The sequence below is a fragment of the Artemia sp. Qi Xiang Cuo genome, chromosome 3, assembly GCF_049724085.1.
Source record: "Artemia sp. Qi Xiang Cuo chromosome 3, ASM4972408v1, whole genome shotgun sequence".
Taxonomy (NCBI): Eukaryota; Metazoa; Arthropoda; class Branchiopoda; order Anostraca; family Artemiidae; genus Artemia; species Artemia sp. Qi Xiang Cuo.
The window spans coordinates 29,193,252-29,337,430 of record NC_142796.1 but is presented as its reverse complement, the minus strand read 5'-3'; the positions used below and the strand labels follow the sequence as shown (position 1 = coordinate 29,337,430).

Here is a 144,179-nt window from a genome sequence, read left to right as displayed (position 1 = left end):
AATGCAGAAATTTCATTTAAGAAATTATGAAAAAATTGTAAGTAAGTAGCAAATTCTTTCTTTAATTCGCCTCCTGAATAAATAAAAAAGACATTTCATTCAATAAATTATGACAAAATTTTAAGTAAGTAACAAACTCTTTATTGTTTTTACCTCTTGGATACACGATACAGAAATTTCTTTCAAGAAATTATAAAAAAAATTAAGTAAGTAACAAACTCTATCTTGAATTCACCTCTTGGATACACAATGCAGAAATTTCATTTAAGAAATTATGAAAAAAATTGTAAGTAAGTAGCGAATTCTTTCTTGAATTCGCATCTTGGATAAACAAAAAAGGCATTTCATTCAAGAAATTACGACAAAATTCTAAGTAAGTAACAAACTCTTTATTTTATTCACGTTTTGGTTACACGATGTAGAAATTTTATTCCAGAAATTATGAAAAAAATTCTAAGTAAGTAACAATCTCTTTCTTGAAGTCCCCTCTTGGATACACAATATGGAAATTTCATTCAAGAAATTATGAAAAAATTATAAGTAGGTAACAAACTCTTTCTTGAAGTCACCTCTTGGATACATAATGCAGAAACTTCATTTAAGAAATTATGAAAAAAATTTAAGTATGTAAGTAACAAATTCTTCCTTGAATTCACCACCTGGATAAACCTAAAAGACATTTCATTAAAGAAATTGTGACAAAATTCTAAGTGAGCAGCAATCTCTTTCTTGAAGTCCCCTCTTGGATACACAATGCGGATGTTTCATTCAAGAACTTATAAAAATATTTGTAAGTAAGTAAAAAACTCTTTATTAATTTCACCTCTTGGATACACAATACAGATATTTCATTCAATAAATTATGAAAAAATTGTACGTAAGTAAAAAACTGTTTCTTGAAGTCACCTCTTGGATACACAATGCAGAAACTTCATTTAAGAAATTAGGAATAAAAATGTAAGTAAGTAAGTAAAAAACTCTCTTGAATTTGCCGTTTGGATGCACAATACACAAATTTAATTCAGGAAATTATGAAAAAAAAATCTAAGTAAGTAACAAACTCTTTCTTGAAGTCACCTCTTGGATACAAAATGCAGAAATTACATTTAAGAAATTATGAAAAAAATTGTAAGCAACTAGCAAATTATTTCTTGAATTCGCCTCCTGGATAAACAAAAAGGACATTTCATTCAAAAAATTATGACAAAATTCTAAGTAAGTAACAAACTCTATTGTTTTCACGTCTTGGATACACGATGTAGAAATTTCATTCCAGAAACTATGAAAATATTTGTAAGTAAGTAACAAACTCTTTATTGATTTCACCTCTTGGATACACAATACATATATTTCATTCAATAAATTATGAAAAAATTGCAAGTAACAAACTTTCTTGAAGTCACCTCTTGAATACAGAATGCAGAAACTTCATTTAAGAAATTATAAAAAAAATTGTAAGTAAGTTAGTAAGTAAGTAAGAAACAAATTCGTCCTTGAATTCGCCACCTGGATGAACAAAAGACATTTCATTCAAGAAATTATGACAAAATTCTAAGTAAGTAACAAACTCTTTCTTGAATTCACCGTTTGAATGCACAATACAGAAATTTAATGCTGGAAATTATGAAAAAAAAACTAAGTAAGTAACAAACTCTTTCTTGAATTGTCCTCCTGGATACACAATACAGAAATTTCATTCAATCAATTATGAAAAAATTGTAAGTAAGTAAAAAACTCTTTCTTGAAGTCACCTTTTGGATACACAATGCAGAAACTTCATTTAAGAAATTAGGAAAAAATGTAAGTAAGTAAGTAAGTAACAAACTCTTTCTTGAATTCGCCGTTTGAATGCACAATACAGAAATTTAATTCAGGAAATTATGAAAAAAAAATTGTAAGTAACTAACAAACTCTTTCTTGGAGTCAGCTCTTCGATACACAATGCAGAAATTTCATTTAAGAAACTATCAAAAAAATGTAAGTAACAAATTCTTCCTTGAATTCGCCACCTGGATAAAAAGAAAATACATTTCATTTAAGAAATTATGAAAAAAGTGTAAGTAAACTGTTTATTGTTTTCACGTCTTAGATACACGATGCAGAAATTTCATTCAAAAAATTATGAAAAAATTCTAAGTAAGTAACAATCTCTTTCTTGAAGTCCCCTCTTGGATACACAATACGGAAATTTCATTCAAGAAAATATCAAAATATTTGTAAGTAAGTAACAAACACTTTATTGATTTCACCTCTTGAATAAACAATACAGGTACTTCATTGAAGAAATTATGAAAAAATCGCAAGTAAGTAACAAACTTTATTGTTTTCACCTCTTGCATATACAATACGGAAATTTCATTCAATAAATTATGAAGAAATTGTAAGTAAGTAACAAACTCTTTCTTGAAGTCACCTCTTGGATACACAACGCAGAAACTTCATTTAAGAAATTATGAAGAAATTGTAAGTAAGTAAGTAACAAATTATTTCTTGAATTCGCCTCTTGGAGAAACAAAAATACATTTCATTCAAGAAATTATGACAAAATTCTAAGTAAGTAACAAACTATTTCTTGAATTTGCCGTTTGGATGCACAATACAGAAATTTAACTCAGGAAACTATGGAAAAAATTTGCAAACAAACTCTTTCTTGAACTCGCTTCCTGGACAGACAATACAGAAATTTCACTCAAGAAATTATGAAAAAATTGTAAGTAAGTAACAAACTATTTCTTGAATTCTCCTCCTGGATACACAATAAAGATATCTTATTCAAGAAATTAAAAAAAAAATTGTAAGTAAGTAACAAACTCTTTCCTGAATACACCTCTTGGATACACAATACGGAAATTTCATTCAAGAAATTATGAAAAAATTGCAAGTACGTAACAAACTCTTTCTTGAATTCTCCTCCTGGATACACAATACAGACATTTCACTCATGAAATTATAAAAAAAATCGTAAGTAAGTAACAAAATGTTTCTTGAATTCACCTCTTGGGTACACAATACGGAAATTTCCTTCAAGAAATTAGGAAAGAATTGTAAGTAAGTAATTAACAAAATCTTTCTTGAATTCAACTCGTGGATACACAATACAGAAATTTCATTCAAGAAATTATGAAAAAATTGTAAGTAAATAACAAACTCATTGGATACATCAGATAAAATGCATAAGATCCAAGTTTTATTTATTTTGACTTCATGCATAATTACGTTGAATTTAGGTTAGACCGGTTATAGATAGCAGTACACCCGCTCAGACAAACAGTCATAGTGAGAGTGACATGCAAAAAGTTGGGTTAATTCAGGTTCACTTAGAGTGGCCCCACTCTAAGTGAACCTGAATTAACCAAACTTTTTGCATGTCTCTCTCACTATGACTGTGTGTCTGAGCGGGTGTGCTGCTATCTATAACCGGTCTAACCTAAATTCAAAGTAATGATGCATAAAGTCAAAATAAATAGAACTTGGATCTTATGTATGTTATCTGATGTATCCAATGAGTTTGTTATTTACTTACAATTTTTTAATAATTTCTTGAATGAAATTTCTGTATTTTGTATCCATGAGTTGAATTAAAAAGAGATTTTGTTACTTACTTATTTACAATTCTTTCCTAATTTCTTGAACGAAATTTCCATATTGTGTACCCAAGAGGTGAATTCAAGAAAGAGTTTGTTACTTACTTACCATTTTTTTTATAATTTCATGAATGAAGTGTCTGTATTGTGTATCCAGGACGAGAATTCAAGAAAGAGTTTTTTACTTCCTTGCAATTTTTTCATAATTTCTTGAATGAAATTTCCGTATTGTGTACCCAAGAGGTGTATTCAAGAAAGAGTTTGTTACTTACTTACAATTTTTTTTAATTTCTTGAATAATATATCTGTATTGATTATCCAGGAAGAGAATTTAAGAAATAGTTTGTTACTTACTTACAATTTTTTCATAATTTCTTGAGTGAAATTGCTGTATTGTCTATCCAGGAAGCGAGTTCAAGAAAGAGTTTGTTTGCAATTTTTTTCCATAATTTCCTGAATTAAATTTCTGTATTGTGCATCCAAACGGCGAATTCAAGAAAGAGTTTGGTACTTACTTAGAATTTTGTCATAACTTCTTGAATGAAATATCTTTTGTTTATCCAAGAGGTGAATTCAAGAAAGAGTTTGTTACTTACTTACTTACAATTATTTCATAATTTCCTAAATGAAGTTTCTGAATTGTGTATCCAAGAGGTGACTTCAAGAAAGAGTTTGTTACTTACTTACAATTTTTTCATGATTTATTGAATGAAATTTCCGCATTGTATATCCAAGAGGTGAAAACAATAAAGAGTTTGTTACTTACTTGCGATTTTTTCATAATTTCTTGAATGAAGTACCTGTATTGTGTATCCAAGAGGTGAAATCAATAAAGAGTTTGTTACTTACTTACAAATATTTTCACAATTTCTTGAATGAAATTTCCGTATTGTGTATTTAAGAGGGGACTTCCAGAAAGAGATTGTTACTTACTTAAAATTTTTTCATAATTTTTTGAATGAAATTTCTGCATCGTGTATCCAAGACGTGAAAACAATAAAGAGTTTACTTGCAATTTTTGCATAATTTCTTGAATGAAATGTCTTTTTTTGTTTATCCAGGTAGCGAATTCAAGGAAGAATTTGCTACTTACTTACATTTTTTTCATAATTTCTTAAATGAAATTTCTGTATTGTGTATCCAAGAGGTGACTTCAAGAAAGAGTTTGTTACTTACTTACATTTTTTTTTCATAATTTCCGTAATTAAATTTCCGTATTGTGCATTCAAACGGCAAATTCAAGAAAGAGTTTGTTACTTAATTACTTACTTACATTTTTTCTTAATTTCTTAAATGAAGTTTCTGCATTGTGTATCCAAAAGGTGTCTTCAAGAAAGAGTTTTTTACTTACTTACAATTTTTTCATAATTGATTGAATGAAATTTCTGTATTGTGTATCCAGGAGGAGAATTCAAGAAAGAGTTTATTACTTACTTACAGATTTTTTTTCATAATTTCCTGAATTAAATTTCTGTATTGTGCATCCAAACGGTGAATTCAAGAAAGAGTTTGTTACTTACTTAGAATTTCTTCGTTATTTTTTGAATGAAATGTGTTTTTTGTTTATCTAGGTGTCGAATTCAAGGAAGAGATTGTTTCTCACTTATTTACTTACTGACTTACAATTTTTTCATAAATTCTTACATGAAGTTTTTGCTTTGTGTATCAAAGAGTTGACTTCAAGAAAGAATTTGTTACTTATTTGCGTTTTTTTCATAATTTCTTGAGTGAAGCATTTGTACTGGGTATCCAAGGGATGAAAACAATAAAGCCTTTGTTATCTACTTGCAATTTTTTTTAATTTCTTGAATAATATATCTGTATTGTGTATCCAAGAGGTGAAATCAATAAAGAGTTTGTTACTTACTTACAAATATTTTCATAATTTCTGGAATGAAATTTCTACATCGTGTATCCAAGACGTGAAAACAATAAAGAGTTTGTTACTTACTTAGAATTTTGTCATAATTTTTTGAATGAAATGTCCTTTTTGTTTATCCAGGAGGCGAATTCAAGAAAGAATTTGCTACTTACTTACAATTTTTTTCATAATTTCTTAAATGAAATTTCTGCATTGTGTATCCAAGAGATGAGTTCAAGAAAGAGTTTGTTAATTACTTACAATTTTTTTCATAATTTCCTGAAATAAATTTCTATATTGTGCATCCAAACGGGGAATTCAAGAAAGAGTTTGTTACCTACTTGCAATTTTTTCATAATTTCTTGAATGAAATTTCCATATTGTGTATCCAAGAGGGGACTTCAAGAAACAGATTGTTACTTACTTAGAATTTTTTCATAATTTTTGGAATGGAATTTCTACATCGTGTAACCAAAACGTGAGAGCAATAAAGATTTTGTTACTTACTTAGAATTTTGTCATAATTTCTTGAATGAAATGTCTTTTTTGTTTATCCAGGATGCAAATTCAAGAAAGAATTTGCTACTTACTTACATTTTTTTGTCATAATTTCTTGAAAGAAATCTCTGCTTCGTGTATCCAATAGGTAAAAACAATAAAGAGTTTGTTACTTACTTAGAATTTTGTCATAATTTCTTCAATGAAATGTCTTTTTTATTTATTCAGGAGGCGAATTAAAGAAAGAATTTGCTACTTACTTACAATTTTTTCATAATTTCTTAAATGAAATTTCTGCATTGTGTATCCAAGAGGTGACTTCAAGAAAGAGTTACTTACATTTTTTGTCCTAATTTCTTAAATGAAATTTCTGCATTTTGTATCCAAGAGGTGACTTCAAGAAAGAGTTTTTTACTTACTTACAATTTTTTCATAATGACATATCCAACAACGGATGTTGATAAAGAATTTATTCATTATGATACCTAGATTTTGTCAATGTTATCCCATGTGTCTGACAATAGATGTATGCAAATTCCTTTTCTTACATCTCCGATGTTTTAATAGATATTCTAAACGTTTGATATGCTAGTTTACTCTAAAAATAATGAACACATAACAATGTAATGCATAATATATTTTTAATGAAATAATGCTATGTAGAATATTAATACAAAAATATATTATGATACATTATGAATATCAATGATCAACTTTGGACATTTTGAATCTGTTCCATAAAATAGTTCACCATGTTCTCTCTTGATATTGTAGCTATTGTCTACATTATTAAAAAGGGACAGCTACAAAAAGGGACAGCTACAGACCCCAATACGAGGTATCGGAGCTGCCAAGCGACTATAGCATGGTAGACCATTGGTTGGCACTCAAAAAAATCTTAGTCAATTTAAAAAAAAAATTAATTCATCATTTGAGATTTTGCTTCTGTGGTAGCTTGCCGGAAATATAACCGAAAGATGACAGATAGTCCAAATTAAGAAAGGTGGCAAAAGTCTGCCTTGCTGCTAAAAAGGTGACACTAAGGGTGGTGTCGGTGAAGCCAAAGGTTACTTATTCTTCTGATCATATGCACTCGAAATTCTTGCATGGTTTCGGTTCAAACAAGGTGCAACAAACCCACCTTTCTACTAAAAATTAACAGTGGAGTGGTAGGTTAAAAAATATTTGAGGGGCCGCAAGTCGATTTTTGTTCTCCAGTCATGAAGGTTAAATATCCTTCAATAATTTCAGTAAAAAACAATCTGCAACGCATCAACTTTTCTGTTGAAACTTCGACAGTGAGGGGGGAAGCGAGTTGGAGGGGCCACAGTCCCATTCCAACACCCCCAACTACAATGTTGGAATGGGTCATGCAGGTCTCACTGCGGTGTCAGATTTCGGCTACGACGAGCTCAATTATTCAGTTGGTGAAATCATGCAAGCAAAAACCCTTCTTCTTAGCATAAACCTTTTGTGTTTAAGAATTGGCGGTTGAAAGAGGGGAGATTTGGATAGTTCAGGGGCCCATGGGCCCAATCTTTACCTTGAATTATAAATATTTAAATTCCTTGCATAACTCAAGTTTTAAAAAGATAGGTCCTGCCCAACTTGACTACTGTCTATGAAGACGAAGCCAATTACATGATTTGTGGCTCTCGCCCTTGGGGCTACGTGGGTGATATCCCCCCTCTTAAAGGCGTATTTTTTTTACCTTTTGACCATTATGAGTGAAACCGCTTGATCTGATACCATCAGAAGTTACGGAGTGCCTGAGGGGGAAATGGGCCCGTGCGGGCACCGGGTTGCTCCCCAGTTCTTTCCAATCCTTAAAAGAGGCGTTGGAACTTTCTATTACAAACATAATGAAACCCTTCCCTTGTTTCCATGACCATCTTTTCTAAAGGAATTGGCCAGGAAAAAAAAATTAATACATGAGAGACACGTCACTAATTTCTTAATAAACATCACTGCATTGACACTGGTGGCAATCAAATTTTAATAAAACGATTAGAATACAAACAAACGGGGTGATCTTACTTTTAGAGGCCCACTGAGAGATCCTTTAATAAATATAGTATTATAACTGGTGATTAAAATAGTCTCCTTTCTTGGGAACTAACTACTTCAAAGCGCATTACTCAGACTTCCCTGACGTACTTGACGTGATTCCTTTTGCAAATGCTAAATAGTCTCTTTGACATTTCAAGTTAAACAGTTTCTATAATTCTGTGCGCGAGCCCATCTTATCGAAAGTTATATTTTTATTTTAAAACAACCGATAGAAGACCGTAACCCAAATTTCGCTTAGAAAACGACAGGCAAGGATCCAGAACATCGCAACAAAAATCAACAAATTTACCAGCAAATTTACCAAATGCAACTATGCCATTTTTTAAAGTCAATAACTGAATTTTCTTTAAATAAAAGATTTCCCTGTGCATTTTTTTCTTCTTCTTTCTTTTTGTTGTGCTCATTTACAACCGAAATAAGTTTAGTCGTCGACATTTTTGGAGGGCAAATTCTTGCACGCCAAATCCTAAAAACTGAAGACTAGCACGACTTCCCTATATTTTACAGAAATAAATACAACTGTGCTTTGGTGCTCTGACGGATTTACATCCCCCTTCCTATCTTAATGTGGCCCCCAGAACAAATCCATACGTGCATACTTTGGTCAAATGCTAAGGTATTCTGGAAAGCTCTCATGTAACAATGACAACTTTATCTGTAATTTCTACAAAGACACGGTGAGGGCTGAGGCCCGTAAAATCTCTCAAGGATTAAGGGTCCATAACTTCTCCCAAATACTTTTGGAATACAAATCCGCTTACGGAAAAAGTCGTTCAAAATAGAAGCTATGGTGGTTCATTTAGTTTTCATGATCCTTAATTCTAAAGTGGCAGCCATTGACGTAAATTGAGTTAAACTGTTCATATGCCAATAAAAGCATATTCAGAAACTGAAATACGGTGAACATTCAAAACAAAGCGTGACTAAAATCAAAATCATGACATGACCACTTGTTCTTGGATAATTATGAAATATGCTATGGCCACTTCATATTTTATTTTTAATCTTATAAAGCTTAGATCTTTCTAGATCATTAAATAAAAAAAACAAGTTTTTCAAACTGAAAGTAAGGAGCGACATTAAAACTTAAAACGAACAGAAATTATTCCGTATATGAAAGGGGCTGTCCCCTCCTCAACGCGTCGCTCGTTACGCTAAAGTTTTTTATTGTTTAAAAAAAATAGATTTGTGAGACAGAGTCAAACTTTAGCGTAAAGAGCGAGGCGTTGAGGAGGGGACAGCGCCTATCATATACGGAATAATTTCTGTTCGTTTTAAGTTTTAATGTTGCTCCGTAATTTCAGTTAAAAAAACTTGTTTTTTTTTATTTAATTTCTGATCGTTTTTAGTTAATGCAGCTTTTATTTTGGTTAACCGTCATTGAATAAGTAAACAAAATTTGCATAAAAATTTTACTTTTGTTTTGCTAAATGGAAATCTATAAATTTGGTTCTGACGTAATTTACAAATTAACTTAGCCTACGTAACGAACTTCTATATTCGTATATTTTTCTTCTGGCAAAAAATACAAAGTTGCAGATTTTTGCAGATATGAGCTTGAAACCTATGTTATAGGGTTTTCTGATACGCTGTATCTGACAGTGTGATTTTCATTAAAATTCTTTCACTTGTAGGGGATGTTTCCCCCCTCTTTAAAAAAATCAGGTAAATTTTAAAAATCAGGCTCGTAGCCTTTGATGAGTAATACTAAACTTAATAAAATTTATATATTTAGAATCAGCATTATAAGCCCATTCTTTTGATACATTTATTCACATCAAAATTCCGTTTTTAAAAGTTTCGATTACTATTGAGCCGTATCGCTTATTTTTTTTTGTATTGTTTTTTTTTTATTACGTATATGTTATTACGTATATGAGGGGGTTCTCCCCTTAGTCAATACCCCGCTCTTTACGTTAAAAAAAAATTTAATTCACAAACCCCTGAATCACAAAGGTCGTTTAATTAGAATAGATAGCTCTTTTGAAAGCACTAAAAAAAACTGTAGCGTAAAGAGCGAGGTATTGACTTGGGAGAGGACCCCCTAATATACGTAATAATTTCTGTTCGTTTTAAGTTCTAATATTGTTTCTTACTTTCAGCTGAAAAAACTTATTTGTTTAATTTAAATTCTGATGGTTTTTTAAGTAATGCTTAGAAATCCGGAGCCCACTTCATAGAAATGTCCCTTACCCCAAAGAAACATCCTCCACGGAGAGATTCTTCCGAGTAACCCCCTCCTCCATCCCCCCCCACCACAAAAAAAATCCTTCCTGAAAATGTCTGTATACTTCCAAATAACCAATACAATATGTAAGCAATGGGCAAAGTTCATAACTTGCAGCCCTTCCCCTGGGAACTGTGGGGGATTAAGTCATCCTAAAAGACATATTTATTTGATTATCGACTATGATGAACGAAATGGTTATCTCAAAATTTTAATTGGGTGACTTTGAGAAAAAAATTAGCGTGGGAGGGGGCCTAGTTGCCCTCCATTTTTTTGTCACTTAAAAAGGGCACTAGAACTTTTAATTTCCGATCCAATGAGCCCTCCTACGATATTCTAGAACCACTGGGTCAATACGATTACCCCTAGAAAAAAAATAAATAAATAAATAAAAAATAAACACGCACCCGTGATCTTTCTTCTGGCCAAAAATTCAAAATTCCACATTTTTGTAGATAGGAGCTTGAAACCTCTACAGTAGGGTTCTCTGATACGCTGAATATAATGGTGTGATTTTCATGAAGGTTCTATAACTTTTAAGGGGTCTTTTCGCCTTTTTTCGAAAATCAGCCAAATTTTCTCAGGTGCGTAACTTTTGATGGGTAAAATTAAACTCGATGAACCTTATATATTTGAAATCAGAATTATAATCTGATTCTTTTGATGTATCTATTGGTATCAAAATTCCGTTTTTTAGAGTTTCGGTTACCATTGAGCCGGGTCGCTCCTTACTTACAGTTCGTTACCACGAACTGTTTGATTAGAAACGCAGTAACGCTATCGAAGTAAAGAGCAAAGTGGCTTCAATTTATTATTATTTTTTCCCCTCGCCACTCGGCATGAAAAGAGTTTTCGTACGAACTTTGGAAAAGTCTCATTCAATTGGAAATTGAGAATCCTAGTACCCTTTTTGAGATTGGAGGGCAACCAGACCCCCTACCATACCATTCTTAGTTCCCCCCCCCCCTCCAGCCCTAAAGACATCCTATCAAAATTTTGAGACAGTCATTTTCATATTGGTCGGTGGATCCAATGACCAGCCTATGCTTACAGTGATAACAAAATCCCAACGACTCCAGGGGCATGGGCTCTAATTGTATGGCTAAGGGTATTAAGTTGATGCCATCAGGATAATTTAATACACAAGAGACATTTTTATTTCACTTTTCTTTATATGTTTTGTTTAATTTGGTTTGATTCATTTTTTTTATTGACGCAGGCTTCCAGACGTGAAGCCGAAATATTCGGATTTCTTTATTATTTAAAGTTTGTGCTTTTTTTGGTTTTGTCCACTGCTTTGTTTAAAATATTCCACCCATTTTCACTATATTTTCATTTGCTAAATTCTGTAACCATCAGTCTATACTGAAGGATATGTTGATCTAAATCTAAAGACACCATATGCATCCAGGTTATCAAAAAGGTGTATCTACGATATCTCAGGAACGGCTAAAGGTACTAAGTTGAAAATTTCAGGGAATTTTGAGGGGGGTTTTAAACTAAATCAAAACGCAATATATATACGCAGGTTGCCAAAAGGGCGTAGCTGTAATATAGGGTATTAAGTTGAAACTTTCAGGGAATGTTAAACTAAACACAAAGATATTATGTGTGTTCAGGTTGTAAAAAGGGCGTGTCTGCAATACGCCAAGAATGGCTGAGTACATTAAACTGAAACATCCAGGGAATGTTAAACTAAATCAAAAGGCACCACAGGGTATACACTATGTACATCCAGGCTGTCAGAACTGCATATCTACAATATCTACGGAACGGCTAAGGATAATAAGTTGACACTCTAATATTCATGTAAATGAAATAAAGTTCGGATATCTGTAATATCTCCAGAAAAATAAGTGGGTTACTGAAATGGGACATTAAAATTTCTTGTTCCCTTTTTAAGAGCCAGAAGTGACTGAAGGGCAACCAGTCCCCTCCTCTGCCCTTTGTTCTACCAGGCCCATCAGTTCCAACGGCATCTGATCAAAAACTTGAGATAGCCATTTTGTTCAAAATAGTTGGAAGGTTGACAAAATCTGCCTCCAGGGATGCCATAATACCCAGAATCCTTCGGACAAGGGTCGTAGATTATTGTTTACACACCTATTTTGTATTGTTTTGTAATTTTAAAATTTTCCAAAAAATTCTTTATTCTCAATTAGTTGTATTTTGAGTGAGCTTTTACGGATCGTTCGATAGGCCAAGATAAACACTCTAGAATATATACTCAGGAATCGACACGCTTATCTGAGGAAACTAAAAGATCGTATGTGGACCTGATTTTTCAAATAATTGACAATAGTCAAAGAGATGACTATTGCTAGAACCCTTGGAAAACGGCAAGAGGGCTATGAAATTTTTGTTTAAAATCCATACATAAATATTTTTTCTGTGCCATAAACTCCTATGAGACTACTAACTATGAGAATTTAATACATATATAAATGATATAAATAATTTACATTCACCACTCTTTTATTATACTAATAAAATAGCGGTCTTGATTCAGTCTCCCAAGTGAAAACATCTTTTTGGGAGTTCTTCAACTTTAAAGCCTGCTCTCAACCAGTATTAATTCACTTGCTTTGAACTTGACCTAGTTTCTTGATGTTCATTAATTCTCTGCTTGAACTTGAATTTAACTCAGTGACTTATTTTGGAATAAATGAAAGTGGACTTTTGATGAATTTGACTTGAACTTAACCTAGATTCTCGATATTCATTAATTCACTGCTTGAGCTTGAATATAATTTAGTGACTTGTTTGGAATAAGGATTAAGTTTGAAATAAATTACAGTAAATTAAATTGCGCGAAGGAGGATGCTATGTGAAATGAAATGAATTTTGGCGCGATCCGCGGTGATAGATCGTGAGCGTTTATGAACTGTTATTTTTGGATATAAGATCACCGAGGAGAACACCTTCCGTAAGCAGAGATTTTATCTGGTAATAGTTTTACTCAGGCGAAGGCAGGGTAGTGGTTTGGGGTAGCCCCCTTCCATTTGATTAGCGCATAATACCAAGTCAATATTTATATGTTATTATTATTAACTGATTATTATTATAAATGGCTGCCGTGGCTTCTGAAAAGTTGTACAAGACAGGGTGCAAAGTTTGCAAAGAGAGCCTCAGTCTCGCAACCAGAGGAACAGTTATTTGCAACACATCTTCTGGGGGTTGTGGTCGTCTCTGCCGTAACCACTGTGAAATTCTCCAGAGCATTGAGAAAGACAATATTATAATATATGAGGGCTCGGACTGCGGTGAGTAATTTGTTGATAAACCTACTTCCCAAAGGATCCTGCCGCCTTAAGAGAGTCTTGTTTATTCACCAGTTTAAAGCTTTTTCTAGCACTGTCTTCTGTCAGGAATTTCGTCCGCCTCCTGTATATCTTGGTGTACAAACTTCTATTCTAATGATCATCTTGATCAAGCTAGAAGCCTCCTAACATCTCTAGTGAACCCCACGCATAAACTCCTTGCACGTCGCGGCCCCTCTGCTAAGCAAAGCCTGTCACAGGATATTTTAGACATCCTTATTTCTGAGGATGTAACCCCTCGCTTGCCAAATCTGAAATTCGTTATGACTGCAAGTGATGGGATACCTGCGATTGATACGGATCAAAATGCTCACTTTAGCCGTGCCATTCAAACCTGGGACCGGCATCTTTTTAGCATAATTGATAAACTTGATTACGTCACAAGTAAGGTAGCAGAGACTCCTGCTTTGGTGAAAGAGTGTTGTGACGGAGTACAGAGCGAGGTTATGAGCTGTATAAATAAAGAAAAACTCAATGATAAATCCTGGCCACCGCTGAATAACGAGTCAGAAACAGTGGGTCTTGTAGTAGATTCACCACCACAAGATTGTGATGATCCCTTAAAGCGTGAAGCTTTTCTGAAATCGTTGGATGGAGCTGATGGTATAGTGCGGATTTCACTTTCTAAGGAATCAGGATTCCAGCAACAGAAATGGGTCATTCATACGAAAAGACAAAACGCCGAAAACTTGAAAGCCTGTTTGAATGAAAAGGTCGGTAAAACTGAGGTTCGCAAATCGAGAATTGTTGGTTTATTATAACGAGTGGACTTTCCGATAAATCCAGAGAGTGTGAGTGCTTCTAACCAAGGTATCGAAGAGATACAGCGCATCGGTGTTTCTAAATCATATCGTGTATACTACCGTTCGGTGACGGCCAAGTCTCATTATTTGCGTCATGGGATTCACATTGGCTACGAACATTTCCGGCTTACTGATTATAAGTTTTTACCGCGAATGTGCTACAAATGCGGGTCGCTAGAGCATATATCGTCAGGCTGCTCTAGCGTGGAACGTTGTCTCAACTGCCTTGGTAGTGGACACTCTCATTCTAGGAACAACCCTTGCCAGAATGAACCTTGTTGCTTCCATTGTGGATCTCATGAGCATACTGGATTTAGCTTTCGCTGCAAACAGTTAACCGAAAAAGTTTCAAAGAATAAAAAATGATTAGTACAAAGATTATATCTCTGAATCTGAATGGTTTTGGTGGTAAACAACATGTATTGCAGTCTATGCTGCGCGATCTCGATATTTTGTGTCTGCAAGAGCATCATCTTCTGGACCACTCTACTAGTCTTCTTTGGAGCCTGTCACAGCAGCTTAAGTGTTTTATATCTCCAACTACACCTACAGGTGGACGCCCATCAGGAGGCGTTTGCATTTTTATTCGAGAGAATATTCCAGTTTCAGTGTTTGCCGTTAATCATTATTTTGTTGCTGTTCGAATCCCAGGGATTATTGTTTTTTCGCGCTATTTACCAACAAATTATCATACTATTGATTCGGATTTTGATATCAATTTTGCACGTTTAGAACTATCACAATTTGTTGTGAAGGTTCCATCAGATTTCCCGTGACTTATTCGCGGGTATTTTAAGTGCAACATTGCTATCTCTGATGTCCGCTCCTCCGCTCTTTTATATTTGTTTTCGGTTTTTACTATAGTTTCAAAAGATGCGGATTTTACGTATGTCCATAATTCTGGTTCTTGTTCTAAATCTAGACCATGTGCTGGTTTCAAATGCAGCGTTATTACCACAGCCTGTTGTTGGATTGGATATGCCTATTAGTGACCATTTTTACCTTTCTTTTCATTTAAATATTCAAATTCCATCTTTTAAAATTATCCATCGTTCTAGTCAAATTGTAAATAAAATGATCTGGGATCGGGAAAAAATGTGGAAATATCATGAAGAATCAGATACACTTTTAGCTAAAATAATTGTAAATTGTTCTAAGGATGTTGATCAAATTGATATTGATCAATTTTACCTTGAAATTGTTCATAGTTTAAAAGTCGGGGCTAATAAAGCATTTAGGACTGATTCTTTCCGTCGCGAATCTCGTTTTTTAGGTTGGAACCTTAACCTGATTTTAAAGCAAAGCCAAAAGAATGCATCTCAAGCTTGTTACCTTTGGAATTGCGCGGGATAATCGCGATCTGAACCATTTTATGATGGTATGAAATGAACTAAACGCGTTTTTTGGGCTGAGTTGCGTTTGCATAATGAATTTATAAGAGATTAAATTGGTTCAATGATTACTAGTGATAAGAATGAGCTTTGGAGTTTGGTTAATCCTAGACGTCGTAATAATAATAATTGTTCACCAGATTCTAATAGTTCTCTGAAACTAGATGATTGAAAACTCATTATAATCAAGTTTTTTCATCCGGTGATGCGGCAGTTGAATCACGGCTTGACTCTCTATTATCAGAAGAAATTTCAAAGCCCCACCCAAATAGTAAAATATCTGTTTCTGTTGATGATGTAACGGTAGCAATTAAAGCTCTAAAAAGTAAGCATTCTTTTGATCATGATGGTATACATTCAAACCATATAAAATGAGCAGCCCCCAAAGCAATCCTTCTTCTCACTACTCTTTTTTCTACTACTCTTTCTTCTGGAGTTCTTCCAACTAGCTTTTCTCGTGCTACCGTTTCACTCCTTTCAAAAAAAGGAGGGAATACGAATTAATGTTCTGATTATAGGCTGATTGCTGCCTTGTGCCAGATTAGTCATGTTCTTTAGTTAGTTTTATTAAATTATCTTTAGCATTATAGACAAGGTCCGCATTACACAGGGTTCCATAAGGGTCTAAACATGGCTGTTGCTCATACCTTTCTTTCAGGAATAATAGCATTTTGTAAGCAATGGGATAGAGTTTATACACTTGCATTAGATTTTGCGGTGGCATATGATTCAATTATCCATTCTTGGGCTATGACTGCGCTCCTGAAGAATAATGTCCCACTACCAGTAGTTTTGGTTTTAAAAAAGTGGTATGGCTCCTCGCGTATTCGCATTGAGTAGAAGAATCAGTTTAGTGATTATAATGTTAAGTTATGTAGGGGGCTAAGACAAGGAAGCATTATTTCTCCTTTGATTTTCAATATTACTGTTTCGGGGCTATTTGATCAAATTCAGTTGACTTTTATTTGTGGTAAAGGTTATGTTCTGTCATGGATTGCTTACGCAGATGATTTACTCCTTTTGAGTTGATCGCTTCAGTCACTTCAACAAAATGTAGATTTTTTGGCAAAGGTTTTTAGTGAGCATCGACTTCATTTTCGCCCTGAAAAGTGTCAGTTTTTAATTCTTGGTCCTAAGGCTAATGATCTCGTAAATTCAGAAATTTCTGTCCGTATTTATGATAGTATTTTAAAACCTTTGGAATCTTTTTTATATCTTGGTGTGCCTTATGGACCAACTTTAGCTCTATGCCGTGTTTCTATTTCTAAAGCAGTTAAAAGTAGAATAGCGTCTAGTTTCGGGGCAGTAATTTGTCTTCGCGATCTTCTTTCTCGGAAATCACTGGCTTGGGTATATAATACAGTCGCTTTGCCTCAAATTTTAGTTTTTTCATCGCTTCTCCCGTTTTTTGAATTAGTAATATTGCGCATGTAAAACCCACATTTTTTAATTTTGCTAAGTTCCTTTGCCGCTTTTCTAAATCTGAATCAAATACTTTTGTAATGAATGCATATAAAATAAAAAAAAACCTGTTGATGTTTTGGAGAAAAAGCAAAAGAAATTTTTATCCAAATTAAATGTTTTTTCTCATAATTTATATAGAGCTGCGCACGAAGCTTAATTTAGTTTATTTGATTTAATTTTTGAATGAAGTGTTAATTTGTGAAGTGTTAATTTATTATCTATTGAATGAAGTGTTAATTTGTGTAGTAGTTTTGATTGAAGGCCTTTGAGTACTTGTTGTTATATAGTTTAAAATAATTTTATGGCCTGTTGATTAGCGGTTATTATTTTTATTTACTTTTTTTTACTCTTCGTATTCGGAGGAAATAAAAAGTTTGAATTGAATTGAATTATGTACGGTTAGGTAGCTAGATGAATCAAAATCCTCTGTGCGCTGTCAAGTTATCAATACGGTATTAGCTATTTCTCAGGAACGGCTTACGGTATTAAATTGAAACTTTTAGAGAATGTAGGGGGGGGAGTGGACGCCAAATTGTGGCTTGGGGAAAAGGATTGGGCGGAATAAAAACTATATAATTATCTAGGTTATTAAAATACCATATCTGCAATATCTTGGGAACAGAAATTACAGCTTAAGGGACTTTGAGGGAATATTAAACAGAGAGGGGGTGGGGGAATAGAATTTTAAATATTTACATGGGCAAACCAAAGGGGCCTTGCCCAGGACGATAAATTTTTGAACAAAAATATGGTTCTAAAGATTCTTAATGCGAAATTTTCATTTTTTTTTATACTGATTTGTTATAGAATTTCAGGCCATTAAGACATCTCAATTAAAACTTTTGAACCAAGGGAGCCTCAATCAGGAAATAAATCTTGTTGAATGGATTATTCACGTCCTGTTTTATTTTACTTTTTAGATAGCGAAAAAGAACTCTTTTTTGATAAATGAGCTCAAAATGCATTTAATTACATGAACAAGCACTTAAAACAAAACAAAAATAAAATAAGATTCTTACACACAAAACAATGGTCAACCAGTATTCATGTATATTGATGGTTGTAACAGGATGGGGGTCAGAATGGCTTCAACCCTATAAAAGCCCGAAAATTATTTAGATTTTAAATCCATTTGAATAATTCCCCCCCCCCCTTCCCCACGGCACCCATTGCAAATCGTATTGTAAAACTATTGTGAAACTTTGTTGCAAAATTTTGCTCAAAATGTAAATAGGAAAGCAAAGCAGAAACTTCGAGAAAAAAACTGAACAAACATTCCTTTTATTAACCAATAACAAAAAAAAAGTCAATTAAAAGGGAAGAGAAATAACAATTAAACCAAAGACAAGGAGAATAAAGTCATGCATTACTTCAAACTTAGAACTAATGGAAATCACTATAAATGAAAAAATTAAACCTAAATAGAATAAAATCTCAATGAATAATAAAGTCAAACTTAAAACAAACAGGATTTGTCATAAACAGGAGTAGGGCTAACGCCCTCTAAGCTTTTTGAAAGACAGAGCGTCATTTGCGTTTCACTTAAAACAAAATATAGTTTTAAAATGTTCTCTTTTAGAACGTTAATAAATCCAAAATTGCCAAGAATTCTAGGAATAACATCATGATATATTAAACAAGTCTTCAAGCTTCATTAGTCCCTTTCAATAACCGTAGTTATTATGGTGATTTTCAATTGTTTTTTCGTTGATGTTTTGACCAAGGGAGGATCCAGGACTTTTTTAGGGGGGGGGGCAAAATAGTTTGATCCGATAAACTTGCGTTAGCAGTAAGTTTAATTAACGCAAAATTGCGTTAATCAAGTAAATTACACTACTTCAGACTACACTAGGGGGGGGGCCTTCGCCCCCCCCCCTTGATCCGCCACTGGTTTTGACAAATAATAATTGTACTGCCCAAAATACATATCGTTTTCAATGAAAGGCCAATTGCATTAAAGCTGTTTAGAGAGAGGAAGAGAGGGGACAGATAGAACCATTGTTATTTCTAAGACTTGAATAGCCTCGAGATAGAATTTTGTTGTTGTTTTCGATTGTATGATAAACAAAACACATTGCTGAAAATAAGAATTGTTTTCAGTAAAACGCAAATGACGCTCTAGCTTTTAGAAGGCTTAGAGAGTATTAGCTCTCTCTTTGTGGTAATTTCTACTCCTCTTGTGGTAATTTAACTCCTCTTTGTGGTAATTTCAGTTTATTTCAATTTTGGCGTATTTATTCAATGCAATTTCTATTTGTTTTGGTTCTAATTTATTCACTGATAGTGGTTTCTGTTCATTTCAGGTTTGAATTATTACTTGACTATTTCTGCTCGCTTTGGTTTAACTTAGCTCTGTATTTTTCTTTGAAAAACTGTAGCTTTGGAAAAAATCACTTTTTAAGCAATAGCAGGGAAAGGAAAGGAAAAAGAAAAAAGGAAAGGCGTATTTTTTTTGCATTCACAGAAAAAAAATTGTGTTTTTTAAATATTTACCTAGCAAAATCTTTAAGAGTTTTTGATAGTTGGGGAGGGGTCTGGCCCTCTCCTAATCAACTTTTCTAATGATAGAAGTTTCCTGGTTGGAAACGTAGCAAACCTGGTGATAAAGTAGTGATAGTTTGCGCCAAGTCATTTACAGTAGCAGTTCTTTCTCTCTCGAAAAAAAAAAAAAAATAAAAGAATATTTCTTACCAATTTCTTTGAATAGGGTTAAGTCCTTTCCATGGCTTCACGAATAGACACATGAGTACAGTAATTCTTATTCTTCAACTTGAAACTTGTGGATATAGCAAATACTATCATTTTAGGAAAATATTATACTTCTCATTCTTGATAATACTTTTTTTTTATCGTCTTGCTAATAAGGGAATGATTCATTGTAGTCCGGGCGCCACTAAAGCGTATCTCGCTTATTTCTGAGTTGAGATGATAAGAAAAACACAGTCAGTTTGAAAACAGTTTCCAACTATATCGACCATGCTGAATCTGAATATGGGTGGTGCCAAAGCTGGAGATCACGGCTTGACCTTGAAAAAGCACAAAAAGACTCTTTTTAGGCCTATAAAACGTGAAAAGACTGTTTATTTTTTTCTAAGGTTTTACCACTCCGATGTAGTGGCGTGACATCTCATTTTGTTCCTGACATAGTCCTCTCATAGAATATGTTTGATTTTTTTCGATATCTCGTATAGCCCAGGAGCTATAGGATAATATTTATTTATTTTCCCCGAAAATCTCAAAATTCAAAGGTTCATTTTCCGCTAAACCACGTATCTTGGACCTTTCTATAATTTTTGGATATTTCATCCTTTTCCAAAATTTACCTTGAGTATTTAGCTTCACAGTGCCGTAAAGTTCAAAGCTTCAACTGTTCGGTGAAGCCGTCTAGAATTTTTTGAAAAAGTATACGTCAAAATGTATATGCAAAAATACATTTTTCCAAAATGATGATATGACGCATCTTTTATGCTAGAATTTAACGCCAAATCTGAATATGAACTTTACTTTTCAACCAAATATCAACTTCAGTTGTAATAGGCTAATTGTTTTACTACTCCACCTTGAGATCAAATTTCCCAGGTACGCATTTTGTAGGAACAAGAAGACGAAAATGATAAAAAGAGCTTTCGTGAAAGAAAAAATCTTGTGAACTCTGTTGCTGATTAAACTTGAGGTTAGTAGTATGATTGAGAAGCTGTACTGCTAGTGGTTAGAGCTAAGAATAGTAACTGAACGACGCCTAATGCCTGCCTTATGTAACTGTGTAATGTCATGGAGAGGTAGGCTAAATAACTTTCAGATTGCTGGAAATGAGTGAACAGAAACTGAGTATTAGGCTTCAAGATGAAAACTCAAGACCAGGTTGGAATTAAGAATGAGTTTTTACCTCAAACTGTTTGATAGACATTTTGTGACATTTCTATGTAGACTTGGCCTATACTGTAATTAGGCTAAGTTAGATCAGACATTTTTAGGGTATGTTAGTCTTGATGTTGCTGAGACCACCTTAAACCAATCTACCACAAATCCAATATTTTGGATACCCTACGCCAAATGCTGGGTATATCTAACAGTTGGCGCAGCCTACCCTAGCCTACAGTTAGGGATATTACATGTCTTATGTACTACCATCAACATAATGTACTACTTCACACCTGCAGTAGTATACCATGGGATCTGTACCTCAGAATTTGAGTACTACACCCCACCATCAGTACTACATTAAACATGGTGTAGGTCCTATTATGCTATACCTGGAGTAGTACGCTGTTGGTTAGACATAGGTCTCAAATTTTGAGGTACAGATCCTGTGGTATACTACTACAGTGTTGTAGTAGTATATTATATTGATGGTAATACATAAAATAATTAATATCCCTGACTGCTAGCCTATGCCTAATCTAGTCGATGCCTATCAACAACTTAAAATATTTACAATAAATTGTTTGCCAGTTGAGTGAGCATGGCTTGAAAGTGAACTGGGACACTAAAGTAAGCCTCCTGTACTTAGCTTAGTTAAACTGCAATGATATTCTGCTCGATTTGGTAAATATGAAGACTACTGGCATGGTCAGCAATGAAAAAAACGCAATATGAAATGATTTTTGTGTAAAGTTTGTAAAAAGTGGACTTTAAAGACAATTTCTGATGTTTTTCTTTCTAGGTCAACAATGCAAAAGCTGAAGGGAAAACATCTGCGTTTCATGCTTAGCCCCCAAAATAAAACAACGATTAATTTCTCTTTGTTCATTATTTGCCAGAACAAGACAAAGAATGAGAAATTGTATAAGCTTACAGACATACGTCGAGTTGTGAGTGTCCTTCAAGTCAGGTGCAAGTGCAATTTAGCTTACATTAAAAAAACAATCTTATGAACCAGATTTTCATGAGAAGGAGCACAAGTGGCACAAAGCCTGTTGTAAAAAGTTCCTCCGTTGTAAACACCACAATAAAACTGCTGATCAAGCATCAGCTACTGAAGAAAGCATTCAAATTCCACCAGCATTGCCAGGCAGGACTCAATCCCAAGCTGGGGATGTTGAATTTGACTATAAAACCTGCTGCTTATTCTGTAGTATGAAGGGAAGTACTAAAAATAAGAAACTGAATGTGTATCAAATTTGAAAACGAATCAAAGACCCCACTAGTGAGATGTGATCGTACCAGAGACAGATCGCTTAAGACGTCATCTCTGTTGTTTGGTAAATTTGGCAAAACATCTCTGAAAAGAAAAACAGTCCTTGGTGACTCAAAGCTCACTCTCAGAGATATTAGTGACTTCAGTGACGTTCCAATTCAGCCCATATTTGTGGCCTGGGCACTCTGTCGGTTTATTCCAACCAAACGTCTTGATGCCACTGTTATTGACTCCAGCGCAGAATTGCCAAGTTTCAAATTATTTTATGCAAGCCAGATAGAGAGTGAAGTGATACCTATCACTCGTATCGGATATCTACCAGTCATACCAAGTGCTCCATCTAATCCAGCAGTTGTTGAAGAGGCAATAAACGTTATGCATCGTACAGCTCACGCACTGAAGTTACCTCATACTGTAATAACGTGTGACCTAGCTATCTACGAGATCATTGTCGCATTAAAAAAGAAACAGCCTGAAGCATTCAGTGACGTTATTCCAGGAATGGGTGGATTGCATCTGTGTATGAACTTCCTTGGTGTGATTGGGTACCTCATGAAAGGCTCGGGGCTTGAGGAAATCTTTAGTAAGGCTGGCATTTTAGTCCCTGGAACTGCTAAAAAAGCTATGACTGGAAAACCCTATTACAGGGGTATGCATGCTCACATCATCGTAGTAGAGGCTTTGTACAGAGTATATTGGAATGCTCTTGAACAGTATTACATTGAATCAGACGAAGAAACAAGTACTTTTGATGAGCTGTCAGATTTGATGTCTGCGTTTATGAATTGCGGAGGCTCATTCGACAACCTAGACAAACACTTGGAATCTATGAAGCCTTTGATGAACCAGTTCAACAAGTCGCGTGACAAAAACCTTACAGCGAAGCTGTGGATGGAGTATATGAATCTTGTGCTGATTCTTCTCCAGTTCCTGATGGCAGAGCGTGGGGGAGACTGGGAAGGTCATATTATGGGTGCAACCCTCATGTTGCCGTATGTGACAGCCGCAGGGCATTATAAGTATACTGCATGTCTACTCCAGTATTTGAGTGACATGAAAACCTTGCCACCTAGCTTGCATGATATCTTTGTCAAAGGACTATTCAACATGAAGCGGAAAAATTGCAAGATGAATTGTGTTTCCCCAGATCATGCACTGGAATCCACACTCAACCTTGAATCATAACAAAAGGGAGGAATAAATGGAATCACACTGAGCTCAATGGCAGTTGCCAAGTGGACTACCACCATACCATTCTCTGCTGAGGTTTCCTCTGCCCTTTGTCGACGTGCCGGAATTGAGAGCATGAGTGAATTTGACGGTGAAGGAAGCAAAAATGGAGCCTTTGAGAAGCGCCAAGAAAACCTTGTCAGTAGTGTGGTCTCTGTTGTCGAAGACCATATTGATCCGTTTACATGTGATGAGGAATCATTGGTGAATATCATTTCAAATCAAGTCGCTGATGAGGCAGTGGCAAAGAGCCTCCTGAGTGCACGTGCTAGTGGTTTAAAAGCATTGGAAGCATACTTCGATGGAAAACCCAACCCCTTTTCCAAGGTTAAAGTAAAGACTATGGATTGCGAAACAAAACAGGCCAAACGCTCGACAACCAAGACCGGTAGCAGCGTTCATGCTGAATTGGAAGCTGTTAAAAGGATTTTGGTCACTGTTGGCACTAGTCAAGAATCTACGCTTGAGATGCTAAGTAAGATCATGCCGCATGAACTTTTGCCCTACGCCCCAGCAATATTTAAAGCAGGAGCTGGTGAACGTATTAAACTTCGATCGGGTACGAAGTCAAGTTTTCTCGAGTTCATTCGTACCTCTGCAAGTTTAGAAAGTTGGCCTAGTGAAGTACCGATTAACACGGGAACTGGTGTGGTGGTAGATTTCATGCCGTTAATCCGGTCGCAAGTGCCAGACAAAACCGAAACCGTTGAGGCATTCTCGAAACGAATCCTTACACGGCTCTTAAATCGACTCCCAAAATCTACAACCGAGCTGCATATTGTAGCTGATCGGTATGACGGAGTGTTTGGCCTTGCAAACATGTCCGGGCATCCTATTGTTCTAAAAGACAGTAGTGGATGTCATGAGCGGAGAGGAAATACAGTGACGAAGAGTTTTATCGTTACGAAGAGCATGGTGCTAGAAAACTGGGATATCTTGCTTATGCAGTCAGAGAGTAAGGCAAGACTTATCGAATGTATTTTTGAATTGTGGAGCCATGTCTTTCTTTCTGAATTAATATTTACCATTTACCTCTCTGGCGGATTCAGTGACAGAATGAAGGTCCTAAAACTGGTCCCATCCAAAACGACATTAGATCCGAACCCGGACTACGAAGCTACCTTATGCAGCACACATGAAGAAGCCGACACGCGTGTGGCTCTCCATGTTGCCGAATGCTACAGAAATGGATGTTCCCAAGTAATTGTTGAAGCGAATGATACAGACATTGTGGTCATTCTATTACAGAACTATCGCAAAATATTCCTCTGCAGGTGTGACTCGGGCTATGAACCCGAGCTCTACGTTCAGTTCCGTGACAAAGTCTTTCCTATCCTTACAATTGTGAACAGAACATCGTGGGCTGTTGTAGAGTCAATAGGGCTGCTACATTGCGTTAGTGGATGTGATACGGTCAGTTTTTTCTTCTCGAAGGGCAAAAAAACATTTGCTACATCTGCTGTTAAATCACAGCTCATTCAAGAAATTGCTGATCTTACACTGAAAGTGAGGAGTGATATCCGAAACATCATTATGTACGAGCCCGAAATCATGCGTATCTGTACGAAATTGGCTGTATCGGTATATAGCAAAAAACAGTCCGAATTTGATTCTCTCAATAACCTCTGAATTCATTTATTTCCCAGAAAAAAAAACTTGAACAGCTTACCCCCAACAGATGGTTCTTTCGTATATAACGTCAAGAGAGCTATACTTCAGTGGAGCATTATTCTTCAGGCTGTGCTTCCTAAGCCCTGTGTCTTCAACCCACTTGAGTTTGGCTGGACCCATCACGACATTTTAGGAGTCAGTCCAGCGACTTCAGCGCTGACCCCCTGGCCTCTAACTGTCAACAAGGCTTCGACCTTTTGTTACTGTAAAACTGTGTGCAGTAAAAAGTGTCCTTGTTTGGGGATAAAGCCATGCGACATTCTTTGCGCATGTGGTGGGCGATGTGGTGCCGACAGCGACGATTCAGACGAGGATTAGCGGGATTTTTTTCGTAAGTTGGGGGAAAACCGTTGGGATGCGCGGGAACTGTATTTTGACAGGCTTTACTTGTATTTTTACTCAATTAATTTCAACCCAATAGTATTTTTATACAAGTATTTTAATAAAAATACAAGTATTTTTATATAGATGTACAGTACTTCAAGAAAATCAGAGCTTATAGCAAATTAAATAGTATATAGCAACTAAAGTTGAAACACGATGACCAAGTCAACACTACCGTTAGACTCGTCGTCAAAATTTAGCATATAAACATGTCTCGCTTTACCATATAAAAAAAAATAGTCCTAAAAATAAATAATTAGCCTATAACCAACGAACTTAATATTGGGTTGATAATTAACGTTGATATTTGGAATCCACGCTAAATTTTAGCGTAGAATATTGTGTCATATGACTATTTGGCAAAGATACATTTTCGCATAAATTTTTGGCTTATACTTAAAAAAAAAATTATGTGCAGCTTCAACAAACAGCTGGAGCTTGGAAATATTCGGCAATGTGAAGCTCAATATCCAAGATAAATTCTGGTAAAAGATGAAAAATCCTAAAAATATATTAAGTTACGAGATACGTGCTTTACCTTGAAATAAACATTTGAATTTTGAGATTTTCAGGGAAAATTATTAAATATTAGCCTATAGCTCCGGGACTATACAAGGTATCGGAAAAAAACAAACATTTTCTAAGAGACGACCATATTAGGAATAATATGAGATGCCATGCAACTAAATTGGAGTAATACAACCTTAAAAAAAAAAAATAAACAGTATGTACACATTTTATAGGCCAAAAAAGGGTGTTTTTTGGATTTTAGAAGGTCAAGCCGTCACCTCCAGCTTTGCCACCACCCATATTCAGATTCAGCGTGGTCGATATAGTCGGAAACTATTGTCAAACTGACTGTGTCTTTTTGATCACCTAGTTGTCACATTATAGAGGTCTGGCGCCCAAGCTATTGTTCTTTTTAAATAACAAGTAACAGGCGTATTTTAATTTATTTTTACTTGGCTCTCGCTGCTGAGCAGAAAAAACTAATGGAAACATTTCCTAGCTGCCTGAGAAAAATAGAATATTGCAAACCCAATCAAATTGCATGTAGATATCAAGGTAGGGGGGAGGGGATACAAATTGCATCTTAGAAATCGTACGTCTGTGGGAAAGTTCTGACAGTGACACTGATGAGGATACGGGGGAGACCTCTAGGGCCTCCCCCCAAATCCAAACCTTAGTTGATTTTGTTGGCACTTCTTATCCTAATTACCAAATGAAATTTGTTTCTTTTTTGTTATTCCCAAAACCCTGGGTATTATTCCCAAATTACTTTCCTAATTAAATAGGAAAGCAAAGCAGAAACTTCGAGAAAAAAACTGAACAACATTCCTTTTATTAACCAATAACAAAAAAAAAAAGTCAATTAAAAGGGAAGAGAAATAACAATTAAACCAAAGACAAGGAGAATAAAGTCATGCATTACTTCAAACTTAGAACTAATGGAAATCACTATAAATGAAAAAATTAAACCTAAATAGAATAAAATCTCAATGAATAATAAAGTCAAACTTAAAACAAACAGGATTTGTCATAAACAGGAGTAGGGCTAACGCCCTCTAAGCTTTTTGAAAGACAGAGCGTCATTTGCGTTTCACTTAAAACAAAATATAGTTTTAAAATGTTCTCTTTTAGAACGTTAATAAATCCAAAATTGCCAAGAATTCTAGGAATAACATCATGATATATTAAACAAGTCTTCAAGCTTCATTAGTCCCTTTCAATAACCGTAGTTATTATGGTGATTTTCAATCGTTTTTCGTTGATGTTTTGACCAAGGGAGGATCCAGGACTTTTTTAGGGGGGGGGCAAAATAGTTTGATCCGATAAACTTGCGTTAGCAGTAAGTTTAATTAACGCAAAATTGCGTTAATCAAGTAAATTACACTACTTCAGACTACACTAGGGGGGGGCCTTCGCCCCCCCCTTGATCCGCCACTGGTTTTGACAAATAATAATTGTACTGCCCAAAATACATATCGTTTTCAATGAAAGGCCAATTGCATTAAAGCTGTTTAGAGAGAGGAAGAGAGGGGACAGATAGAACCATTGTTATTTCTAAGACTTGAATAGCCTCGAGATAGAATTTTGTTGTTGTTTTCGATTGTATGATAAACAAAACACATTGCTGAAAATAAGAATTGTTTTCAGTAAAACGCAAATGACGCTCTAGCTTTTAGAAGGCTTAGAGAGTATTAGCTCTCTCTTTGTGGTAATTTCTACTCCTCTTGTGGTAATTTAACTCCTCTTTGTGGTAATTTCAGTTTATTTCAATTTTGGCGTATTTATTCAATGCAATTTCTATTTGTTTTGGTTCTAATTTATTCACTGATAGTGGTTTCTGTTCATTTCAGGTTTGAATTATTACTTGACTATTTCTGCTCGCTTTGGTTTAACTTAGCTCTGTATTTTTCTTTGAAAAACTGTAGCTTTGGAAAAAATCACTTTTTAAGCAATAGCAGGAAAAGGAAAGGAAAAAGAAAAAAGGAAAGGCGTATTTTTTTTTTGCATTCACAAAAAAAAATGTGTTTTTTTAATATTTACCTAGCAAAATCTTTAAGAGTTTTTGATAGTTGGGGAGGGGTCTGGCCCTCTCCTAATCAACTTTTCTAATGATAGAAGTTTCCTGGTTGGAAACGTAACAAACCTGGTGATAAAGTAGTGATAGTTTGCGCCAAGTCATTTACAGTAGCAGTTATTTCTCTCTCGAAAAAAAAAAAATTAAAAGAATATTTCTTACCAATTTCTTTGAATAGGGTTAAGTCCTTTCCATGGCTTCACGAATAGACACATGAGTACAGTAATTCTTATTCTTCAACTTGAAACTTGTGGATATAGCAAATACTATCATTTTAGGAAAATATTATACTTCTCACTCTTGATAATACTTTTTTTTTATCGTCTTGCTAATAAGGCAATGATTCATTGTTCTTTTTAAATAACAAGTAACAGGCGTATTTTAATTTATTTTTACTCCTTATGTCTGACTAAACCTGTATAAAAAAAATGGAGGCAATTGAGGATTGAGTTTTTACTTCTTACACCACACAGCACTTATTTTCTCCCTTGGAAACTATCAGAAAATAGCCGACATGCATACAGGCGGGCATAAAACTTTTCCGTCAAAACTGCTTGATATATTATTATTTATTTTTATCACACAATTAGAAAAAAATAAACGTGGGTAGCAATAAGTTTTAATTGTAATATAGCGTATTAATTGACTGGAAATACATTATTATATTTGAAAAATATTACTTTTTAAAAACTGGAAAACTGGAAATAGATGTGAGTTTTTATTGGTAGGCGGCTAGAATATTGCTTATCTAAGAGGGAGAAAAGAAAGGAAAAATTAGAAAAGTTTCATTACAGCTCCTAGTGTAAAACTCACAGCAAGCCTCTGAAAATATGGCAAGTAAAGTCACCGTTCGAAAGTATCAATCAGAATAGATACTAACCTTGGAGTACCTTTATATCCTCCCGTCACTGGTTGCTTCTCCCACCTTTTATAAACGTCATTAGTTCCAGTTACTGCTTTCCTGGTTAGAAAAAAATGACCATCTGGGAGAATAGCATTTGTTTCTTATTAATGCAACAACGCCATAACACTATTAAGGAATGACAATTAAAATTCCTGACAGCGGCACCCATTTATCAGAACGGATTAGCAATCTAAATTATGAAATCTTCAAAATGCGATGCTACAAAATCTCTCAAACCTAGCCTCTTTCTTTTTGGTTATTTAATTTAAAAATAAAACTGTTCCAAAGAAAAGGTAGCCCAAGGAAAAATATGAGAATATAAAACAAGCTTAAAAGGAAAATGCCTCAGAACATAACACATTACAATAATAATGCGTAGTACAATAATGCAAAGACCACTCTTCAGCTGCTATTTTTATGAAATTTAGAGTTGTAGGTGGCATTTTAGTTTTTTTTTGTAAATGTTTAAAATGTTTACTTTTTATTTTCTATTTTATTATTGCCACTGAGAGGAGAGGAGGTGGGATTTAAAAAAGATATTTTGAAAAAAAAACAAAAAAAAACAACACGTATTATATTTTTCTGATGCACAATGTTTGATGCTATGAGCTATTTAACCAAATGTCCACCACCGAGTAAAACTGTAGCCAAAAGGAAATGAGCTATTTAGCCAAATGTCTACCACCGGGTAAAACTTTAGCCAAAAGAGAACGAGCTACTAGCCAAATGTCTATCATCGAGTAAAACTGTCGCCAAAAGGATACGTTGCCTTGGAAAGCGACAAACACACCAAGAGAATATAAGGAATTAAGAAATGTGAATTTAAAAACTGAGAAATGAAGCACTCTTAAATATAGCCACAATTGGAGATGGGCGCTCGATTGAGAACCCTAAGCCTCTATAATTAGCGAAACAATCAAATAGGGTTAGAACAGAAGTTTGTATTGTGAAAATTCAATAAAACAGCACAAAAATGGTAGCACATATAAACCCTAAGACACATAATAAAAAAACGGATAAATGATCTACTCCTTGACTTCAGTTGTCACAGCAGAAAATTAAAACACTAATGAATCTACCATCACTACTACTAAAAAGCTTATCACAGGTCAACTGTTGACCTCTCACCAACGCACATTTCTTCACCGTCAAACCAAGGTTTATCTCTTAACCTGGCCATCTCTCAAGGAACCCCTAACTAATCAAGATTTACGCTAAAAATTAATCCATATTATTGATATTGTTATGCTTGGCTCCGGATCAGCAACATAGGTTTACAACCTCATATATAGAATTATAACGAAGTAAAGACCTCAATGTTCCGGACGCCACACCCTTTGAAGAGTTACCACAGTTTTTACTAAGGATAATCTCTTTAGGAAGTTCAATATAAAGTTGGTGAAAGGAGAGATTATGAAATAGAAGTATTTGTATTTCAGTGCTGGTATGTTCTAGCACAATATTTTTTATGGACATGTTTAAGCCTAATCGCTTTATTACAATTAGTCGACTAGGGATGATGCCAATCTTACATCTGAGCCATGGATCACAAACACAGCTAATCATGTGACAAGAAACATAGGCTCTTCAGTTTGTAATTCATTTCCAGATTCCTTTCGTCAAGCTTAAAGTGTACTGCAACTTGAAAATCGTGTTAACAAGTTTTTTTTGTTTTTCTTTTCAAACAGTTCGTGGTAACGAACTGTAAGTAAGGAGCGACCCGGCTCAATGGTAACCGAAACTCTAAAAAAACGGAATTTTGATACCAATAGATACATCAAAAGAATCGAATTTTTATGCTGATTTCAAATATATAAGTTTCATCAAGTTTAATCCTACCCATCAATAGTTACGCGCCTGAGAAAATTTGGCTGATTTTCGAAAAAAGGGGGAAAGATCGCCTAAAAGTTATAGAACCTAAATGAAAATCACACCATCATATTCCGCGTATCAGAGAACCCTACTGTAGAGGTTTCAAGCTCCTATCTAGTAAAATGTGGGATTTTGCATTTTTTGCCAGAAGAAAGATCACGGGTGCGTGTTTATTTTATTTTTTTTCCAGGGGTGATCGTATTGACCCAGTGGTCCTAGAATATCGTAGGAGGGCTCATTGGAATGGAAATTAAAAGTTCTAGTACCCTTTTTAAATGACCAAAAAAAATGGAGGGCAACTAGGCCCCCTCCCACGCTCATTGTTTTACCAAAGTCACCTGATCAAAATTTTGAGATAGCCATTTTGTTCAGCATGTTCGAAAATATTATAAGTATGTCTTTTAGGATGACTTAATCCCCCGAAGTTCCCGGGAGGAGGGCGGAAAGATATGAACTTTACCCAATGTTAACATATAGTATTGGTTATTGGGAAGTATACAGTACCAACGTTTTCAGGGGAGATTTTTCCTGGTAGTGGGGGGGGGGGGTCGGGCAGGGACGTACGCAGGGGGGCCTCCGGGCCTGCCCTCCCCCCGAAATCTCACGATTTTTTTCATTTTCCCATAATTTTCTGAAATTTTTTTCACAGAATAATGGGTTTGAAGGATTTGCCCCCCACCCCCGAAAGAAATTGGGCCCCCCCGAAAAAAATTCCGGCGTACGTGCCTGGGGTCGGAGGGTGTGTGGGAGGATATTTCCATGAAGGAAGTTTTCATGGGGAAAGGGGTATTGTTATGAAGGGGATGCTGGACTTGCCAGCATTATTTAAAAAAACATCAGAAACTAAATATAAAAAGACAAGTTTTTCAACTGCAACAGCAGAAACATCAAAACTTTAAACGAACAGAAAATATTACATATATGATTGGGTTCACCCCCTAGTCAATACCTCACTTTCTAAGCCAGATATTTTTTAGTACTGTAATTCTAGCTATTTATACTAAATACCGTCATGTGTAAGTAAGCTTTAATTTTTATGTTATATGATAAATTATTTATAGTTCTATTGAAAATCAATTTTTTGAATAGGGGGCTAGACACTTAATATATTTAATAAAAATAAATGAATAGAAAAGTTCGTTACGTAAATTGATTCGTAAGTTACGTATATTTATTACTAATAAAAACGTTCGTAAATAAAATGAAACAAGTTTCGAGACAGCCATTAAACCAAATAAAAGTAAATTAATATGAAAATTTTGTTTTAATTATTCATGTACTGTGAGCCAAAATCAAAACCTGCATTTATTCAAGAACGTTCAGAAATTAAATACAAAATACGAGTTTTTTTTACTGAAAGTAAGGAGCAACCTTAAAACTTAAAACGAACAGAAATTATTCCATATATGAAAGGGACTGCCCCCCCTCAACGCCGCGCTCTTTACGCTAAAGTTTGACTTTCTCACAACTCTATTTTTTTTAACAATAAAAAGCTTTACCGTAAAGAGCGAGGTGTTGAGGAGGGGACAGCCCCTTTCATATACGGAATAATTTATGTTCGTTTTAAGTTTTAATGTCGCTCCTTACTTTCAGTTAAAAAAACTTGTTTTTTTTATTTAATTTCAGGATAATGGTAATGTTAAAGGTTCGAGAAGTTTTTTTTTCTGACATATTAATTTTTATTTAGTTTTGTATCATTTGATTTGTATTTATTTTCTTCCATGTTGTTTTTATTCCTTTCCCTTATTTGTGTTTTGTTTCTTTTTTACTGATATTGTTGTTACCCTCTTTGTTTTGGATTTGGCAAGATGAATTAGCATGAATGATATCCAAACGGTTGCTTTTTCAAGCATTGTTTTTGCTTCAGTGCGAATTGTTGTTATATTGAGTTTTTATTTAAGTTAATAAAATTATTTTGAATTTAACCAAAAAATAAGGTCACATACCGCTCTTAATAAAGCAGTGCTTTCACTAGAGGATTCTCGTTTCTATGGATCCATGCACTTGGTTAGTATGATTTTTCACGTAGTCAAAAATCCTGATAGTGTATCTCGGAAATGTGCAACCTATGGTAAAGTTGTTATATCTAGATGAGGTGATTACCACATTTCCATCTACACATTGTTGGTGGACTTGGCAACACCCATAAATAGTAAGTATAGAACAATAGAAGATTGTCTAAATGCCGATAGAAGCCATAAAAGATGTTTTGAATACGTTTATTTTAAACAGTAAAGACTTGGAACATCAGCAAAATTGCAAAGTTGCTTTCAAACAAAAAAATTAATCTAAAACATAAAAGGAAAAAGATAAAACCCCGACTAATGAAATATAGGGTAGGAAAATTTCGATGAGAACTGAAAAATGTTTCGTCTAGAAATATAAACGTTAACCATTATAATACTTAAATTGGCCTACCTGAGATCGAGGGCGATATACGCTACAAAATTTATGAGAAACTGTTCAATATCAACTTCAAGAACAAAGCTTGACAAGGAGCTGCCAAAACAAAAACCTAGGATGGAGAAGGAATATTTGCTAGTGTATCGGTCTCACGTGAACACTGAGACAAGTGAGTAGTAGTAGTAATAAACACACGAAAGGTTTATATTTTTAAAGCTTTAGAGTACAAAGTAAAATCTCAAAGTAACCCTAATTGGGAAATTTACCTACATCATAATTTATTGGAATGTAGCCGCCTTATTGTTTAAAAACCACATCAAACCTAGTGCCGTATCTGCAGGGCTATTCATTTCGTTCTCAGGTACTTTAGCGTGCTTACTTCCTTTCCCATTAATGTAATCTCTGGCTTCATCTATAGTCATTTCTATTACTTCCAGAAATTCACCTTCGTGCGCGTTTCCCCCACCTAAGATAGAAGAAAGGAATACATAATAGAACGAATACAACAATTTCAAAACAAACCTATTTTAAGCAAACATTCCTGAATTGTTAAAGAAACTTTGTAGCAGAAATAAATTCGAAAAATATATTTTCAAACTACACTTCAGATGAAAGACATGGAAAGGTAACGTTTCTCCATAATTTAAATTCGAAAAATATACTTTCAAACTACATTTCAACACAGTCCCAAGTCAAATGGATGCGCTTATCGTAAGGGCACTACATCTTATTGATTACCCTTCTCACAGATTTTTTGCCACCTGAGGGTTCAACCACTCATTCACACTTATGCATAGTTCAAAGTCAAGTTGTGATTAGAAGCACTACCTTGTAAATTGTGTCTTCATAAGCGCTTCCCTTTAGCTCTCGTGGAGCTTTAAATTCTTGTAAACAATTATCGTTGAATTATGTTTGAGGAAATCTATCAATAGTCCTAAGAAACAGCTCCTGAAATTTTTTTTTCCATTGCTTTCAGTCGCAGTGCACATTTCTTTTAAACTCACAGCATACACGCTCCAAGCAACATGAAGGCCTTGCAACCACAGGTGAACTGATAGTAGTGGTAGGGGATATAATCAAAAGGGGACATGACATAAAGCAGAGATGATATTCCACATCCAAGCTGAAGTATCTTACAAAATTTCTCAGGCAGAAAATCGTGCTAAGAGGCAAAAATAAGCTGGCCCACTATCATGAAAAGTGTCTTGATTTCTACTGAGAACATGTTCAAAACACCTTAAGAGTGTAGCTCTTCCATTTAGTAAAACAGTTTTTGTTACCTTTTTTTTGTCTTTCTAACTACAAAAGATAAGACACTTTCTGTACAATTTGTATGCTATATTTCTGCATAGAGTTCTTACACCAGTGCTATAAAAACTGCCTGAGATTTGAAAAACTTCAGGCTAACATTTCGTCACCTTTTGTTCTACATTATGGATAACTCAGCGCATACTTACTCAGTTAGGATAACTCAGTTAGCATGTAAACTAATGATAAAAACTAGAGCCTTTGATTGATTCTAGGGATGTAAATCTAAGATGAATATAAAACAGTCCAATTTCTGGGTCGTTCAGAGCAACTTCATTCCCTATAAAAAAAAAGTTCGGTTTACCTCAGAGCCAAATGACCGTTTAATTCCCTTTATAAGTTCCCAAAAAAAACTACATGAACTCAAGAAGTCTATTTTGATATTTTAAGAACAAAGGCAGGTGTACGTATCACTTCGATTTTTTTAGATGACAAAAAAACACAACAACGTAGAAATGGATAGAAAAAGGGAAAGTTACCAAACCCAATAAAGAAAAGGTAAAACGGTAAAAGAAACCGTTTCTTCGCGATCTGAAATTTACAGAATTCCATTTTAAAGCAACCATATTAGGAGCCTCCCATAGATGTAAAAATTTTAACAAAAAGGGCGGGTTTTGACTAATAATGGATATAAAAGAACTTTTCATAAGTGCCCCTCTCCCCCTCGATAAGACCGAAAGCCTTCCGATACGAGATCATGCATACGACGTTATTAAATAAGGCTTCTTTATTACAAATCTGCGCTACTTATCTGCTTACAAACTACGCTACTAACAAACTTTCAGAGAAATAGTCACACTTGACCTATGGAGTGCATTGAATCTATTTGCATTTAAGACCATTTTCCCGCATATTCTACAGCCTAGGGGTTATCAAACATACAGGAGTACAGGTAGCAATTTTTTTAATCCGTTAAATAGTGTTTTGAACATCTGAAAATGCACCACAAAGTCTCCACTGAAATGTTTGACAATTTCAAATCTTCAAAGTCCCACTTTAAAAAAAGAACTTTATTTTACAGAGGGCACTGATTAACCTTTTTTAGAGGGCACTGACAAGTTTTGTCTGAAAGTGTGTTTTGTGTTCATAAACATTGTCCCAGTCAAAATGTCGATACATTCAAAACTAAAAGCAATTTATCAAGGGAATTCAGAAAAAGCAATCAATATTTGGCAATAAATCAAATATGGATTCAAAATCTCGACCTGTTTCTTCAACAGCAATGTACTACAGTAGGGAGTACTCTCACAGTAGGGAGAGGAGGGAGGCTCAAAAGCAACTACAAAATTTTTAAATGGCATTATCTATAGAACATTCCATATTTGGAATATAAAAGGACATAGAAGCTATCTTTAATTTCAGAGCCCATTCAATAACTCTCCTTTTGACTATTTGTCAAAAGTTTGGAACTAAACGTACTCCTCTTGTTATAAAAATCTCAAAAATACAAAATTTTACATTGGTGCCTATTTGGAATTTCAAAGATACTCAGAGAAACCTCAAGGAGGGAGAATGCACCTCCTGCCAGTAGAAAAGTTAGACAAATAGTATATATTTACAGCTTCGTGATTTTATGAGTGTCAAGCCTGATTTTGGGTGTAAAGAATCCCCCTACTAGTTTACTTCATGCTTTCAATAAAAAAGGGCCAAAAAAATTTCGATCAGTATGAAACTTACGTGAAATCTTGGACTTAGGGGACCCCGATGTAGAAGAAAAATTTTAAACCAACATTATTTCCCTCAAATGCAACCCAGAAAAGTATCCAAAAACTATTTCCCATCAGCTTCAAATGAGAAGAACTAGCTTAGAAACTTGGGCGGGGGGCTTGTTCGATTGGAAATTGACAGTAGTAGTGGCCTCTCTAGAACCAGTCTCCCTCTCGGAGGGCAATCAGTCTCCCTCTGGTTCTTTTTCTGTTATCAAGCCCTCCTCTAACCTCTACGATATCGAGTCTAAATCTGATATATCTGTTTTATGAGATTTTCGAAAATTCCTTCTTTTCTTCATTATTTTTACTTCTGATACTTCCTCTGTGGCTGCTCAATTTTCTATGCAGGGGGAATTTTCCGCAGAGGGGGGGGGGAGGTATTCCGGTGATAATTTTAATGGATAGGAGGGGGGGCAGGGAAAATTTTCCATTTTGTTTCGTTTCGGTGTGAGGAATACCGAGAGTTGAACTAGAGATAACCCACTAGCCAGCCCCCTTCTCTCAATTTAATTCCACATTATCAATAGCGCCCATGCACCATCCTCAGTCTGTGCTCTCAGGCATCTACAGAATATCCTGTTAGGATATTTGACATGTTTCAGTATCTATGTCAAGGCCGTATCCAGGGGGGGGGGTAGGGGGTTTGAACCCCCCCCCCCCTCGAAATGCTTGTTCGACTCGTAAAAACGTGACAAAAATGAATATAAACAAATTGTTGATACATTTTTTATTTTATTTTTTTTAAAACCCCCCCCCCCCCAAAAAAAAAGAAAATTATTGGTTTAAATAATGGTTGTCTTAGGCTATAGATTGACTCCAGCCAATTATCATAAATAAATGTATGGTATAATTATTCCCAGTTATGGATTTGATTTGATTTTTGACAGTACATTTTATGACCACGACGTTTAGTATAGATAATGTGACATGATTGTTATTGATGATTTGACGTTATTTAACTTAAATAAAACTCACCTTCAGATACTTTCATGTCATCCGTTACTTGAACATAGTATAGATAATGTTTACTTCCATGAATTGATACACCAGCCCTGAAACACAAAAATCATTTATCATTAAAAGGGGAGGAAGGGAAAGAGAGAGGGAGAAAGAGAGAAAGGGGCAGAGAGAGAGAGAGAGAAAGAGAGAGAAATACATCACAGATCCAAAAAGCCAATTTCATAAGAATAGATAAGATGAAAGAAAAACATGTGTTTTTAGAATAAAAATCTGAATTTTACTTTAGTATATTTTCCGCAAAGTTTTCCTGCGCGGGACCCCTCAGATGGTTCTGAGATGGAAACTTTCCTTATTCACTGTTTCTCCTGGCTTCGTTTCGAAAAAAAAAAATGTTTACAAAAAAATATTTGTTCATAGAAAAACAAAGAGCGATATTAAACCCTAAAACCGAGCAGAAAAATACGTCATGTAAGAAGTCAAACCTTAAACGAACTGAAATTACAATGAATGAATAAACGAAACCAAAAACAAACAAGTTTTTGTTCAATTCGTAAAAAAAGTTCCAAAAATGAATGTAATACATGTTCAGGGAAGATTTTATTTTGACCCCCCCCCCCCGAACAAAATCCTACATACAACTCTGTTCGCAAACACAGTTCATCATAGCTACTAGTCACCCCAGTACGACTCGTTGTGCACACTGTCCAACTATATTTAATTATATATATAGTTGGATAGTGTACACAATCCTTTTTTAGGAAAACATTGAATTTAAATTAGAGTCTATCTTGTTTTCAGCTGATTCAGTTTTATTTTTTGTTTTTTAAACTTTACGGCCGAAAACTAGCATTCAGTTAAAATATTGGACCAACGGTGGCTTTGTGCAGTAATTTTTTATACTTTAAAATTGGGAATGGACGGTTAACAGAACTTTCAGTCCAATACGTTGAAAATGTGCAGAATTTTTGTCTTTTATGGGATTGAAGCCACCTTGGGAAAAACAAAAATCTTCAATCTTTCAACATATTCAATACAAGGCCTGCAAGTTTCAAGCTTATCAGAGGAAAAAAAAAAGTTGTCGGCTATTTTATGGCGTCCCAGTTCGAAACGACAAGTTTTTTTCGCAATAAGTTTTGTCTTCATTGAGGACTCCTTGGCCCAGCTTAAATGCTTTATAAGTTCCAATCCTATCGGAGACAAAGTAATTTAGGACCCCTTTTCTGGCATTACGAACTGATATAGCCTAGTTGTTTTTTTTTTTTTTTTTTTTTGCAATAAGGTCACTTTGCTTTTCAAGCCGTCCAGAGACGAAAAATGTTCGGTATAACGTAACGTCACAGCCAAATTTAGTTTGTTTTTTTTTTTTTTTGGTTGCATTGAGGTCCACTTGGCTTATAAAGCTGATCAGGCAAAAAGCATTGGGCTGATTTTTCTGCGTCACAAATTTGTTTTTATTTCCGTTTGGGCTGATGATATACGATCCAAGCCCATCATCTCCTTCGGTGTTGCCCCACTGAAACTTTGGTGAGCCTGGTTAATCGAGGGAAAACAGTTTCTCGACCCATTTTGGGCAAACCAAATCTTTTATTCTAGTTTTTGTGGCCGGTGGTCTCCTTGGCCCAAACACTCGAACCCTTGCTTCTGGATCAGCAGGGATTACATAATAGCCGGAGGCTATTTATTGGACCTTTTGGCTATTCTGAACAAAACAGATGTCTAAGAAACTGCTTCCGATGCCGTGAGGATTTACGGGGGTGCCCGGAGGCAAAACAGTATAGGAGGGCTGTTTGCACTTCAATCATTTTTGGGCCTTCCAAAGGGCACTAGGACTTTCAATTAACAGCCAAATGAGACCTTCCCGAGTTTCTACGACCACCCCTTCTATACGATGTGACTAGGGATAAATAATATTTACTTTATACTGCGTTTCTTTATTATAGTGACCCAGATACAGATATCATATACGTTTTGAGGTGAAAAAGAATCCCGTCTTACCAAAGATATGCGTAAGAACAGGAGCGACCGTTTCTAGCCCAAGACCACTCAATTTACATAAGAAACAAAATAAATAAAAGCCATATCAAAAATGCATCACCTGTAGCAGGAAACTTGCTCTAGGTTCTTTGGGTTAACTTTGTATCCACATTCTTCCATAACTTCTTCAGCTGCAATCTCGGGCAATGATTTGTTTTTGTCAATGATGCCAGCACAGAGTTCAATTGTGAACCCTTTTGATATATCATGGGTCGCTACACTTATCCTGTCGCCTATTTTAGGCTTCGCACTTGCTGGAAAGTCTGCATAGAAAATAGCTAAAATAGAGAATATGAATGAGATACGTCATTCACTAATTCTGAAATACAATTAATTAATAACAGAATTAGTCACATTTTCCTTCAGCGCAATCTGTAAAAAAAAAAAGAAAAAAAAAAAAATTCAGAATACTGGCCAGGTGCAGAAGCAGCCTAGAGTTACACTATGACACTATATACCGAAAACAACATCTTGGTTCAGAGATTGATCATACTAAATAGCATTTGAATCTCTTCTCGTTTAGAAAATGATAGCCATACAAAAATAACTGTTTACAAAGAAAATAGATAATCTCTCAAACCCTAGCTCTTTGTGTTAGAGTTGGAAATTTTCCGCCAAAGCTTCAAGAATGAAAGGTCTACCATAAAAGCAATGTTATAAAAAGCACCATTCCAGACACATACATCATGAACATTTAGAGTACTGACTTTCCTGTCTCAGGGTCTATTTTGAACAACCTCCCGCTCCAACTCACGGCTAAAATCTTCAAGAAAAACATCAACACATAGGTTGTAAGTACATGGCTAATTCTTTTAAGTTAAATTTCCTGATTTAAAAGTTGCCAGTGTTTCACAAACAAAATAATTCTCACCTACACCAATCTAGTCCTTTAAATAAACTCCATAAAACAGGTTCACCTACCCTGCTCACTTGCGAAACCAACTGCGAAACGCAACATCTTTTTTTTTTTTTTTTAATAGGGGTCCATTTTGGTTGCACACTTTGCACAAAATGATATGAAATGATGAAGCAGAAAAACACGTTGTAAATAAAACCGTGACAAATAATCTGCATTAAATGCTGATTCAGGAATTATTATATAAGGATAATATGCAAACTAAACGGCTCCACCACTCACAAATAATGACAAAAAATTAAGCAATTACATATTGATTTGAAATAACACAAGAAATGAAAACATCCACCATCTTAATTTTTGCCACGATGTTTGCAAGGGAAAACCATAGTAGTCGGAAATAGAAAACGTTGTTAAAGTTGTCCCAAACGCTGACAATATGTCTGTTACAATTTCAAACCGCTGAAAGTCATGAATCGGAAGTAAAGAGTGATTCTTGTCATCAGTTACGAAACCTCAAAAAACGACAAATACATTGCGGCAATCTCCCTTTTATGTTGATTCTAATTGTGCAAAATTCATTGAGTTTAAAATTACCCATCAGAAGTGATAAGCATAAGCAAATACACACAAAAAGGGGAAACACCCAAAAAAGGAATACAATCTCGATGACAACTTTCCCATCAAATTCAACTTCAACATGTCTGAGAGTCGTAGAGCGTTGTAAGACAAAATTTTCAAGCAAAAGCATAAAAATTTTGCCTCTCCCCAAAATCATTAATTACATTTTTGCTCTTTCTTTTTTTTAATGGAGGTAATCTTATCAAACCACTGTTCGTAAAATATTGAGACAGGGCTATTGCCTCGAAATTACAAGGACTTAATAATTTGCATTTGTTTGAAACAATAAAAATTCTAAAACGTAACTTAAGACACAATCGTTCTCGAAAAATAAGGCAATCATCAAAAGGATTCCACGGGGAGGGGTAGGGGAATTACAGTTTTAAATGCTTGTTTTTAAAATGTTGATTTATTTGACATGCTTAGTTTTATTTCATAGTCTTTAGAAATTTATATATCTGAAATTCTATCCTTTATTAAGGGTTTTACTATTTAACTAACAACACACATAGACCCCAATTCTTGCTGATGTGCATGTGGGTTTGGCTGTGCTGTAAGCCTGCGCATCCTGGTGTCGCATATGTCTGTGTACTATATCAATGTAAAAATGCTAAATAAATCCTAGATAATTAATTCCTTTTCCATCATTTGTTGTCTCATTATGAAAAACATAGGTCGTTTTACTGTGCTTCAACGTGAAATTTGCTTACTATTAATGCGATTAATACTGTTTTTCAATGGGTTATTGATATTAATAACCAAATGGTGATATTTGCTGTTTGATTGTTTTTTTCGTTGACAGGACTCCTAGATATAAAGCATCAGAGAATCAGAAAATCAAAGGATTTTCCATGAAAAAGGGCAGGGGGTCAGAATACAAAAACGCGTATTTTGAGGCCAATCTTTTTATTTTCCCTAGAAGAGTCCTTCAGACTCCACATCAAGAGTCCCAAATGGTGATGTTTGCTGTTTGATTGTTTTTTTCGTTGACAGGACTCCTAAATATAAAGCATCAGAGAATCAGAAAATCAAAGGATTTTCCATGAAAAAGGGCAGGGGGTCAGAATACAAAAACGCGTATTTTGAGGCCAATCTTTTTATTTTCCCTAGAAGAGTCCTTCAGACTCCACATCAAGAGTCCCAAATGGTGATGTTTGGTGTTTGATTGTTTTTTTCGTTGACAGGACTCCTAAATATAAAGCATCAGAGAATCAGAAAATCAAAGGATTTTCCATGAAAAAGGGCAGGGGGTCAGAATACACAAACGCGTATTTTGAGGCCAATCTTTTTATTTTCCCTAGAAGAGTCCTTCAGACTCCACATCAAGAGTCCCCCTTTTGTACAAAGGTAGGTTCAAAATATAGACAATTTTCTTCTTTTGTCATAAAATAACTAATCCATGACACAACAGCCTATCAAAAAAGACTAGGGACGTGTCATTTCTTTGTGTTTTTTTTTCTCCTGAAATGAATGCTAAGAATACTTACGGGGTCTAAATTGCTTGACTAGTACCAACTTCTTCCTTGAAACATTAAATATAACTATACTGACCCTGAAAGAAAAGTAAAAACATATTACAAGTTTTCTGGTTTTCTTAAAATACTTTTAAGAAAAGACTGTAACTAAAAAATATGCCTTTGAACAGTTTTTTGGTACTTGTATGATATAGCCCCAACCTAATATTCTTTATCTAAGTACAACTTGTTTCGCTGACGCTCCATCCTAATGAAATATACCTAAGTATGATAAAAATATAATACTTAAGAAACAAATTTAAGCTATATATTTGCACATTAGGGGGGGGGGTAAAATATAGCGGATCTGCGTACATAATGGGTTTTTTAAATCTAGGGGGAAATTCCTGCTTACCCACCTCCCCACAATTAGAACCCCTGCACTGTTGCTACTATTAAACGTATATTTCAACTGCTAGCTGTATCAGACATGAATGTAAAATATATTTTATGTGGCTCACATTCGGATGGGGGAGAGGGGATTCCGGCCCTATTTCAGTTGGGATAGGGTAAAGTTTAGTTGAATTCCAGGATATCTACCAGATCGGGTAGCCATGTTTCATTAAATTAGGTAGAAATGAGAGCTAATCTCCGCGTTCTGACTGCTCATGGTATATGTCAGATCCAAACTTATAAGGGGCGATGAGGTTAGGTTACGACATCTACCACATTTTCTTGTCATCAAAAATCATAAGATCCACAATAACAACTTGTTTGATGTCAGCAAAACTTGATAATAGGTAACAGACAGTATAATTATTGTACCTTTCAGTCTGGGACTAATCTAACCTCTGTGGGCAGAGAGAGAAGTCCTCAAATTCTACCTATAAGGATAAATTACCAAAAGGGGTTGTCGAGTCTCAAACAAGTTTAATCAAAATCAGTTTTAGATGTGATTTTACAGAGTCCAAGACTGATTTAATCTTTGTGGGGGAGGAGAAAAGCAGATCTTAAATTCCTGGCCTCTTCTAGAAGGGGTCATCAAAGCGAAGCCAAGCTTGGTGAAAATAAAACCTACTGTCTTAGTTGTGGCTTTCAGGTGTCCAGAACAATCCGCCCTCTGCAAGAGGATGGTGGGTCCCAAAATTATTACTACTAGAACATGTAGTTGGTTAACAATGAAATTTGTTGGAAAGTAAGACTGAGCGTCCTACTTTTTATATTCGGGGTCTGTACCTGAGCCTACACCTCTATGCAGAGCCGAAGAGAGTGGAGGCACATTTTCTAATAATCTAGAGATCTACCTGAATGCATTGTCGGATTTTAAAAAAAAACCTGGTGGACAGTAAATATTCAGCCTTTTTGGGTAGGTAAGGTTCTAATCCAATCTCTATAGGTGGATGTGTTCCATAAAATATAATGACAAGGAATCTTTGATGTAAGCTAACAGCTAGTGTGCTCTATGAAAAGTGTACTATGAAAAAAGGGATGTTAGGTCCCACCCAAACTTTGTGGGAGGTAAGAGCTAGACTCACAGTTCTATTTTTCTAGGGTTTGAACCTCATGCAGCCTCTGCAGGGGAGTAGGAGTTTCAAAATAATTTTTCATCAGGCTAATTAGAGGGCAAGCAGGCAGAATGCAACCAAACCTAGGCAACAGCTATAGTACTGGCTTTGGTTATAAAGACCTGATCCAACTTCTGTAAGGGATGGGTTAGATCGTTGTCTCCCGCGTTCACCAGAAAAAAAATCTGCAAGAAACGAGTGACTTATGCACTAGATTTATTTCATTTCTTGGTAAAGGTGCAAGTTCACATCCCTAGACTGGCTGTTTTATGGAAGGGCAATAAAATGGAAAATTGTCATGGGCAATCCAAGGCAGTCGAGAGCCAAGACTGAAGACTAGGGATCTGTTTCTCCATGCCCCTTCTCCCCTCAGGAGGAGGGGAGGAGGAGTATGGAGAAACATTATTAAGTTGCAATCAAGCCATGGCTTATTGGAGAAAAGGCCAAGACAGATAGTCTGAGTGAGAGGCAAAGCTGGCATAAGTCTATTTCAGGATCTTATCACTACCTTTCTACATTAAATTTCACACAAACCCAATCATTAAAAAAATCTCACCCTGTGCCTCTTTAAGGCTTAGAACCTGACGCTTCTCCTGCCAACTTGATAGCCCTGAAGATGTCACATATATAGGTACCCTAATCAAAATAGAAACATTGTCAGTAAAGAGATGTGTAAAAGAAGCATTCAGTACATCCTTCCAGTGTTATTTCGTGCAGACAAAACTTATTTTGGAGGTGTCTAATTCTGCAGCAAGCAGCAAATACGACACACAACAACATTTCTTTTTAATGAGACATTGTCCTGCTACTGCTCCACAGCAGTGATCCATGGGTCCCAGTTACTGAAACGCTTCACAGAGCCTTGGTACTGGTGGTCTAGTTTTCAGTTAGCATTCTGGAACTGTTTAAACACTCAACTTCCTCCTCGTACACTAAGAAAAGACAAGACAAATTCTTATCAAAATAAGCCTATAAGTAAGGAAGCAAAAGATAACTTCCAAAGAGACGAAAAATCCTCTAGTGAAACCTCTAGTAAATCCTGTAGTGAAAACACTGCTTTATCAAACAGTTCGTGGCAACAAATTGTAAGTAAGGAACAACCCGGCTCAATATGTAACTGAAAGTCTAAAAACGCAATTTTGATACCAATAGAGACATCAAAGGAATTGGGTTTTATCCTGATTTCAAATATATAAGATCATCAAGTTTAATCTTACCCATCAAAAGCTACAAGCCTGAGAAAATTTGTGTAATTTTCAAAAAAAGGGCGGGGGGGGGGGCAACCCCTAAAAGTCAAGCAATCTTATTGAACATCACACCATCAGATCCAATGTACCAGAGAACCTTATAGTAGTGGTTTTATGTTCACATGTGCAAAAATGTTGAATTTTGTATTTTTTGTCAGAAGAAAGATCACAGATGCATTATTATTTGATTGTTTTTGCTGGGTTTTTTCCCTGGGGAAGATCTTACCATACCAATGATCGTAGAAGATTGAAAGAGGGCTCAATCAAACGAAAATCAAAAGTTCTAGTGCCCTTTTTAAGTAACCAAAAGTATTGAAAGGCAACTAGCCCTCTCCCATGCCCATTTGTTCCAAAATTCTTCCAATCAAAATTTTGAGATGGCCATTTTGCTTGGAATAGGTAAAAGATCCATTAACTATGTCTCTGGGGATGACTCGACCCCTCACAGTCTCTGAGGAAAGCACTGTAAATTATTAAATTTGCCCATTGTTTCCACATAGTATGTGTTATTGGGATGTATACAGACATTTTTTGGAGAAGAAGGGGGGGTCTGCAGTGTGGATTTTCGACAGGGAGAAAATTCCATGGGGAGGGAAGTTTTGGGGATGAGGTTTCCAGGGGGAATTTTACATGGAGGGAATTTGCCAGAATTCCTATATGAAATTCTTTTTATTTATCTTACTTTCTCTTTGGCAATTCAATTTTAGATGTGGAGATGATCTAGGGGCATTGTCCAGGGAAATTTTCAGTGGGGTTGGAATTGTCTGAGCCATTTTTCAGTGGAAGGGAGGGATTTTCTGTGCCATAAAATCTTCATGGGGAGTTTTCTGTGGGAGTAATTCTCCATGGGGATTTTTTCACAGGAGAAACATTCCATTGGGGGGGGGGGGATTCCGAAAAGGATTTTCCATGGAGGGGGATTTCAGGCATTATTTGAAAAACGATAACAAACTAAATAAAAAACAAGTCTTTTATTAATGAAAGTAGGCTAAGGAGAAATTTCCAGGCAGAATTGTCTGCAGGAAATTTTCCAGGGGAATTTTTTGGTGAGGATGGAATTGGCCAGGGGAATATGTGGGGGATGGGATTTTACACCAGAGGAACTTGCCATGGCGGAGTTTTTAGTGGAGGGTGAGGGAGTTTTTTATGAAGGGGGAGGTGGATTTTCCAGCATTATTTGAAAAACAATAAGAAATGAAATAAAAATAACAAGTCTTCTCAACTGAAAGTAAGGAGCAACATTAAAACTTAAAATGAACAGAGATTATTTCATATATGATGGGGTTGCCCTCTCCTCGATACTTTGCTCTTCATGCAAAGTTGACTTTTGTTCCGACATATTAAGAACAACTCCTGAAACACAAGGGACATTCAATTAGAATAAGAAGCTTTTTTTAAGTACTACAGCGTGGAGTTATGTATTGAGGAGAGGGCAGCCCCTCTCATATCCAGAATAATTTCTGTTTGTTTGAAATTTTAATATTGCTCCTTACCTTCAGCTGAAAAAAAATTATTTTTTTTTTATTTAATCATTAATCACTTCATTTGGTCTAATTATAATTTTTATTCAACCAAGAAAATATTTGACAACAAGATATTTGGTAGGTGACTATCAATCAAGCACAGTAGATAGGGTTACTGCAATCTTAAAAATAGGCCTAACTATATATAATTATAAACTATATAGAAGGCTTAACTATAAATAGTAGCTCCAACTATAAACAATGGAATGTTTTTTTTTTTTTTTCTTTGCTTTGTCTTGAATTTTTAATATACAGAAAATCAATAACTTACCCACCATGAGCACTTAGAAGATCCCACGCTTTGACATAGCCATTCTTAAAAAAAAGGACAGAATGAATACTATGCTTTAAAAAATAGATATCAACATAATGTGTTCAAATCCAAGAAATAAACTTGTATGACACACAGACTTTTTGGAAACTCTAGCACAGAAAAAAAAAAAAAAATACAGCTAAAATATACCTGAAATTCTATTTTTCATATTTATAATGATCAATCTTATTCTGCTAATCTAATATGGCACCATCTCCCTTTTTCATTTGCTTTTTAAATCTATATTTTTAATGTTTTTTGTTTTTTTTTTTGCTTCACAGATTTGTTGGAGAGTTATGATCACCTTTCATTTTTTTTTACTGCAGATTCAAATTGGTTCATTGGTGAACCTTAGGGTCAATCAAATACCACTACATTCATCTATTTAACTAATTTTTTCTTTTTGCTTTAACAGGATTCAATACAAAAAAGAAAGTCACAAATTTACTGATGAAAGAATTGTTAGAAAAGTCATTCCTAGATTTTTATGTTGCTACAAGAACCGGTCAATCTTTTTCAAGGATATAAAATTGGCCATTTGGAGTTGCACTCATCTTCATTATTCAAACAACTTTGGTCCTGATTTTCCAGTTTCTATATGACCTTTTTTGCTTGGCAGATTTGCACAAGTATTTTTTTGTAACTGTTCACATGCATCACCAAAATGAGTTCATCTATCACTTCTGATAAATATGTAGGTTTGATACCACAGCCATGGCTGCTGCAAGTAGAACTATTGTGATAATTATAGCACAATGTTGGCCTATGTAGCACCATTGCATGATCAGGATAGAATGTAATACTATTTTGAAAAATCTGTAGAAATGTAGCACTTTAGTACTACAATTTTCTAAAAACATTTAGGACCAGGCTCAGCAAGTGAGGGAACTTAGAAAGGCTGGGAGTGCACAGAATCTTCTACTGAGCTTTTATTTTTTTTAATTTGTTGAATTCTCTTGAAAGGGAATTTCCACTTCTGTTGAAGCAACTTGGTGTAAGCATTAACTTCAAATTGTGATTGAGATGTGGGTTTTAGTAAAACAATTTTGGTTAATATAAATTTCTGAGGGTGATTGTAATGCTCCTTCTGAACTATATACTATATTAACAAAATTTGGTTAAAAATACTTGTAGAAAACTGGTCAGATGGGGAAGAAAGAAATATACCATTTGATTCTCCATTCAATCCCCTTTCCAAATATAATAATAACTCTTGATGCAAATTCATCTCAGCCCTCCATCCCCTTGGGCAGATAGAGGCACAACTAAATATAAAAGTTTGCTGATTTTTTTTTTCATATTGACTTTCAACTGGTCAGATAGGGAAGAAAGAAATATACCATTTGATTCTCCATTCAATCCCCTCTCCAAGCATAATGATCACTGCTGATGCAAATGCATCTCAGCCCTCCATTCCCTGGGGCAGATATAGGCTAGACTAAATATAAAAGTTTGCTGATTTGTTGCTTTTTTTTTGTTTTGTTTTTTTCATATTGACTTTCTTTGACATTATGAACTAGCTGTTGATGACAAATGAACTAAAAAAATAGAGAACCCCAGAAATCAGAAAAGCCATTCAGGTTACAATAATAATAATAATAATGATTTATTTACCCACCATCTACAAAAGTTTATATAGCCTAAGCTAACTCTTAACTCCTCAGGGGGGAGGGGCTGTGGGCTCAACCAGGATTATGGAATATATTTCAAATGTCAGTATACCTATACAAAAAATTAATAGAAATACATAATATGCTCCAACAATGCTAGTGTGAATGTAAAAGGTCCAGAAGTGCTGCTTAAAGAGGAAGTAGCAAATCTGATCATTCATGGCTGCACAAGTCACATAGGCATGCAACATAGGCTGCCAAAAAGCTACCAGACACTTTGTAAGTATTTATTCATAGCATTATAAACAACATTGCAAGCAGCCCAAAGCACAAGGACAAGTTGAAAAAGCATCAAAATTTTCAATTGTACCAAGGCACTGCCTACTTCAAGTGGCAAACTCCTACTTCAAAGTTCCAAAGTGGCTAATTTTGCATGCCTTGTGACAAAAGAAGCAATAGGAGGTCCTGGATAGGAGATCTATCCAGGGTTATAAAGATGCCCCCAACTTACCTAAGCCTAGACCAAACAACCTGAACTATATTGCTAAATTGTGCAGCACAGGTCTGCTGAATAGGCAGTAAGTGCAAATGGTAAAATTCTACTTTAGTTACTTTTGGCTATCTTGGAAAGGGATTGGGTTAGGAAAATGAAACTTTCAGGGATGGATCTAAATGCTAAGGTATATCCCAGGAAGGTACTTTGAAGTATATACCTCCATTCCCCCCCCCCCTCTATATAATGGTAAATTACAGCACATTACTAGTTGTTTTAGCTCACATTTCATCCTATATTACTATCATACTTATAAATCCCTGCTTACCTTACACAACTTCAGCTTTTAATCTTGTTCATTAAAATATATTCCAAAATCCCATTTTCATTTAACAGTCATCACTTTAACTTATTTACTATCTAGCTGACATTGCTTCTGGAACCCATTTGTGATGTCACAACTTTGCTTATCATAACCCCTTTAACAGTATCATGCAGGTCCCTTGGGGTAGAAGACAACTCTGTGTTGATAAGCCTTTTAAACTTTATTAATTAGGGAAAAGATTTGACAAGAGATAGATCAGTAAAAAAATCCAAATTGTTTTTAGAGGACAAATTATGTTATGAGAAGATGTTTTTATTTTTATAGGTCCATGCGCTCATGAAGCTTTTTAAATATTTCTGAAGCACTAGTTGATAGAGCGCTACAAACATCAAAAATTAACTTTAGAAAACAAGTTATGTCATGGGAAGATGTTTTGAAATCCCCCCTCCCCAAAACTCAAAAATGTCTAAAATTCTACTTAAGAAGCTTTTTAAATATTTCTAAAGCACTAATAGATAAAGCGCTACAAATATCAGAATCAATTTCAGAGGACAATTTATGTTATGGGATGATGTTTTTGAAATACCCCTTCCCCCAAAACTCAAAATATTCCAAAATTTTACTTTAGAAGCTTTTTAAAAATATTTCTAAAGCACTAAGACATAGAGCGCTATAAACATCAGAATCAACTTTAGAGGACAAATTATGTTATGGGAAGATTTTTTTGAAATTCCCTCTCCCCCCAAACTCAAAATTTTCCAAAGTTCTACTTTAGAAGCTTTTTTAAATATTACCAAAGCGCTAAGACACAGAGCGCTACAAACATCAGAATCGACTTTAGAGGACAAGTTATGTCATGAGAAGATATTTTTTAAATCCCCCTTTCCCCCAAACTTAAAATTTTCTAAAATTCTACTCTAGAAGCTTTTTAAATATTTCCAAAGCACTAACAGATAGTGCGCTAAAAACATCAGAATCAACTTTAGAGGCCAAACTAATTCTACAATAATTCTCCCTTCTCCCCAAACTCCAATTTTTTTTTAAATTCCCCTTCACCCCAAACTCAAAATTTTCAAAAATTTAACTTTAGAGGATTTTTTCAATATTTCTAAAGCACTAAGACATAACATGCTACAAACATCAGAATTAATTTTAGAGGACAAGCTATGTCATGGGAAAATGTTTTTGAAATCCCCATTACCCCCAAACTCAAAATTTTCAAAAATTCTACTTTAGAAGCTTTTAAAATATTTCTAAGGCACTAATAGATAGAGTACTAAGAGCATCAGAATCGACTTCAGAGGACACGTTATGTCACGGGAAGAGGTTTTTAAAATGCCCCCTCCCCCCAAACTCAAAATTTCCTAAAATTATACTTTAGAAGCTTTTTAAATATTTCTAAAGCACTAATTGATAGAGGGCTACAAACATCAGAATTGACTTTAGAAGACAAGTTATGTCATGGGAAGACGTTTTTGAAATCCCCCTTCCCCAAAACTCAAAAATTTCTAAAATTCTACTTAAGAAGCATTTTAAATATTTCTAAAGCACTAATAGATAGAGCACTACAAATATCAGATTCAGCTTCAGGGGACAAATTATGTTATGGGAAGATGTTTTTAAACCCCCTTCCCCCCAAACTCAAAATTCTACTTTAGAGGCTTTTTTAATTATTTGTAAAGCGCTAAGACATAGAGCGCTACAAACATCAGAATCTACTTTCAGAGGACAAATTATATTATGGGAAGATGTTCTTAAAATCCCCCCTCACCCCCAACTCAAAATTTTAAAAAATTCTACTTAAGAAGCTTATTTTTAAATATTTCTAAAGCGCTAAGACATAGAGCGCTACAAACATCAGAATCGACTTTGGAGGACAAGTTATGTCATGGAAAGATGTTTTTGAAATCCCCCCCCCCCCCAAACTCAAAATTTTCAAAAATTCTACTTTAGAGGCTTTTTTAAATATTTCTAAAGCGCTAAGACATAGAGCGCTACAAACATCAGAATCGACTTTAGAGGACAATTTATGTCATGGGAAGATGTTTTTGAAATCCCCCTTTCCCCCAAACTAAAAAATTTCTAAAATCTTACTCTAGAGACTTTTCAAATATTTCCAAAGCACTAATAGATAGCGCGCTAAAAACATCAGAATCGACTTTAGAGGCCAAATTAATTCTAAAGTAATTCCCCCTTCCCCCCAAACTCAAATTTTTTTTGAAATCCCCCTTCGCCCCAAACTCAAATTTTCCAAAAAAAAATCTACTTTAGAATCTTTTTTAAATATTTCTAAAGCGCTAAGACATAGAGCGCTACAAACATCAGAATCCACTTTAGAGGACAATTTATGTCATGGAAAGATGTTTTTAAAATCCCCCTTTGCCCTAAACTCAAAAGATTCCAAAATTCTACTTTAGAAGCTTTTTAAATATTTCTAAAGCACTAAGACATAGAGCGCTACGAACATCAGAATCGACATTAGAGGCGAAATTAATTCTACAATAATTCCCCCTTCCCCCCAAAATCAATTTTTTTTTTGAAATCCCCCTTCGCCCCAAACTCAAAATTTTCCAAAATTCTACTTTAGAAGCTTTTTTAAATATTTCTAAAGCGCTAAGACATAGAGCGCTACAAACATCAGAATCGACTTTAGAGGACAAGTTATGTCATGGGAAGATGTTATTGAAATCCCCCTTCCCCCCAAACTCAAAATTTTCTAAAATCCTACTCTAGAAGCTTTTTAAATTTTTCCAAAGCACTAATAGATAGCGCGCTAAAAACATCAGAATCGACTTTAGAGGCCAAATTAATTCTACAATAATTCCCCCTTCCCCCCCAACTTAAATTTTTTTGGTAATCCTCCGTCACCCCAAAGTCAAAATTTTCTAAATTTATACTTTATAAGCTTTTTTAAATATTTCTAAAGCGCTAAGACATAGAGCGCTACAAAAATCAGAATCGACTTTAGAGGACAAGTTATGTCATGGGAAGATGTTTTTGAAATCCCCCTTCCCCCCAAACTTAAAATTTTCTAAAATTCTACTTTAGAAGCTTTTAAAATATTTGTAAAGCCCTAATAGATAGAGTTCTAAAAGCATCAGAATCGACTTCAGAGGACACGCTATATCACGGGAAGAGGTTTTTAAAATCCCCCTTCCCCCCAAACTCAAAAATTTCTAAAATTCTACTTTAGAAGTTTTTTAAATATTTCTAAAGCACTAATTGATAGAGGGCTACAAACATCAGAATTGACTTTAGAAGACAAGTTATGTCATGGGAAGATGTTTTTGAAATATCCATTGCCCATTGAAATTTTGACAAAACAACATTTTACCTTAATTTTCAGTTATCAGTTTCTTTTTCTCTGGCTTTAGTTCTGAAAATCATTGGAGCAGAATTTTAAGCCATATCATTGTTTTATTTCCAAAATTTAGGAAATGTATTTTCATATATTTAAAACCTTATAAGTTGGGATTGAGCAAAGTTTTGAAGCTGAAAACAATTTTGTTGAATTTCATTTAAACAGAAGATCTATTTTGCAAGGTTCCATTGCTATAACTCACAAATTTTTAAAGGTTATTCAAAGTTTTAGAAATCCCCCTTACCATTCATCTCATTCCCCCTTCATACTCTAAAATCTGGTTGATAATTTGAAATTTGAAAAGCCTTATTTTCCACGGTTTTTTTTGGGGGGGGGGGCGGGGGGATTTTCCGTGAGGGTATTTCCCGTGGGGAGGGGGGGGTATTTTCCGCGGGGAGGTATTTTCCGGCTGGTATTCACCAAGAACCACAAATTTGATGGTATGAGTTTTATTAAAATCTTTGACTTTTAGGGGTTGTTTCCCCCTTTTACGAAACTCAGACAAATTTTTTAGACAGGCAAATTATCAACCAGATTTTAGAGTATGAATCCGGTGCAATACGTTGCAACGAAATGGTCAGCTTAGATTAGTATAAGCAGGGGCAACGCGAGCAGGTTGCTGACCACCACCCCCGCCCTCCCCCTGCTATCAAATCCCCTTGCAGCTAACCCTTCCACCCTCAAAAGAAAATTTTTGTATAAGTTCCAGCATTTTTAACATATTTTAAATCGCGGATGTAAAAAAGAAAAGCAAAATTTTTCAACATCAAAGGATTAAGCTATTTGAATATGTTTTATGTCTTTTTCTAACAAATATCCGTTTGTCTGGTTTACTTGCTGACCAAAAAATTTTCCATATTTTGTCAAACAGACAAACAATTTTCCGTTTGTCCAGTTATTTATAATGCACAAGTACCGAATAATCTATATTCGTTTTGATTATTTTTTTTGAAACCCCTTAACATTTAGAGTTGGGTAACCACATAGAACATATTCAAATAGCTTAATCCTATAATGTTGAAAATTTTTAGGGTAACGTTTTACCCTAAAACGTTAGGGTAAAAAATGCTGGAACTTATATAAAAATTTTCTTTCGAGGGTGGAAAGGTTAGCTGCAAGGGGATTTGATAGCAGGGGGAGGGGGAGGAGCAGGCAGTGGTCAGCAACCTGATGGCGGCGTCCCTGGTTGTATTAATCTAAGCTGACCATTTCGTTGCAACGTGTTGCAGTGGAATCATACTCTAAAATCTGGTTGATAATTTGCCTGTCTAAACAATTTGTCTGAGTTTCGTAAAAGTGAGAAGTGAAACACTTCTCACTTGAGCTAGTGAGAAGTGTTTTTAAAGCACAGTGTAAGACGTTAGGGTAGAGAGCGGGGTAGTGAGGAGAGGATAGCCCTCCTCACGTATAGAGTCTATTTCTGTTAATTTTAAGCTTATATTTCGTTCCTTACTTTCATTTGAGTTTTTTATCAAAGGTAACCTATCATCTTAACTGAAAAAGGTTACCTTTTATCAAAAGGTAACCTAGGTACCTTTTTCCCTCCCTAAACCCCAAAAAACAACAGTTTAAATATTGTAAACGCAATAAGAAATCATGCTTTGCGATCCATTTATCTAACAAACACCCGTTTGTCTGGTTTCCTTGTACAGTCTATAGCGGTGGGTTATTTATAACGCACAAGTACCGAATAATCTATATTCGTTTTGATTATTTTCTTTTTCGAAATCCCTTAACATTTCGAGTTGGGTCACCACATAAAACATTCAAATAGCTTAATCCTATAATGTTGAAAATTTTTTGGTTTTCTTTTTTACATCCGCAATTTAAAATATGTAAAAAATGCTGGAACTTATATAAAAATTTTCTTTCGAGGGTGGAGAGGTTAGCTGCACGGGGATTTCATAGCAGGGGGAGGAGGGCGGGGCGGTGGTCAGCAGCCTGCTCGCGGTGCCCCTGCTTAGACTAATCTAAGCTGACCATTTCGTTGCAACGTGTTGCACCGGAATCATACTCTAAAATCTGGTTGATAATTTGCCTGTCTAAAAAATTTGTCTGAGTTTTGTAAAAAAGGGAAACAACCCCTAAGAGTCAAAGATTTTAATAAAACCCATACCATTAAATTTGTAGTTCTTGGTGAATACCCGCCGGAAAATCCCCCCGGAAAATACCTCCCCGCGGAAAATACCCCCCCCTCCCCACGGGAAATACCCTCACGGAAAATCCCCCCTCTCCCCCCCCCCCAAAAAAAAAAACTGGAAAATAAGGCTTTTCAAATTTCAAATTATCAACCAGATTTTAGAGTATGAAGGGGGAATGGGATGAATGGTAAGGGGGATTTCAAAAACTTTGAATGACCTTTAAAAACCTGTGAGTTATAGCAATACAAAATAGATCTTCTGTTTAAATGAAGTACAACAAAATTGTTTTCAGCTTCAAAACTTTGCTCAATCCCAACTTATAAGGTTTTAAATATATGCAAATACATTTACTAAATTTTGGAAATAAAACATTGATATGGCTTAAAATTCTGCTCAAATGATTTTCAGAACTAAAGCCAGAGAAAAAGAAACTGATAACTGAAAATTAAGGTAAAATGTTGTTTTGTAAAAATTTCAATGGGGAATGGGGATTTCAAGAACATCTTTCTATGATAAGACTCTTTTTCTGAAATAGATTCTGATGTTTGTAGCACTCTATTTCTTTCATGCTTACCAGTATTAAATAAGGCCGCATATTTAGATTTTTTGGTCACTTTAAGTATTGGGCAAATAGAGATTTAAGAAATTTTTAGCTTCGGGGGAGAGGAAAGTATTGTAGAATTAATTTGGGGTCTAAAGTCGATACTGGTGTTTTTAGAACGCTATCTGACAGTGCTTTGGAAATATTAAAAAAGTTTTTAAAGTAGAATTTAAAAAAAATTTTAGTTTGGGTGGAAGGGGGATTTCAAAAATATCTCCCCATGACATAACTTGTCCTCTAAAGTCGATTCTGATGTTTGTAGCAATCTATGTCTTGGCGCTTTAGAAATATTTAAAAAAGCTTCTAAAGTAGAATTTTTGAAAATGTTGAGTTTGGGGCAAAGGGGGATTTCAAAAGAATATTTAGTTTGGGGGGAAGGGGGAATTATTGTAGAATAAATTTGGCCTCTAAAGTTGATTCTGATGTTTTTAGCGCGTTATCTATTAGTGCTTTAAAAATATTTAAAAAGCTTCTAGAGTAGAATTTTAGAAAATTTTGAGTCTGGGGGGAAGGGGGATTTCAAAAACATATCGCCATGACATAACTTGTCCTCTAAAGTCGATTCTGATGTTCGTAGCGCTCTATCAATTAGTGCTTTAGAAATATTAAAAAAGCTTCTAAAGTAGAATTTTAGAAATTTTTGAGTTTGGGGGGAAGGGGGATTTTAAAAACCTCTTCCCGTGATATAACGTGTCCTCTGAAGTCGATTCTGATGTTTTTAGCACTCTATCTATTAGTGCTTTAGCAATATTTTAAAAGCTTCTAAAGTATAATTTTTGAAAATTTTGAGTTTGGCGGGATGGGGGATTTCAAAAACATCTTCCCATGACATAACTTGTTCTCCAAAGTCAATTCTGATGTTTGTAGCGCTCTATGTCTTAGCGCTTTAGAAATATTTAAAAAGCTTCTAAAGTAGAATTTTGGAAATTTTTGAGTTTGGGGCAAAGGGGGATTTCAAAAACATCTTCCCATGACATAAATTGTCCTCTAAAGTCGATTCTGATGTTTGTAGCGCTCTATGTCTTAGCGCTTTACAAATATTTAGAAAAGCTTCTAAAGTAGAATTTTGGAAAATTTTGAGTTTGGGGCAAAGGGGGATTTCAAAAAAATTTTGAGTTTGGGGGGAAGGGGGAATTATTGTAGAATTAATTTGGCCTCTAAAGTCGATTCTGATGTTTTTAGCACGCTATCTATTAGTGCTTTGGAAATATTTAAAAAGCTTCTAGAGTAGTATTTTTGAAAATTTTGAGTTTGGGGGGAAGGGGGATTTCAAAAACATCTTCCCATGACATAATTTGTCCTCGAAATTCAATTCTGATGTTTTTAGTGCTCTATTTCTTAGTGCTTTAGAAACATTTAAAAAAGCTTCTATATTAGAATTTTGGAAAATTTTGAGTTTGGGGAGAGGGGGATTTCAAAAAAATCTTTCCATGACATAACTTGTCCTTTAAAGTCGATTCTGATGTTTGTAGCGCTCTATGTCTTAGCGCTTTAGAAATATTTAAAAAAGCTTCTAAAGTAGAATTTTGGAAAATTTTGAGTTTGGGGTGAAGGGGGATTTCAAAAAATTTTGAGTTTGGGGGGAAGAGGTAATTATTGTAGAATTAATTTGGCCTCTAATGTCGATTCTGATGTTTTTAGCGCGTTATCTGTTAGTGCTTTCGAAATATTTAAAAAGCTTCTAGAGTAGAATTTTAGAAAATTTTGAGTTTTGGGGGATTTCAAAATATCTCCCCATGACATAACTTGTCCTCTAAAGTCGAGTCTTATGTTTGTAGCTCTCTATGTCTTAGTGCTTTAGAAATATTTAAAAAAGCCTCTAAAGTAGAATTTTGGAATATTTCGAGTTTGGGGCAAAGGGGGATTTCAAAAACATCTTCCCATTACATAAATTGTCCTCTAAAGTTTTTTCTGTTTTTTGTGGTGCTATTTCGTGCTTTACAAATACTTAAAAAAGCTTATGAAGTTGAATTTTGGAAAATTTTAGGTTGGGGGGCCGGGGGATTTCAAAAACATATTCCCATGAAAAAATTTGTCCTCTAAAGTCGATTCTGATGTTTGTAGCGCTCTATGTCTTAGCGCTTTAGAAATATTTAAAAAAGCTTCTAAAGTAAAATTTTGAGTTTGGGGGGAAGGGGGTTTAAAAACATCTTCCCATAACATAATTTGTCCTCTGAAGTTGATTCTGATATTTGTAGTGCTCTATCTATTAGTGCTTTAGAAATATTTAAAAAGCTTCTTTAGTAGAATTTTAGAAATTATTGAGTTTTGGGGAAGGGGGATTTCAAAAACATCTTCCCATGACATAGCTTGTCTTCCGAAGTTAATTCTGATGTTTGTAGCGCTCTATCAATTAGTGCTTTAGAAATATTTAAAAAGCTTCTAAAGTAGAATTTTAGAAATTTTTGAGTTTGGGGGGAAGGGGATTTTAAAAACCTCGTCCCGTGATATAACGTGTCCTCTGAAGTCGATTCTGATGCTTTTAGCACTCTATCTATTAGTGCTTTAGAAATATTTTAAAAGCTTCTAAAGTAGAATTTTTGAAAATTTTGTGTTTGGAGGTAGGCTAATGGGTATTTCGAAAACATCTTCCCATGACATAACTTGTCCTCTAAAGTTGATTCTGATGTTTGCAGCGCTCTATGTCTTAGTACTTTAGAAATATTTAAAAAAGCTTCTAAAGTAGAATTTTAGAAAATTTTGAGTTTGGGGTGAAGGGGGATTTCAAAAAAATTTTGAGTTTGGGGGGGAATTATTGTAGAATTAATTTGGCCTCTAAAGTTGATTCTGATGTTTTTAGCGCGCTATCTTTTAGTGCTTTGGAAATATTTAAACAGCTTCTAGAATATAATTTTAGAGAATTTTTAGTTTGGGGGGAAGGGGGATTTCAAGAACATCTTCCCATGACATAATTAGTCCTCTGAAAGTAGATTCTGATGTCTGTAGCACTCGATGTCTTAGCATTTTAGAAATATTTAAAAAAGCTTCTAAAGTAAAATTTGAGTTAGGGGGGACGGGGGATTTAAAAAACATCTCCCCTTAACATGAATTGTCCTCTGAAATCAATTCTGATATTTGTAGCACTCTATATATTAGTGCTTTATAACTATTTAAAAAGCTTCTTAAGTAGAATTTTAGAAATTTTTGAGTTTTGGGGAGGGGGATTTCAAAAACATCTTCCCATGACATAAATTGTCTTCTAAAGTCAATTCTGATGTGTGTAGTGCTCTATCAATTAGTGCTTCAGAAATATTTAAAAAACTTCATGAGTGCATGGACCTATAAAAATAAAAACATCTTCTCATAACATAATTTGCCCTTTAAAAACAAGTTGTATTTTTTTGCTGGTCTGTCTCTTGTCAAATTCATTCCCTAATTAATAAAGCTTAAATGGCTTATCAACATAGAGCTCTCTTCTACCCCATGGGACCTGCATGCTAGTGTTAAAGGGGTTATGATAAGCGAAGTTGTGACATCACAAACGGGTTCCAGAAGCTATTTCAGCTAGATAGTAAATAAGTTAAAGCGATGACTGTCTAGTGAAAATTGGATTTTTGAATATATTTTAATGAACAAGGTTAAAAGCTGAAGTTATGTAAGGTAAGAAGGGATTTATAATTATGATAGTAATATAGGATGAAATGTGAGCTAAAACAACTAGTAATGTGCAGTAATTTACCATTATATAGAGGGGGAGTGGAGGTAGGTACTTCAAAGTACCTTCTCGGGACATACCTTAGGATGTAGATCTATCCCTGAAAGTTTCATTTTCCTAACCCAACCCCTTTCCAAGATAGCCAAAAGTAACTAAAGTAGAATTTTACCAGTGCAAACAATCTATACAAACTGTCTGAACTTTCTCATCAAATTGTGATGATGCATACAGATATCAAGAAGAACTAATGACAAAATAAAACATTTGCAAATCTTTATTGTATAGATCCTACTAAAATATATTGCTTTTGCTTGCTTGCTTTTTATTGCTTTTGTTATTTGCTTGTATTTTGCTTTTGCTTATGTGCTTCCTTTATAGGTAGTGAGTCTCAGTTAAATGATTATATTCAAACCTGAAGTCTGACGAGGAAATACGTTACATGGTGTGAGAATGGACAGCCCACCCTGCGCCACAATTGACTGGTCATTAAACAATTTCAAAACCTCATGGAAGCAGTTTTGCCAACATGCTGAATTGATGTTTACAGGACCTTTGTCTGGAAAAAGTTAAAGTGTTAAGTGCTCATACTTGTTGATATGGGTTGGAGAAAAGGGGCGAGATATATTCAATACATTTCAAATTGCAGAAACAGAAAAGAATAAAGTGGATGTATATCTGAAAAAATTCAGTGAGCATATTGAACCCATATCAAACCCTATCTTCTCTCGATTCAATTTTCACAAACGAAATCAAAAAGAAGGAGGAATAATTGAATCATATGTGACAGCACTAAAACTATTGGCCCTAGATTGTGATTTTGGAAACAGTTCAGATGAAATGGTGAGAGATAGATTGGTATTTGGTGCGCAAAGTGACAGGATAAGAGAAAGACTGTTAAGTGAAGGTGGAACACTGACACTAATAAAAGCTATTGAAATAAGTCGAGCAATTGAAACAGTAGTGGAGACCCATACAAAAATGAAAAACGAACCAGGAACCATTGCTCTAAAACAAGAAGTGGAAGCCATACGCAAACAAAAGGTGTTACAAAAGACAATGACAGCCAGCTGTTATATCTGTGGGAATGCATACTCCCGTGAACACAAATGCCCTGCAAAAGGAAAAATCTGTGCCAAATGTCGGAAGCCAAACCATTTTGCAAAGATCTGCAAAAGCAGGTCAGTCAACGAAATTGAAGGTTTTCCCACTGAGAATGAAGAAAATAACCAGTTCTTCATTGAATCTATTGACTGTAAAATTGATTCAGTGCAAAAGCCAATGATTATAGTTAATCTACCTGAACACCACCAAGACATAAACTTCAAAATTGATACAGGAGCTGATGCAAACATTCTCCCAACAAACATATTTAAGTCATTGAAGCCAAGGCCTACTTTGATTCCCATTAAGGATATCCTAACAAGCTATAGCGGATGCAGCCTAAAGGTACTCGGAATTGCACAAATGGTGATTCAGTATAAGGACCAAGAACCACAGGCCCATGCATTTCATGTTGTGGAAACCAACAAAGGTCCAATACTTAGTCAACAAACAAGTGAACAGATGAACGTGATAAAATTTGTGCTCAGTTTATCATGTGATAAGGTACCATATAAGGGTTCAATCAGACCTGAAGTGAAACAGATCCTTGAGGAGTATGATGATGTATTCTATGGTATTGGCATATTGCCTGGAAAATGTCACATTTACTTAAAGGAAGGATCAGTGCCAACTGTCCAACCACCTAAAAGAGTTCCCTATGCCCTTCAACCAAAATTAAAAGAAGAACTTGACAGACTAGAAAACTTTGGCATCATAAAGAAGTTGAAGAAACCAACAGATTGGGTCAATTCCATTGTTCTGGTTAATAAACTAGATGGTACAATCCGGATTTGCCTGGATCCAGTAGATTTGAATAAATGCATAAAACGTCTACATCACCCTATTCCTAGTTTTGACAATATTGCAGTAAAATGTGCAGGAGCAGAGCAATTTTTCAAAACTGATGCTAGAAATGGCTATTGGTCAATGGTTTTGGATGAGGAGTCTGCTGATTTAACCACTTTCAATACCACATTTGGAAGATACAGATTCAAGAGATATCCTTTTGGGCTCATATCAGCTCAGGATCAGTACCAAAAACGGATGGAAAAGGCATTTGAAGATATTGATATTGGACTGATTATTGATGATGTTGCTGGAATACAAAAGGCTAGCAGTACAAAAGAGCATGATAGGAAGCTGAGGAAAGTTCTGGAAAGGGCTTGTGAGAAAGGCATCAAGTTCAATAAAGAAAAGTGTCTGTTTGATGCTGAAGCTATCCCCTATTTTGGTCATATACTGACAAAAGGAGGTATGAAACCTGATCCTTCCAAACTTAGAGCAATCAAGGAAATGCCAGCTCCAAAAAGCAAAGATGAGTTGCAGACTCTTCTAGGCATGTTCACCTATCTGTCAAGATATATTCCTGCCCTCTCTACCTTAAACCAACCACTTCGGGAATTAAGAAAGACCAAGGAGTTTGAATGGAAAGCAGTACACAACCAGGACAGAGCCAGAATCTAGGAAGCCATTTGCAGCAATCTTGCATATTTTGATACTGAAAGCACTGTGGTAGAAGTGATAACAGATGCATCACAGCATGGACTTGGTGCTCAGCTGATTGCAGATCATTCAACAGTAGCCTTTGCTTCCAGGTCTCTGAGTGATACTGAAAAGCGGTACTCTCAAATAGAAAAGGAACTGATGGGCATTGTATTTGCCTGTACACATTTCCACCAATACATTTGTGGTAGAAAGATAATTGTAACAACAGAGCACAAACCAGTAGAGGCAATTTTGTCCAAACCTATAAACAGAGCACCACCCAGACTGCAAAGAATGATGCAAGTGCTCCAGCAATATGAACTATCATTTCAGTACCGCCCTGGCAAAGAGATCCCCGTAGCAGATGCCTTATCACGGATGCACTTACCAGATCAACACCCAGAAATCCAAATCGAAGGAGAAGTAGCTATTCATGCATTCTTTAGAGATATTTCTGTGAGCAAAAACAAACTAGAGAATATCTATGAGGAAACCATGAGAGATAGTGAGCTAAAAACACTATCAGATATCATTGAATCTGGCTGGCCTAATGAGCAAAGACAAGTCCCATCTATAATTCTACAATATTGGAACTACAGAGATGAGCTGGTTGTAAACAATGGTACTATACTGAAAGGCCAATGTATTGTAGTGCCCAAGACACTTTGTGGAGATATACTGCAACAGCTTCATTCTTCACATAGTGGAACTGTGAAAACTAAAGAAAGAGCCCAAAGCTCGGTATTTTGGCCTAACATCACAAAACATGTTACGCAAATCGTTTCTAGATGTGAAATATGTGCCAGACATCAGATGAATCAACAGAAAGAGCCACTAGTGTCCTCAGAAGTCCCCCAGCATCCATTTCAACATGTGGGTGTGGATATTTTCACATTTAGCAGCAGGAATATCTCCTCACCATAGACTATTATAGTCAATTTTTTTAAGTGGATAAGCTTGCCAGTTCAAATTCACAACAAGTGATCTCAAAATTGAAAATGCATTTTGCAAGATATGGTATACCAGATCAAATCACTTCAGATAATGGGCCACAATTCAGCTCAGAAGAGTTTCTGAGTTTTTACAGAAACTTGGGATATCAACCACATCACAGCAAGCCCCCTACAGGTGATTCACAGCAAACCTACTTGGTGACAGCAAAGGTGAAAGGTAAACTCTAAAAGATAAGCTTGAAAATTCAGTGGAATAAGCTGGCCAACAGTGGAGAGGAACCTCCAAAAATTTTAGTCCAGCAATGATTCTTAAATTTATTAAAAGCATATAGCCTACAGGGGTGGGGGTTAAGTTTAGTCCTGGTGCAAATGAAGGTAAATATTTACCAAATCCTATTATTGAGTTACAAATAAAGTGAATATACCACTCAATGCCTTTTTTATGCTCTTTACAAATATAATAATCATTTTTGTCGTAAATGAATTTTACCCCCACCCCTATATATACCAATTCAGGGTAGCCTATATATTTGCACATTAGGGGGGTGGGGGTAAATTTTATTTCTGATGTAAATGAGAGGTAAGTTTATAGGTATTTGTTTAGCCTTGTGTCATCTCATAAGGAGACATGTTAAGAAAACAATTCTTACTTTAAAATATGTATAATGATCCTAGCTCTTATATTATCCAAGAGTAGAACCTTTATCATCAAGTCTTTCCTCTAAAAATCCTTCTTTTTCCAGCTTAAGAGGAAAAGTTCCCGAAAATCACCACGTTGGGAATTTAATGCTTAAGTCTTTTTAAATTGCTGCCTAATAAGTTCTTTTATAGATAGCGTTCATGCCAGTATGTTTAATTTTTTTTTTTTAAAGAGCAGTGGCAAAGGGCAAATAGCAGTGGCACAAATACAAAATATTAATAGCAGTGGTAAAAATAAAAATGTTGCTATAAATATACATATACATACAGAGTATATACCCCCACCCTCCTAATTTACCAATATATACCCAAAATTGCATTCTAAATCTAAATATCACCAAATGAATTTTACCCCAACCCCTAAATATATCCAAATCAGTGTATATATTTGCACATCAGAGGGGTGGGAGTATATACTCTGTATGTATATGTATATTTACAGCAATATTATTATTTTTTAATGAGTTTTTTTTAATGAGCACTGGCATTAGGTTAGGTTTCAATTTACCACTACTTTTTCTTTAAACACGTTTTTGACACACGTGCTAAACACATGCTAAATGCTATCTATAAAACAACTTATTTGGCGGCAGTTTATAGCAGCAATTTCAAAAGACTTAAGCATTGAATTTTCAACCTAGTGATTTTTGGAAACTTTTTCTCTTTTGAGGATTTTTAGAGGAAAGACTTGATGATAAAGGTTCTCCCATTGGATAATATAAGAACTAGGATCATTATACATATTTTAAAGTAAGAATTGTCTTCTTAACATGTCTCCTTATGAGATGACACAAGGCTAAACAAATACCAGTTTAAACTTTCCCCCAACCCCCCTAATGTGCAAATACATACCCTGAATTGGTATATATAGGGGTGGGGGCTAAAATGCATTTCTGACAAAAATGATTATTATATATTTAAAGAGCATAAAAAAAAGCATTGAGTGGTATATTCACTTTATTTGTAACTCAATAATATGATTTGGTAAATATTTACCCAAATGAATGTTAAATTTGGGATCAGGATGCAATTCTGACATAGAGATGTTTTTTCTTAGCTATCTGAATCATCCATTAATATAAACAGCAAAATTCTGCTTTAGTTACTTTTACCTATATTGGAAAGGGGTGAGGTTAGGAAAATAAAACTTTCAGGGATGGGTCTACAGGCTAAAATATGTCCTGGGAAGGTATTTTGAAGTACTTAACTCCTCTCCTTCTCCCTCTAGAGGATCCTGAAATTTGCCTACATGATAGGTCTATACCTATTGAAATTTTGACAAAACAAAATTTTACCTCAATTTTCTGTTATAAGATTCTTTTTCTCTGGCTTTAGTTCTGAAAATGCAATTCCTTTTATTTGAGTAGTATTTTAAGCCATATCAATGTTAATTTTCAAAATTTAGGAAATGTATTTGCATAGCCTATCTTTAAAACTCTATAAATCAGGATTGAGCAAAGTTGTGAAACTGAAAACAATTTTGTTGGACTTCATTTTAAGCAGAAGATCTATTTTACAAGGTTTCAGTTTTATGACAAACAGATTTTAAAGGTCATCAAAGGTCAGGAGCCTCTAGAGAGAGGAGTGGAGGTAGGTACTTCAAAATACCTTCCTAGGACATACTTTAGCCTGTAGATCCATCCCTGAAAATTTCATTTTCCTAAGCACACTCCTTTCCAAGATAGCCAGAAGTAGCTAAAGTAGAAGATTACCAGGGTAAAATTCTACTTTAGTTACTTTTACCTATATTGGAAAGGGGTGAGGTTAGGAAACTGAAACTTTCAGGGATGGGTCTGAACCATATAAACATTTGGAGCAAAAATATTGACAATTTGGAGACAAAAGATATTCTCCTTGGCTTAGGTCTAGGCTACATAGGCCTAGTTTCTAAAAAAAAAGGAGCCTAGGTAAAGAGCTGTGCACCTGTTCATATGAGAGTCTTAATGCTGTCAAATAAGGAGAGTCAATACATGGTTCAACAATCATGTCACTTATTTTCTCCATTGTTACTTTTTAATTTCTCTTTTGATAAGAAAGCACCAGATTCTTATTTAAATTTTTACTAATCACTTTTGAAGAAGATGGCTGAAGTCATTTTGCCGAACTCATTTTGAAGTCGATTGCCGAACTTTCTGCTTAGTTAACTTAAACCATTGTTAACAGTGTGGTAAGGCTACAATCGACTCAAAGCGATTTCCCTTACACCTTCTATAGCAAGACCCCAAGGCCGTATTCAGGATGTTTTCGGTAGGGGGGAGGTTACACAAAAAAACTAAAAAAGAACACATACAAAAATTTGTTTACATCCATTTTTGATACATTTTTATGAGTAAGACAAACATTTCAGGGGGGTTCAAACCCCCCCCCTGGGTATGGCCTTGCAAGACCCCAACTACTCTGAGCACTTGCCATGGTTCTTTGAGTATACTACTACTTTAACAGACTTTTGACAACTCTTGTAGTATAATTATGCTAATGTTCACAGCTGCTTTTCAAACTTCTAAGAAATGATAAACTGCAGAAAGGAATGCTCGTTTTTTAAATCGGGATAATTTCAAAGCAAATTTTCCACATGTACACCTCATTCAGTGGTTCATGCCACTTACAGGGCTTTAAAGTAGTTGACTATATTCGAAACTTGTCAGTGGTCGTCAACCTCTGAAATAACTTCCATCTTTTGATAGGAAATTCAATACTAATCAATTAAAAAAAAGTATCTCGAAACGTATAGTCATACTGTAGTATAAAGCGCAAGGATCAGGAGGGCGATAAACCTCATAGTATTGAGGATTATATTTAGTATAGTGTTAAAGGTGGGCAGTGATCCCCTAAATATATGCGATAATTTTTGTTTATTTAGAGTTCGTACTTTTGCTCTTTACTTTCACAAATAAAAAAAAGCCTTAAACTTTGCTCGCTTTTTTAAGTTTTAGATCGGACTTATATTCTCCACTTTCATTGCTTTATTGTTGTTTTGTTTTCTACGTGTGTGCCGAACCTGACAAAACAACCTTGTTTAACCAGAAGAATGATAGAAAAGGGTTAATGTCATTTTTCGCTTCAACCTGGCATTATACAGGGGTTGTATTTTTTACCAGGTGTTTTTCTTAAAAAAAAAAAAAACACCTGGTGTTCTCTTTCTTTAATTACCACTTACTAAGGCGGCTGGGAGGGGAGGGTTAAAGAGGGGGGGATAATAATCAGGTTAACAATTTTCTAAAAAAGGAGATTTTAATGATAGACTGTTTATGGAATCCAGCCTTTCCACTACACAATTTACACAAACTGCCATTTCTGGTGTCACATGGAATTTAAAAATAACTACTTTGTCAATTTATGAAAAGGATGTAGATGCAAGCAATAGAGTTCACATGAGCTCTTCTCTTTTTTACAAAAATTATTATAGTATTTAGATAGAGTATTTATGGACCTTAACCATCTTTTTCCTCTAGACACAATCTTTGTATAGATGTGTTAACAGGCCAACTAAAATATATAATAAAAAAAACTCAAATTTATCAGCATATATAAGAATTACCTTTCTTTTAGTCATGCAGTACACCACTGAAGCAGATAATGAGCTAGGCTGAGCAGAGTATGACGGATTCGAAATCTAATTCAGAAAGCGGGCCGGCCTATTTTCTAGAAGGTTGTTGAAAAGGAGACACCTTTTTAAGCTGGGAGATTTGTTTTGAAGTCAGGTCAGGATTGATGGGTTTCAGGCTCTTTTCAAAACTCTCAAAAATATGTTTCCATAATAAAAATCTATTGTTCTTTTAAATCCGTAGAATAGTTCAAATGGAAATTAATAAGCATAAAAGAAAACGTTTTTCACTACTATTTCTAAACCTTTAAAACGCGTTTAAAGATGGAGCACAAAACCTCCAGTCAAAGGTTTCCGACCATTGTTGTTCCATTGGTGCACTCAAAATTACCAAAACCTCGAAATCACACTAAAGTTTTAACATCAAAATAAACCTACACAATAGTCATAATTCCTGATCACCTTCAAACCAAGAAAATCCAAATAGCCCATTTTTTTTCGAAACACGTTTACAAAACCTTGGTTACTGTGGGCTCTTTTACTAGATTGGAGCTATTACCGCAGCCATGATCGGACTCCTAAATGCTAAGCATTTTATAAATCTGCGTGGTTCGCATTTTAACAAGGTATAATAGGATAAAGCTATAAATTTATTAAACTATTAAGTAGATTTCAGCCATTGATAGATAGTTGATGTTAAAACATTTTTAGAATGATTTAAACAGGGATATTTGAAATAGGGGATAGGCAATTAGGGATATTAATATAGCTATTTTATTAATGTTCAGTAATACAAAATCAACATCCCTAATATGCAAACATGGACTTCGAATCACAAAATATGCATAATAGCCCCAAATTAAATATTTCAAGAGAAAAAAAAGTATAGAAACAGGGCTGTTAGCTGCCAGGCTCTGCGTGTACGAAATACCTAAGAGCCTTTCCATCGCTCATTTATCAGGTCACATGCAACTTGTATGCCACTAATTGCCTTAATTGAGGATTTTAAAATAATTTACCCCTTAACATTTTTAGTATCATTATCCTCATAATGCTCAAAAGATTCAAGGGGACCAAAAGAAATCGATCCATTTTTTTATAAAATGGATAGGCAAAACCTAATTCTTCATCAATGTTTTGAAGACATCCAAATAGAAAAACAAAAACAACTTGTTTTATTGTCACTTCACTGGTTACAAAAGCCGCAATTAAAATACAACCCTACTAGCTAGCCCAAAATGAAACAAAAATATTATTAAAAGAAGTTCTGAAAATCAATGTATGCTTTCAAGAAGTAATGCGATGCCTTGTCCTCCTCCAATGCAGGCAGATCCGATTCCATATTTGGTACTACGTTGCCTGAAAAATCATGTTTATTATCAACGCAATTCTGCACTTTGCACTAACTGACCATAAATAATATTATCACTCAAAAAGTAAAGTAAACCATAACAATTGAAAACCAACATGAGTTTTAAAGCTCCATGTTATGGATTGGAATAAAACTATTGTGTCAAACTCGGTTCTGAATCAGATAACTAAAGTGGTGACAAGACAATAAATTGAGTATAAACTGATGCTTTAACCCTTTCAACCTTTAGACACACCAAATGTGTGCCGACACATATTTTGGAAGAGGGGAGAGAAAGAGGAAGAGGGAAGCTTTTGGCCAATGCCCACCCTCCTCCCCAACAAAAATCTCCGAGTTTTAAATTTTTTTTTCTATAATTTATACAATTTCTGTACAATTTGATTATTATTTTGTGGTATTTTCAAATATTCCCCCCCCCCCCGCAACATATCACTCTTGTTTCGGAAAGAAATCAAGCGCAAGCATTATTGTGTCAATCTAGGTTCTGAATCCAAATAACGAAAGTGGCAACGAGATGATGAAACCGATAGTTAGAGCCCTGTGGATCGTTTGACAAATTAAATGTATGCACACACATGTAGGAAAAGGGAGGGGCTTTTGGCCAGTGCCCACCCACTTCTCTAACAAAAATCTCGGGATTTTTGTGGTCTTTTCTATAGCATGAACTATTTCTACATAATTTACTTATTATTTTGCGTTTCAAATCTTATCCTCTCCTCACAGGCACACCAAAAAATTGTCGTTGTTGCCTTGGAACAAAATTCTACCTAAGCAGCTGAATGTACAATAATCGAGCAAGTTTAAGCCCCGTTCAGTTTCCGTCTTTTTTTTGGTGGGTGACAGTTGGTTTTCTTCTTTGATTTGGAAGGTCTTCTCTGATCTTATATCCTTATTTATGTTTAGACTACTCTGAAAAAAATAATAAGCCACACGTGGCACATCGTTTTTCTTGGATATTAACTCTAATAAAATGTTAAAACAAAACATTTCCAAAGAACACTAAGAATCTTATTAAAACCTAAGACGAGCAGAAATAAAGTCACGTTATGATTCGAAATTAAAATGAGCAGAAATTACTATAAATGTATGAACGAAACCCACAACGGACAGAAACCAAAATGATTATCCAAAGCAAATACAAAAATAACAGTAACTGCTATAGATGAATCCTAAAACGAACAGAAATTACCGCAAATAAGAGCGAGTATACTGTCCCCTAGAATTTTTAAGAAATAGAGCGTGATTTGAACTATCCGAAAATGATTTATATTTCACACAGTCGGTTTTGTTTTAACGTGAACAGCAACACAACAACAAAAACACACTACAAGGCTGTTTCTTTTTTTGAGCATTTTTTAATAGTATTTTTCTTCTTTTGAGCATTGCTTCTAAAGTATAGGACTATATTATATAGAACTGAAGCCCTTCGGGCGACACCCTCGGTTATACACACATCTTAATCCACCTTTTCATTTTCTTGTAACTGTTTTTTTCGTTTAAATAAACACATATCGAGGCTATTTATTAAAAGAGTTTTGTTTGAGGTCTGTGAGCAGAAATTTCAAAGCAGATTAGCGAAAAAAGATCGAACTTTTCGCGCTAAGAATCCGTACAACCACAGTTATTCCCGAAATTTACTGTCCCCGTTTATTTTGGTCCAGTTGACTTACACTGAAAGTTTCCAGCCAATTAAAAAAAAAACAGTGTTTGGCCCATTTTGAGGTTTCCCGAATCAATACAATCTATTTTTTTCCCAAGACATTACTTTTTTCTTAGGCTCGTTTCACCCATTCAAGCTAATCGGAGACAAAACAAATGTGGATATTTCTTCGGCGTCAGAAATAAACAACAATTTTATTTTCTGTAGCCTTTGCCTTAACTGACTACTTTTCTCTGTCTACATTCCTGTAAGTTTAAACCAGCCTGGAAAAACAAAATTTGTTGACCAATTTTAGGTGTTACACATTAATACAACTAATCTATAACTATGTTTTGTCTTAATTTAGGTAGAATTGACTCTGTCTTAATACCCTGTAAGTTACGAGACAATAAGAGACAATTAACAATTTAGGGTCCATTATCGCGCGTTAAGAATTGATAAAGCAAAAATTAGTTTTCGAATTTGTTTTCTACATGGGGTCCACCAGGCCACTAACTTATGATTTAGTGTCCAAGCCAATAGGATAGACAAAATTTCAGACCTGTTTTTGTGTGTCCCAATTTTTTTAGTTTTTGGTCTGGAATGGCCAAAAAGATTGAAAGTCCAGTAACTGGACCGAACTAAATTATTACAAGTTCTTAGCTGATCGAAAAAAAAACAGTATTTGGCCCATTTTCAATCGCAATATTTTTGTTTTTCAAGCGCTTTCTGTGCACAAGGGTCCCTTTGACCTGATGGCTTACAGATGTAAGTTCCAAGCTATAAGGAAAAAATAGTCAACTCTTTTTGGGCATAATTGAAGTCTTATTGTCCTTCCTAAACACTCCATAAAAGTTTGAAATCAATCCCCTCTTCCCCCAGCCGTTCCCAAGAACTAACAGGGAGGCTATTTTGATGGCCTGGGTGCACACACTGTTTTCTGATTTAACTTACTATTTCACTGTGAAAGAATGCAAAGTTTCACTGAGGAAAAACTTTTAGGCGGGTCAGAAAAATAAATTCTATTGCCTCCTGATCTACTTCCTTTAAAGATAAAATATTAAGTCCCCATTTCTCGGAAAGTTTCAGCTCAAGAAACATGTCAAATCAGTGACGTGTCAAATCAACAAACAAATTAGATAACTTTGCCGTATATAAAAATTGTGCCACAGAAATTAAGAAGGGAATTAAGAAGGTTCATAATATAAAAGCAGCGTTGAAATCCCAACAAACTATAGGCTTTTTACTAATTAATGGAAAAGATAATATTCCAAAAAGCATACAAAGGTGGGTGTACAAAATTCCATTTTCTTTTGGTAAATTTTATGTAGGAAGGACACAGCAAAACTTAGAAAATAGATTACAGCAACATAAAAATGCCATAGACTGTTCGCCAAAATATAATCAAAAACCGGAAAAGTTCGAATCAGCTTTAGAAGAACATTTATTTGACTCTCCTCATCATAATATACTATTTGATCAAACAAAAATTGTAGACACGTCTATAGGGCTCTTGCAAAGTTTTAGAGAAATTGTTGAATTAAAAAAAAAATATCTATGGGGGTATTAGTATTAATAGAGATGAAGGGAAATTTAGAATCAACCCAATTTATAATAATTTAATTAGGGGCAGGTCAAATTTTCTAACAGTAGAGAGTTACATCATAGTTCCTGAACAAGTGACAACCCTGCAAGCAAAAGTCGGGATGAGCTCAAAGCTGGCAAAAGTCAATGGACTGCAGCTAAACTAGCAAATAAAAAAATCTATTTAATTTATAATGCACGAGTTTGTTTGAACTGCTGTCATATATAATATAAACGTTATTAACCTAGAAAATCTAATCAAGGGTGATGACTGGGTTTTTAGGACCTTTCTTATTTTTGTTTTTTTTTTTCAAATAAACCCAGTCTTCATTTTCAATACATTCCATTTATTCACTGATTGTTAAGAGAAGAGTTACCTTTTGATGCACTATAGACATTCGTTTTGGTCTTATTCAGTGTAGTAACAGTAGTTCTGGAAGTTGTTTATAATGTGAATTGTACTTATTTGCTCTCTATTTTTCTCCCGTGTGTTTATTTGGCGTTTTTTTATATGGTTTTATTTTCAAAAACTATTTTTTCTTTTTTTCCGTTGAGAAAGGCTCCCGGATGTGGAACGAAAATATTAGGAGTTTTACTATTTAATGTTTTGCTGTTGTCTTATTTAAATTAAACCCATTTTTCTATCTGAAATTTTGGTATACGGAAAAACAGTAAGGTCTATGAAAATATTCACGAGGTAACCTGTTCTTTCCACTCAATATCCTTGCTGAATTTTTAGCCATCAAGATTCAGGTTGTAAAGAGATAGAAAGTGCAAGTGGAAGAGTAAGGGTGGTCAAACTGGCCCCAGCCAAAGCCCGTATGAATCATGTCATTCACCGCATGGCATCAGGCATTATTGTACGTCTAAGCCACAATATTTGTGGATATTAATCTACAATTATTCTTAATGCACTAATCACTTTCGGAAAAATCTCCCAGCAAACATTTTCATTAATCGATTTCCCTCCTGGGAAAACAAAATCCGATATTCAACAATGATAGCTACCTCAAAGAAGATGATACAACACATTAAAAATTCATTCAAATTATCTCCACCGTCTTGCAAAAAGATTTCCCTATTGTTCTTCGTGCTTCTGTTGTTTGATACAACATATTTGACAATATGGGCGGTAACATTTACAAAGAAGGCACACAAAAACCTTTACTGCTCTACAAAAATCGTCTACAAAACGGATGGAAGCTATTAGTAAAGATAGTTTGAGATGTCTATTTTTTTAAGCGGTTCTTGTGTATTATCCACAACACACTCAAGAAGTGAAGTTAGGTTAATCATAACGAAATATACCAATATGTGATGAACATATAATGCTTTAATAACAAAATTATGGAAACTACAATAGAGAATTATGGAAAACAGGACAACCAGAATACATTATATTAAATACCTAACCAACTCTATATATTAAAAATTTAATTAAAATATACCTGCATAGTAGTTTATCTCACTAAGGCTAAGCTAATTATAACCAATTGCAGACAGTCAAAACGGTTTTTCTCTTACAAACAGAGTAAACTTTTTGAGCGTGTTCTGGATAATACCCAAGTACCAAAAAAACGAAATGACTGTATCCACAGTCATTTCGTTTTTATAGGATAAACCTAGTACATTTATCGCAATAAAATAAAAGAAAAAAATAGAAAGACGTGAACTTCAATAAGCTCTTTACCTAAGTGCGTGAACCAAGTGCGCAGTAATTCTTGACCCTGATGCGCCGAGAGGGTGTCCTAGAGCAATAGCGCCTCCGCTAGTATTCAGGATTTCTGGATCTAATCCCAGATCTTTGGCACACGCAAGAGTTTGGGCAGCAAATGCTTCGTTGATCTGAAAAGAGGGCGAACAGTCAAATTAGTAAAATCTCACTCAGTATTGACACGATCCTCCTTTTCCCCTGATCTATAGTAAACATTTATAAAATTGAGTTTATTTCTCTGTCTGTTCATGTGTACAAATGTTACCATGAATGCCGGAAATTGGTGAATGTCAACATTCACCGGTGATAGTCCGAAATAGCTTTTTTTCTCCTTGGATTTAGTCTGCGTTGTCAGTCAACTTTTCAGTTTAATGCAAGGTTTGATAATGAAAGGTTAGGTTAGGTAAGTTTGGCTGAGTTAGCTTAGGTTAAGCTTTTAACTCATTTCTGATATTTATATCCAAATTTAACCTGATCTAACATAACCTAACCTTAACTTTTACCATCACAGATTGCATAAGACTGAAAAAGCTCACTCGCAAAGCTATTTGAATCCAAGCAGAGAATAAAGAATTTCGGACATTCACCAGTGAATGTCGACATTAACCAGATTTCGCACATTCACAGTTACATATACACTGGATAAACAACTAAACCACACAAGCAAGCTTTATTGTTTGTATAAACAAGCTTAGAACTATGGAAAACGCTGAATACTAAAATTTTGAAACTGATTACTGATAAAAGAAGTTTTAGGAAAATCAACTATTTTTCTAACATGTTTAGGAAATATGTTATGGTTTTGGTCTGTTCGTTCTTATTTTGAGATTTATAGGCAGCTTGTATCTGATCGTTTTTTTTATATCAATAAAAAAAAGCTTACAAGGTAGGAGATAACAGAGGAGGCTACCCCAGTGCGAGAACACCACAACAAAATTCATACTGATATCTATTATTCATCAATCCCAACATCCAGACAAAGAACCATTTTTGAAATATGTTTTTTCAAAGAAAAAAGGCTCTTGAAACTTGGGAACATTTCTACTAAATTAAGTTTATTTACAATATGAGGAATCTGGTATCTGATTGAGAATCCAGCTCTTTCTGATTTAATTGGGGAAGGCGATACTTCCTGGAGTGGACGTGGTGGGCAGGAGAAATGGGAGTCTCAATTATACACAAATCATGGAAATAATTTATTGAAGATTGGATATCATATTACCACATTGCTGTCTTCCAGTTGTTTGAGATTAAGCATATTGAGAAAAATATATAAAGTTTGGTTTTCCGAGAGATATTGAAGCCTCATTGGGCGATGAACAAAAGTACCCAGAATTTTAATTGCCTTATTTTGGACTATCTGAAGAGGTTGCAGATGGACCATAAATGTGTTGAGATAGATTACAGGGCAATAATTAAGATATGATTCAATTAGAGAATGGTATAAAATTTTAAGAATGGAAAAAGGAAACACATGTTTTAATCTATGAAGACAACCTAAGTTATGCGCAAGTTTCAATCTCAAATAATCAGAATGCTTACGGAAAGATAAAAGCTCATTGAGAATAATCCCAAGGTAACGAAATGAATTTATTCTTTTTATCCTACTCTGGTTTACAATTAACTCTTCTATGGTAATTTTATTTACTGTCCTCTGTGACCGCCCAAAAAATCATGAATTCAGTTTTAGAAAAATTCGGAGCTTGGTAGTTACATGCAAACCATTTATTCAAAGTTTTCATTGCTGTCACCGCCGTATGATCTGCAAAAATTACTGCTAAGCTACTATCTTGGGGTAAACACCTCGGAAGGCTATTTATATAAATAAAAATAGTAATGACCCTAATATTGATCCCTGGGGGACTCCAATATCATCAATAGCAATATGGCTTGACAGCTGCCCATTTATTTCTACCTGAATTTTTCGACCATGCAGGTAAGATTTTATTAGACCTAGGCCTTTACCTCCAATACCTGTGTTATTAATTTTCTACTGCAACATTTCGTGGTTTATAGTTGGCTATATCTATCTTATCACCTTTCTTATGAATTGGAATAACTCGTGTAGATTTCCATACTTCTGGAAAGATTCCTGATAATATAGATGCATTAAAAATACGAAGCAACGGGACATGGATTACACAAGTAATTAAGCAATTTCTTTCAGAATATTTGTGGAGAGCCCATCTAGGCCTTGGGAATTACCACTTTTTAAATTCGTAATGACTTTCTGAGTAACAGGAGCCAGGATCATACTAGAATTTTCAGATGGCGGGAGATATTCTTTATATCAATAAAACAGAGATTCAGGAGAACTCAGTTCAACAGTAGTACTAATATGAGAAAAATAATTACAAAAATAATCTGCAACAACATCCTTCCCCTTCAATTCAACACCATTTTCGTTTTTGATTACTTCAGGGTGTGGTGTCTTAGTATTGTTTCCAATTTTTTCCTTGATTAATTTCCTTGTAGTCCGAGGTGAATCAGATTTTTAAATGAATTTTCATAATAAATTTGCTCACTTGTTCTAACAATTTTAACCTGAAAATTTTTATAATTTTTGAATCGTTGTAAATTATGAGCTGAAGGGTATTTCATTTTTATGTTATACAGTCGATTTTTTTTTCCTTCAAAGATTTTAAAAGTGATAAAACTTATCCAACGTTGTTTGGGTGAGGTTCTTTTTCGGTATGTAGTTTTAAATGGGCAGTGAAGGTCCAGTCTTTCATTCAAAATTCGATAAAGTATAGGATGTAATTGGGTCATTCTCATTAGTAACTTCACTCCAATCTACATCGCTAAGATTAGATTTCCGTTCATTCATATTTACTTGTGAGAAATTTCTCCTCTTCATAGGATTTTCTTTATTGACTATCTTTTGCGCTTTGAAATCAGACATTAAAATACAATGATCATATGTATCTTCCATAACCACGAATGTAGTATCACATGGATAAGGTGCAAAAATGTTATCAATCAGAGAAAAATAATTTTTTTATTCGTGTCGGAATAAAACATACTGGGGTCATACCATGAGAAAAGTTACATACTAAAAACTGAAGGACATGCCGAATACCTTGCTGGCTTGATGGGAGACATCCCACTAAGTCAATATTGAAGTCCCCAAGGATTAAAAGTGGTATTCGAAGATTTCATATCACACTTAACATATTTTCAAATTTTTCAATTAAGTCTGCCATGCTAGATGAGGGAGGACAATAAATTACAGCAATTAAAATTTTTTTATTTGAGTTAAAAACATTCAACAATACAGCTTTCAGAAATCATATAAGTATTCAGATATAGAAATTCTTCTTTCATCTGTGTCAGAATATAATTTTTAACTGGTATTGCTAAGCCACCTAGCTTTTTTCGATTTCTGCTTACATGAAAAAATTGGAAATCGCTAATATTAATTTTATTTGCCGGGTTTTCATCTAAAAATGTTTCACAAACTCCAAGAATATCCGTTTTTTTTATTGATATTTTTTTATGGCCCACACATTGAGCCCTGCTCCCCGTCGACCAGTTTAGAAAATTATTTATCATGTATTTTGTCAATAAAAGATCTTGTCTTTTGACCTGATTGGTCGGTTTCCCACTGGCCCTTGAAAGAGGAAACTTGGCTTATTTTGTTTTTATGTGTTCAAGTTAGTTCGAGTAACTAATGAGATGATAAGTTCATGATAAGTCTTAACCTAACCTGTCAAGTTTTTGGTCTGACAATCTGGTAAATAAAAATGATGTATTTTGTAAGCCCGCTTTGGGGTAAGTTGGAATAAAAACAAAAAATGCTTAAGGCATATAACGGTTACCTGGGCTAATCGGCAAAGAAATTGGAGCTAGCCCTTTACTCCTTTCTAAGAAGTTATATTAGCAAGTTGGCCCATGGCTAGAAAATCTACTTTTGAACCATGACAGATTGATTATTTTGTTTTAATGTTGATCAATAGTGCTTGACGAGCTAATTAAAGTATACGAGATCCATTTTTGTCGTACAAGAATTCGTTCATGCAATACATCATTTGAAAATCTCGAGGGGTTGACAACTCTAAAACAAATTTAAGACTTATAAGTAACAACTGGCTGTTATACCTTGGTCATCTCTGCCTTATTGGTGTACCTATTATTGGTTCCTGATATGCACTTTAGGCTAACACAAGCAATTTAGATACATCGATGGACGGAAAATTTGTCTCCATGAAGTTACGGAGTGACTTTAACTCATTCACAATCAACTCATTAATAACTCGAACTAACTTGAACATCTAGACACAAAATAAGTCAAGTTTTCCTCTTTCCCGGGCCAGTGGGACACCGACCAATCAGGGGAAAGGTGAATTGAATGCGCCGACGTTATCCTGATTATCAATTCACTAGCTTTGAAAATAACGCTCTAGCCTCGTAGACTGACTAATGCAAAGCCGAGTTACCGTTGGATTCAAAGAGATATAAATGAAAAAAAATACATTTACTTGATAATTAAAGTCAGGGGCTCAACAGTATTGTTCTGGAAAACCTCTGTTTTTAGTGTTTTACAACACAAATTTTCTCCAGAAAAATTGTAACGAAAAATCTCTGAATGTTCTTTCAATGTACAAAACGTCCAATACTTTTTTCATTCTAAATAAACGGAATTTCATGCACAGTTCCAATTGGAGGACTTTTTATTTGCTTTTTTGGTTTTCCAAGATAGGAAGTTTGCATGATTACCCTCAATAGGTAAATACTGCTACAATAATAGTTTTGCTCTTAAAAATCCACCGCCACATTGAGTCTTCAGAGGCGACAAAAAGGCAAGTACCCTCCCTCCCCCTTTATTCTGTTTCGGTTACAGCCATCTCCATGAAGTTCAAGTCACTTTTTCAATTTCCGCCCATTATAATGTAGTGTGTCCCTGCTTCGCAGTACCTCATTCCGGGCTATTCACCATGTTTTTCCGTATTCATTCGTTTAAATAGATATCTTAGCACTCAAGAGTGAACGCTAAAATATGCCACTTTAACAGCCACAACGAAAATGCAAAAGAAAGGGTCAGTTGTTAAATGCATAAAACGAAGTAGGACAAGAAGGTGTCCAAATCTGTTCGTGCAATAATTGACGGGTTGTAGTTTGTTCTGATACCTGGTAAGTCTGCTGATCGGTGCAAAACGTAAGTGGATGGATCTGTTTCTCGTTTGCTAATACCACTCTTCCAAATTTCATTATTAGATAATATCTTCGATCGAACAACAAGGGCAAGTTCAAGAATTCAAGGGTAGTTTCGTAGTTGCTGTAAAGGGGTCCAGCATTATTTTAGTAGCGCGTTCTTTAATATCCTCTATTTCCTCTGACAAATAAGCAGCGATCTAAATATGGGGACACCAAACAGGACAGAAATACTCGATGATAGGCCTGACATCAATCGTAACCGCAGATAGGAGTTGACGATCTGAGAAGTCCATCCTGCGCATACTTGTTAAACTCTGGATTGAGTAGCAGCCCTTGCGCTCAGTATTGTGGAAATAGACCTTAAATAGGTAATTGTTTGTAGATGTTACACCTAGCATTGTAGCAGAGGAGACAGTTGGAAACGGCACATCCGGGATCATCATATCCCGCTTGAATGGATTGAATTGTGGAACTTTCTCTTTCTGTCAATTCACTTGTAGGCTATTTGATTCAAACTGGTTGATGAAGTCCATAAAGAGACTCTGGTCGAACTACCGCTTTGCTACTGTATTTTTCACTCTGTACTCGGAAGCTGAATTTGGGATTTAGTTTTTGTCTGCCCGTATACACATCTAAGCCAACTAAGCGACTCTTTTCAGAGCAAATTAGCTTTAAATACCTGTTAGTATAGATGTTTAAAGATAAACAAACCTCAACCAATCCGATATCCTTCAGCTCCAAATTACTGATTTTCAGCAGTTTTCGAATAGCTGGAACTGGGCCAATCCCCATAATGTTTGGATCCACACCAGCAATGGCGTAGCCAACAAGCCGTGCTAAAGGCTTTAAATTATGTTCCTTGACAGCCTCTTCACTTGCAATAATTACGGCACCGGCTCCGTCACAAATGCCCTAAAATAAACAATTAAAATTGAAAAAAGAAAAGCAAAAGAATGACACATTGAAGTGATAGGCTATTTTCAGGGCTAATTAATATTTTTGCCTGAACTATAAACTACAATGATGACAGTGGTCAAAGATGGTTCTGAAGCATGGGCACTCCGAAAAGCGGCTGAAGATTTGCTAGATGTTTTCCAGAGAAATTGCCTACGGATTGTTCTGGGTACCCGATTGACTGATAGTATTTCAAACAGTAGGCTTTACGAAAAATGCGGTTCAATCCCGCTTTCTAGGGCTATAATGAGAGAAAGGTTGAGATGACTATGGCACATTTTGCGGATGAAGGACGACAGATTGTCGAAGATTGTCCTTTTCGACCAACCGTGTAGGGCTAAACAGAAAGCAGATCGCCCGCAGTTCGGGTGGGAGGATGTCATAAAGAAAGAATTAAAGGAAATGGAAACTTCCTGGGAGGGTGTAAAGAGGGAAGCTTTGAAGAGATTGGGACGGAGGAGGGGCGTGCGTAGCTATGTTGGCTTCAGGCGGCTTGGTGTTAGTTTTTGGCAGCAGTAGTAGTAGTATAAACAGAACTATTCATTTCAAATTTAGTTTTTCTGATTTTGTTTCCTAAAGCCGATTATTTTGCTGTATTTAAATTCATTTAAATCAACTTACGAAAAACAGTAGTTTTGCAGAGCTATATGAAGCGTATGGAAGGATATACCCCGCAATTTTTCAAATTTAAATGTGCAGAAACCCAAAAGAAGAAGAGTATTCTTTGAAAAACGAGTTGGAATTCACTAAAAGGAATTTACATTGCTGTCACATCCAAAGAATAATGATGTTCTCTTCCGGTATGAGTTCCAGCGTAAAACAGGAGTGTTTGATTGAATAAACCTGTCTTGTAATCGAATCAAATTAGTAGTGCAGACTAAAAGCCAGACGAAAGTGAACAATTACGGCTGTATAACAAAAAAACTACGAAAAGGCATTGCTTCTCTTGTATTTATAAACGTTTTAGGTTGAATAGCTCACCAGGAACTTGAACAATGTCAACTCATATGGAAAATATTAAAGAACCTTTTTGAACCAATATATTCTTTTGTATTTCACATTAGTGAAGTTTTGCTGCACAATACTTCTGTGCGGGGACCAATACTATGCTCAAACTATTTTCTCTAAACCTAAGGGAACTTCATGTCAGTCTATTGGTAGAAATGCAGCAATTAGGCCTTAACTTACAACTTAAGAATTGTGGAAAGCAAATATTTACACCTTCTCGAATAGATTTTTAGAGAAGGCTGCCAATGTCTAGAACAAATACTTCTTCAATGACAAAGGCCTAAATGACATTTGTAAGCATTGTGTTAGAATTAAGAATCAGTCCTTTCATCACTAAAAGTGCCTCTGTAAAAAGGATAGCAGAACATAGGGGTATTTATTTCACAAGAGATGCGAAATATATATATATATATATATATATATATATATATCTTAGTCACCGTAAACATAGCTAGTATTTGACAATTTTAGCAAGACTTAGTTAAAGAGTTCACCAGCTCAAGAAAAATTACACCAACAAACCCTACTCCCACTCTCATGCCGGCTTCGAAATGAATTTAGCAAAAATCTGGACAGGTTGTCCCATGCTGAAATCAGACAAGCGTCAGGACTTGTAAGAATCCGAATAATTAGAATGGTCCCACGGGAAGAGCCTTTTAAACCCCAGTACTTCTCCCTGTTATGGTCGATATAGGCATATTATTGATATTAAAAAGGATAAAGATCCTCCCAGAGCCATTGATGGCGCATAGGGCGTCGACAATAGTAGACACTTCCGGTTCAGAATCTTTTCGAGAACTTTGAAAGAGCTTGAGATTTCTCAAAAATGGAGGGGGTTCAGAATCAAAAGCATATATTAGAGTTGCCAGTGTTGAAATCATAAACTGGAGGATTACATTACGTGTTTTAAACAGCAAAAAAGATCACTTTTTTGCATAGGTGGCATTGATGAATCTCCTTTTTCTCAGCGACGATTTTTTTTTCTAAGAGCTAATTGTATTGATCCAGTGGTCTTAGAAAATTGGTATTAGAGAATTATTTCGACGGAAATCGCAATATCTAATGTATTTTCTAAGTAACAAAAGAGATCTGGCCACAACTAAGTGGCCATTGTCTGCAATTTATGCCATGGACAGGGTTGTACTCAGGAGGCGGGGGGTTCCGGGTTTAAGACTTCCTTCCCAAATTAAGAACTTCCAAAATATTTGTATGACTTGTACGCCACTGTGTTTTCACATAAAATTAAACAAACATTTAAATGTTATTTGTCCTAATGTCTGTCATTTTGTCCAGCAAACCAACAATTTTGATTCGATGAGAGTTTAATGTTATGGAGTAAAAGTTATGAGATAGCCAATCAGTTTTAAACTGTCGACTTGAAAGAACTTAAGCGGGCTCCCTATCTAAAAAAGTATTCTGCTGCATAATGGTGGATCCATTCTAAAACATATTTGCAGTCCATAAAAGTGAAAAGTTATGATAGCCCGCTTATCAAATAAAACAAACGGTTATGGTGTATTAAATCTTCCAGCATTAAATCTGGCTAGTAGGATGGATATAAGAATATTATTATTTATAGAGAGGGTGTGAGACAAGGACTCAGAAGGTGCATTTTAGACTCAAATTTCCAAGCTCTGGATAAGAAATTCTAAAGATGAACATGACAAGGGGATTCGACCTTTGATATCTCTTCGTTTGGAGAAAGGTATTTGGCCTAAGCTTGCAATGTGGGCACTGAAGGGGCTGAGAGCTCCCCTTTTACTGTGTCAAAACTTATTCAAGAAATCATTAGTTTTCTAAATATTAGAGAATTGCAATGAAAAGTTAAACTGAAGCAGAGATTTGATTTCCTGTTATCTAGAATTTTTATTTTTAAAGGAAACACAATTAACCCTTTTCTTTAAATGAATATTATTCAAAAGTCAAACTTCACTATAAATAGGGTATTGAGAGCGGTGGTAGGATCCCTAGTAACTGAACAAAAATTAAATAAAACATATGTTTTTTCGAATGATGGCAAAGAGCAACATTAAAACTTTAAGTTAACATTAATTTATCCTGTATATAGGAAGGGCTGCTACTTCTTTCTTCCTAACTCCCCATTCTTTATCTTGAAGTTTGACTCTTTCCCCAATGCTTAAAGAACTAATGCCCTAGCATAAGACTTATGTGATTAAAGTTTTGTTTTCCCAATGTCTCAAAACCTGATTCTAGTGGTTTATGTTTGAGGAAAACGATGAAATTTTCAAGTCAGTTTCTTTTTTTAAATACAATCAGAACATATTACACTTGCCATTACAAAGCGATTATGTTCGTTATACTTAAAAATGGCTACCAATAAAACACTAGTAAAACCTTAGCATAGGAAGTGTGTGTTTCATGTTAGGAAATGAGGGTGGCAGTCTTCTCTTCCCCTCATACTTATTTATTTTTAATTTATTTTTGTTTAAAATTTTAATATATTTATTATTTGTTTAAATTATATAATATTGTTTTTAATTAATTTATTAATTAATTAAATCATTTATTTTTTGTTTAATTTATTATAATTTAATTTTTTATTTATTTTTATTATAGCCTATAATTTATTATAGGCTATATAATATTATTATTATATAATATTATAATAATATTAATAATTATATAATATTTTATATTTTATATATATATATTATATATATATATATATATATATATATATATATATATTATATATATTATATATATTATATAATATTATATAATATTATATAAGCTCTATAATATATAATATTCTTATAGCCTAAAATTTATTTTTGTTTAAAATTTTAATTTAACTCTTTACTTTCTTGGGAAACCCTTGTTGTTTTTTCTAATTCGATTTTTCAAGCATTGAGGCAAAAAGTTAAAGTCTACGACACGCTTCTATTGCCCATCGTTTTCAGAACAAATAGAAATTTCTTCTTTTTTTGACAGGGCTTAGGAACTTTTTGAACACCTTTTTGAACACGATATTTGGAAACTTTTTGAACAAACTTTCATATACTAATAATCTTTGAAGGTAACAGCAAAATAAATCAATTTTAAATATCTATAATTAGCAAAATAGATAACTTTTTTCATGCATTTATTTTTGCTAAACCTTTTTTTTTTAATCTTATTTTCTATTGAAAAAATCGCTATTTACTTAACCTTCATGAATGTGAATGATTTCACTAGCGTAATACTTTGTATTTTTGTAGAAAGAGACATGAAATCTCTTATCCAGGGCTCTCAGTTATACTGAATCTGACTTTAATTTTGATTGAGACCGCCCCTTTTTGAGGGCTGTGGAATTCTACCCCTTCTTCTACAATAACACAATTATCTCGATTCTCATAACTTTTGATGAGTAGCTTTAAACTTAGTGAACTTATAATAAAGGTCACGTTTTTTGGCTATATATACTGTTCTTATGATTTAGTTTTTTAGTGTTCCATTTTTTCTTGTTTTTTATAAGGGTTGGTCTTTACTACAACGAGCTGTTTGCTAGACCCCTAAGTCTTAAAAACCAACGCTGTGATCCTCTACGTTAAAGACGATTAAAAAACGACAGATGTTTCCTGGAGCAGTTTAGTAATACTTGTCATATAATTTCTAAGAAAGAGTGAAACAAAATAGCTGTTTTAATAAAAAAAAATATTTTTACTGGCTGTTTAATAATTTTTCACATTTTCACAAAACGGTTATCGAAAATAGCACCGATGGTAAGGCAACATCAATCACCAAAACATATTGGAATTAAAACATTAATATTTAAGCGTTAATTTTTGAACATATTGGCGTATATGAAACTATGATATTCTTCACTGCCTAATGCTTATTAGTGGTCCTTGAAGCGGTTGTAGTTTTATATTATTGAACACAGCAATGAAGAAAATTAGTCAACAATCTAGGTAAAAAAAATATATCTAAGTGCGAAGATGGCAGCACCGCGAGTTTTTATTCTTGCTATGATGTTTTCTTAAAATTAAACCGGACAAAATGTTAATCGTAAAAAACAAACAATAATTAATAGACATTTGCCCACCCACTCCTTTGGCACCCAAGACATATAGCCCCTTTTGCCTCACCTGTCCTTCTTTATCTAGGTGTATCATTGACATACCTAAGACATAATCCACGCCGAGTACGTGGATTAAAATCAACTTACAGATGCAGTACCAGCGGTGACTGTGCCATTTTTCTTGAACACAGAAGGAAGTTTTGCTAGTCCTTCTGGTGTCGTCTGTGGCTTTGGGTGCTCATCAGTATCGAAAATCACCTCTTTTCCCTTAATTTTAAGAACTACAGGAGCTATTTCATCTTGAAAACGACCTGCATCATGGGCTAAAAAGGGAAAAACATGGAACATCTAAATTAAACTTGTAAAAAGGAATAATCAATCATCAACTCCATATTACAATTTCATCGAAAATAATTGGTACTCTAAACTCTACATCTAAGAACAAAAATGCTTGAATTAGAATACTGCGAACAAAGTTTGAGACATAAACTATTTCAATGAACATTTGCTTGAAAAATCTTACCTACAATTATATCTCAAAAGTATATACATTTTAAAAGCAACTTAGATTTGCTCATAAATATTTCGAAGGTAGCTAAGTTAAGTAAAAGATGGTATCTACATAATAAAGCAGGAAATTTGAAGTATAATCTTATTTTGGCTCATCTGGATGCAAGTATTCATTTAATTTGTCATTTATAGAATTAGCAAATTCAAGTAGATTTTTGAGATTGGACATTGTTAGATGGTCATAGATGGCCGTAGTTGTGTTAAAAAAAACAATTCCTGAACTTCATCGACTCTGGATACCAAATAAAATTAATTTTTATTTCTAGACTGATATTCCTTTCATTTATAGCCATTTGCAGTGCATAATTTGAGTTTGGTAGACCATTGACGCACAACTAACTAGTTTTCAAAAAAAGTTTCAGTTACTTGTCAACTTGTAAATCAAGAAGTATATTATATAATACTTTGAAAATTCATAAGCATACTTGGAAAGGCATGGAAATATTATGATTCGAGATTTTAACAGCCAAACCCATTGTTTCAAGATTATTTTGAAAAGAGATTGATGCTTTTAGATCCAATAGTTGAACAGTTTATTCACAAACACCCAAACACGAAACTTGCACACACAGACAGACGTAGACTAATACACGCACAGATAAGGACACTTTCGCAAATAAAAAGACATACATATACAGATATACACACACATAATGGATAGTGTTTATATACCACTCGTAGAATAGCAGGGATAAACTGAGCCTCGAATGTTCTTAACTAACAAAGTCTGGAGAAAATTCAATGAAAATAATATACAACTGTTATGGCATTATTTTCAGAAAAAAGTTTATTCTTTCATAAGTATTAATAAAATAGTGGTTTACAAAGCTTGAAATTAACAAACAGACCCTAAGTACAATTGTTATTTCAGATTTAGAGAAATTCAAGTCAAAAACCTGTAAATATGGTTAATCTACACGGAAACTAAATAAAAAAAAAAAAAAAAAAAAACAAAAAAAAAAAAAAAAAAAAAACAACTACAGCCATTAGCGGCGTGGGTTCACACTGCTACATCTTAATTTTCTGATACAAAACATCCAGGAAGTCTCTCGTGCTGCAAATATTCCCTCACCGCTGCAGTCAACCGAAACACACGCCAAAAGAACAAGCTTGAACCAGCGCACTGAAGAACTAATCGTTTAGTGATTCATTCGTTCCTTTTTTTACTAGTAAAATAAATAGTGCTTAGTATCTTGTAAAATGTAGCATAAATTAGTTGCGGCACTAGCCGACAGCTATTTTTATTAAATGATTCTTGATTCTTGTGCAAGTGAAAGTTAAAACTGGGCAAAAGTAAGAAAATGACCCCTATCTTTTGCTCCCCCTAGATTAGTTTACCTGATATATTGCTCGTTTTGCTGTATCTGATTCTGCTAAAATATTTCAACATAGCCAGAGAACCGTTACGACGCAAGAACTTGCAACAAAAAGTGAATGAAATTTGAAACAAGAGCCAAAATTTTCCGTCTCCATACGAAAATAAAGCGATACAAAAAGCAACATAAAGAGTAAAAAAGAGAAACATTACCTTTTTTCCAGTTTTGCTGTGACTTTAATGCAAAAGCGTCAGTTTCTTGCCTTGCAATTTGAAATTTTTCGGCTAAATTTTCGGCGGTAACACCCATTGGAGTTTTAACATGTAAATCTGTTAATGCAGCCCACATCATGTCTTCGAGCTCATATTTCTGCCCAAGCTTTGAACCAAACCTCATATTCCTTAAGGCAAACGGAGCTTGACTCATGGAATCAGATCCACCAGTTAGGACAATTTTAGAATCACCCATTATTATATCCTGTAGGAGAAAAGAATAGCGATTTCATTCATTAAGTTAAGCAATTGGTCGTAAGATAAAACAGTTAATGCCATAAGGCTGATGTTTCTAATTATAATAAATGCTTTGATCCTCCAGTATTTTTTTTCATCATTTTCTCAACATCCCCGCGATCACCACGAAACCACACGCTTTTACTATTTCCTCCATAATCACAAACAACAAAAATACGAAGAACAATAGGGAATTCATTTTGTAAGACAGTGATGATAATTTGAATGAATATTTCGACCCGATGTCCAAGGGCCGCCCTCAGCAAGACAAAAATATATAAAAGAAAAAAGACTCACAACAATATGCGACCAATTAAACTAAAAAGCGAAATTTTTCAAAGCATCCTTACTTCAGCAAAGTTCAACCAGTACTGATAAAAAAGTGAGGTAAAACAAGGCAATTCAGTGAGATGAAAGAAAGAATAACTATAAAACACGTTCTTATTGCTAATCTGGCCTTTTTGGCAGCTAACCTCAAAGGTCTTTTTGTGACTTGTTCTGTGTCAATGTCTATCGGTTTTTTAAAATATTTTGTAAGATAATTTTTAATTAAATTTGTGTATAGAGCAATTAGTGTATATTCCCCCAAGTCCCTACTTAAGGAAATATTATTATTAAGTTTGATTTGAATTGCTTCTCGGACTACCTGTTTTATGCCTAGGTCATTGCTAATAAGGAAAGATTCATCAAAAAGTATATTGTGGCTAGGATTTTCAAATACATGGCTGCCTAAAGCAGAATCAAATGAAACAGTAGCAGTATTAGGATTTAGAGCTATGACAATATCATTTTTATGCTGTTGTATGCGTTTATCTAAATTCTAGTGTGTATTACCTACATAGTATTTGCCAGAATCGCATGTTATTTGATAGACCCCTCTTTGGCGAGTAACTTGGGGTTTTATCTTTACCAGAATTTAGGAAATTTATGATTTTGAAATTATTTGTAAAAACTACATACAGATTATTTTGTGTGCAAACTTTTTTAAGATTTGTAGTGATTTTTGGGATGCAGGGGAGGCAAATTATTTTTGAGGGCTTGTCGGAAATCTCACATGGTAAACTATCATTAATTTTAGGGGAGTGTCTTTTCAGTCTACGGTTAATTACACCATTTATAAATAAAATAGGATACCCATTTTCAAAAAGTATATCCTTGATAAAGTTTAGTTCTGCTGTGATGTGGGAATCAAAACAAATGTTTAGGGCACGATCGGTATTCATTCAAATTATCTTCACTGTCTTACAAAACGAATTCCCTACTGTTCTTCGTGTTTTTGTTGTTTGTGATGGAAAGACAGTGTGGTCTTCGTTGCTATTTTTTCCTCCATAATCTCCCTTGTTTTCTGTATAATTTGCCTGTGCTTTATTTCTTTTTCTTTCAAGAGGTTCAGGTCTGTCTCTCCTTCGCCCAAAATCACAGGTTTTGTTACATGTTTCCTATAATTCCTTATATTTTCTATTTAACTTAATTATTGCTTATGGTTTTTAAACCCTTTTCAAAACTATTTCTTCATTAACAATAAAATGACATTACGGATAATAGGAGTTGCTGCACAGAAGAAAGAATTAGGTAATCTGAATAGCAAGAGAAAAATGGAAAAACAATGGTAAGCTTTCATTCAATCATGATTTTACTATTTCAGATACCAGACATTAGAAAAAACAAGCATTGTACAAGGCGAGCAGTTAAACAACTACCAGGTATCTAGCAAACAATGGTGGTAATAGAGAAGCAGACCTTTATAACCAGTTTTGTCGGCTCCAAACACCTTAGGAAACCTTTTCTGGCGACACAGAAGGAAAAGAGGAAGGAGCACGCTAAAATACACATTGTCTATAATTTATTTTAAATTAATACACCTATGGGTTAAATATATGGTAAGAAAAGAATTCGGCATTGGACTTTACAGCCCCTACCGGCGGCGCTGATCTCCGTTTCAGGCTCTTCAGCGTGGGTGCAATGGGAGGTTGGGGGCAAAAACATCCTGTGTTTCGCATATCCTTCCTGTTTACCTTCCTCAGATTTCTTCAAGTACCCATTTAGACCTGAGTCGAACTATTTTAAATTTAATATAAAAAGCCAAAAACTACGCCAAAGTTAATGGTAATATTTTTTTAGCATTGCTTTATTGTGGGAAGTGATCTCATCAACACTTTGCTTCTTCTCCAAAAGCAAATGCGACTCTCTTGAATATGCAACTTCTCAACTGTTGGCCAGTATGAGACAAAATTAAATTTAAAACAAATTCTTTCTATCTACGCCATGCAGCCGTTTCACTCTATTTTAATCCTTTGGATTAGTGCAAAAACAGGCCATTTTTTTTAGATAGCAGTTAAAGCTTAAATATCCTCGCAATTAGATGGTATCAGCTTCATTTAATCTGTAGCATTGTAATCAGTTTTTCTACAGTTGCAATTTATGAATAAAAAAAAAAAAAAAAAGAATATAAAATAACTGAAATACAATGAGACATATTAACTTTTGCATAAACAGTAATTTTCATTTTATTAAAAAAAAAACGGTTTAAACACGTATTGTATTTCTTGAATTTGTGCTGAATTTGCAAAAAAAAAAAAAACAACAAAAAATATTATTCTTACGTGAGCACCATTGACCACAGATTGAAATCCAGATCCGCAAAGACGATTAACAGTCAACGCTGGTACTGGTATAGGAATCCCACATCGAAGCTGGACATGGCGGGAAATATAAGGGGCGTCAGGAGACGATGCCTAGAAGAAAAAATATTGCAAGCTTCGCTAAATATTAAGAAAATTGTTATACTGGTTTAAATGTTTTAGCAAGAGCTTGTGATTATAAAGAACAACCATTTTATTTTTGAGCGTCGATCCACCTTGCAAAATGTAGCACGCGTAAAGAAGACCTTCAACAATACAAACCTCAAGACAAGCATTGATGAGGTGCAGTTCTCAAGCCTCCCAGTTCACTCTAAAATATTGCAGTACAGAAGCATCACCAATTTCTTGAGGCGCAACAACAGTACATAGAAGAGTGTACCCACAATAGTGTCACCCACTGACTCCTCACCCCCAGTAATTGGGCAAATCTTTATGAAGCCGAAAGAAAACCCTAGCAAACCACAAGGAGTCTACCAAAAGAATTATTAACAAAAAGAACAGGATATACGTCACATTGTCACATTTATAACAGTACCAAGTTTGTCATAGATTGAACTAGCTCAGATAAGATCTCACTAAGACTGAAGTTGTCCAAGATCTTTAATTCGCTGTATCTTACTGTCAAAGAACTTTTTTGTGCTTGGACTAAGATAGCATTAAAAGGTTAGATAATACCATAGTATTTAGTAAATGTCAGATAATAACTGATGATTGATAATATCATACGATATTATCAATGCATTAAGTAAAAAAAGGAGAGGAACCGTGACTCCAGCATCACCGAAAAGCAAAACACCCAGATCCTAAATCCTAGCTGAAATAATACATCCAAAATCTATACCAGTTTCATCAAAAATACAGTTAAATAAAAACGCATTCAAAACACGAAAGTCTGAAAAACTGGGCCTATACCACCCTTACAAGAAAAAGAAGAAAAAAAAAAAAAATCATAATTTCCCTGACAAAACGAGAAAAAAAAATCCTGATCGCCCTTCAATGCTTCTGACTAGGTTTGGTTATGAGTAGAATGGCTTTATTTATTATAAAAAACAAATCTCACAGTCTAATTGTTTTTCTATTAAAGAGCAAACTCAGTATCGTGGGCTAAAATTTATGATCAGAGCACCCATTTATTGACCCTCAAGGAAAATACGTAGCAAAAAAAAACACATGGGATTCATTCCCGCCAACTGATTGAACTAACTCGGTTGGTAATTCAGTAAACTCTAGCTCTATCAGCTGTCTCATGCTCTCAAAGTCAGTACTAGTAAGTTTAGAGGAGTTTCCTGCTTTATCATACTTGATTTTTTTCCCCCATAAGATGTTAAAAATTGCGGATATAAGATACAAACAGAATTTAAAAAAATAACTTTTTTTTTCTTTGTTCTTAACACGCAAAAAAAAAAGAAATGAACTCCAAACCCAGCTCAAGTTTTGACGTCTCAATCAATCAACAGCCAAAAGCTATTGATCCAAAATATTTCCTGATCTCTTTTTCTTTCTACCTTAAATAAATGTCGGACTAGTATTACAAGTACAATGCATTTTACAAAATTCAAACCGTCGCATCAACCAGAATTTTCTCTTTGTCAAAAGCAGAATGTTGCAAAAAAAAAAGAGTATTTTTTTGTTTAAAAATGAAACTGAAAATAATTCCTTTTCTGTAGCTTATAATCAATATTTACCTTATCTTGTTTGCAGCAATGACTGCAACCTAGTAACAGCGTTTTAAAGCCCATAGTGACCAAAATTTTAAAAATGAGGTTTTAAAGAAGTTTTAAATGAGTTTTCAAAGCAGATATCTCTTTGGAAGTTTCAGAGATGTAGGAAGTAAAACCTATACTTAGTGCCCTATTTTAAATAATAAAAACTGATGCTGATCAGTTTTGGTATTATACGATCAAAGCCTAATTTTGACAAAGATCTTTTTGTCAGGTTTACTTTGAATAAAAAAAAACTAAAAAAGAGTAAAAACTAGTTTTATACAATTAAGTTTCTTTAATGTAAGTAAAGATCTAAGCATAAACTTAAAACGAAAAAATTACTACCCCAGATTACGCAACCTTCAGTTATATAACTATCTCAAACAAATCGACTGATGATATTCCCCTATGTTTGTAGAATTTTGAAAAACTAATGCTTAATTAAAACATAAAACTCATGCCAAAATAAAGGACGTTGTTTCAGAAACAAAAAACTCTTCAGGTAGCCTGTGGAGATTAAAAAACTTTCACCAGCCATGCTATCAATAAATTTCAGTAATTCATTTGAATCCTCTGAAAAAGTTAATATATATATATATATATATATATATATATATATATATATATATATATATATATATATATATATATATATATATATATATATATATATATATATATATTTTTGATAGATTTCAATTTATATACTGGGAGGAGGCGAGTAGAATCAATATAGACATTCAGTACATGGAAGTGTTTATTTAATATATTTCCATTTATATACTGAGAGGAGGCCAGTTGAAAGACATTCAGTGCATGGAATTGTTTAATTAATTTGTGTTTTTTGTTATTTTTTATTTATTTTTTTATTTGGTTTTTGCTTTTTGTTCTATTTATGTGTTTAGTTTTTTTTATTGTAATGTAATTTAAGTTGTTTTTTTTTTTTTTTTTGCTTTATTTATTTTTTTTTTTTCCGTTGAGAAAGGCTCCCGGATGTGGGGCCGAAATATTCGGAGCTTTTGTGCATAATTAATTGTTTTGTAGTTCACTGCTTGTTAGAAAATTAAAACCCGTTTTTCGTGTTCAAAAATTTTTTTTTGTTTTTAATGGAAAAGCAGTGTGGTCTAAGAAATTATTTATATATATATATATATCATTAACCAAAAAATTCATCAAGTAGTGTACAAAAATTAAAAACTGATTTATAAGGCACCTCACTGATTCCATCAGTCATGTTTATCAAAAAACAATAATGTAAATTTTTAACTGGGTACATATACTTTAGTTTCATTTAAGATCTAGAACTAATAAACCATATCATAAACTCAAGAGATTAGGTCATTACAGAGAATTTCAAGCTATGATGAAAATTTCTCTGGTGAATCTAAAATTCTAACGCTACCTAAACACCTTCATTTGAGATTTATCTACAAAATGATAATCTACAATTTATATCAAATTAAGCAAATTCAAATCATATAACAACATCTTAAAATTTTTATTTTTCTACTGGAAAAAAACAAAACAAACAACACCAAAAAATATAACAAAGCGCCTAGTGTTTCTACTCTATAAAGATCATACATTGTTTTTTATTTTCAGTAAAGCGCCTGTTTTTCAAAATTCTATGCAAACAGGGAAATATCAGGAGTTTGTTTATTTGAGGTAGTTTTACGCATAATATATAAGCTGCAAAGCAGAAACATTTGTTCCTTTCAACTGTAAATTTCTCTCTTTGCCTTCATTAGAAAAAATTTTGTTTTTTTGTTTCACTTTCATTGTTGACAGGGACACTACCTAACTCCATTGAGAGAAGAAGGAATGAAACAGTACAATCCAAATTCGAAGAATCAAAAATTTCTTCTTTTGCTACAGATATAGGGCAGTACAAACATTTCAGTCAGTTACACACTGTTATCTTGCAACTTTTGTATGTAATTTAGACTCAAAATGAGTTGTTTTATTTCCTACACATGCATATATCTGATTAAAACTATAGAGACGCAAGCTCAAAAAATAAGCCTAGACAAAGATAAAAAGAACATTACAATAATATAAAAGTAGCAACTCACCCAAAGACCAAAATACTACAAATAAAACGAAATTCCAAATTTGATCATCAATTATTTTGGATGGATAAGCAAACAAGAAACCCAAATCAAACCATAACAACAAACCACATAGAATGATTAATCCAGCTATAGAGAAACGGTAAGGTTCACAGTGTTAATGACATAGGATAGGGTTGGGTATAAGCTTCTGTATCAATAGCAAAGCCGCCAAAATAAACACCTGTCCCTTCAGTGAAACCAAAGTTTTAAAACTAAAAGAAAGGGTCAGTTTGTCAATGTTATTCAATAGACGTTGATGCACATTACCTGTTTTTTTCTATAAGCACCAGATTGTAGCTGAAAAAGCAGCGTTAGCCTACAATGGTCCTAAGGATGGTTCCTAAGGATCCCATGCTTCTGAAAAAGAATTTCTTTAGGCGACACACATCGATTTTGGCTACTTTTTAAAGTGTATTTTCTAAAATATTCCTGCAAGAGTAGAAAGCTATAGAGATCCCACCCCTCTTTATTCCACTTTAGCTTGCTACTAAACCTAGAAACAGAGACTCACAGCCAGAACATTTCCAATGACTACTGAGTCAATTAATTCAGGATTGACGTTTGCCGAAGTTAGAGCAGCTTTAGCCGCTATTTCTTGCAAATCTACGCAACTTTTGTTGGCCAATTTCCCACCAAATGCGCCAAACGGAGTCCTTTTGGCACCAACAACAAAAATACCTGAAATAAGAACAAATTTAGGCTATCATGCAAAGGAAAGTTCAGCATACTTAGGATTTAGTTATGTAGAAATTTATTTTCATCCTTACCTACACACAAAAGGAGAAAAATGATCACTTTAAAGGATTCTCCATTGATGGAAAATTCTTTGATAACGATTTCTAACGATTGATTATACAATGTATGCACCTAAACTTCTCTAAATGCTCATATACATACAGTTTTTAGGATATTTGGAAAACCCCTTTGATAATTCCAAGGCATGAGTCTGTTTTCGTCTATGCTTCTACAAATAACTAAATATAAAAATAAGTTTTTTTAACTGAAAGTAAGGAGCAACATTAAAACTTAAAACGAACAGAAATTATTCCGTATATGAAAGGGGCTGTCCCCTCCTAAACGCCTCGCTCTTTACGCTAAAGTTTGACTCTTTCTCACAACTCTATTTTTTTATACAATGAAAAACTTTAGCATAAAGAGCGAGGCGTTGAGGAGGGGACAGCCCCTTTCATATACGGAATAATTTCTGTTTGTTTTAAGTTTTAATGTCGCTCCTTACTTTCAGTTAAAAAAACTTGTTTTTTTTATTTAATTTTTGAACGTTTTTGAATAAATGCAGGTTTTGATCTTGGCTCACCGTACATGAATAATAAAAAAAAAATGTCATATTAATTTACTTTTATTTGGTTAAATGGCTTTCTCGAAACTTGTTTAATTTTATTTACGAACGTTTTTATTAGCAATAAATATACGTAACTTACGAATTAACTTACGTAACGAACTTCCTTATTCATATATTTTTAATACGTATATTAGGGGGTTCGCCCCCTAGTCAATACCTTGCTCTTTAAGCTAAAGTTCAAATTTTGTTCCAATTCTTTAAAAATGACCGCTTAATCAAAAAGGCCGTTCATTATAATAAAGAGCTCTTATTAAAGTGCTAAAAAATCTTTGGCTTAAAGAACAAGGTTTTGACTAGAGTGTGATCCCAATCATATATGTACTATTTTATGTTCGTTTTAAGTTTTGATGTTGGTGCTGTTGCAGTTGAAAAACTGGTTTTTTTATATTTAATTTCTGATCTTTTTTAAAATAATGCTGGGAAGTCCGGTGTCCCTTCATAGCAATGCCCCTTCCCCCATGAATACTTCCCTCATGGAAAGATCCTCCCATATTACCCCCGAACCCCCCCCCACTACCAGGAAAAATCTCCCTTGAAAACGTCTGTATACTTACCAATAACCAATACTATATGTTAACATTGGGTAAAGTTCATAACTTTCAGCCCTCCCCCCAGGAACTTCGGAGGATTAAGTCATCCTAAAAGACATACTTATAATATTTTCGAACATGCTGAACAAAATGACTATCTCAAAATTTTGATCAGGTGACTTTGGGCAAAAAATGAGCTTGGGAGGGGGCCTAGTTGCCCTCCATTTTTTTTGGTCACTTAAAAAGGGCACTAGAACTTTTAATTTCCATTCCAATGAGCCCTCCCACGATATTCTAGGACCACTGGGTCAATACGATCACCCCTGAAAAAAACAACAACAAAAAACAAATAATCACACATCCGTGATCTTTCTTCTGGCTAACAAGACGAGATTCCACACATTTTTGCAGATAGGAACTTGAAAACTCTACAGTAAGGTTCTATGAAATTCCGAATCTGATGATGTGATTGTCGTTAAGACTCTATAACTTTTGGCGGGTATTTCCCCCTTTTTTCGAAAATCGGACTAATTTTCTCAGGCGCCTAACTTTTGATAGGTAGGATTAAACTTAATGAAACTTATATATTTGAAATCAGCATTAAAATATTATTCTTTTGATGTATCTATTTGTATCAAAATACCGTTTTCTAGAGTTTTGGTTACCATTGAGCTGGGTTGCTCCTTACTTACAGTTCGTTACCACAAACTGTTTGATCATACACCGGTGATTTTGTTCAGCCCAGTGAGCAAAATAAAACAAATGTTCACATAGAATTGAATTTATCAAACATTTAGCATAGGCTGAGTTTTATTGATAAGAAGGCTTTAAAACCAAATATTGACAATCTTGTATTTATCATATTAGAAAAAAAACGAAACATAACTCCAGAATATACAAAACTACAATAAAGAAAATCAATAGAAGTGGTCATAAAAATTAAAATCAATTAATATTGACTATATCAGACACATTGAAATAAATCAAAGATAACAATTTTTATGTCAAATAAGATGAAATACAAGGGGAAAGAAAAAAAGTTTTAAATTGGCTTGCCCATGAACATGCTAACCAATTTTATATACATTTTTTTTTGCAAACACTTCTGTTTAAATTCACCACAAGCTAATACAATCAATATTGGGGTATTTATAGATTTTTTTCTTTCTTAATAGTCTTGCTCCAATTGGTAATGTGGCATGGAGGAGAGAGAGGACATAAAATCCATTCAAATTATAATTGATTAGTTATCGTTTGCTGCAAGTGGACGTTGAGTATTCTTCTTAGCCATGAGTTTTTGAAAGTGAACATTCTTCTCTCTTGTCTGCAGTTTAGGTAGTAGGTTTTTGCAGTACAAAACAGAACTGATAAACATTGCTATTAAAAATTGTAGTTTAAGCAATAGATAGAAGCTTTTAGACAGTCAAATTTTCTATAGAAAGCCCATTAGTTTGACTGATTCTTGTGAATATTCTCTAGTGGTCAATCCATTTTTGTCAGCTGTGCCTCAGTTTGTCAGTAATTCCATGCTGAAAATCAGCAATTTCTTGACATAATTTTTTTTGTCATGGCAACAGAAACATATCTTAGTTCCAGCTATCAAGTAGACATAATCTAATTGTTGCAAAAATTAGAAAATAATGATTGGTCTAAAAGCTTCCTACAGGTTGCAAATATTAATGGAAAGGAAACTTGGCTTTGCTAGCTAGCTTACAGACATCTCTTTACTCATCATAAGTCATCTACCGTAAACTGCTTTTTTTTTTAAAGGAGAGAAGGCAGAAATTAAAAAGGAGGAGTTTGGGTAACTCTGTATCAACACAATTTTCAAAAAACTAGAAATAAGAAAAAGGTAGATACAGTAGATTTAAATTTTAGTCAGGATATATCTTAGACCCTGGAATCATTCCTGAAAGGGTATTATTCACAGTCAGGTCTCTTGAAAAGAGCCCTAGTATTATATCACCAAAGATATGAGAAGCTTCTCCAAGTGAGGCTTGATCTTAGCCTTACCCAAGCAGTTTCTATAGCTCAAACACATGTGTAAGCCCAAGTTCAGCTAAAGACAACAAATCCCCCATCATGCCAAGATATAACCTTAAAGGAAGAGATTGATTTAATTTAGAAACCAAAAAAGTCAAACACATCATTGCCAGACAAAAATGGAAACAAGGAATGCTATTTTTGTGAGGGAGAATTCTAACCATCACACAAATGCCTGCAAGAGGGAAAATATGCAGCAACTACAAAACACCCTATCATTTTACCAGGGTATGTAAAATTGCAAAGTAAGCAGTTGACACCATCTACCAGACCCAAAATTCAAACCCTTCACAAAGAGAAGAACTTTTTTATACCATAAATGCAGTTTCATCAAGCAACCAGCCATTGACAAGACCAACAATCAACAGCAGATTGAATTCAAAGTTGATAGCCAATATCTCAAGCCAATATCACATGAAAATTTATTTATAAAACTATGACCAATCCCAGAATAGAGCCCCACAGCCCAAATCCTAACAAGCTTCTGTGGGCATAGGATTCCAGATACAGGCACATGCAACCTGATCTACTCCTACAACAATGAAAGTACCAACTCTGAGTGTTCCTTCATTGTCAAAGATGCTCCATCCCCAATCCTAGGACTTGAAACAAGCACATGATTGAATCTTGTCAACCTCATCCTTGACAAAAATGAAACCAATCTATCAATGCTATAACCTTTTGAAGAATTCAGAAATATATTCCAAGGAATAGTAAGCTTGGAAGGAGAGTGCACAATCACCCTGAAGGAAGGTGCTCAGCCAAAAGCAGTTCCAGCCAGATGGATTCCCATTTTGCTCAAACAATGATTAAGAGAAGAAATGGATTAAATGGTCAGAGTCTCACAGTCCTCAGTCCTCAGAGTCTGCATCAACCCCCACAGCCTGAATAAATCAACAAAGAGACTACATCACCTCATACCAAATTTGAAGAAACATCAACTCAGGTGCAAAGTATTTCACAAGACTAAATGCATGCCATGGCTATTGGTCACTCATACTATCTGATTTACCAACATTCAATACACTATTTGGGTGATACAAGTTTAAGAGAATACCATTTGGACTGATCTTCACCCAAGGTAGATTTCAATGCAGAATGGAAGAAGCATTGGATGGATCTCTGCCCAAGATGAATTTCAATGCAGAATGGAGGAAGCATTCTCAAGCATCACTGGTTTCTTCATCATTGTTGACAACATAATCATTTCATGCAAAATCCTTAAAGAACATGATCAGGATGTACAAGCAGCACTTCAGAGAGCTAGGGAGAAGCAAATACATTTGAACAAATCTAAGAGTATATTCAGGTGCACTAGCAGTCCTGTGGTGGTGCAATGGGTTTGACCTCAGCTTAGTATTACAGGACCCAGAGTTCAAACCTGGCTGTAGCAGCACACTGCAGGGCTTATGCAAAGACATCAGCAGTCAAAAAGCATCATTAATCCAATACATACATACATAGAGGTACACTAGCATACCATACTTTGGGCACATCATCTCAGACAATGGCATACATCCTGATCCAGAAAAGGTAAAAGCCTTAAAACAGATGAGACCCCCAGTAAACAAAGAAGAACTACATACCTTACTTGGCATGATGAATTATCTACAAGATACATCAGTAACTTATCAACAGCAAATCACACACTGAGGGAATTTACCTTCAATTGCATTGTCCAGCAAAATAAGGAAAAGAAAATCCTGTAGAGTTGCTGGTTAATGATGATGGGGAGTCATTGACTCAATTGCATCCCACTCTGTCTTCCATGACTTAATGGACCAACTCTTGTCAACAGCAATGTTAAAGGCATCAACAGAGGGAGCAATTACAGCAGTATCAGGAAGATTGTTCCAACGGGTAATCACTCTATTGGAGAAGTAGTGGTTGTCAAGAATGTACCCAGGATTTTTTTTTTGAGGGGGTTTTACTAAAAAAAAAATTCAGGGGGGGGGGTTGTTACACAAGAAAAAACTAAAAAAATGCATACAAAATTTGTTTCTATCCATTTTTTATGTTTTTACAGCCTTGGTGGTTGTGGACTCTTGTATCTGCTGTCTTCTGGGACAACTTCTTACTATGCCCTCTTGTCCTGGAGGATTCATGAAACCAAAATAGATTTTGACAGGAGTCAGCATTCAAAAGTTTATAAGTCATTATAACATCCCATCTTTGATGCCTCTGCACAAGTGTTGGGAGCTTCAGCTTATTCAGTCAAGATGGATAGTCAAGATTACAAAACAAAAAAGTTTTGTATGGAAGCCTGAGCATCAGAAAGCCCTTGATACCATCAACATTTTGTTTTAGCCTGTCATTGTCATTCTTTGATCCAGAAAACAATGAAGTGGAAATACAATTAAATACCTCAAAGTCTGGTCTGTGAAAACTCTTCTCCAAAATGGAAACACCATTGCCATTGCCTCAAGGTCACTGAATGCCACAAAACAAAATTACTCATGGATAGAAAAGGAGATGTGTGATACTGTATACAGGTGTAAACACTATCACCAGTACCTTTATGGAAAAAAATTCTCTGTCAAATCAGATCACAAGCCCCTTGAATTGACAAGTTCCTTACCTTGTCCCATTGCACCGCCAAGGCTACAGGGAATGATCTTACAGATCCAACTATATGATTTCTCTATTATTTTTTGACAAAGTGAGGACATCCCTGTTGCAGACACCCTATCCTGTTTACACATCCTAGTAGATGACTTTCTGCTTGAAAACAAGATTGGATTTCATGTCTATACAATCATGAGCCTAATACCTGTGTAGAAGCTATTCTAATAAGAAACAAGACAATGTATGACCAGAACCTTATAGCACTATTACAGAGCATTCAAAATTGCAGGCCAGAGAGTCAAGACCAAGTCCCTTTGAAAGTAATCAGTTTTTGACATGTTTGGCATGAGCTTTCTGTTGTTTATTCAGTCATCCTTAAAGATGGTTGACTACTTATACCCATGAGCCTGCAAAGTGATATCTCAAGAAACCTACATGCTTCAAACTTAGGAGTGAAAAAAACAAAGCTCAGAGACAGATATAGAGAAACCTGTCCAAAAATGCACTGCTTGTGCCAAGTTTGCTAAATCCAACCAAAAGAAACCCCTCAACCAGCATGGAATTCCTAGCTTACCATGAAGAGATATTGGCCTTAATGGTTTTACAAACAAAGCACATACTACCTCATCAACACTGACTATTATATTCATTTTTTTTAGATCAATAAGCTTAGAAACAACTTGTATAGACACCAGATTACTCAAAAATTGAAACAGCACTTTGCTCACATTGGGATTCCACATATCATCATGTCCTACAACAGCCCCCAGTTCATGCCTGACCTCTTCCTACAGTTTGCAGGGGAGAGGAGTATTGAGTTCAAAACATCATTGACAAACTACCCAAAATCAAACAGCCAAGCAGAGAGGTCTATCCAGACAGCTAAAGCTCCCATCTCAAATTACAAATGTCTGGAACAGACCTAGAGCTAGCACTCCTAGAATATAGGAACACCCCAGTGGATGGTTATGCCTGACCTGCTCAGCTTCTCATGGGTAGAAATCTATGTGCTCTCTTGCTGTGTATGTTACAGCATTTGTCCCCAGTAAAAGTTGACCATGAAGAGTTCCTCAGAAGCCACCACAGCCAACAAGCTAGTCAAAAAGGATATTATGACAAGCATGTCAAAGAGCTCTCACCTCTAGCAGTTGATCAATGTGTCAATCCCCAACTGAATAAGAGGACATGGCAGTCTGGTGTAATAAAAAGCTAATACTGGCTCCTATTCATACTTTTTACACACAGGAGATGGTAAGCTTGCAGGCACAACTACTGCCACCTTAACATCAATGCTACACCACAGCATCCAACCAAGCAACCATACCCCAAGAAGTACCAGCAGTATGCTACTAGCATCAAACAAAACAGAATATGACCAAGTAACCATACCCTAATAGACCCTGTCAAGCAATTGATATGACCCACATGCTGCATCAACATGCTCACCAGTGCCCCCAATCATTTCTGGATATAACCCTATTATAATCCTACAAATATACACAAGTCACAGTAGAATATAGTTTCAATAACTAGGCCTATGACACAAGATCTAGAAGAGTTGTGTGCCCTTGTCAATGGTTGGACCTGTAGTTCAGAAGAACAGGCATTTTAATAGGGTAGAAAATATAGTACCTTAATAAAAAAGTGAATGTGACAAAACTGTATACTTGCCTTAAATGACAAATTATCAAGTATTGCCTTAATATAAAGTGAATATGACAAACAGAATACCCACCTTAAGTGACAGTTTATTAAGTGGCCATCATTTCCTTATATATTTTTATAAACTATTCACTCCAACAGGGAAAGAGGGAAGATGTAAGGTAAAGTTCTACTGAAGGTACTTTTGGCTATCTTGGAAAGAGGTTAGGAAAATGAAACTTTCAGGGATGGGTCTACAGGCTAAATTATGTCCTGGAAAGCTATTTTGAAGTACCTACCTCCACTCCTTCTTCCTCTAGAGGATCCTAACCTTTGATGACCTTTAAAAATCTGTGTATTATAAAAGTGAAACCTTGCAAAATAGATCTTCTGCTTAAATGAAGTACAACAAAATTGTTTCCAGCTTCATAATTTTTCTCAATCCAAATTTATAAGGTTTTAAAGATAGGCCTATGCAAAAACATTTCCTACATTTTGAAAAAAAACAAAACATCAGTATGCTATGGCTTAAAATTCTACTCAAATACCACAGGGGTAAATTTTTGTTATTCATATCTATTGACTTATGAATAAAGTAAACATAGGCTATCACTTGATGCCTTTTATTATGCTCTTTCCAAATATAATAGCCTGTAGATCCTTCCCTGAAATTTTCATTTACTTAACCTATCCTCTTTCCAAGATAGCCAAAAGCAGCTAAAGTTAGAAGTTTACCCATAACTTGTTTACATAACTTAACTAGGCTAATTTCCAGAATAGACAAGGGCCCCTCATCTAGAATTTTACTCTAAAACAGGAAAGCAAGGGTAGTTCAAGACAAAGAAAGGCTATTTTTAAAGATATGGCTAACAGAACTGTCATACTAGCCTATAGGACTTAGCTTAGTCTTATCTAACCAAAACAGCTCAGCCTCTGTCACCTTTTGTTAAGGATGCCATTATAAAGGCTAATTGTGCTTAAAGTAGGCTAGCTTTGAAGTGATTGAAAGATACTTCAGTGGTTCACGCGTCTACTTTATTAGTGTCCAATGAAGATGAAATTAGGCAAGCCCCTCTTCGGCCTCTTGCTTCAGCTGTTTTGAAATTTTTAATTGGACACAGTTGGGGTATCTACCGAAAGAATTTAGAAAATAATTAGCCGTAAAAAGGAAAACTGAACAGAAACCAGCCGAAACATCTTCGTAAATATCAGACTTAAATATTTACCCAGAGCGCTGCATGGACTGTAACCAAAAAGCCGGGTAATGTTATTTCTTAATATCCAAAACAGATAATTCTCACAAACTCTGACACTTTGTTAAGTAACATAATCAAAAAAGGGGCTCAGAAGAGTACACTACTCAGGCGTGACAAAGTACGCACTGAAGGTGCGAAATACGAAGAAGGAGGTGTTTTTGTGACCAAACTCACAGAGTCTTTATGTGACCAAACATTGCAGGCAAAAAAGTTCTGCGGGTTAAGGTGACCCTTCCAAATAAGTATGTGATCATTTGGATTATATATAACCCTCTAACCTTCCAGATCACTAGCTACCTTGAAACATCCCTTAATTAAATCTGTGGGAAATACACTTTGTCTGCCATCATCTTCTATGGGAATTTCAGCATCCATCATAACGCATATCTCCGTCGCAAAAACAGTAATAAGGAGGCAGTAACAGATCCAGAGAAAAGCTGAAGGTGACCCCCTCCCTCTTGGCGTGGGCTAAAGGCGAGGGCTAACGGTGACCCCCTCCCCGTTGTGGGTTTTATCATTAGATTTCTGTTATCTGATTGCGAGATCAACGCATGTTTGAAAAGGATTTGACAAAATTTGATCTGCCTGCTTTAAGTCTTTAAAGAATTGTCCACAGTGTTTGGTGTCATCTGAGCTTACAAAGCATTGTGCAGCTTATCATCTTGTAAGTCGTTGAAGCTTCGGAAAGTGTGCGTGTAAAAACCTATTTCTTTTCCACTATCGAAGTAAATTTCTTTAAATTACAACAATTACAGACACGCCTCAGGATTAGTTGTGATTCTAAAAGGGATTAAACAGTATAAAATTATTTGGATCATGTCAACCATTTACGATGTCAAAGCTAAGACAGCAGTCAACTATTATACAACTTTATTAATCGAAAGCTAGGTGAGTGGACGATCTACATCTAGGAGAAGATAGAAATAATGAGACTGTGGGCGTTGGAAATTATTCCAGCGCTGCAACGAATGGTAAAATTGTGAGTAATTTATTGGCATGAATTGAAGTGTGTATCCCCAAGCCTAAAACAAACAACAAAAGCACTTTCAGCGAAAATGATATGGGAAGCTATATCGATAGGATTGAAAAACTTGTTGATCTTACGCGTTATTTATTGCTTCAGAACCCTCGGATTTTGTCATCTAGCTACAGCTTCCCTTATTCAGTTAACTAGAAGCAGGTCAGGGACGAAAAGAGATTTTTCAACTGTATTCGCTTGGATAAATTATATCGGCTAGTACTCTGAAGTAAGAGGAGGAGCTTATCCTGTAAATATTGTGTTTTATTTAACGTCCGAGGGGCAGGAGGCTCCAATCAATTGCAAAAGTTGTTAAAAAAAAAGCCACAGGTGATTTTTGATAAGCGAACTAGAAAAAAACGGCGACTTGGTGTCCTATGCAAATTATTGATACCGCTATTCAGTTAACGCAGGCAAACATTTCCTTCTAAAGTATATAATCCCTGGAACCAGAATTTTAAGCATCGTAAATGAAAATGCAGCTAACAAGTGCAGGAAGACAGAACGAGATTAAAGCAAATTGTAGAATCCATTTTTTTTTCTTGGGTAAACAGAAAATTGCTCTTCGTGCGCATAGAGATGACGGAAAATTAATGGCAGAGAAGGATCCTTTGACAAACGAGGGTAACTTTCGAGAACTTTAAAGTTACCGTGTAAATAGAGCTGAAATCACTTTAAAATAACATTTGGAAAGCTCAGGTGCAATGGTATTTTTATAAGTGAAAAAACACAGTGTGAATTCAGGTTCGGGTTCATTCAATTTCAAATCATATGTAGATAACATACATAGTATACCAATATCTGGCAGAGAGACATGCTTGTTTTGCACAGATAAAACAACTAAAGTCATAAATAACGAAATTTATGGATGATTAATCAAATTAAGAAGAAAAGAAAGAAAAGGGAGGAAGAAAAGAAAGAAAAAAAACATAATAATAATTACTCACCACACCACAGCAGACATCCCACCCGACGATAAACAAACAAACAAAAATCAAACTTTTCAACCAGAAATGGGACAACAAGAGGAAAATGAAGACCCGAGAAAAAGACCCAAAACAAAACAAAACATCAAATTAATAATAATAATAAATATAATAGTAGAATAACTAATAACTATCCAAAAGGAAGGACTTCAACTTATTTTTTGAAATTCCTAACGACAAATCAAAAGCAGACTCGTATTGGTTCCATGCAGCAACCACACTATTTCTTAGAGAAAAATGGGACCTCTCTGAAATTATCAAGATGACACTGGGAGGAGGAATATGGATTGGGGAGTCGAGGGGAGTAAAAAGTTTTTAAATTCAGCAAAATTTGTGCGTTTATTGCGGGTTAGGTACAAAGATGGCACAGCATTTCGGAACAGATCAAAAGAAAAGAAATAGCTAGGTAGTGTCAGGAGATTGTGCTTGACTTTGAATAATAACGAGCGAAAAGTAACTGCCAGTTCAACAGGAAGAATATTCAATAACGAATATAAACTCTTTGTAGAGGACTTGATTGGAAGAGATGCTAGGGTATTAAGAAAGCCTTTTAAAATACGAAGGGCCTTATTTTGTTGTCTCTGGAGTGGAATAAAATGGGATCTGAAAGTATTCAAGTAAAAAAGTGGATAGTAATTTCATACGGTGCATAATACCTATATTCCTTCCCAGCTTCAATATTAGACTATTAATATGTGGCTTCCAACTTAAATTCGAATCAACCAGTATACCTAGGTAACAAAAAATATCAACACGTGATATGTCTGCACTTGACACAGAAGACTTAATCAGGTTAAGACCTGGAAGGGCTCGTGATGTACGTGAATATACTATAAATTTAGTTTTTGAAGTATTCAAAGCTAGCCTATTTGCCGTAAACCATGCTACTAGTTTATCAAATACAAGAGTTAAAGTATATTTTACGCTGTCTTCATCAACCCCAGAAACTGAACAGGCTGTGTCATCAGCGAATAGTGCGGTCAGCTATAGGTCCTCAATTGAATTACTAATATCGTTAACATAATTTAAAAACAACAGACGGCCTAGAATTGAACCTTGAGGTACCCCAAGAATATTTGCCGGATTTGAAGCCAGTGACTTAAAATTTCCCTCCACCAATGCGCTGAACTGTATCTTTCAAATATAACATTATTCAAGCATTAGTCTCACATCGTATGCCACAATTCGACAATTTTTTATGTAAAACTATATGGCATATAATATCAAACGCTTTTCGTATATCCACAAATATAGTAGCTGGAATTTTATCCTTATCCAAGGCTTCATGTCTAAACTGGGTTATTGTCAAGATTGCATGTTCTGTGGAATGGCCATTACAAAACCCAAATTGGGACTTACTAAAAAAAACTATTCTGTTCAAGGAAATTAATAATTCTCACATACAAACAAGGTTCAATAATCTTTACAAAAGCAGAAAGGATAGATATAAGTTTATAGTTAGACGGGTCACTCACATCTCCCCCTTTGTGCAGTGCAATCACGCGAGTGGACTTCATCCTAGAAGGAAACACACCATTCTTGAAACAAAGATTAATTATATGCACAAGAAAATTAACTATACTAGCCATAATCGATTTAAGCTAATTCGTAGAAGATTCGTCAGTTCCTTCTGATTGTCCAAATTTGAGTTGATGAGGTAGTATCATCAATTCAGCAGATGACACTGGGAGGAGGAATATGGATTGGGGAGTCGAGGGGAGTAAAAAGTTTTTAAATTCAGCAAAATTTGTTGCTAAATCTAGACATGGCTCTTCTGACGTCTTTTCACTTATTTTGACGAAGTGATTGTTGAGCATGTTAGCAACGCTAATTTTTCTTTTAACAGCTGTATTACCATCCGGGGTCATCATCTCATCTAGAAGAAAATTCATCTTTTTTTGTCGATCATTTATCAATGACCACACCTTCTTAGAAGATCTATGCGTATTATTGAATGCCTTTAAATAGTATTACCGTTTAGCAGACCTTAGAGCTTTGGTTGAACAATTCTTGTACGCTTAAAAGAAACTTGATTTATCTCATTTGGATGAGACAAATACTTTTTATACAGTATATTCTTTAATTGAATTGACCTTAGTAGTCCTCTTGTAATCCACGGCTTTTTGGGTCTATTGTAACGTCTTAAACGGGCGAAAGACAAAGGACAAGCTAGATTGAGCGCCTTGATCACTTCTTGAAAAAATAATGTTCATTGAAAAAGCTTGATTTGTATCCTCACAGTCTAAGCATGGTGAGGGGTCAATTTTAAGCACTAGTTCATTCAATCGCTGAATAGATGCATTGCCTAGTCTTTTAGTTGTCTTGACCGGAGTTGCCGACACGTATAAATCTCCATTAGAAGCATAAAGTGGTCTGACGTTTTATCGATAATAGCATTGCATGAGTCAAATTCAATATTAAGAAAAATGTTGTCGATTATAGTTGCTGTCGAGATTACAACTCGAATAGGAATCCGGCAAGCTGGGAGAAGGCCCAGCAAAAGACAAAGTGTAAAAAAATCAACAGCCAAAGGTGAATAATATGTGGATACAAGAGCATGACTAGCATTACTTATATCAATGTTAAAATCCCGAATATCCATAATCTTTCGACTCCGCTCAATTGCAACAGAAGAAAATACATCCAACTTACTTATAAACTGTTGCAACGAAGAACTAGGTGACCTATAGAACAAGCAACACAAAACTTTACCAGTCCCAAAATCAAGTTCAACAACAAGGAATTCAAACACCATTTCTTCACACTTATAGTCAAAATTTGAAACAGTTCTATAAGAAATATCACTATGAATAAAAAGACAAAGGCTTCCTCTCGATCTAGTATTCCTAGTCTTAGAAAGGAAATTATAACCCTTAATATTCGTCAAGAGACTACTTGTCTAATCTAAAAAAGTTTCACAAACACCTAATATATTGACTCGATGGTAAGGAAGGAATGAAGATAAATGGTCAAGTTACTCATCAGTCCACAACAGCTTAAACTTGCCAGCCTTATGCTACCAGGATAAACACGGCCATTAATCTCACTAGGGGGTAAATACTTGTTGACTGGGAGGGACTTAATAGAAATATCATAATCATTATCCGAAAAACCACAATCAGCCAAAAATTTTAATAAATCTGATGGGTCTTTAAAATCCTCCAACCTACTCGATATCCCATCACCGGTAGAATCAACCGTAATCATTTGGACTTACCAAGCCGTCTGATGGGATTCTGCAGTGAAACCATTAACCAAACCTATATATGGTAGAGAACGGCACGACTCGTGAAATATCTGATCTTCAACTGAAAAGAATAAACAATGCAAAAACAGAACCTGATTTTTATACAAAAGAAAGATGGTGAAAGTAAAAAGAAACACAAGAATACAAAGAAAAAGAACACATTAAAACAAACCTAAAGAAAACACAGAGAAAACAAAAACAAAACAACGACGTAAACAGACAGGAAAGAATAAAACCAACACTGACTCGTAGTCATTTTTACATTCATGACAAAAACCATTGAAAATGAGCCTGTTCCACTCCTCGATCACGGACAATTTATCTGTTAACAAACGCAACAAAAAATTGTCTGTACATATAATAATAACGAACTAATCAATCTTTTTCCAAGCAGAAGAATCGACTTTCTTAACTTCTAGCCACACATTTATATCCTTATGACGCACTTGAGATGAGATTATAAGATGTGCCTCTTTCATTGCTCTTGCTTTCAAGAGTAGGGAGTTATGAATCATATTAAGAGCAGGGGGTAGGTTCGTAGAAATTATTACCCTAGTACCTTTTAGTTTGTCAACATTGTTCATTATCGCATCGACATCACTCTCTGAGTTCAATAAACAAATACGGGGGACTCCTTTTGCCGATTATTTTGCTTCCCGCGCCTGTTTGTTATGTTACCCGCTCGTGAAGTAATCCTATAGCTCCTTATTATTGACAATTCCGTAGTTACACCCAACTTTTCTTTAAATAGCTTTATTACACTATCTTCCATTCTTTGATTGGGGTCTTCTTTTGGTAGACCATGAACAATATGGTTCAGGCGACGATCTTTTACGTCGAGAAGTAGTAGTTGCTTTTGTAGGGCCTGATTTTTGTCTCCGAACTCGTCAAGAGTTTTTTCAAATTTATTGAGCCTTTTATCTCTGATTGCAACTTCTGCCCACAGTGGTGAAATCTCAGAAGTAATTCCGTCAAGCTTATTATTTAATTCAGTTTGCATAGCATCAAATGGGACTTCAATTGAAATAGGGAGAGTGAATGTGAGTTCTAATAAACATTTGACGGGGTCACTAAATTAGCAACCGAGCTGTGTTCAAAATAACAGTCCCAAGGATAGCGAAAAAGCAAACGAATCGTAGTAATGAACGATTCAATTTAAACTAGACGTATTTAGACAGTCAGTTTTTATTCCCATTTTGGACACGATAATTTCGGTCTTAGAAAGCCGTTAGAACTAAGAAACACTAGACACTTTTAAGTTCAGCATTTTCTTGACAATAAAGTGTATGAAAATTAACAAACAAAATTTTTCTAATACGGTTGATGGCTTATCAGCCTAATGTTGATCAGTATTCAGTTTTCCCTCCCAAACAGTTTGTGAATCTGCCCAGACCGTAGCTGCAACAGTATGGAAAGCTCGATGGGTTCGTCTGAGAGAAAGCAATGCAGTTACACGTAGAATACCTGAAACACTAGGGGAAACTCACAGAGCCACAACTGAGATGCTGATATTTTCACAATATTTCAGCGCTCTTGCAAATCCTCATGGCCCTACCTTTGAGTGTGGTGTGTTTTAAACGAAGTTTTTCTATCTTGAGAAGATTTAAAACGCGGCTAAGAAATTAAATGACGGAAGACTCACCGGACTTGCTAACAGTGGAAATAGGACGCGATAATTGTAACATAATATCGATAGTGTTTCTATAAATGTGTTTTTTTGAACACATTTATAGAACTGACAGTTAAATGACGGGTACCCCGACTGAGCTTGAATGAATCCCCCTTTATGGGTTGAATTCGATACCTACCATGGCCCAAATCAATCCTCATGTCTTCATCTCTTCATTACGGATCACCCAAGTTCCTTGAAGGTTGACACTCATGCCTTCACAAGGGTCCACGTTACCGTCATTGCGCATAAAAATCTTTTTATTCCTCCCCAACAGGGGACGAGTCACAGATCTGGCAATAAGAAAGAGGAGACTAGGAAGGCTTATGGAACGCATTTGCTTCTAAGCAATGGAGACCCTCCCTACATGAGATTTGTGAAAGGTCAGAGAAAGCTGTAGAAAATTACTAGCAGGCAATAGAACTGTATCGCAAGTTATATCCCATCGAAACGAATTCAGGCGTTCAGCATAGAGAAACCTTTGTTCAATATCCACTGCAAAGGGTATCCAAAAAAAAGACGCACAAGCGATGGCTGCTCTCAAAGAGCAAAAAGGAAAGAACTGATTTCATAAACAGTCCGACAATGAGTAATTCACTATCAACCTTCAAAATGCTCCTGCTAAGAGCTGTTGGCGAATTGTCAAAGAAGCTTTACGGTCATTTAAAGGAACTTCAATTGATTGCCTAAAAATAAACGACGGGATTATCGCTCAAGACCCACAGACAAAGACGGAAGCTCTTGCCAAGGCGTTGCCGAATTCTCAAATCAAAACGAAGAAGATAAAGAAGTTCACGGTTTCCCTGATCGAAACGATACTATCCTTGATCATATGAACAATTCTATTCCTAAGGATTTGGCATTCTGCAGAGTCTTGATCTAATCAATTCCATGGGTCTTGACAATATATCAAATTTTGCCTTGAAGTCCTACAGTGCCAAATTGGCTATACCTTTGTCATCGCTTTTTTGGCTGTGTTTTTCCTCTGGAGCCTTTCCACACATATTGATATCTGCCTATATCATTCCTATATCTAAGCCAGAGGGCGATTCATTGAGCGTGGACTGAAATAGGTTTATTAGCCTCCTTTCCTGCATCGGACAAGTTTACAAAAGCGTTTCAGATCATAAAATTTATCAGTATATAGAGCCAAACGACCTTAGGTGACTGCAAAGAAGCGTTCAACAGTTCACTGATTAATGGACCAATGGAAGGATTGGACCACACTTCTAGCACAAGAATTTCCTCAGGCTATTATCATTTGACACTACTAAAGCTTTTGATAGAGTATGGCATCGTGGCCTACTGAAGAAACTTTTCGCGTATGGTGTCATAAAACACCTGTTAAAGGTGGTTGAGAGCTTTCCTTCTGAAAGTTTGCTGCAGGTTGTTCATGATGGGTTCAAGTCCCCTAATATCCAATAAAGGCAGGTGTACCCCAGGATGGTATATTATGACCTACGCATTTCCTTTTCTACATAAATGACGTGGGAGATAACCTTGCGAGCTCTCTGCAGCACTTTGCCGATGAAACCACGACAAATGTAGCCATCCTAAAACAAGGAGACCCAATCCAAGTCTCCCTGCCCCTACAGACGGATCTTTTGGAAATTCAAAAGAGGTCTGATGTCTGGATGGTTAGTTTTAATGCATCAACAACAAAAGAGCTTATGATTTTCCGTTCGAAAGTGCCACACATATACCCGAAGTTCATCCTTAGGAATAAGGCTATAAAGAAGTTGACGAGCTTTGTTTCCTCAGAATCCACTTCTCCACCGGTTTTTTTTTGGAAAACGCACCTCAGTCAGGGAGGATCACCCTTTGCTGCAAAAAACTTCTACCGCTCAGCTCGATCATCCCACTTTACAAGTCTTGCATTAGACCTATCGCCAAGTATTGACGCCAACTGTATGCTGGTGCTTAAAAAAATAATTTTGGCACCACTCCAAAAGATCCAAAATAGAGCTAATAGGACGGGGGGGGGGGTACAGACGTTCCCAATGATTCTATCCAGTTTGTTAGGGGGAAATTTGGTGTAGCGTTGATAAGCTGAAACAGAATGACAAGTTAGCTTGCCTCTGGCACAGGTTGAGGTTGGTAATGAAATACATTCATAACTTCCAATATCACCTTGCAAATATCGCAAATATGCACAACAGAGTGATACATTAGGCTGTCTCTGGTGCAGTTTGAGTTTGTACCAAACTCAAACTGTACCAGAGGCAACCTAACCAGTCATTCTGTTGTGCGTATTCGTACTATTTGAATCGTGATATTGGAAGTTCTTAGGATATTTCGAACTTAATCTGTACCAGAGACAACCTAATTTATCATTCTGTTGCGTATGTTTGTGCTATTTGCATAGTGATATTGGTAGTGATTAAGATATTTCATTACCAAGTTTCATTGTTGTTGTTTTTTCCACTGATAAAGGCTTCCGGACGCAAGGTCAAAATATTCGGATTTCTTTTTTGTTTAAAGTTTGTAGCTTTTTTCGTCCTCTATTTAGTTTCAAAACATTATACCCGTTATTAAACATTCTGTAAAACATTCTGTGAAACAAAAGTAAAAAATTATTAAACATTCTGGACTTATTTTAAAATAAATATGTCAATAATATTCAAAAACAAACTTTCCAAGATTGTTTAAGATTGAATAAGTTTTTTTGTCATTAACAAATGAACTAATAAAGACACGAATATAAGACCAGATATTTTGGGAAACTCTGACAGTGTGCGACTGAAAAACAGACCGCCTGTTTGAAAGACAGGATTTGAAAATGATACAAATCAATAGCCCGTTAGAACTTTTTATTCCTTATCTCAAAATGATATTTTGAAAATTAAAACACTAAAAACTGAAAATTTCAAAACGGACTAACTCAGAAATATAGCCGTTTTTTTTTTTTTTTTTTTTTTTTTTGGCATGCAGTTTGTCACCATAATGACTTCGTTTCAAATTAGTACTAACACTACAATAAACAAACATAAACAAACACAATAAAGAAACAAATAATACAATAAACAAACAAAAACAAAGAAGCTGGCCAATTTAGAAGTCGCCTTTCATTTGTTGAATTTTACTAAGGACATTAAATTGGAACCCTCAGGGTATGTTGTTTTGGACACTGAACTAAATCAAAAGACACTATGCGGAGCCGAGGTTGTCGAAAGTGCGTACCTGCAATATCTCCCGAATGGCTAATAACATCAAGTTGAAACATGTGAGGCTTATTGAGGGGAATGTTAATACTGTTAAAACAAACCAAAAGACACTATGTAAATCCAAGGTATGAAAATAGTGCACCTGCGATATCTTAGGAAAGGTTAAGAAAACTCAGTTGAAACTTCCAGGGCATGTTGGATGGGATGGTCGATTAATGTTTGTCTATACTCAAGCTTGTAACATGATGGGTGTCAGAAGGGCTTCAGCCTTATAGATGGCCAAAGATTATGCAGATTTTCAGTCCATTTATTTGAACAATATACCCCAGATTCATCCATCAAAAGTTTTATGGCAAAACTAAAATCAAAATCTGTTGCAAAATCGTATCTTAAATGTAAATAGCAAGCCAAAATTTGGGTCTTTAAGAAGAAAAAGGGAGAAAAATCATAAATGCCACTTTATTAAACAAAAAAAAAGAAAAGCTGTTTCAATTAGAAACGAACTTAGCCAGAAAAATAATTTTCCCAAAAGTAGTTTTCAAGGAAATAGGAAGAGCTATATTAAAGCAAGAACAAATAAAAATGAAGTCAATTTACAATTGAAGCTTACAACAAACACAAATCACTATCACCAAATAAATAAAACCCAAACCGAAAAGAAACTGCAATGAATGATTAATTCAAACTGAAAACGAACATAAACTATCACAGAATGGTTTAGGGCTCATGTCCTTAAACCTTCTAATGATCAAAATATCATTGGCGCTTTTCTGAAAGCAAAATATATTTTTAACGTTTTCTCCTTTATCATAGGCGGCGCAATAGCGCTGCCTAAGTAAACAACGATATGGGCAAAATGTATTATTTTTTTTTGGTCTTAGGCCAGGGCTCTTCGTATCGAAGGACTTGTCATAGAAATTTCAAAAAGGGATAATTTGATTGGAAATTGAAACGGCTAGTGTCCTTTTCAATAGTCGAAAGTGATTGAAGGGCAGCTAACTCCCCTCCCATGACCACCATTTCCCCAAACACATACAATCAAAATTTTGAGATAGCCATTTTGTTCAACTTAGTTCAAAGGTCTGGAAAATATGTATTTGAAATGACACCCCCCCTCCAGTCCTCAGGGCAAGGGTTGTAAGTTATGCCCTGGGGGCATTTAAGGTTTATGTAGAAAGGGCAATTTTATAAACTTCGGAGATGGCTCATCGGATTTCTAATAAGAAGTTTTAGTGCCCATTTTGAGATTCAGAATGATCGGAACGTGGATACCCCTCCCCACACACACACCTCGTATTTTTTTGAAATGCATCTGATAGAAATTTTGAGATGGCCATTTTTTGTCTTACAAACTTAAAAAATATCTCATTCGATTGGAAATTGAAAGGGCTAGTGCCCTTTTTAATAGTTAAGAGCGATTGGAGTGCAGCTAACCCCCCTCCCACGCCCATCATTTTCCCTAACACATCCAATCAAAATTTTGAGATGGCCATTTTGTTCAACCTAATTGAAAGGTCCGGAAATTATGTCTTTGAGGATGACAACCCCCCCCCTCCTAGCCCACAGGGCAAGGGTTATAAGTTATGCCCTGGGGGTATAGAAGGTATATATCGAAAGGTTGATCGTAGAAACTCTGGAATGGGCTCATTGAATTGGAAATCAGATGTTATAGTGCCCTTTTTAAGAGTGATTAGAGAATGGGTACCCCCCGTCCCACACCTTGTTTTTTTCCGAAATGAATCTGATAGAAATTTTGAGATGGCCATTTTTTGTCGTAGAAACTTCAAAAAGAGCTCATTCAATTGGAAATTGAAATGGCTAGGGCTCTTTTTAAGAGTCGAAATTGATTGGAGGACAGCAACCCCCCCCCTCCCACGCCCACCATTTCCTCAAACACATCCGATCAAAATTTTGAGATTGAGATTTTGTTCAACGTAGTTTAAAAGTCCGGAAATTATGTCTTTGAGAATGACAACCCCCCTACAGCCCTCAGGGCGTGGGTTGTCAACTATGCCCTGGGGGCATATAAGGTATGTATAGAAAGGGGGATCGTATAAACTTCAGAGGGGGCTCAATGGAGTGGTATCAAAAGTTTTCTTCAAAAAGAGCACATTCAATTGGAAATTGAAAGGGCTAGTGCTCTTTTTAATAGTCGAAATTGATTGGAGGGCAACTAACGCCCCTCCCACGCCCACCATTTCCTCAAACACATCCTATCAAAATTTTGAGATTGAGATTTTGTTCAACGTAGTTGAACAGTCAGGAAATTATGTCTTTGAGAATGACAACCCCCCTACAGCCCTCAGGGCAAGGGTTGTCAGCTATGCCCTGGTGGCATATAAGGTATGTATAGAAAGGGTGATCGTATAAACTTCGGAGGGGGCTCATTGGAGTGGTATCAAAAGCTCTAGTCCCGTTTTTAAGATCCAGAGTGATCAAAGGGTGTATACCCCCCCCCACACCTTATATTTTCTCGAAATGAATCTGATAGGAATTTTGAGATGTTCATTTGTTGTCTTGGAAACTTCAAAAAGAGCTCATTCGATTGGAAATTGAAAGGGTTAGTGCCATTTTTAATGGTCGAAAGTGATATCAGGGCAACTAAACCCCCTCTCACGTCCACCATATCGCGAAACCCATCAAATCCAAATTTTTAGATAGCCATTCTGTTCAAAGTAATTAAATGGTCCGGAAATTATGTTTTTGAGGATGACAATCTCCCCAGAGCCTTCATGGCAAGGTTGTAAGTTATGCCCTGGGGGCATACGAGGTATATATAGAAAGGGTTATCTTATAACCTTTGAAGGGGGTAAATTGGACTGGCAATAAGAAGTTCTAGTGCTTTTCTTAAGATTCAGAGTGATCAGAGGGTGGATATCCCCCCAGAATTCATCTGATTTTAATTTTGAGATTGCCATTTGTTGTCGTAGAAACTTCGAAACAGTTCATTCGATTGAAAATTAGAAGGGCCAGTGCCCTTTTTCATAGTCGAAAGTGATTGGAGGGCAACCAACCTCCCTCCCATGCTCACTATTTCCCAAAAATCCAATAAATATTTTGAGATAGCCATTTTGTTCAACGTAATTGAAAGGTCCGGAAATTATGTGTTTGAGGATGGCTAATAAAATTCGGAGGGGGTTCGTTGGGTTGATTGTCAGAAGTTCTAGTGCCCTTTTTAAGATTCAGAGTGATCGGAGGGGGGATAACCCCTCCCCCAAACCTCAAGACCAGAACACAATTTGCGCTTTACTGAAAACAAAATACGTTTGAAATGTTTTCACATTTCTACTTTCATAAATGAAAAATTATCAAAACCTTAACGAAGAAATGTCAGTATATGTCAATTTAACTGACAATCCACGTTCATTTTTTTGTTTTTGTTTTTCAGTAAAACACAAATTGTGTACTGGTTTTGGGGGTTATTAGCCCTACTCATGTTAATTTTTACTCGTTCTGAGTTTGACTAGGCTATTTATTGTAATTTCTGTTTGTTTTGAGTTTCATTTATTTCTTGATAGTGATTTGTGGTAATTTTACGCTTGGAAGATTATTTGACTTCATTTTGCTCAAACTTGACTTAATGGAGCTCTTTACTTTTCTTTGAAAAACTCGTCTTGAGGAAAAAGTTTTTTAAATTAATGACATTAATAAATCCAAAATTGCTGAGACTTTGAGGAACGAATATGAATAGATATTAATCTGTTAATATACCTTCATTAGTTCTTTTCAGTAGTTTTGGCTATTACGGTGATAGTCGTTCTTTTTTATGTTAATGTTTTGACAAACAAAATCATACAGCTCAAAATAAAAACTCCAGTTTTTTTTTTCTACAGGTTCTTATATATCTTTAATGTTTGGAATCTTTTCTGTCTTACATATAGGAGCCTAACTTTTATTTTATTCACTGACTTTCGACGAGTACTGAATTATAGAGTAAGCCACTATACTGACTTTGGGTCGTGATGCTAGCAAGCTGCTAACTCGAGTTTAGATTCAAAGGAGCACGGACCTGGTTGCTAAATGTCTGACTTTAGTGAGGACCATCGTCGTCACCCGGGCTGTATTCAGTGTTTTTGCTTGTAGAGAGGGGGAACAAAGAACTTTAAAAAACGCATCAAAAACATTTTTATATGTATTTTTTGCGTTTTGATGAGTCTTTCAAACAATCGGGGTCAAACCACCCTCCCCCTTCTCCTGGATAGGGTCCTAGGCATGGGCGCCCATATGGGGGGGTAGGGGTGCTCCCGCCCCCCTGGCTGAATGATGCTGCCTTGTTTTTATATTTTTGTTCTGCGATTTCTATTATATAGCATTAAAAGTGCTAATTAGATGAGGTTTGCCCCCTCCCCTAGAATTCAGCTTATGGGCGCCCATGGTCCTAGGCTGTCACCTACACTAATTTCTACATTTATCAATTATTGGTCTATATTACTCTATATTGCTTTTTGCTGATTTTCATAAGAACAAGTAAAAACCCTGGGGCCAGGTTACCCACATAAATTTTCAGGAGGATGAGTTAGCCTGCTGATATTTTTATATTGGGGCAAAAGTTTGAAAATCAGCCATTTTTGAAATACAAATTTCCTTATTTTTGCGGATTGTAAAATTACTACATTTATTGCATGTGCTTGTAGGGGGGGGGTTGACAGCCGCTCCACTGTGGGTGGTAATGTACCATGGACAATAATTGCTATTTACAGTACTAAAAGAAGGAAAAAAGGAAATAAAATGCACGATGGTATATCTACTCCTGGCCTAATTTCTTCGGAGTAATTGATTTTTAAAATAGTGAGAGAGGGTTTTAGATCCTTAATAAACGTGTCGTAGTCCCAAGATTCTATATTTTCTTCGTAGTCTTTCAGACAGCTTTGGTAGAGTTCTCCATATTCTACATACAAGAATTGCCAAGTGGTAACCCAAAAAGGCTTAGGCACCCAAACCCATTTAAGCGTCTTTATGGTTTTAGTTTGCTTAGGATAATACAAATGCGCTAATTTACTTTTAACACACATTTCCGTAAGAATGTCAAAGCCAGCAATTATGAGTGTAATGTTAATTTATGTGGAGTATATATTTGGAATATATTATATCTTTGGAACTTCAATTAGAATCGTTGTTGTGGAAAAATTACTGGAAAAATTTGTAGAAAGTTACTGGAAAAATTGGATTGACAAAGGATTGACTGTTTGGGAATAAAAAAAAACAATTTGACACATCTGGAAAGACGGCAGGATGCTAAACAAATAAAGGGCAGTTGGGAAATGACAGAAAGTGTGGAAAGATGTTTAGCGATCTTGTGTTAATCTAACAAGACTGCAGATGTTTACAACTGGACACGCCATTTAGGGAAAACTAACTCTGACAATGAAATCGAAAGCAAAACTTGTTCCTTTTTAATGTGTAAGTTAAATTGATTAAGAACTGTCAAATGACTAGCATTTCACGAGGAGCCTACCCTTAAATATTCCTAAGGAAAAAGGACCCTAAAAATCTGTTTATACCAGACAAAATGTATTTGCATCCAGGACGATTTACACATTTATTGTTTTGGCCTCTGACGATCCCACAAGTTTTATTAATTAGGCTCCAAAGGTCTGCTATATGCCACCAAGTAGTCCCCGAAGCCGCGCCACGCCGAAATTACGGCGGCGAATGTGTAATTCAGTATCGGCGGCGGCGCGCCGCCAGGCGCGCCGAATTTTTTTTGGGGGCGCGCCGCCGTTTTTAGCCGGGGGGCGCCCCACGGCGCGCCGATTTTTCTAATTAAAAATAATTATAAAAATTCCACTTCACCAAGCACGTTCAACCTCGATTTTAGTAAGGATTTTTAAATGGTTGGCTAAAAACATACAAGAACAATATGACAAAACAAAAATTTTTGGGGCCGTGCGGAAAGTGTTTATGTTCACCGTCGATCAGACCAAGTAGAATTCTCATTTCTAGCCACTAGACCCAGGGAAACCTATGTTGTGTTTATGTTTAACATCGCATTGTTCCTATAAAATCCCGTGTTTAGTCATTTCCTTCTTGTTAAAGATTTGGGATAATGTGTGTATAGCTTTCAAAGTTTGAAGTCCAAACATCTTCTTTTCATGAAATACGTACAAAAAGGAAGTGAAAAATCAACAACAAATGACAACAGCAAAGAAACACTGTATACAATCAGATACCTTGGCTTAACAACACCAACAATTTTAAATCAGCGGTTACATCACTTCAGTTACAATTGATGTAACAAAAGTCAGTTTGTTCACTCTGCCTGGAGCCATTGATCTTTTTGCAGTCACTATCAGTCCTTTCGTGCTAAAAAGCCGTTTATCTGGGCCACATGTGGCTGGTACAGCCAGAACTTGACGAGCGTAAACTGTCACTCGCGGGATCTGATACTATTACTGTACCTTGGGGTCCCACAGAATGCCGTAAATGGGCTTCTTCTTTGTATCTGCTGAAATAAGTTGTTTTATAAGGGAGAACAAACCTGCACCTTCACCATAGGGCTCCTGCGCACTACACTACAGGAGGAACTAAACTGCACCTTTACCCTCTTTTCTTATCAACACGGAATAACCCTCCGAAATTCTTTTCTGAAAGAAGAGGTCAATATATAACGTTTCAAGTCAAAGTTTAGGGCTACTTCAACTTCAGTGTGCTATGCAAACTGCGGAAGAAAATGTAATTCTTTACTATAGATATATTTCTATACTAGCTCTAGATAATCTACTAAATGGGAAACTACCGTAAATCAGCATCGATAAATAAATGAAACCCAAAACGAACAAAAATAACAATAAATAACTGAGTCAAACTCAAAACGTCCAGAAATTAACATAAGTTGTGCTCAAAACCCCTATGCCTTCCCAAGGCCAGAACATAATTTTAACTTTACTGAAAAAATATAAATGTTTTTACTTTTATAACTTTAATAAATGAAATAATATTAACATTTTGATTACTAAACATCAGTATATGTATATTAAACTGCAATGCATATTCATTTGTATTTTTGTCAGTAAAGTTCAAATTATGTTCTGGCCTTGGGAAGGCATAGGGGTTTTGAGCCCAACTTATGTTAATTTCTGCTCGTTTTGAGTTTGACTCGGTTAGTTATTGTAATTTCTGTTCGTTTTGGGTTTCATTTATTTATCGATGCTGATCTGTGGTAGTTTGATGCCTGGTAGATTATTTGATTTTATTTTTGCTCATTTTTGGTTTAATGGAGTTCTTTACTTTTCTTTAAAAAAACTTATTTTTTGGAAACAGTTTTTTTAATTAATTTATGTTCTTTTTATATTGACATAGTCTTTTCAGGGAAAAAGAAAATCATACTTTAAATCTTTTTGTTTTTTTAAGAATTTATATTTTGGCCTGCTATTTGTATGCTGGAAAACAATTTTCAGAAAAATTTAACAACATAGACCCTTATAAAAATCTGGAAACGAATAATAGTGTTTAATTTAGTTTCATACCTCCTCTAGTTGACCTGAAATGGAAAACTTGATAACATTCGCAAACAAATTTGTTTACTTTCTTTGACAGCTTGGATACACTTACGCTATTTTGATTTGGTCAAATTTTAAGATCAGAAGAAGCCCTGAAAGTTTGAACATAATACCCTAAGTCGTTCTTGGAATACTGCTGAGATGCCTCATTGGGAATTAGCATTAACACAGTGCATTTTGATTTAATCTTAAGGCAATATTTAGTTTTTAAACATAAAGGCAAATGGGAGGGTGGTGGTGGGAGGGGGATTAGTTGCACTCCAATCACTTTCGACTATGAAAAAGGACATCAGCCCTTTCTATTTTCAATCGAATGAGCCCTTTTCGAAGTTCCTACGACAACTCCTTTGATACGAAGTGCCCTGGTCTAAACAAAAACAACAGCAAAAAAATGATACATTATATCCATATCGATCTTTACTCTAAAAATATCTAGCCTTCCAATCACTTTCGATAATTAAAAAGGGTACTAGGCTTTTCGACTTCCAAACTAATGATCCCTTTTTGAGTTTCTACGACAACGCTTTCTATAAACACCGTATATGCCCCCAGGGCATAAATTACAACCCTTATTCTAAGGGCTGTGAGGGTGGTTGTCATCCTCTAAGACCTAATTTCCAGAACTTTCAACTACGTTAAACAAAATGGCTATCTCAAAGTTTTGATTGTATGTGTTTCGGGAAATGGTGGGCGTGGAAAGGGTGTTAGTTGCCTTCCAATCATTTTCGACTATTAAAAAGGGCACAAGCCACTCCAATCTCTAATTGAATGAGCCCTTTTCGAAGTTTCTTCGATATGAAATGCCCTGGTCTAAAGGAAAAAATAATAAATAATACATTGTGCCAACATCGTTCTTATATACCTCCAGGGCATAACTAAAAAACCCTTGCCCTAAGGGTTGTGGGGGAGTAACCTCCTCAAAAAACATATTTTCTCTCTGGAAATCAGTTACTCTGAACAAAATGGCTGTCTTAAAATTTTGATTGGATGTGTTTGGGGAAAGGGTGGGCGTGGAAGGGGTGTTAGCTGCCTTCCAATCACTTTCGACTATTAAAAAGGGCACTAGTTATTCCAATTTCCAATCGAATGAACCCTTTTTGAAGTTTATACGACAACTCCTTCGATACGAATTGCCCTGGTATGGAAAAAAAAAAAAATAAATAATACATTGTGCCAACATTGTTCTTTACTTAGACATTTCGATTGCGCTGCCTATGACAACATCCTGAATTGCCTAATGCTCTTTTACCTACCTCTTTTCATCCGAAAAATCAGAAAGAAAAATGAACAGAATTTTAAAGGGGAAGGTAGAATGTTTGTTTCAAGAAAAATTTCTTCTTCTCCTTCCTATGAACCGATATACATGGCGAGCCCAAGATGACAGGATTTATTTTTAAGAAACAGATTAGCCGGGATGACAGTTGAAGCCCGGAGGTCGATATCGATAACCAAAAAAGACAAAAAAACGGCGGCATATTAGTGACGCCGTCGCCGATAGAATCAGCGGCGGCGTCAGCGCGCTGATGCAAGCTCGGCGGCTTCGGGGTCTACCACCAAGCATAGAAGGAATGGTCTTTATGCCGGGAATTATAAAAAATTTCATTTTTTACGAAGTGCTTGTTACAAATACGAGTTGTGCAATGACCCCTCAAACACTCTAAAAGACTTAAGTGTCATTTGAAATTCTATCTGTACTAAAAACCATCTGTATTTTAAGGACTTGGCCAATGTTTGATTTGTAAATAAATAAAAAAAGAGAAAGAAATAACAGTTACAGGAAATAGCAGACATATCTTAAAATAAATACATCTTAGTTTAACTTTACAACTTTTAAATAAAATCTGTTTTTGGTCAAGCCTTTCTCTTTTGACTGTATTTCGTTCAAAATCTTAGGAAATTGAAGCTTAGATACGAGTTTTCAATTTTAAATCAAATTTACCAACTGATTTTTTATGTATTTGGAAAGAATAATTTGAAACGGAGGAAAATATTGACGCGAATCTTTTTCAAACGGATTGACTGTTCAAACTTTTAAAAACGTCGTACACTGTTTTCAGTAAACTGCAAGCAGCACTCTACTAGTCCAGTTCTTATTTGTAGTAATTTATATTCATTTTAATTTGTAGTTAATTGCTCATCTAAAAGCTGTTAGTTTTAGGTAAAATTTATTCATTTGTATTATATTTCTATTCGTTTTAGTTCGTTTTCTATTCGCTGTATGGCTTAACTTCTGCCTGTTTTCGGGTTTTATATGATTCTTCACTTATCTGTGAAATACTTTTTTTTCGGAAGATATTTGTCTAGATTTGTTTCTGTTTATTTTTGTATTTACATAGTTCTATCATGGTTGAAATTGAGAACTTTGCAGTTTTTTCTTGCTTCTTTGCTAAAAATTTTGCAGTGTATATAGGTTTGAATTGTAAAGGTATTTAGGTTTGAAATTTAGGTAAAATGTTCATTGGGATCCTCTTACCCCAAGAACTTGCGGAGGTGAGTTTTAAGCTATTTGCAAGAGATTAACCTTCTTGGTCCTTTTTTAGGCCCTGTTTTTGGGCTCACCTACATTTCTTCTATTTTTATTTTGTGTTGGGGCCCTCTTGACCCTAAGACTTGAAGATCAAAAATTTCGGCTCAATAATAAGAAATAAAATTTCTAAGAAATATTCTCGACTCCCATATTGAGCCTAGTTTTTGGGCACACACCCCCAACCTACAAATATGTTTGTACATTAGGGTCTCTTTTTCCCAGAGAGCTACGGGTGTAAGTTTACAACAGGCCTGGGACAAAAATATTTTGAACTATTTTAGAGCCCAACATTACTCCTTACAACAGAAATCCCTGAAAGCTTATAGCTGGTCAGAATATAATAATAATAATAATATAATATATATTGAAAACCCGTCGTATACAATAAATGTACAATGACAGAGTATACATAAAATACGAAAAGAGGGAACAAAACGATAATAATAACAACAAAAGCAACAACTTCTTAAATAGTACACAAAATAGTACGAAAAGTGGAAACTGAAAGATAGCATACTCAAAGATTACAACAGAAACAACAACTTCTTCGAAAATAGCAACAAAGACAACATCTTTTGAAAGGAGAAAAAAAAAGAAAAAAAAAGAAATAAAGTAATAAATAAAAAGGGAAATAAAATGGAAAATTAAACAAACTAACGTACCCACTCATGCTTTGGAATTGCTAGTTTTGTTTTTTGTCGGCTAATAAGGGTCTGAACAGCTAGATTTGGGTCCGATAGGTTATAGCGCCAAATCAGAAAACTATTTTTTGTCCAAGGTTGCAATTTTAGTAGGTACTTTGCAAAACGGAAAAATACAGAGCGGATTTTATACTTTTCACGTTTTGCCAATAAATTCCAGAAAGGGGTCACATATAATATATGTGGCAGAGCGGTAGTGTTGTAAATACTTGCCAGTAGTGGACGGTTAAATCTCGGAGTGGATTTAACAATCAAAGCATAGGAGCTGGATATTCGCCGTTCAAGATGTGAGATCAGGAGGGAATGTGTAGACTGTAATGAGGAACCTAGTGGCAGCTCCAGATGTACTATTTTATCAACTGGTTCTACTGAACAATCACCTAGTGTGATATAAGTAGGAGGGTCATTCTTCCAATTATAAAGCAAAACTTCCAACTTTTGGGAGTTAAATCTCAGACCGACTTTCTCGTAGTTGGACTGCAGACATGAGAATATTTCTGAAAGGTGGTTAAGCGTCCGACTGAGATTCAGCGTGTCATTGGCATAGCACACTAGGGAGATGTCAATGGAACTGAGAATGCATGATGAAGGACAGCTGTCTTGAGGTACAATAATGTAGTTATTGAAGAAATTGGGGGATAAAACTGCTCCCTGACGGGCACCTTTATGGACTGGTATCAAAGCTGACCGTGGGGCTGGCGGAAGGCCTTTGTCGGGAGGGAGCTTGAGTCGCACGCGAAGGTGAGAATAAATATCATGGAAAGCCCAGATGATATTTGAGTTCACTCCTCTTTTAGCTGAATTTAGCAACATATGTGCATGAATCAATGAATCAAACGCTCTCTGCAGGTCTAAGCCCCCGATCACTAGACTTTCTCCTGATTTGTGTGCATCCAGGAGTGCATATGCAACGACATGGAGCGCTTCCGCACAACCAATGCCGTGTTGGAAACCGAATTGTCTTGGTGGACTACAACACAGTTTTTCAAACTCATCTACGAATAAAAGTTCAAATAACTTGCAGAAAGTGGTAGCAACCGTGATTGGACGGAAAGAGGAGCATTGCATGGTAACTTTTCTTTATATAAAATTAAAATTCTTTGATAATTTGTGGGTCTTATTCTTGGGAACCAGTGCCCGCTACCTCAGAATTTGTTTTTATATTAGCGCTCTTCAGCCCAGGGATTTATGAATATAGTTTCATTTGGGAAAAACAGTTTCTTGGTGCTTTTGTAGCCTTACTTTTTTTTAAATATAATATTGTCTGTTTTTACTGCATTAGCCCCCCCCTTTGGACAAGGAGCTTACAAATTTAAGTTTCAAGCCGTTCCAAAAAAAATTGTTTACCCTTTTCAGGTCCATTTTTGGGTGAGTTTCGCCCTCCAGCCACCTTTAGCCCTTAAAAAGAGCACTATAAACTTCAGTTTCTGATGAGCCTCTTCTCAAGTTTCTCAAGTTCTCTACTGCCAACTTTTTTAAGGAAAAAGTGAACGTGTTCTAGCTTTTTCAAAGATCCTTAATTTCAGTGAAAAAAAAAATGACAAAAAATAGTTAAGCAAAATCCGCAAATTGACTCAGTCAACAAACGTGCAAATTCCTGACTAGGGGCGAAACAGAGCGAAGTCCTTACGCAGTGCAAAAGTGATGTACCCTAGTTTAAGTTAAAAACAAATTCAGTTTTGACTAGGTGCAGATATATGTTAAATCCCCACTTGATACAAAAATGAGCTATTTCCTGACTTCGTGTAAAAACGAGCCAAGTCCAAGCTGCAAACTGAATCGCAGGAGATCGTAAAGGTTCGCACGCCGCATCTTTTTTTTTAAGCTAGAATTAACCAAGGATTTTCGATTTGTATCATTCGAGAATCAAAAGGATCCAGTGGACTTTAATACATCCCCCAGCCTAACTAACTATCCCCCAGCCTTTCTAACTTTCATTAGAAAGAAAGGCATACTGCAGCTTGTTTGAACTGGAATCCTGCTTAGATTTCCAATCTGCATTGGTAATCTGTATAAAATACAATATTTTGTGATATTAAGCAGAACTGAAATAATCTCCTTCAAACGCAGATTTTAAAATCTTAATCCCCTTTCTAGAATTTTGGTGTTCCACCTACATGGCAAAGTGTGTATGCACTCATGCTGAACATTACTGAAGAAGCTAAAAACAATAAGAATAAAAGGTAATCAGGCTCAGACTAAATATTTGAAATGGCTTTGGCCCTAACACCATTCATATAGAATACCAGAAGCCCATGGATATGGATATCAAGAGGTCCAAAGCACAAATAATGATTATCCCAGTAAATGTAATAGATTTCTGACAGACAGAAAAAAGAAAAATTAACAGCCCCTGTCAAAAGCGGTATGCAAAATTTGGTGACATTGTCGCCTGATCTTGAGCAGCTTAAAGAGGAAGGGGTCTTGTCGACCCTCTATCTGGTATTTCCTTTAAGAATTTATGACGGAACAGACACTCATTCAGTGTCGGATGTCGGAGAATTTTCATGTCCTCTTTTAAGGAATTTAATGGTTTTCTAAGAGAAACCGGAATGTCAAAAGCTCATTACACTTTTCTTATTTCCAATGAAGTTTGAATTATTAAATGATTTCATTGTAAATCTTGATTTCTGCAGGGCCATACCCCCTTTTCCTAAATTTTGGATTTTTTAGGTGGTGGGGGGGATTAATCTAATTTTTCCGTCGAGCGACTTCACTTACAATAGTTTAAAGGTGATTTTCGTCCTACGGTAAACACAGCTGGCTTGCGAAGAGAAGCCAAGCATAGCAAAGACATTCACGTTTGTGTTCATTAAAAAGCTACTGGATTTCCAAACTAAAGTATTAAAATTTTTAGTTTTGAAACAAAACCTAATTCGCATGTTCATTCGTCTCATATTGCCAGTTCACGGTTGCGGCATTCACCGCTATCTAGTATTGAATTGGCTTTAAGAGTTGGGCGTTTTCTGGCGATACTTGCTTTCAGTATTTTCTAAGGAACTAAGCACAGCTAAAACCCCAAGCTTACCCTTTTCTTGGGAGAACATGCTGGCAATAAAGTAAGATTAGCAATACACTATCCAATTCCTTCGAAAACACCGGGTTTAATAAAAATGAATACTAATACCACACTGGCTCGATGATATTAAAAAAAACATGATGCGAATCTGTAGAATTAACTTTAGACCCTGAGCAAAAATTTGACGGTTTGAGCTAAAATTGAGCAGAGATCTATGCTTTACCGTATTTATCGCCTTCGCACTATCAGGATGGCCATCACTGCAACCTAGTCAAAAGCGAATTGTAGCCCATTGTAACTGAAAGCTTAAAAACGCATTTTGAGAAAAATAACCTAGTGAGAAAAAATGTTCACCTGAAGCTGATTTCAGGGCTGGTAAATATTAATCCGATCAATCGTAATAGTACAATTTTATTACAAAAACAAATTTGTCAAAAAATTTGAAAAAGAGCATGAAACCCGTCAGAAATGGCATCAAGCCGAAAGAAAAAGTTGACCATTAGAATTACCATGACAGAAACCATATACACGAGAATTACAGTCACCAACTTTGTGGAAAAGTACCAGTTCTGCTGTTTTCTTCTTATTCTTGTTTTTCTGAAAGGTAATCATAAAATAAAGAGATCGTGACGGGGGTGCTACCATTTCATATAACCGTCACAAGCACTAAATGTCATTTCGTCGATAAGGAAAATCCGTCAGAACCACTAACATCAGAACGTCGACAGTCATAACATCAACACGCCAGGACATCGGCAGTCGCAATCGCTACCCGTCAGAACGTCGACAGTCATAACATCAACAAAATCCCTCAGGACATAGACAAAAAAATTTATAAGTTTATATAATATAATAAGTGCATAATAGTTTAAAAACAAATTTCGGCTATCTATTAGCACATCAGGGGGGTGGGGGTAAAGCATAGCATATATTAAATACGTAACCTAGCCTAACCTAGGTAACTTTTCCCCCTAAACCCCAAAAAACTAAAGTTTGAAAATTTTAGATGTTATGACGGATTTTGTCGATGTCCTGACGTGTCGATGTTATGACTGTCGACGTTCTGAAGGGTAGCAATTGTGACTGTCGATGACCTGACGTGTCGATGCTGTGACTGTCGATGCCCTGACGATAGTGGTCCTGACGTGTCGATGTCCTGACGCCTTCCCATCGTGACGCAGCAAAGCGGTTTTCTGCTATATTATGCGACCAAGTATAAATTTTTACCTAAAGACGGTCAAAATACTAGGGAATGCAAATATAATAGAGCTAATCAATTTTTCATTGTCTAAGACCCTAACAAGTAGGCTGTTAGCCCCAAGCTTGAGAAACGGCTCTAAAGTTCGACGTGAATGCCGCAGCGAGTTGCAAATTTTGTCATAATTCGTCAGCTGATATTGACATGAATACAGCAGTAATTCCCAAGCCTTTAATAAATCATCAGCATATCGCGACCTTTTAAGTAGTAAAACAGATTGGGCCACATCAAATGCAACTTCTAAGAAATTTATCAATTTTTCATGGTCTAAAACCTCTAGTGAGAAGTTTTCAGTCTCCCTCCTACTTCCATTTTGAAAAACAGTTGTACAGTATACGGATTGAAGTACTGTTGAAGCCTTAAGCACTGTGAAGTGAGTCCCGCGATAAGTTCAGTCTCTATCCGTAAATTGTCAGTTGATAATGACCGAATATTGCAGTGACTACCAAGGCTTTTGATCGTTCATCAATAGTTGATTACTTGTTTTTAGTTTTGCCCAGAGACGCTTAAAATGCCGGGGAATGCAAATTCCAAAATAGCCAATCAATTTTGTATGGTCTAAAACTCTCAGCTAAAGGTTTAGCTTTAGCTCCCCCTGTCTTGAAAAAGGAGGAAAATCGAATATTGTGGACATCGCATGTATCTCATTATTGATTTCAATTCTTTTTTTTCTGCCGGGACTAGCAGGCTACCAAAAGAAGGGAGAGAGATGTTTCATGGCTTGTATAATAGCTACTGCCTCTGTCTAGTTGCCTCCCGTAAGCTTGTTCTAATAAAACCGTCGTGAAGTGACACATGGCACCTAAGGAGGGGAGAGGCTGTGAGGCACAATAAGGGTACCATTATAATCTTTGTGCTCACAAATCCTTAATTGGAGGATTACAATCCTCACCTTTTATGCTCCTTCTCATACCACTCTTAGAAAGCGAAAACTAAAAAGCGCATTTTGAAAAAAATACCTTTTTTCATTTCGTTTGAAACGGAAAAATGTGCTTAACTCATTTTTATTTTTATTAGAATACTGAATTTTTTGTGTAAATTCTCAAAGATACCGGTGACAACATCAGTTCAGGACTTATTAGCAATGTGACAAGGTTGCATATAGCCTGTTTTGTGGGAAAGTTTAAAGAAGATAGAAAGTAAAACCTATATTTAACAGCGTATCTCAAACATAAATAATATTGACTTATCTAGTTTCATCGCCAAATTAAATAAAGATCTATTTGCAAGGTTTGCGGTGTATTTTAAAAAATAAAACAAAAAACAAGCAAAAATCAATTTAAAAAACAAAGTTTCTCTTACGGAAGTAAGGACGGATGTTGAAGCTTAAAATAAACAAAACTGTTGCTTCGCAGATTACGTAAGATATACATCTGGAAACTAGCTCGAATAAACTGGCTCGTGGTGTTTTCCAATATTTATAAAATTCTAGAAATAAATGTTTTACTGTAAACTGACCTGTCTTGAATTTTTTTTTTAGAATTAAAATTGTATGCTAAAAGTTTTCAGTAGTATTCCCCCAATTACTTCAAAGGCATCCCTAGGAAATTAACATAGGAATTTAAACGCATCCCTATCCCTTTTACCATAGGATTCCGACCACATACTCTGGAAAGATCCCGACAACAGCCCTCCCCGGTTTTCCACGACAGCCCTGTCACGTCACGACATCCCTGGAAACATTTCGAGCGCATGCCCAGGTAAAAATCCTGGTGTTCCAATTTTTCTCAGATGGGAAAGATTCCGAGCGCATCCCTAGAAAATAAACACGGTATTTCCATGACGCCCTGTTACGTCACGACAGCCCTGGCAAGATTCTGACAACATGCTCTGGCAAGATTCCGGTGTTTTAATTTTATTTAGGTATTGGCAAGATTCCCACGACACACCCTCACGCTTCAAACAGGTGCATAGCAGATTAATGTAGGATTCCGAGAAGGCCCTGTTATCCCAGGACACCCCGGGCAAGATTCCAACAACATGCCCTGGCAAGATTTCTGGGATTTAAGGTGTCCCAGTATTTTTTATTGGGACACCTGCTTTTACTGCTTCTAGGTGTAATATACTCGACGCAATCTTATTTCAGATGGCAAGATTCCCACGACACACCTTTCTGGACTCCAATGACGTGACACGACTTACCCTGTTTTAAACCATCATTTATGATATGGATGACGCAATTTTATTTAACCTTGCGACAGGACCCTTGGGGAATCCCTGCCTGTTACTTAACAACAGCATACACCTTAAACAATGGCGGTTGAAATATCTTATGTAAGGACGGCGCACATCTTGCGTAAAGACAGTGCATACATTACTGTCACATAATACTTCTTTGGATTTTATTTTTCGCCGATGTGTTCAAAGCATTTTTTCCTTTAGCTTAATGACGGCGCACCCTTTATAAAAGGTTAGCACACGTTGCGTAATGACGACGCACATCTTGCGTAAAGACAGTGCACACATCACTGTCACCTAATACTTATTTGGGATTTTATTTTTTAGCCGAAACGTACAACGCGTTTTTTTTTCTTTCAGAGCGTTTCTTATTCTTTCTTTAGTTCTTTGTCCTCGCTGGGACTAAAAATATCAATTTCCTTCCAATGGAATAACGCCCAAAGCAACACGACTCAACTGCTATTCCCATTATTTTGTATCTGCAACTACATTCTAAAAATAATCTATTTTGCGACACCTGAGATTTCCCCATTTTTTGCACACGCTAGAACGGCATGTTTACTACCAAAACTTGGCATGCACTCGGAGATTATATATCTCCAGAGACAATTGCTGTTAATGTGTCTTTAGTGATAAAATACGAAAGGCATGCATAAATTATGTATTACCTAGGTATTAGAGATGCATCCTAAACAATAAATCTTAAAAATACAAATTTTTAAATAAAAAAAAATAACAACAATATGAAGACAAAGAAAAAGCAGTTAAAAACCCGAAAAACAAAAAATATAACGTGAAAAAGCTTACAAAGAATAAAGTACAAGCAAACAAATAACCATGCATTAAAGAAAAATACATATTAGCAATCATTTTCAGACGGGAAAGATCGATATTAGAGATAAATTTAAACCATGTTGAAGTGTTTCTGAGGGCTTTTAGTGAAAATATATCGCTTCTTCGAGCTAAGCTTATGAATATTTCACATCATTGTGATAATATACGGCTCCCCCCTCTCACCCTCTTAGGAATCATTTCCAGAGTCAGTTTTGACTATGGTCATGGTAGCACTTAAGGATTTTAAATAATTATTTACCATATTTTAACATTTGTTTCATATTTTTAATATTTTCTAGGGCTTATTGCCCGACGTTTGAGAGTTTTTATGATATTATTTTAATTTTTTTTTTGCTATCTTACTCGGGTTTAATAGATCCAAGGCTTACAAAATTCAAAAATGAGAGCGGAATGGAACTGCGACACTGTTTTCACACACATCTAGGGGCAATTTTGACTAAGATTATGCTAGCACTTGTGCATTTTCAACAATTATTTACCATATTTTAACTTTTATTTCATATTTTTAATATTTTTTGGGCTTAGGAGACCAATGTTTTGAGAGTTTTAAGATATTATTTTAATATTTTTCGTTATTTTTCCCGGGTTTGATAGATCCAAGGGTTACAAAATTCAAACATGAGAGCAGAATAGCGCTGCGACCCTGTGTTCACACGCATCTAGGGGCAATTTTGACTAAGGGTATGCCAGCACTTGAGGATTTTAAAAAATTATTTACCATATCTTAGGAGCTTGACTCGGCATATTGAAAGCACCAGGAATTAGAGTTGAAATCGGTTAAAAATTACAAATCTAGTTAAAAGAACCTCTAAAACAGGACTCTGAAGTTGGAGTTTTACAGTTACCTTTCTCTTCCCCTCTTAGCAATCATTTCCTGAGGGCAAGGTTGATATTGGATGCAAATTTAAGCCATACTAAGAACATTTTAACGAAAATGCATCGTTTTTTTGAGCCAAGACTGTGAATATTTCACATCATCGTGACAATACACTGCTGCCCCTCACCTCCCTACCAATCATTTCCAGAGGGCAGGGTTAATGTCAGGTACAAATTTTTAATCACTATTGAGGTAGTTCCGAGAGTCCTTAGCAAAACTACAGCGTTGCTTTGAGTACAAGTTAGATTTACCCCCCCCCCTCCACGGTAAAAATTCTTTAATGCCTCCACCTTAACTTTTAAGCTGTAGAATTTAATACTCCAAGCAATTCACACCGCAGCGATATTATTTGACTGCCCCCTGAGATCACATCATCACCTCCAAGACATTTTTTAGACATTTCTTGTTAAAAATTATGCTTCAATCCGATGATTCAAGTTTTGCAAGCCAAGATTATCTTAATAACCTTCAAAACACTCCACACTACTGTGGCATTACACACATTCCCTCTATCATCCAAGTGGTACCACCCCTCATCACCCTCCTAGGACATTTTCAACCTTTTCCCACTGAAAATAAGCTCATGAATCTACATTAAACGCTGTTTTCACGTGAACAGCGGAACTCGGCTTTCATTGCGAGATTTTTCATTGCACACTATTACAGCTCTCTGGAACCCTCTGAAATCGTCCCATCACCCCCAAGATATTTTTCAGACATTTCTTGTTGAAAATTATACTTCAACCCATTGACTCAAGATTTCGCAAGCCAAGCTTATCGTAATAACATCGAAAACACCACACCAAAGTGGTATTACACATCCCCCCTCCATTATTCACATGGCACAACCTCTCCCTCCCCTAAGAAATTGTCAAGCTTTTCCCACCGAAAATAGGCTCATGAATATAAATTAAACACTCTTTTTACTTGAACATCAGAACTCACCATTTCATTCCTAGAGTGTGATACTTCAAGCGATTCACGCCACATTGCCACACTATTACTACTCTGTGGAACCCTTTGACTTCGCCCCATCTACCACAAGACATTTTTCAGACATTTTGTGTTAAAAATTATTCTTCAACTCATTTACTCAAGTTTTCAAGAGCCAAGCTTATCATAATAACATCCAAAACACTCCACACCAAGTGGCATTACACACTTCCCCCTCCGTCATCCACGTGAAACCATCCTTCATCACCCCCTAGTGCATTTTCAACCTTTTCCCACCGAAAATAAGCTCATGAATCTAAATTAAAAATTGTTTTTGCTTGAACAGCGGAACTGGGCATTTTGTTGTCAGAACTTGATATTCAAAGCAATTTACGCCACAGTGTCATATTTTCAGGTTATATTTCCCATCGCTATTATTTTCGGACAATGCCCAGCTCTATACCACACCCTTACTGGCCCTTTACCTACGTGTTTTAATGTGGTATCGTGGTTTATCCTGTCAGTTCTACCTCAGTTGAAGTTTCAAAGTCCGTTTTGGAAGTTTTCTCGTTCGAAACGTATGACTCAAAATGTTCTCGTAGTATTTTGTCGTGTTTTATCTTATCAGTGTTACCTTCGTTGCTGTTTTAAAGTCCATTTTGGAAGATTTTCCGTTTGAAACATATGACTCAAGATATTTTTCTAGAGTTGTGTCGTGGTTTATCTTGTCAGTATAACAAACATTTACTTAGTACTATGAAATTTGTCTTGGAATCAACAGGTTTTTTCTTAATAGTAACAAATGTTTTCTAATAGCAACAAGTTTTCCGTCAAAGATAACAAATTTATCTTAGATGTAAAAACTGTCTGTTTATGCTAATAAGTTTTCTGTTAGAAGTAGCAAATTTTTCTTAATACTAACAAATTTGTCTCTTCGAAGAAACAACTTTTTCATTAATGCTAACAAAGTTTTACTTACTAATATCAAACTTCTCTTCAAAGTAACAGATTTTTCTTAATAGTAACAATTTTTCTCTAATAGCAGCAAATTTTCCGTCAAAGATGACAAATTTCTCCTAGAAGTAACAACTATCTGTTAATGCTAATAAGTTTTCTGACAGAAGTAGCAAGTTTTTCTTAACACTAACAAATTTTATCTTTGAAGTAACAACTTTTTCCTTAATACTAACAAAGTTTTACTTAATACTATCAAATTTCTTTTGCAAGTAACAGCTTTTATTTTATGAGTAACAAGGTTTTTTCTAATAAAAGGAGGTTTTCTTTCAGAGATAAGATATTTCTCTTAAAGTAACAATTTTCTGTTTATGCTAACTAGTTTTCTGCTAGATGTGGCAAGTTTTTCTTAACACTATCAAATTTTTTCTTCGAAGTAATAACTTGTTCTTTAATACTAACAAACTTTTACTTAATATCATCAAATGTCTCTTGGATGCAACAGGATTATTCTTAATAGTAACAAATTTTTTTCTAATCGCAGCAAGTTTCCTGAAAAGATAACAAATTTCTCTAGGAAGTAACAGTTTTTTTCTATGCTAACAAGATTTCTGTTAGAAGTAGCAAGTTTTTCTTAAACTAGCAAATTGTTTCTTCAATGTGACAACTTTTTTCTTTAATACTAACAAAGTTTCGCTTTATATTATCAAATGTCTCTTGGAAGTAATAACTTTTTCTTAATAGTAAGAAAGTTTTCTAATAGCAGCAAGTTTTCTGTCAAAGATAAGATTTTTCTCTTAGAAATAAAAAACTTTTGTTTATGATATCAAGTTTTCCGCTAAAGCAGCAGAGTTTTTCTTAACACTAACAAATTTTCATTTCGAAGTAATAATTTTTTCTTTAATACTAACAAACTTTTCCTTAATATTATCAAATTTCCCTTGGAAGGTTTTTCTTAATAGTAAAAAATTTTTCCTAGTAGCAGGAAGTTTTCTCTCAAAGATAACGAATTTCTCTTAGAAGTAACAATTTTCGGTCTAAGCTAACAAGTTTTCTGTTAGATGTAGCAAGTTTTTCTTAACACTAACAAATTTTCCCTTCGATATAACATTTTTTTCATTAATACTAACAAAGTTTTATTTAATACTATCCAATATGTCTTGGAAGTAATAGTTTTTTATTAATAGAACGAAAGTTTTTCTAATAGCAGCAAGTTTTCGCCAAAGATTAGATATTTCTCTTAGAATCAACAATTTTCTGTTTATTCTAACAAGTTTTCTGCTAGAAGTAGCAAGTTTTTCTTAACACTAACAAATTTTCTCATCGAAGTATTAACTTTTTCGTTAATACTAACAAAGTTTTACTTAATACTATAATGCTAATACTCAATACTATCAAATTTCTCTTTGACGTAACGGGTTTTTATTAATAGTAAGAAAGCGTTTCTCATAACAGGAAGTTTTCTGTCAAAGATAAGATATTTTTCTTAGAATTAAATATTTTCTGTTTATGCAAACAAGCTTTTTGCTGAAATTAGCAAGTTTTTCTTAACACTAACAAATTTTCTCTTTGATGTAACAACTTTTTCATTAATACTAACAAACTTTTTCATAATATTATCGAATTTCCGCTGGAAGTAACAGGTTTTTTCTTAATAATGACAATTTTTTCTAATAGCAACATGGTTTTCTTCAAAGATAACAAATTGCTCTTAGAGGAAACAATTTTCTGTTTATGCTAACGAGCTTTCTGTTAGAGGTAATAAGTTTTTCTTAAAACTAACAAATTTTCTCTTTAAAGTAGCAACTTTTTCCTTAATACTAGCAAAGTTTAAATTAATACGATCAAATTTCTCTTTGAAGTAACAAATTTTTGGTTAATTGTAAGAATTTTTTCTAATAGCAGCAAGTTCTCCGTCAAAAATAAGAAATTTTTCTTAGAAGTAATAATTTTCTGTTTACGCTAACAAGTTATCTCCTAGAAAACTCCTTAAGAACATTAAGTTAACTAAGTTTAAGTTAGTTCATTTAACTTAGGTTAACATAACCGCTCATGCTAATCTAAGTTAAATGAACCTAACTTAAACGTAACTAACTTAATGTAGCTAAGAATTTTTCTAACAGATAACTTGTAAGCGTAAACAGAAAAATTGTAACTTCTAGGAAAACTTTCTTATCTTTGACCGAGAACTTTCTGGTATTAGAAAAAAAATTTGATACTACTAAGAAAAAGCATGTTACTTCCAAGAGTAATTTGATAGTATTAAGTAAAAATTTGTTAGTATTAAGGAAAAAGTTGTTACATCGAAGAGAAAATTTGTTAGTGTTAAGAAAAACTCGCTACTTCTAACAAAAAACCTGTTAGAATAAACAGAAAATTGTTTCTTTTAAGCGAAATTTGTTATCTTTGACGGAAAACATGTTGCTATTTGAAATTTTTTTACAATTAAGAGAAAACATGTTACTTCCAAGGGACAATTAATAAAATTAAGTAAAAGTTTGTTAGTATTAAAGAAAAAGTGGTTTCTTTGAAGAGAAAATTTGTTAGTTCTCAGGAAATCTTGCTACTTTTAACAGAAAACTTCTCACAGTAGACAGAAAATTGTTACTTCTAAGACAAATTCCTTATCTCTGACAGAAAACTTACTGTTATTAGAAAAACTTCCTTACTATTAAGAAAACCAGTTACTACCAAGAGAAATTTTATAGTATTAATAAAGACTTTGTTATTATTAACGAAAAAGCTGTAACTTCGAAGAGAAAATTTGTTAGTGTTAAGAAAAATTTGCTACTTCTAACAGAAAACTTGTTAGTATAAATAGAAAACTGTTATTTCTAAGAGAAAAATCGTATCTTTGACGTAAAACTTGCTTTTATTTGATAAACGTTCTCACTATTAAGTAAAACCTATTACTTCCATGAGAGATTTGATAGTATTAAGTAAACCTTTGTTAATGTTAAGTAGAAAGTTGTTACGTCGAAGAGAAAACTTGTTAGTGGTAATAACAACTTGCTACTTCTAACAGAAAACTTGTTAGCATAGACAGAAAATTTTTACTTCTAAGAGAAATTTGTTTTTTTAGGGAATACTTGCTGCTATCAAAGAAAATTGTTACTATTAAGAAAAACCTGTCACTTTCCAGAGAAATTTGATATTGTTATGTAAAACTTTGTTAGTATTAAAGAAAAAGTTGTTACTTCGAAGAGAAAATTTGTTAGTGTTAAGAACTATTTCGAAGAGAAAATTTGTCAGTGCTTAGAAAAACTTGGTACTTTTAGCAAGAAACTTGTTAGAATAAACAGAAAATTATTACTTCGAAGAGAAATACCTGATCTTTTACGGAAAACTTGCTGTTACTAGAAAAAGTTTCTTGCTATTAAGAAAAACCTGTTACTTCCCACAAATATTTGATAGTAATAAGTAAAACTTTGTTATTATGAAAAAAAAGCTGTTACTCCAAAGAGAAAATTTGATAGTGTTAAGAAAACCTTGCTAGTTCTAACATAAAACTTATTAGCGGAGGCAGAAAATTGTTACTTCAAAGAGAAATTTTATAGTGTTATGGAAAAACTTGATATTTGTAAGAGAAAACTTGTTAGCATAAAGATTAAAATTGTTACTGCTACGATAAATTTGTTATCTTTGACGGAAAACTTGCTGCTATTAGTGTAAGTGTTAAGGAAAAAACTTACCATTTCTAACAGACAACGTGTTAGCATAAGCAGAAAATTTTTAATTCTAAGAAAAACTTGTTATTTCTGACGGAAAACTTTCTGCTACTAGAAAAAATGTTACTATTATGAAAAAACATGTTACTTCCAAGTGAACTTTGGTAATATTAAGTAAAAGTTTGGTAGTATTATAGAAAAAAGCTGTTACTTTGAAGAGAAAATTTGTTAGTGCTTAGAAAAAACTTGGTACTTTTAGCAGAAAACTTGTCAGTAAAAACAGAAAAATGTTACTTCTAAGAGAAATATCTAATCTTTGATGGTAAAAAGCTGTTATTAGAAATCTTTCTTACTATTAAGAAAAACCTGTTACTTCCAAGAGAAATTAGCATAAACAGAAAATTGTTAATTCTAAGAGAAATAAATTAACTCTGACAGAGAACTTGCTGTTATTAGAATATTTTTCTTACTATTAAGAAAAACCTGTTACTTCCAAAAGAAATTAGCATAAACAGAAAATTGTTATTTCTAAGAAAATATCTTATCTTCTACGGAAAAGTTGCTGTTATTAGAAAAACTTTCTTGCTATTAAGAAAAACATGTTACTTCCCACAGATATTTGATAGTATTAAGTAAAAATTTGTTATTATTAAGGAAAAAGTTGCTACTTTGAAGAGAAAATTTGATAGTGTTAAGAAAACAATGCTATTTCTAACAGACAACTTGTCAGTATAGGCAGAAAATTGTTACTTCTAAAAGAAATTTTATAGTGTTAAGGAAAAAACTTGCTAGTTTTAACAGAAAACCTTATAGAATAAGCATAATTGTTACTTCTAAGAGAAATTTGTTATCTTTGACGGAAAACTTGCTACTATTAGGGTAAGTATTAAGGAAAAAACTTGCTATTTCTAACAGAAAACTTGTTAGTATAAGCAGAAAATTTTTACTTCTAAGAAAAATTTGTTATTCTTGACGAAAAACTTTCTGCTATCAGAAAAAACGTTACTGTTAAGAAAACAACATGTTACTTCCAAGAGAAATTTGGTAGTATTAAGTAAAAGTTTGGTAGTACTATAGAAGAAAGCTGTTACTTCGAAGGGAAAATTTGTTAGTGCTTAAAAAAAAACTTGGTACTTTCAGCAAAAAACTTGTTAGCATAAACAGAAAATTTTTACTTCTAAGAGAAATATCTAATCATCAACGGTAAACAAGCTGTTATTAGAAAAACTTTCTTACTCTTAAAAAAAACCTGTTACTTCCAAGAGAAATTAGCATAAACAAAAAATTGTTACTTCTAAGTGAAATATCTTAACTCTGACAAAAAATTGCTGTTATTAGAAAAATTTTCTTACTATTAAGATAAACCTGTTACTTCCAAGAGAAATTGGCATAAACAGAAAATTGTTACTTCTAAGAGAAATACCTTATCTTCTACGGAAACTTCTACTACTACTACTAACAACTTACTGTAGCACAAAACCGCCTGAAGCCGACACAGCTACTCATGCTCCCCCTCCATCCCAATCTGTTTAAAGCCTCCCTTTTTACCCCCGCTCATGAACTTCCCATTTCCTGTAAATCTTTTTTTATGACTTCCTCCCACCCCGGACAGGAACGACCTGCTTTCCGCTTAGCCCTAGATGGTTGGCCGAAAAAAAACGATCTTCGGCAATCTACCATCCTTCATCCGCCCAACGTGCCCTAGCCATCTCAACCTTTCTTTCATTATAGCCCTAGAGAGCGGTATTGAACCACATTTTTCGTATAGCCTATTTTTTGAAACACGGTCAGTCAGCCGGGTACCAAGAACAATCCTTAAGCAATTTCTCTGGAAAACATCTAGCAAATCTTCATCCTCTTTTCGGAGCGTCTATGCTTCAGAGCCATATTTGACCACTGTCATCACTGTAGCTTCTAATATTCTAATCTTGGTTTGCATACTTATCTTCCTTTTCTTCCAGACCTTTTTTAACTGTGAAAAAATACCCTGAGCCTTGGCTATTCTATATTTAACATCTTCACTGCTCCCACCATCTTTACTAATAATACTACCAAGGTAAGTGAAGCTGCTTGACTTACTTATTTACTTGACTTAAGGCTCCTGCCGAGGGTTCGGCGTAGAGAACGATGAGACTAGGCGCCTCCAGGTTGACCTATCGCTTGCCAGGATCGCAGCTTCCTCCACTGGGATGTGGGCTTGGGTGAGGAATTCATCGGCTTTGTCTTTCCACCTAGTGTGTGGGCGTCCTCTGGGTCGTTTCCATCCGTGTCGGGTCGGGTCGAAGTCAGATGCGACCCGTTTTGAGGCGTCGCGTGGCATGCGAAGGAGGTGGACGTACCACCGAACAGTACGCTGGGCAAGCTGCGTTGAGAAAGGAGTTTGAGCCGTACGTGATGGGAGAGTCTGATTGCTAACGAGGTCAGTCCAGTGAAGTCTTTCGATTCTTCGGAGATGTTTCGTCTGAGCGACATCGACGGCGCTGAGGATGGATTTGGCAGCTGGCCACGTCTCCGCTCCATACAGCAGGACGGTGCTGACTAACGCATTGTAGATGCGCATTTTGGTAAATCGGCTTATTTTTGGCTTTCGCCAGATGCTGCTAAGCCTCCCAACAAGTGCTGAAGCCTTGGCAATTCGAGGTGTAAGCTCTTTTGTGATCAAGCCATCATTCGACAGAATAGATCCCAGGTAAGTGAAGTCTTCAACCACATCTACTCGGTTGCTTCCGATGATGACTTCCTTTACGGTAGAACGGGACATGGGAGGTTCAAGGAGCATAACTATGTTTTTCTGCCAGTTGATCTTCAGTCAAACTTTCGAGGCTTCTTCTGAGAGCACCTGGAGAGCTTTGGTGATCTTATCGACGGTGCTCGCAACTAGCGCTATGTCGTCGGCGAAGTCAGCATCAGAGAGTACCCGGTCTCCGAACTGAAGACCCAATTGAAGGCAATTCATCGTGCTGGCCATAACATGGTCTATGACGCAGTTGAAAAGCTCGGGAGCGGCAGCACAACCTTGGCAGACGCCAGTCTTCACCGGGAATGTGGGACTGCGTCTTCCATTGACTTGCACGCAGCTTTCCGTATCCTCATACAGCTTTTCAAAGAGTAAGCAATATTTCTTGGGTAGACCCGTAGTTCTTAATATCAGCCAAAGTGAACGGCGATCGACAGAATCGAAGGCAGCCTTAAAGTCCACGAATGCGATGTACGCTTTTTGGTGGAACTCCTGCGTCTTCTCGATCAACTGGCGCATAGTAAACATTTGCTCCGTCGTCGACCTGCTAGGCATGAATCAGGCTTGCTGTACTCTTCTTTTTCTGCGCAAAAATGTGGAACACCTGTCCAGGAGTGAAATGGCGAAGAGTTTAGCAGGAACGGAGAGAAGCGTGATCCCACGATAGTTGGAGCAGATTTGACGGCTGCCCTTGCGTTTCTAGAGCGGCAATATGATGCTAGAACGCAAGTCATTAGATATGCTTTCCGTCGTCCATACAGCTGAGAAGATCAGCTGGAGCCACAGAATCATCGCTTCACTCCCGTACTTGAGGAGCTCTGCAGAAATACCACAGACGCCAGGGGCTCGATTATTATTTAACCGTTCTACAGCATTTCGGATCTCAGAGGCGGTAAACGGTTGCGATATGAGGTCGGAAGTAGCCTCGGGTGTGGTCATTGCTGCTTGAATCAGATCAGAGTTGGGATGAGCAACTGCCTCGGCATTCAGAAGCGTTGTGAAGTGACTGCTCCAGGCAGAGAGTTGGCCTGCATCATCATACGGCATGCTTCCGTCAGCAGACAAAACACGACTCACGGTGGAAGTCTTCCCTTCCGTCAGCTCGCGGAGGTGTTTGTAGAGGGAGCAGGTGACTCCTTTTCTCGAGGCATCTTCAAGATCGCTGGCTTTCTTGTCGACAAAGGTCTTCCTATCACTGTGCAGTAGGCTATTGCGAAGGCCATTGAGTCGTCTGTACTCTGGCATATGCTTTGCTAAACGGGCCTTCCGGCGCAGCTCGATTACAGACAGAGTCTCCTGGGATATCCAGGGTTTATTCTTGTGTCTGCTGCGGCCAATGGTTCTGCCAGCAGAATCGAGTATATTATCTTTAAAAGAATTCCAGGATACTTCAGGGTCGTCCAGAACTTGGAGGCAGCTAAACCAGTTAGAGATATCGAGAGCATACTTCTGTTGCATTTCGGATATAGCCAGACTACTCAGATAAAGCTTGGGATGCCACCTTTCTTGTCCTTGTGCTATCAGTCGTAGCCTAAGTGTGGCGACTACCATCCTATGGTCTATGTTTCCAAGCTCGGCCGACCTATAAGTCTGGCAATTTGTTATCGACGAGCGCCAGCGACCTGAGATCATAACATAATCGATCATCTTCTTTGTCTGGCCGTCATTACTATACCAAGTGTATTTGTGTATATCTTGTCTCTGAAAGAGCGTGTTTGAAATAACCAGATTATGCATAGTGCAGAGCTGGAGGGGTCTTTGTTCGTTGTCATTCAGTGAATCTGGAGTCACAGGGCCGAGAACACTTCTCCACATACCCTCCCTGTCATTTACCGTCGCGTTAAGGTCTCCCAGAAGAGTGACAATGTCGTGGGGTGGGACTCTAGACAGGGTCACTGAGAGCTCCGCATAGAACTGATCCTTCACTTCCGCAGGGCTAGGATTGTTGGTAGCATAGCATACAATAATTGTCCACTTTCCATGCTTGTGCTGGAGCTGAGCCATCAGTATTCTATCTGAAATTTGTTTATAGGAGAGAAGGCATCTCTTGGCTCTAGCGTTCAGCGCGAGGCCTACACCATTTGTCTTGCTTTTTGGGTCACCAGACCAGATCAGGTGATATCCTTCACCAATATCCTCGGACTCTCTTCCGACAAGGTGGGTTTCCGTTAGGCCAGCCACAGCTATATTGAAGCGTTTTAGCTCATAGGCAAGTATTGATTTGGCTCCAGGAAAGTTGAGTGTGAGTACGTTCCAGGTGGCGAGTCGTAGTCCACCCTCGACACTCCGGTTCAGTCGCGGGTCCGAAAGCTTGCCAGGGACAGGCGGGGGTCGTGGACGGTAAAGGGGGGGGTCGGTCATCTTAGGCAGTATAATAGTTTTTCGATGCAGAAAAATTTTTGAGTGGTGGGGTGCGGGCCCAACTGTCTCTAGGCCTGGGATCTAATTAGAGCTAGGACTTGCCTAGATACTGAAAGTCCCTGGGGTGGGCTCCACCCACCTCATAAGATTGAGGCTGCCCATTAACATGGAGCGTTTAGTTGGGGAAAACCCCATATCCAGAGGTACGTGGTCAGCAGACATAGTCGGCCTCATTCCGGACGAACTCCATCCGCCTCCAATTTAATGGCAGTGAAGCTGCACACCTGATTAATCTTTTCATTACCCAACGTCATCTTTTCATCTTCACTTATTTCTAGCCTTAGTGACTTAGTCTTCCTAACATTAATTTTCAAACTAATTCTAGCCCCCTGAACTCGCAAAACCTCTAAAACGCCATTCATTTTTCTCACACTTTCATCTAGGATGCTTAAATCATTAGCATAATCCAAGTCCAGGAGACTTTTTCCTCCCCATTTGATTCCGTGGTCTCCCATTGCCTTTCCTTTGCTCCTTAAAACAAAGTCCATCAAAATAATCCATACAAAGGGGTACAGAACACAACCCTGCTTAACTCCTGATTTAATACAAAACCAGCTGTTAACCTCATTTCCTACCTTAACTGCAGCACTGTTATTCTCGTACATAGCACTAATCGCTTTAATGTATATGTCTGGTATACCATACAAGGATAAAACCTTTACTAAAGCTCTTCTATCAACAGAATCGAACGCTTGCTCATAATCTATAAAACTGAGGACCAAAGGTGTTTGAACAATCAGGCACTTCTCAATTATTAGCCTAAGAGTGAAAATTTGATCGACACATCCTCTACCTTTTCTAAAACCGCACTGCTCTTCTCTTAACTGTCCACGGCATCTCTCAGTCTAAAAAGTATCATATTACTAAGTAATTTATTACCTACAGAGACCAGACTAATGCCTCGATAATTACCACACTCACTTTTATCACCTTTATTATAAAGTGGTTTCATTAAGGTTTTTCTAAAATCATTTGGTACTTCCACTTTTTCAAAAATCATATTCATAATCTTCAGTAACTTAATTCTAACCTCAGAGCCACAATATTTAAGAAACTCATTTACCACCCTATCAGCACCTGGAGCCTTATTATTCTTTAATCTTTTTAGCACTGTTGCTAATTCCTCCTCACAAAACGAATCTTCCTTCACATCCAAGGTATCACAAACTTTTTCATTTTCCTCTATATTTTTTCCTGCCACTCTATCTCGGTTAAGTAAATTCTCAAAGTGTTCGGCCCATCTCTCTTTATTTTTTTCCTTATCGCTAATTGCAACCCCAGTCCTATCTTTAACTGGGCCAAGTCCAGATTGACTACTCCCTCTCAATTTGTTAACGTGCCAGTACAATATTTTACTTTTTTTCCGTCTATCTGCATCTTCCAGATTCTCGGCAATTTTATCCATGGCCTCCACTTCACACCTCCTTTGTTCATATTTTAATGCTTTCTCCACTTTCTTTACATTCCTTTTGTTTTCATATGATCTGTCACTCAGATGATTCTTGTACAAGTCCTTTCTCCTTTCTATTAAACATAAAGCTTTTTTGCTAATATTCTTAGCTGCAGTCTAGCTTTCTTCCCTAATACACCTTCAGCAACTTCACAAATTATTTTTCTAAAAAAATTCCAACTATCTTCCACATTATCAAATTTTAAACTCTCAAGTTTTGTATTCAACTGTTCCTGGAAGGTTTCTCTCAAATTCTCATCCTGGATTCTACCACCATCATAACTTCCCGGGAGGTGGTTACCCTTCCGATATTTCAGCTTTAAATTAACCCTTGACACTACTAGATGGTTATCTTTACTTTT

At 35.4% G+C, this 144,179-nt stretch overlaps 3 protein-coding genes across 4 annotated transcripts in view; all 3 read right to left on the bottom strand.

Annotated features, from left to right (window-relative positions):
• The window catches only part of LOC148953974 (uncharacterized), a 259,497-nt gene extending 251,424 nt beyond the window's left edge, over positions 1 to 8,073 (bottom strand). Inside the window, exon 1 of the mRNA XM_089086057.1 lies at positions 7,981 to 8,073. The gene's annotated coding sequence lies outside the window, so the exon portion shown is untranslated. The remainder of the gene's footprint in view (positions 1 to 7,980) is intronic.
• Positions 8,074 to 32,590: 24,517 nt separating this feature from the next.
• Positions 32,591 to 65,474, bottom strand: LOC148953973 (uridine diphosphate glucose pyrophosphatase NUDT14-like). Of its 2 annotated transcripts, none has more exons than XM_089085710.1 (6): positions 65,341 to 65,474; positions 46,952 to 46,995; positions 42,379 to 42,443; positions 39,476 to 39,692; positions 37,396 to 37,472; positions 32,591 to 33,869 (listed from the first exon to the last, which is right to left on the bottom strand). In XM_089085710.1, exons 1-6 carry the CDS (start codon positions 65,419 to 65,421, stop codon positions 33,682 to 33,684), a joined length of 672 nt encoding a protein of 223 aa, XP_088941836.1. In that variant the 5' UTR covers positions 65,422 to 65,474; the 3' UTR covers positions 32,591 to 33,681. The 2 variants fall into 2 exon arrangements, with proteins under 2 accessions (XP_088941836.1, XP_088941837.1); XM_089085711.1 differs by lacking the exon at positions 32,591 to 33,869 and adding an exon at positions 33,877 to 34,991.
• Positions 65,475 to 68,113: 2,639 nt separating this feature from the next.
• yip2 (yippee interacting protein 2) lies at positions 68,114 to 102,477 on the bottom strand. The gene is made up of 8 exons (XM_089085708.1): positions 102,341 to 102,477; positions 93,773 to 93,939; positions 89,409 to 89,540; positions 86,509 to 86,773; positions 84,558 to 84,733; positions 79,136 to 79,336; positions 73,247 to 73,401; positions 68,114 to 68,320 (listed from the first exon to the last, which is right to left on the bottom strand). Exons 1-8 carry the CDS (start codon positions 102,357 to 102,359, stop codon positions 68,236 to 68,238), a joined length of 1,200 nt encoding a protein of 399 aa, XP_088941834.1. The 5' UTR covers positions 102,360 to 102,477; the 3' UTR covers positions 68,114 to 68,235.
• Positions 102,478 to 144,179: the final 41,702 nt, after the last annotated feature.

Coding starts and splice junctions, on each gene's coding strand:
- yip2 (XM_089085708.1), bottom strand. Junction 89,541..93,772: donor TCATTGGAAATGTTCTGGCT/GTGAGTCTCTGT, acceptor TTTTTCTTCTAG/GCATCGTCTCCTGACGCCCC. Junction 79,337..84,557: donor TCACCGCTGGTACTGCATCT/GTAAGTTGATTT, acceptor TGTTTATTTTAG/GGCATTTGTGACGGAGCCGG.
- LOC148953973 (XM_089085710.1), bottom strand. CDS start 65,421: ATGGAGAAAATAAGTGACATGATTGTTGAACCATGTATTGACTCTCCT. Junction 46,996..65,340: donor TAAGACTCTCATATGAACAG/GTGCACAGCTCT, acceptor CTTTTTTTTAAG/AATGGCTATGTCAAAGCGTG. Junction 42,444..46,951: donor CTTCTAAGTGCTCATGGTGG/GTAAGTTATTGA, acceptor CTTTTCTTTCAG/GGTCAGTATAGTTATATTTA.